The following is a 121,420-nucleotide window of genomic DNA, read 5'->3' on the forward strand; positions in this document are numbered from 1 at the left end:
GCAGAGGCCCCAGTCCGCGAGATCTTCAACGCACACCTCCGGCAGAGCTTCAACAGCATTCCGAGGGAGGCGGGGGACATTGAGTCCGAATGGACCATGTTCAGTGCCTCCATTGCCGAAGCTGCTGCATTGAGCTGCGGCCGCAAGGTGGTTGGTGCCTGCCGTGGTGGTAATCCCCGAACCAAATGGTGGACACCAGAGGTGAAGGGAGCCACCAGGCTGAAGAAGGAGTCCTATCGGGCTTGGTTAGCCTGTGGGACTCCGGAGGCAGCCGACAGGTATCGACAGGCTAAGCGGAATGCGGCTCGGGCAGTGGCTGAAGCAAAAACTCGGGTGTGGGAGGAGTTCGGAGAGGCCATGGAAAAAGACTTTCGGACTGCCTCGAAGTGGTTCTGGCAAACCGTCAGGCGTCTCAGGAGGGGAAAGCGGTGCTCTACCTGCACTGTGTATAGTGCTGGCGGAGCGCTGCTGACGTCGATTGAGAAAATTGTCAGGCGGTGGAAGGAATACTTCGAGGACCTCCTCAATCCCACTGACGCGTCTTCCGAGGAGGAAGCAGAGTCTGGGGATGAGGGGAATGACCCGCCAATTTCCGGGGGCGAGGTCACTGAGGCAGTTAAACAACTCCTTGGTGGCAGAGCCCCTGGTGTTGATGAGGTCCGCCCCGAGTTCCTGAAGGCTCTGGACGTTGTAGGGCTGTCCTGGTTGACACGCCTCTGCAATGTTGCGTGGAGATCAGGGGCAGTACCCCTGGATTGGCAGACCGGGGTGGTGGTCCCCATCTTTAAGAAGGGGGACCGGAGGGTGTGTTCCAACTACAGGGGGATCACACTCCTCAGCCTCCCCGGGAAAGTCTATGCCAGGGTGCTGGAAAGGAGAGTTCGTCCGCTAGTCGAACCTCGGATGCAGGAGGAACAATGCGATTTTCGTCCTGGTCGCGGAACACTGGACCAGCTCTTCATCCTCTCGAGGATACTTGAGGGTGCATGGGAGTTTGCCCAACCAGTCTACATGTGTTTTGTGGACTTGGAGAAGGCATTCGACCGTGTCCCTCGGGGTGTCCTGTGGGAGGTGTTGCGGGAGTATGGGGTGTCTGGCCCATTGCTACGGGCCATTCGATCCCTATACAACCGTTGCAAGAGCTTGGTTCGCATCGCCGGCAATAAGTCGGACTCGTTCCCGGTGGGTGATGGGCTCCGCCAGGGCTGCCCTTTGTCACCGGTTCTGTTCATAATTTTTATGGACAGGATTTCTAGGCGCAGCCAAGTGGCGGAGGGCTTTCGCTTTGGTGGCCTCAGAATTCCTGATCTTATATATGATCAACCTATTTCTAATAATCGGCTATGTTCCACAGGCCTTCAAGGTGGCTGCAGTTAAACCTTTACTCAAAAAGCCATCTCTAGACCCAGCAGTCTTAGCTAATTATAGGCCGATCTCCAACCTTCCTTTCATATCAAAAATCCTTGAAAGAGTAGTTGTCAAACAGCTAACAGATCATCTGCAGAGGAATGGTTTATTTGAAGAGTTTCAGTCAGGTTTCAGAGCTCATCACAGCACAGAAACAGCTTTAGTGAAGGTTACAAATGATCTTCTTATGGCCTCTGACAGTGGACTCATCTCTGTGCTTGTCCTTCTTGACCTTAGTGCAGCATTCGATACTGTTGACCATAATATCCTATTAGAGCGATTAGAACATGCTGTAGGTATTGCAGGTATTGCACTGCAGTGGTTTGTATCATATCTATCTAATAGACTCCAATTTGTGCATGTAAATGGAGAGTCCTCTTCACACACTGAGGTTAATTATGGAGTTCCACAGGGTTCAGTGCTAGGACCAATTCTGTTTACATTATACATGCTTCCCCTAGGCAGCATCATTAGAAGACATAGCATACATTTTCACTGCTATGCAGATGACACCCAGCTCTATCTGTCCATGAAGCCAGATAACACACACCAATTAGTTAAACTGCAGGAATGTCTTAAAGACATAAAGACCTGGATGGCCACTAACTTTCTGCTTCTTAACTCAGATAAAACTGAGGTCATTGTACTTGGTGCTGAAAAGCTTAGAAATATGGTATCTAAGCAGATTCTTACTCTGGATGGCATTACCTTGGCCTCCAGTAACACTGTGAGGAACCTTGGAGTCATTTTTGACCAGGATATGTCCTTCAACGCACATATTAAACAAATATGTAAGACTGCGTTCTTCCATTTGCGCAACATCTCTAAAATTAGAAATATCCTGTCTCAGAGTGACGCTGAAAAACTAGTTCATGCATTTATTACTTCCAGGCTGGACTACTGCAATTCATTATTATCAGGATGTCCAAAAAACTCACTGAAAAGCCTTCAGCTAATCCAAAATGCTGCAGCAAGAGTACTGACAGGGACTAGAAAGAGAGAGCATATTTCTCCTGTTTTGGCTTCCCTTCATTGGCTTCCTGTTAAATCCAGAATTGAATTCAAAATCCTGCTCCTCACATACAAGGTCTTAAATAATCAGGCCCCATCTTATCTTAATGACCTTGTGGTACCATATCACCCTATTAGAGCACTTCGCTCTCGCTCTGCAGGCCTACTTGTTGTTCCTAGAGTATTTAAAAGTAGAATGGGAGGGAAAGCCTTCAGTTTTCAGGCCCCTCTTCTGTGGAACCAGCTTCCAGTTTGGATTCGGGAGACAGACACTATCTCTACTTTTAAGATTAGGCTTAAAACTTTCCTTTTTGCTAAAGCATATAGTTAGGGCTGGACCAGGTGACCATGAATCCTCCCTTAGTTATGCTGCAATAGATGTAGGCTGCCGGGGGATTCCCATGATGCATTGAGTTTTTCCTTTCCAGTCACCTTTCTCACTCACTATGTGTTAATAGACCTCTCTGTATTGAATCATATCTGTTATTAACCTCTGTCTCTCTTCCACAGCATGTCTTTTATCCTGTCTTCCTTCTCTCACCCCAACCGGTCGCAGCAGATGGCCCCGCCCCTCCCTGAGCCTGGTTCTGCCGGAGGTTTCTTCCTGTTAAAAGGGAGTTTTTCCTTCCCACTGTCGCCAAAGTGCTTGCTCATAGGGGGTCATATGATTGTTGGGTTTTTCTCTGTATCTATGAAGCGCCTTGAGGCGACTTTTGTTGTGATTTGGCGCTATATAAATAAAATTGAATTGAATTGAATTGAATTGAATAGAATCTCATCTCTGATCTTTGCGGATGATGTGGTTCTGTTGGCTTCATCGGGTGAGGGCCTCCAGCTCGCACTGGAGCGGTTCGCAGCCGAGTGTGAAGCAGCGGGAATGAGGATCAGCACCTCCAAATCTGAGGCCATGGTTCTCAGCCGGAAAAGGGTGGAGTGCCCACTCCGGGTCGAGGATGAGTTCCTGCCCCAAGTGGAGGAGTTCAAGTATCTTGGGGTCTTGTTCGCGAGTGATGGGAGAAGGGAGCCGGAGATCGACAGACGGATTGGGGCTGCAGCTGCAGTAATGCAGACGCTGCACCGGTCCGTCGTGGTGAAGAGGGAGCTGAGTGTAAAAACGAAGCTCTCAATTTACTGGTCGATCTACGTCCCTACCCTCACCTATGGCCACGAGCTGTGGGTAGTGACCGAAAGGACGAGATCGCGGATACAAGCGGCGGAAATGTGCTTCCTCCGAAGGGTGGCTGGCCTCTCCCTTAGAGATAGGGTGAGAAGTTCGGCCATCCGGGAGGGGCTCAGAGTAGAGCCGCTGCTGCTCCACATCGAAAGGAGCCAGCTGAGGTGGTTTGGGCATCTGACAAGGATGCCCCCTGGGCGCCTCCTGGGTGAGGTGTTCCAGGCATGTCCCACCAGGAGGAGGCCCCGGGGCAGACCCAGGACACGCTGGAGAGATTATATCTCTCAGCTGGCCTGGGAACGCCTTGGTGTTCCCCCGGATGAGCTGGAGGAGGTGGCTGGGGAGAGGGAGGTCTGGGCCTCTTTGCTTAGGCTGCTGCCCCCGCGACCCGGCTCCGGATAAAGCGGATGAAGATGTGTAACGGAGGGAAGGTGAGGTTTTTTTTAGTGTTCGTTTAAAGGAGGGGAAACCTTCCTCCAAAATGGATAGAGCAGTGGGGTCGCCGAGGGAAAGCACACAACTTTAAAACTGTATAATTAAAATATAATTTATTGTACTTAAATAGTTAAAAGTGTAAAATGAATTAACACAACACTGGCCAGGGAACAACACAATAAAATAAATAAAACAACATTAAAATCCGGTGGCGTCCGCCACGATATAAAAGTCACTAAAAAGTTAAAAAATCCAGCGGAGCGGTGCAGGAGGGGTACCTGGCGGCGTCCTCGCCTTCCTTCCCACGTTCTGCGGCCCGGTGCGCTAAAGGAGGGAGGCAGCGGCAGTCACTATTCTTTCAGACGGCTTTCAATCGTTAACAGGGGAAAGTCCAGAGACTTACCCCGGGTGGGCAGAGCTCTCAACTCCGCCCGCCGCTTCTTTATAGCTGTCACTCGGCACCGGCCCGTCTCGTCGCCTCCAGTTCTCCACAGACGCGTATTCGGGTCTCGCGTTGCTGCAGCAATCGGCCGCTCGCTCTGCGTCTCTCGATTGCCGGCGCTGTATCCTCCTCTCTTGCCTGACGCCAAGCTCCACCAGCCCTCCGGGCTTGCAGGCGACGCCGCCGCCTGACACCACTCACTCCTGCCGTCTCTCAAGCCTCTTTCCTTCCAGTGTTCCTCAAGCCTTCCTTTTTGTGTGGTCTTCCAGGCCCTCTTATTGGCCTCCGGGACCTTCCAGGTGTGCTCAGGTTTGTAATTAGGTAGGGGCGGAGTCTTTCCAGGACAAGTCATCAAATACCATAAAAAACATGCAATAAAACTCATAAAATATAAACCAATGTACAATATTAAAATATTAAAAACGATAAAACACAGCAAAACATGCATAGTAAAAAAACCTAGAAACTTGTCCCTTTCCACCCCGTGACATCCCCCCACACTGAAAGATTAGCAGTCCCTGCTAAGGCCCAGCTTCCAGTCATGCGGTCTCCTTGGAGTTCGGTTCCTTTTTCTACCCCCAAGCAAAAATATAACACAGTGCGCCATACAGTCCGTTGCCACAACGAGCACTCTCTCCCACGTCCCCATAGCATAACTACCCGGAAGCCATAAGGTCCTAAGCTGCACCTAACTGCTACCGTGGGGATACTTCCAGGCCTAACCTGGCTTTGTGCTTAATCCCAAGCACTGCTGTCTAGCAGCAAATTATTACCCCACATCCCGCAATCTTGCAGCTGACCTCCCATGACGACCTAGGTTGGACGTTCCTCATTCACTCTTGGCCAACACTCATACCTGTGCACACTGTCCGTACCCATTTGCTCAGGGGGCCCTTGGCTAAAACTCCAAAATCCTCCATCTTCTTATTTGACCTATTCCAACCACGGCAATACTGGGGCACCAAAATACACATACATCATCAATATTATTATTCCCCTGACTAACCCAACTGCTCGACTCCGTATCCTGTCGACAACGCCAATTATGTAACGGAGGGAAGGTGAGGTTTTTTTTAGTGTTCGTTTAAAGGAGGGGAAACCTTCCTCCAAAACGGATAGAGCAGTGGGGTCGCCGAGGGAAAGCACACAACTTTAAAACTGTATAATTAAAATATAATTTATTGTACTTAAATAGTTAAAAGTGTAAAATGAATTAACACAACCCTGGCCAGGGAACAACACAATAAAATAAATAAAACAACATTAAAATCCGGTGGCGTCCGCCACGATATAAAAGTCACTAAAAAGTTAAAAAATCCAGCGGAGCGGTGCAGGAGGGGTACCTGGCGGCGTCCTCGCCTTCCTTCCCACGTTCTGCGGCCCGGTGCGCTAAAGGAGGGAGGCAGCGGCAGTCACTATTCTTTCAGACGGCTTTCAATCGTTAACAGGGGAAAGTCCAGAGACTTACCCCGGGTGGGCAGAGCTCTCAACTCCGCCCGCCGCTTCTTTATAGCTGTCACTCGGCACCGGCCCGTCTCGTCGCCTCCAGTTCTCCACAGACGCGTATTCGGGTCTCGCGTTGCTGCAGCAATCGGCCGCTCGCTCTGCGTCTCTCGATTGCCGGCGCTGTATCCTCCTCTCTTGCCTGACGCCAAGCTCCACCAGCCCTCCGGGCTTGCAGGCGGCGCCGCCGCCTGACACCACTCACTCCTGCCGTCTCTCAAGCCTCTTTCCTTCCAGTGTTCCTCAAGCCTTCCTTTTTGTGTGGTCTTCCAGGCCCTCTTATTGGCCTCCGGGACCTTCCAGGTGTGCTCAGGTTTGTAATTAGGTAGGGGCGGAGTCTTTCCAGGACAAGTCATCAAATACCATAAAAAACATGCAATAAAACTCATAAAATATAAACCAATGTACAATATTAAAATATTAAAAACGATAAAACACAGCAAAACATGCATAGTAAAAAAAACCTAGAAACTTGTCCCTTTCCACCCCGTGACAGATGGATGGATGGACTTTCCTGCATGTTTGGACTTGACAGACGTTCTATAACAGATTTGATTTCCACTGTAGCCCTTACAATTTATTGGTAAGGCATGGAAGAAACAAAACTCTGCCGCTAGAACACTATGGCAGCAGTGGGATTCGAACCCACGCCTCCGAAGAGACTGGAGCCTAAACCGAGCACCTTAGACTGCTCGGTCATGCTACCATTACGAGTAAGGACCTCATTGCAAAAATCTAGACAGTAAAACTTGAAAAAGTGCAGCACAAACTAGAAGCCCAGAACATTCAGTGATGTTCTTGAATGCTCAGTGATGCTCTTACTTACTCTTACTGAAAAACATGTTTAATACTTTTTTGGACACAAAATAATGTGATTGGTCACTTGCAATGTTGAACCTGGAACAACATTTTCATGATGATCTGGGAACAACACCAACACGAGGATATCAGATCATCCCAAAATAGAAGCCCAGAACATTCAGTGATGCTCTTACTGTTGTAGAAAAACATGTTTAATACTTTTTTGGACACAAAAACATCTGCCTGTCCTGGTTAAAACCTGTTCATCAACCCTGAGGCTCTTGGCTCAGTTTCATCATTGTCGATATGCAACTTGTCATAACCACTGATCAACAGGCAGGATCACCATTCACAGAGAGTCAAGGAACAATTGCAATCACAGCATTGTAAGATAGCAAAAGACACACCTTTAATGCACCCTCCCTTGTTTCAAAGATGCTCATTTGATTTTCACGTAAACAGCCACCTTGACTCCCCGCTCAAACTAGCAGGCCTGCTTGTGTACATGCTCATCACTGAAAACTGCATAGCCCTGATCTGAACCGTTACCTGTTTTATGCCATGTGCTTAGCCAGAGATTTGTTGCCTTACCTGATGTTTGCCTTCAGCCAACAACTTTGCCCCATTTAATCCCTCGTGGGATTAACACAAAGAACACATTGGCTTGTGGGCACATTAAAGACATGTTCCCATACCGGGAGTTGAACCTGGGCCGCCTGGGTGAAAACCAGGAATCCTAACAGCTAGACAATATGGGACTGGTTAGGTAGTGCGCCACTGTCGTGCTCCTGGGTGAGAACCAAGAATCCTAACCGCCAGACCATATGGGACTGCTCCACTGTCATGAAATCAAGGATACTCTTGTCACTCTGCAGCCATTTTTGTTTGGTAAAGGTCCAGTGTTGACTACAGAAAGAGATTTAGTGTGACCTCTGTCTGCAGCTGATGGTTAGAAATGGTTAAAATAAAACATTTCAATTCAGATTTTTGGTATTTAAAGTAGAAAATAAACACTGAGTGGTCGATTTGAATGACTGTATCAGTTAAGCATTATATGGCTGAAAATAACATTAGTTTTAGGAGGTTATTTAAACATATCACGATATATATCGTGTGATATAGTCATAATGTTATATTAGATTTTCCTCATATCGTCCAACCCCACCTCGAGGTGACTGCTGTTGTGATTTGAATAAAACTGAAATGAATAAGGAGAAATAAATACAACACAGGGGAAACGCAGTGGTTCTCACTGCTGCCGCACAGCAACGATGTCCTGGGCTCCAGTCTGTGTGGAGTTTACATGTGTGGGTTCGCTCCACAGTCGAAAGGCTGCAGTTAGCGGGGTTAAGTTAACTGGGGATTCTGATTTGCCCCAGGTGTGAATGTGAATGGTTGTCTGTTTCGATGTGTTAGCCCTGTGATAGATTGGTGACCAGTCCAGGGTGAACTCCATCTCTTGCCTTATGGCAACTGGGATATGCTCCAGCCCTCATTACCATGTAGTTTGTTACACTTATGTGTGATATGACCCGCATGTGAAACTCATGCACTCTGCATGGGACAGCTGGCTTGTGAATCACTTTACGCTCTGCTTCGGCATAAAGTCCACTTCACCATTATTTTTTATAATTATTTGATATCAAAGCCTGAATGGCATTTTATATTTTTAAAATTTCAGTAAAAGTTATACTGAAGTCATTGTGTTCAGTGGTGTGTGTGCTGCGACCTGGATCCCCTGCAGCCATATGCTAAACCAACACTGACTAATCTTGGTGTCAAACTGTGATTTATTCTTGATACGTAGATAAAATCCATTATCAAAGCTACTTTTTATCATTTGAGACTTTTATCCAAGCTCAAATCCACAGTACCTCTGGACTACTGTAATGTGCTCTGTTTTGACCTTTGAAAAGATCCCCTTACTGTTTGTCCAAGATGCTGCTGCTTGTCTTTTAACTCGCAAACATGAGTACATTTGTCCCATCCTCGGCTCCCTTCACTGGCTTTCTGTTTGTTTAAGGATTCATTTAAAGATTTATTTTTTTCTAAAACCGTAAATGTATCAGTACCGACATATATACATCTGAGCTCCTAACTCCATATGTTCCCTCAAGATTGCTGCAGTTTTCTATTGCAATTTTTGCACACTTGCACTTTATGTAGTCCTGCGTTGATGATCTGGTCTTGGAGGAACATTGTCTTGCTTCACTGTGTACTGTACCACTGCACATGGTTGAAATCACAATAAAGCCACCTGACTAGATTGCCTGGTTTTCAGCTATCGTCCCCAAACTGTGAAGTGATATCTCTGCCTATGCAACCCTAAAGCACGTCAGAGGATACACTGTGTCCATTCCACATGATGCCACCCCAAAGTGTGAAATGGGCATGCAGGCAGAAGTTGCATCGCCAGCAGGGGGAGATAATATATTTAAAGCCCAGAAGTTGTTAGTGAGCAAAAAAGGTATGAAGTACGTTCCAGGGTACTTAATCACCAGAAACAATATGTATTTACATGTAAATCTGTTAATAATGTGTGTTTAAACTCTGACCTCTGATTATTTTCTTGTTGACTTAAACAACATCTCCCTCTGCTGGTAATGCAACTTCTGCATGCGTATGCATTTCACGCTTTGAAGAGGCAAACGATACATGTTAGGGTGCCCCCCCCCCCCCCTAATAAAAACTAATCTATAATGAAACATTTTCAAACACTGAAAACTCAAAACAAAGAATCCCGCTCTGTAAACTCACTGATTATAAAACATGAAACGATAAAAACAATGCTATAACCAGTATGGCCAGTAGCCAGGACCCTGTAACTGCTGCAGGGACAACAGCTTAACCCAGTAAGCTGTCACTCAGCAGGTCCTCCAAGGCAGTTGGGAACCCTGGCTAACTAGATGACTGTGAAGAGGTGCAGCCTGAAACTGAAGCCATCAGAATGTGAACCAACCTGTTTCAAATAGATTCGTTAGAGACAATGAATCTGTCCCACTTCCAGAAGTGAAGCAATTATTTCTAGAAATATGGTCAAATGTATGTGGCGTGGGTGTGGTCTCCGGCCAGCTGCAGAGGAGGGGTGACGCAGTGAGCTCCCGGGGCGGCGCAGGGGCGGGGTGAACAGCTGTGCTGGGATCTGAAGGTGATTGTGACTCTTTATATGTTCACAGTGACAGTCAGAGGGGAAGGAGAGCGGCCGTGACAGCAGAGAGCGGGAGTGTCTGTGTCCCAGTGCAAAACGAAAACCACAGTTATAAATAAAAGTTCTGCTGTCGTCACACTCGTGTCCAGCGTATGCATAGCGGGTCAGACGTTACAATGTATTTATTTAATAATCTTTCTGTGCCACAAAATAAACTTTGGAGATATTTTCAAGTGAGAATGTAGATGTGTAAACTTCAAATATCTTACTAAGAGCTTCATGTTCTTACTCAGATTTTTCATCAGATTTAGTGAATAAAACATTCTGATCAATGTAGATGATGAAACAGTGCATTTAGTTCATTATTGGGCTACTTTAAAATTTCAAAATGTAAATAAGCTGCCTCATTATTTTAACCCCACAGTCGATCTTGTCTTGATTTATGGAGTAGAAATCCCCAAACACCTACACAGCACTGTAGCACAATGTATATGACTGCAATTAAATGCACAAAACATGAGGAAAAATAATACATTATAAAGATCTAGATAATTATAATGTAGTGGAGGTCACTACTTAAGGTAGTGGCTGAAGGATCAGTGTTTGCTGGAACTAAATGGTTGTAATCTTGGCTCCTGTTATGCTGGGTGTTTTTGCTCTGCTGCTGTGGATTTTTGGCCCTCTGTGAACAGGTTCCTCTACTTCTATCCCTGGTGTGGTGAGCCTGAGCCTGACTGCGAGAGAGTGAGGACTGTACATGTTGGATGTTTGGAACCATTTCTGTGTGGTTTTTCTTGTTGTCTCTCCCCAGCACAAGCATGATGTCAGACATTAAGCTGCCAATCAAGCTTGCCCTCGAGGAATGGATTGTTGTGGACTAACTTGACCTGGGAGACTTGGAACATGGGGTGAATGTGCATGGATGCTGGAAGATCGAGTCTGACTACTGAAGGGTCAAAAAAATGGGGAGTGAACTTAAAGGAGAGGGCCTTCAGAGGGATGTCCTTAGCTGTGAGCCATTCCTTTTGTCCAGGTTCATATCTGGGAGTGGCAATTTGGAGGCGATCCAAATAGTGGCGCTGCCAATGAACGGTTCTGAGTAGAGCTTCATGAGTCTGGGCCCAAATGCATCAACTACTTCGCAGGTGATGTTGGACAGATGGAACTGTGACGTCAGCTTCTACCTCAGGGAAAAGAGGCGGCTGACATCCTAGAGATATAAGGCGAGAGACTAGCAGCAGATGAGGTGAGTGAATTGTGTTTGTACTCTTCCCATGGGAGCTGCGAGGACGAGGTACAACTAGAGCACAAGGAAAAACAGGGTAAGTATTAACAAGATTAGGATGAATCATAAAAGCATGAATGGCCTATCACAGATGCGGGATAGCAGACGAACTGGCGAAGAATAGTTGTGTACGCTGGGCTTAAAACTGCCGACTGGATCACAAACAGGTGTGATGATTTGGACTCCACCCAGAGGTTGAGTCCCCGACCCTGTGGAAAAACGGAAGCACTGGCTTAACAGCTGAAGGGCTGAGGATTCTGTCCACTTCGAAATGTCCAATGTAGTGTGGCGACAGCTTGCGAGAAGTTGCCCTGAGTGGAATGTCCTCAGCAGCGAGCCCAGCCCAGTGTCTAGGAGAGTAGGTGGGCGCCGGAGCCCTTTGATGATTGGCGTAGAGATGTGACGGACTGATGCAGCGTCTCCAGCATCCACATCCAGACTTGGCGGCAGCGTTGCAGGTGGTGCTTGACAGATGGTACTGTGAGCTCAACCTCATGTTCTGAAAACAATGGGAGTTGATACCGTGGGGAGGCTCCAGGTCTGTAGCAGAGGAGGTGAGTGAGTTATGAGCATACTCATAAGATAGGTGGACCAAGTTGCCGGGTTGTGCGCGGTGATGCAACGGAGGGTGGCCTCCAGTTCCTGATTAAGGTGTTCTGTCTGACCGTTGGTTTGTGGATGATAACCTGAGCTGAGGCAGGGCTTAGCTGCAAGAGTGGTGCAGAAAGCCTTCCACACCTGAGAAGTAAATCGGGCACAAACACTATTTCCACTCGGACACCATGCAATCTGAATACTTGTTCCACTAGAATTCTGGATTTGTTGAGATGATTGGTTTTGAGCTTAGGTCTTTACAAAATCTGCTTAAGTGGTAGGACAGAATTGCACTTCATTGCTCTTTTGCACGTTCCAGCAATAAAGGAGAATCCCCCGTGGGGGTGTTTTGTTTATTATTTTCCATTATTTGGACCCATTTTTCCTTTCATGTAATGCTATTGTTTTTTATTGTGTGTGTAAGTGATTATTCATGTTGAGATTGACAGGTTGTGTTGAATGCAAGTCAAGTTCATCAAACCAAACTCATTAGTCATCCACTTTGCTTTTGCTTTAAGCAAACTTAATACACTAACACAGGACTATCAAAATAAAACAGGAAACAAGAGATGTGATTTGATACGATGACTGGGGGAATGAGGACACAGAGACAAGACTAGACAATGAGGGAGGGACAATATAATCACAAAGAACTGAAGGCAACAGAAACACTCTCTAAACATGTCGAAAGAAAAACTAAGAACCGAAACAGAAACTAAATGATGAAAAGAAAACACTAAAGTACAAGAAAACCAAACATGCATCAATCAAAGAGTATAACTCAGCTTAGCGTACTATTACACCCAAACACAGAACAGTCCAAAACATAAACGCCACGACAGTCAAAGGATGTTAACAACAAGATCATAGTTATTTTTAAACATTAGTGTTTCCTTAATTTAATCCTTTTCCTTCACTTTTGGACATAGTTTGCAACTATTTGCATGTATGTCTGTGTACGTTGGAATGAATGTCTGATTATGTGTCATCTTTGGAAGCACTTATCTTTGGGGTGGCTGTAGCTCAGGTGGCAGAGCAGGTCAGCCACTAATCAGAAGGTCGGTGGTTCAATCCCAGGCTGCCTCCTGGCTGCATGCCAAATATAAGGTACTAACCCCATGTTGGCCTACTGGTGGTGGTCAGAGGTGGCGCCAGTGTCTGGCAGCCTCGCTTCTGTCAGTGTGCCCCAGGGCAGCTGTGGCTACAACGTAGCTTGCCAGTGTGTGAATGTAGTGTGAAGCGCTTTGGGGTCCTTAGGGACTAGAAAAGCGTTATACAAATGCAGGCCATTTACTTTGTTCCAGTACTTTGAGTTTTGTTTTGCTTTTGTGATTCTTTCTTTTGGAATTAAGGAATGTAAGGCCTCCCTAAACTAATACTAACTGTATTAGTTAGTATTAGTTAGTACTTCTTAATGTCTTTATGTTTTCATCATTTATAGTCCAGTTATTTCCAGTTCTTGGTTCTTGATTACATAATTCCCTTTCATGTCCAGTATGTTGCTAGTCCCACCTCTGTGTCTTGTCCCCATGGTTGTTTAGCTCCGATCTTCCCAGTCCGTGTGCTTTCTCTGTATTGTCGAGTTAATGCGTTTGTCTCTCTGTTTTCCTGCTACCTGTTCCCATGTTCATCTCTCTGTGTTTCCTCCTTTTTGTCTCCACAGTCAGTCATGTCTCCATGTCCGTTTATTCCCGGTCACAGTTTCAAGTCATACCTTACGTTTAATCAGCACTTTGTAAATACACATGCTATTTTATTTTATGTTTTTATTTTTAACGCTTTTATGGCACAACCCTGTTTGTGCTGGTGCAACATGTTAAAAAATCTGACCATAAGAATCCTACGGACAGTTTTCTAACATGTGTGCACGTTGTGTGAATGCACTTAGTTGAACAAATCTACAGTGTATACTGTGTGGAGTCTCTGGGGGTCGCTGTTGTCTTGTTATAGACTAAAGACTAAAAAATTCTGGACTATACTTTGACCTCCAGAATGATGATTTCAGTTTTACAGCCTAAACCGTGGCTAAATAAGACATTACATCATATTTTGCTCTAGCGGTATCGTACCTTTCATGTAAATATGCAGCACTTCACACAGCAATGTCAGTTACAGGACTTATTATTTAACTTAAAAATAGCTGTTAATATAGATAGATCAAATATCTTGTGATTAAAAAGCAGAAATGCCACTTTAGATCATGCATACATACATATCCTTGTGCCTGCCGAGGTTTATTTTCAGATGTAATAAACTGTGACAAGCACAGATAAAAAGATTTTGTAGAAAAAGAAAGAGAACAGATCAGAGAAAAAAGGAAATAACAAATGTGATGTGCACAAAGGTTATGTGCAGAGTTTTGTTCTTACACAGCAGATATGAGAGGAAAGGAGAGAGGGGAGAACGGGAACGGGAAGATTGATGCGTTATGCCTAGTCAGTGTTGCTGCAGTTGCAATTAGATAATAGGTCTGGATCAGCAGCACATGGCCGGCTCAACACCATTAAAGATTAGCCTGAGAAAGCTGTTTCACTGCCTGCTTATTGCAGACCTTTCCATGGCTACTTGGCTTTCTGTATCTCATCTGTAAACCTGTTACCTTGTATACATTAACCTTTTCATGCATGAATTATGACAACCTCAATCAGGATTTTTTTTTAAGTATTTTTATTCATCTTTAGGCATGAAAGAAAGATTTTTAAACTTCATTTTTTAAACGTACTTTTGAAAGAGTTTTTTACATGTTCACTTAGGTGGACAACACTGGCTGACCAGTGGGTGGCAGGTATGGCGTGACACATCAGTGTCCAGTGTAGTGGTTTATGTGCAAGTATACCATCAACACTGACACAAGTGCAAGAAACTGAACACAGCCGTGGCTTCTTTCTATGACAGAAATCAAATATTCTCCCATATCTGCTGCAAAAGTTCCCATAAATGTGGACCTTGTAGGTTGCTTTGCTTTCACCAGTTCATCCCAAACCAGCTCGATGGAGACTGGAGACTGTGCTGGACACTCCATGTCTTGTCCTTGTTTCCTGACGTAATTTGGCACAGCTTGGACTGATGTTTTGGGTCATTATCTTGCTGTAGGATGAAGCCCTGACCGAGCAGGTGCATACCAGAGGTTTTTCATCACGCTGCAGGATGCTGGAACTTCCCCTTAAATCCAGTGTATTATGGATCATGCCACCAAAACAAAACAAATTATTCTTTACACTGTATGTTTATAGAGGTTTTACACTGAACGAGACACAAAAGCATAGAATCATCACTTTGTTGTGATAGAGGGTTTGTGTGTGCCAGTTATCCCAAGGGCTATGTTGTCAGAGTCTTTGGGCCCTCGGTAGGGTCTCAAGGCAAATCGATGCTGGGTGGGGGCGGGCTAACGTACAGCGATTCAGGTGGTCTGTCACCTCTCCGGTAGAGACGGACCCTGAGGATAGATATACACTGTGTGCACAATTATTGGGCAAGTGAGTATTTTGGCCATACCAAAATTGCAAAATTATGCTTATTTTGCAACTTCAAGCTGTATAAACTTTGGGTGCCTTTTGGATTTAAGCATGTCAGATGAAGTGTGTTTGCGTAATGGTGTGCATAATTTTTAGACAGCTTCTCTTTCCTGGGCAAAATGGGCCAAAAAAGACATTTAAAGGACTCTGAAAATTGTAAAAGGTCTTTCAGAGGGATGCAGCACTCTTGAAATTGCTAAGATATTAGGGCGTGACCACAGAACCATCAAACTTTTTCTTGGAAATACAGTGGGGCAAAAAAGTATTTAGTCAGCCACCGATTGTGCAAGTTCCCCCACTTAAAATGATGACAGAGGTCAGTAATTTGCACCAGAGGTACACTTTAACTGTGAGAGACAGAATGTGAAAAAAAAAAATCCATGAATTCACATGGTAGGATTTGTAAAGAATTTATTCGTAAATCAGGGTGGAAAATAAGTATTTGGTCAATAACAAAAATACAACTCAGTACTTTGTAACATAACCTTTGTTGGCAATAACAGAGGTCAAACGTTTACTATAGGTCTTTACCAGGTTTGCACACACAGTAGCTGGTATTTTGGCCCATTCCTCCATGCAGATCTTCTCAAGAGCAGTGATGTCGCCGAGCAACACGGACTTTCAACTCCCGCCACAGATTTTCTATGGGGTTGAGGTCTGGAGACTGGCTAGGCCACTCCAGGACTTTCAAATGCTTCTTACGGAGCCACTCCTTTGTTGCCCGGGCGGTGTGTTTTGGATCATTGTCATGTTGGAAGACCCAGCCTCGTTTCATCTTCAAAGTTCTCACTGATGGAAGGAGGTTTTGGCTCAAAATCTCACGATACTTGGCCCCATTCATTCTGTCCTTAACACGGATCAGTCGTCCTGTCCCCTTGGCAGAAAAACAGCCCCATAGCATGATGTTTCCACCCCCATGCTTCACAGTAGGTATGGTGTTCTTGGGATGCAACTCAGTATTCTTCTTCCTCCAAACACGACGAGTTGAGTTTATACCAAAAAGTTCTACTTTGGTTTCATCTGACCACATGACATTCTCCCAATCCTCTGCTGTATCATCCATGTGCTCTCTGGCAAACTTCAGACGGGCCTGGACATGCACTGGCTTCAGCAGCGGAACACGTCTGGCACTGCGGGATTTGATTCCATGCCGTTGTAGTGTGTTACTGATGGTGACCTTTGTTACTTTGGTCCCAGCTCTCTGCAGGTCATTCACCAGGTCCCCCCGTGTGGTTCTGGGATCTTTGCTCACCGTTCTCATGATCATTTTGACCCCACGGGATGAGATCTTGCGTGGAGCCCCAGATTGAGGGAGATTATCAGTGGTCTTGTATGTCTTCCATTTTCTGATGATTGCTCCCACAGTTGATTTTTTCACACCAAGCTGCTTGCCTATTGTAGATTCACTCTTCCCAGTCTGGTGCAGGTCTACAATTCTTTTCCTGGTGTCCTTCGAAAGCTCTTTGGTCTTGGCCATGGCGGAGTTTGGAGTCTGACTGGTTGAGGCTGTGGACAGGTGTCTTTTATACAGATGATGAGGTCAAACAGGTGCCATTCATACAGGTAACGAGTGGGGGACAGAAAAGCTTCTTACAGAAGACGTTACAGGTCTGTGAGAGCCAGGGATTTTCCTTGTTTGAGGTGACCAAATACTTATTTTCCACCCTGATTTACGAATAAATTCTTTACAAATCCTACCATGTGAATTCATGGATTTTTTTTTCACATTCTGTCTCTCACAGTTGAAGTGTACCTCTGGTGCAAATTACTGACCTCTGTCATCATTTTAAGTGGGGGAACTTGCACAATCGGTGGCTGACTAAATACTTTTTTGCCCCACTGTAGCAAACAGAGTCGCAAGAAACATATTGAGAGAAAAAGATGCAAATTAACTGCCAAAGATTTAAGAAGAATCAAACATGAAGCTGCCAGGAACCCATTATCCTACACTGCTGCCATATTTCAGAACTGCAACCTACCCGGAGTGTCCAGAAGTACAAGGTGTTCAGTGCTAAGAGACACACAGCCAAGGTAAGGAAGGCTGACATGGAAAGAGACTGTGGTCTGCCTTGAAGGGATTCTGGCAAACCATCAGCTGACTCAGGAAGGGGAAACTGGTGCTCTACTCACGTGATGCAGTTGCAGTTGATGACTTCAGCTGAAGATATAGTTTGGTAGATGAGATCCCCCATGAGTTTATTAAGACTCTGAATGTTGTAGGGCTGTCCCGGTCTTTATCCTCATTATACTGAATGTGAAGAAGAAACATTCAGTGTATCATGGGAGTCTCTCTCTCTGTGCACATATTTGTGTATTCCAAAGATGGCGGTGTCTTCTGGCTGTGGTTAGCGTTCTTGACACACCTGCAGGCCAACCCCTACCAACCACTTGACTTAACTATCCATATTGCCTTGGACCGTGTTACCTCCACACTCCCAAGGTAACACCACCATACTCTCCATTATTTAATTTTTTGGCCTTTTTTTCAACTTCATTAGACACAGTGTGGAGAGGGCAGAAAGCGGGAGCAGAGAGAGAGAGGGGAAGACATGCGGCAAAGGGTTCCAACCCGGGCTGGCCGCTTTCAGCCAGCCCGGGTTGGCTGGCTGAAAGCGGCCAGCCAACCCGGGCCAACCAGAATTTCTAAAGCTGTGCATTTTATACCCCTCCCTAAGTTGCCCTCAGTTCTATAGTGTTTCTTCTGGTTTCGACTAACAGACTAATGGACAGACTGAGCGAGGCAGTCAGCAGATGGAAGCAGCCTTCTGAGGCACTAACCACTCTGCCTGATATCCTAGGGATACTTTGAAAAGCGAGAGACTAGTAGCAGATGAGGTGAGTGAATTGTGTTTGCACTCTTCCCATGGGAGCTGCGAGGACGAGGTACAACTAGAGCACAAGGAAAAACAGGGTAAGTATTAACAAGATTAGACCAGGCCCCCCTCATCCCGTAACCAGTCCATGTTCACCGCATTCCCTTGCCAAGTTGTTAACACGTTGTTTTGCCAAGTTGTTACGATTAATGATTCCTCTGTGTGTCAGCTCAAGCCAAATAAAGTTTGTTAAAAGCTCCGCACTGGACTTCTGCACTTGGGTTCAGTTTTGGTGCTGGCCTTCAGCCCCCCTTTGACACTTTGGTTTATATTTTCACTCTACTTCAGGATATCAGACACTCCTGTTTCTAGCCCCAAAGTGTGAAGTTATGGTTCTGTCTGTTAAACAGCATCTGCAACTCTTGGCAATCCAGCAGATTGACTCTGTTATGGACTTTGGACCAGAAAAAAATGCCTTGCTGACAACCATTTACTAGTTATAGACCGGACCAATTGTTTCCACGTTTCAGTGGATATTTTGAGGGTGACTATCATTAAAACTTCCACTGTCCATCTCAAACATCACCCTATCCTTTGCATTGTCTTTTCTCACGCCAACCTTCTGTATGTCCTCCTACATCAATGAATCTTTGTTATCCTGCATGGCAGCTCCATTTTCAGCATCTTTTTCCTAATATAGCCACAAGCTTCCCCAGAATATGAACACCCATCTATCTTCCATTCTCCCAGTTGAACATTGTTCACTCTCGTCGTCTGTCTTTCAGTCCCAATGCTGTGACAAAGTCCCAAATATTGTTTAGTGTTTTTATGATCCATCAGTGATGTCTCTAGTTTCTTTATTTTAAAAAGTGGATTGAAAACAGCAGAGTCCAAGCCTAAAGAAACTAGAACGATGGTACAGATGGTGCTGATTGATTGTTTTTTGCAGGTCTGATTTCATGTGGCCAGTTTCCGCAGCATGTAGGAACAGGCAGCAGCATCTCTGGTACTGTGGGATTCTCAGGGTTGGACTGCTGCAGATGTGAACACCGCTCTGTGGAAAATCCTTCTACCAGTATTACTAAAACCAGTGAGATAATCTATGTCACTGAAACAATTTCTAATGGTACTGGGCAATGTCCCCTCTAATTTTTCACGTGTCTGAGCGAACACACAAACTCCCTGAGCGGTCCCTTGGACCACTGTGAGCAACAGCAGACGTGTGCACTGTGGTCACAGCAGCATCGACTCCATCCAAGTTACATGGTTAATTAAAATAATCAAATTACAGCATTTACATTTATGTTAGACTACTTTTTCCCCTCTTTATTTATAGAGTTTTTACATGTAATTTGACATATCAGGCCCAATAAAGCAAGTACCAACCGATACAAAGACATATCTCAATATAGATTAGGCCATTAAAATTTGGATGATAACAATAAAACAGATAAAATAAAAATAAAGAAAAAAAACAGAAAAAGGAAAAAAAACAAACAAACCCACACACGGAGAACAAAACAAACAAACAAACAAACAAAAACAACAACTCTCCCCAAAACCAGAACAAAAGAAAACCCCATGGTACTAAAGTTTAGTCTGTTGTAAGTGTTTTCAAGGAATTGAAGTAAATGATAAAAGGCTGCCACATCTGTGAGAACTTATTAACATTTCCTCTGAGTCTGAATTTTATTTTCTCCATTTTTAAAAGAACATAACATCTTCCAGCCAACGTGATCGGGCTGTAGGGTGAGGAGCTTTCCAAGACAGCAAAATTTGACGTCGTGCCAGCAGTGAAGTGAAAGCGATAACATCCAGCTGCTTACGACTAAGGTTCAGGGTGGCATCTTCAGAAACACCAACAATGGCAACTAGTGGACATGAGAGAGCACTTCAAAATAAAAAGTCCATCATCATTGAAGTGTCGGGCAGGCAAAAAAACATATGAGTTAAATCACAGGGGGAGGTGTTGTATCTGCTGCACAGGTCAGGAATGCCGGGATATATTTTAGATAGTCTAGATCTTGAGAAGTGTAATCTGAATACTGTCTTAATATAAGGGAGAGTCTTGCACATGAGGCTGAGGTATGAATTTTGTCAATTACTTCCTAGTAACCTTCCCCAAACTTAAGACCCAGTTCCTGTTCCCAACTCGAAGCAATTCTTTTGGTTGAGTAATTGCCCGATGCCATAATTAAAGTGTATATTTGTGATATTAGAGCCTTACTGTGAGGCTTCAACTGGAATAAGTCTTCCCACCAAGGCTTGAGAGGCTGACTTGGAAACTCTGGCAAGATAGAAGATGCACAGTGTCTTATTTGAAAGTAGTGGAACAAATCATACAGAGAACAAAGGTCACTAAAGCTGAGAAAAATGTTATCTTTGAAGAAGTCATAAAAACATTTGATACCATTTCTTGCCCATATACAGAAGGAGGAGTCCACCAGGGATGCGGGGAAGAGGTGGTTGTTGCAGATTGGGGTCAGAGCAGAAGCAGAGACTGAATTGAAGTGACGCCGGAATTGATACCATATTATTAGAGAAGCAATTAAAACAGGGTTGTCTGTAAATCGTAACAGGGAAACAGGAAGGGATGAAAATAATAGTGCTGAAAGTGAGGAAGAGAAACATGATTGAGCCTCAAGGCAACAGCTTGAGGATCTTTCAACCGATAGGTATACTTCTGAATGTTGGCCAATAATAAAACAGTTGGGCAGAGCAAGACCCCCACTGAGCTTACCCTGTTGTAGTAAAGTCGTACTAATCCTGGGGTCTTATTTGCCCATATAAATGATGAAATAATTTGATTCACAGATTTGAAAAAGGATTTAGGTAAAAACAGTGGGATACACTGAAAAAGATGAAGGATTTGGGTAGAATATTCATTTTTATAATATTAATCCTGCCAAGAAGTGATACAGGAAGGTTTGCCCACCTTTGAAAAGCCAACCTTACATAGGTCATTTATGAACTTCAGCAGTCAGCAGCTGGGAAGTGGCTGCTACAGCATCTTTGTCAATACAGTTTTTTCAAGGTAAACAGCACAGCATAACACCTGCTACACAGAAACTGTAGCTCTGACTCTTCATGTTTTTCATAACCAGTCAGTCTGTTAGATTAGAGGCAGACAAATACACTCAAATAATAAATGTATGCTTAGGTTGTTTAGCAAGCGGATAAACTCTTGTATGCAGTAGTAGGATGGTAGTGAACACCGTCTGCACTTTAGATCAAACCATATTGATTATGTAATTTACAACCAGTTGTGCTGCAGTGTCTCCTTAATTCTCTGAGAGCCACTGTGCTGAGGCAGACACTATAATTGAGAGAGTGAGGGAGAGGATGGAGATGAAGAGGAACAGAAGCACAGAATTAGATCAATCCATCAAATTCTAGCGTGTTGTGTGTGAGTCGCTGATCCATCTGTGTGGTCGATGGTGCATATCTATGCGTTGTGTTGTATTTTTTTTCAGCAAATCAATTATACTCACACATGAAAAACACATATGGCACAAATCTGATGAGTAATTTTATTTGGAGTCAGACATATTGATATTTAAAAAAGCAGCAATGGGCGATCAGACAGGGTGCAGATATTTACGAGTCTCTGGCTGCAGATGACATCATCTGTAGACAAATTAGCAGGTGGAGGTCAATAATTTTTGAGCTGCCTTGTGTTCAGAGAAGCACTTACATCCAGGACAGACTTTCAAGGACATACCCGATGCCTTACATCACCACATGAGGGGTATGTTTGTGTGTATATGAGTAGATGTTTGTTAATGTCTGTGTGCATGTGTGTATGCGTGTGAGAGAGAGATGCATCATGTGGAGAGGAAAAAGGTGAGGCAGGTCAAATTCGAGGCACTCAAGTTGATTAAAATGTCTTTGCCACAGTGCCTTCTCTCCTCTATTGCTTTCTCACTCTTCTCATTTCCTTCTCGCTGCTCTCCTTTCTGCAAGAGTCTGCAGCTATACTCAAACATTTCTGACCAAAAGCATCAGAATTATGACTCTTGTTGAAGCTCAGATAGAAGGCCTGATGTAAATAATGTAGTTTTTCATGTAGTTTAAGCTTAAGACAGACATTCTAGTGCTCTTTGCTGTCAGTCGCCTTCAAAATTATCCAAATAACTGTTTTCTGCTTGCTGAACCTCAAACTCAATAAAGAACCCATCATTAATACCCCCAGAATATTTTTGTTTTATAAATATAAAGATAAATGGAAGAAGAACAAAATGTTTTTTTTACATTATTATAAACAAGTGAAAATATTGCAATATTTCATCAGTGGCTTGGATTTAGTGAGGTTTAAAGCCTGTATTGTCCCTAACCATCGGGAGTTCATCCTCCAGCTTCACTGTGTTTATGCTATGCTAACATAGCTGTGTAGCTAGTGATCATGTAGCACATCATTATATCAGCTAGTCCACCTTCAGTAACCCTACAGAAGTCACTGCTGTTTAGTTTAGATAGCATGTTTTCCAGAACATGCTATCATGCTTAGGCGTGTGGCAAAATGGGTGAGAACACATACGTCGTGGGGATGTAACGCTTAGCTAACATTCTTGTTTTGATTTAGCCATATCTCACATGTAGTCTGCAATAGGCAAACATCTACTATATTGTGTTTGTTTATGTTTTGCACTTTTATAGATTATGTAACATAACATCTTTGTTTAAATCAATTCTGACAAGTTTGTTAAGTTAACATGATATTTAATTCAACTGTTAACTGGTTTAGTTTGAACTCACCTTACTTACCTGTGCTCCAGGAACAAAAGGAGGAAATATAGTTTCACTTCCTGTAGCTTCCTGGTTAATCTGAGGTCACAGGAAGAGACCAGGTGAAGAACGGGGAGAATCTTTGTAATTTAATAAAGCTGATTTTAGACTGTGTTTATACAGAAATGCAGAGATTTTATTGCTAGTAAAGAGTAGCAGTATAGGCTTGAGTATGATAATGTTCATCTTACCTACTGAATGGAGTAGTCCAGGGGTGAATGGACTATTTAAACAGATGAATGCAGGTGTTCAGATAAGAAAGGATCAGGTTGGTGTGGCTGGGTACAGGTTGACCTTAGTTTCCGTTGATTTAAGTTCAGTTATGTTTACTGTACTGAGTTAACTATGGAGTTGAGTTTCTTATTTTTGTAAATATTGTTTGGTCACAAAATAGTGAATAAACCACTCGCTACACTGGACAGCATCTGTTTCCTGCACTTCTTTAGCCGCTTAAGTCAAGTCTTACCACAAGGTGGAAGCCAGCGAGCTAACTTCCTGCTAACTGCTAACTCCGTTAAATTTAATAAATTGTGTTTTCATGGATGCCTGGATGTTAAACTTAATTGTTACACCTGGTAAAGCAGAAACGCTGATCATTTTATTAAAGATGAAAGAATTTAGACAGTTTTTAACTCTCAGTGATGCCGCAGTGTTCGTTTGACTTTGAGACCTGAAGTAGACGGAGTTTAGGACCCAGATGACTCTGCGAGGCTCCTGACTACAGTAGCCATAATTAGGGATGGGTACCGGTATCCGGTGCCATGATGGCACCGGTTCTGACATAAACGGTAGTAACCAGACCGAAAAGCAGCGCACATTTCGGTGCTTTATTTCGGTGCTTTATTTCGGTGCTTTTTTTCCCTGAGATGTGATACACTTTGAATTCTAGCCAATCATTTTACGTTTCCGGGGATAGTAGGCGGGTCCAGGTACGTATGTTCTTTTAGAGCAGAGCTACAGATTAAAAATGCCCAAGGCGAAGCGGGCAAAAGTCTGGCTGTACTTCACAGCAAAAGATGCAAACTCAGCAGCCTGCAACAAGTGCTTTAAGCTGATACTGTGGAAAGGAGGTAACACCTGAAATCCGATGAAACACCTGGCGACGCATAGCGTTTTTTTTAAAAGCCGAAAAATGCGCCGTATTTGATAGCTTGCTGTGAGACCTCACACCGAGCGCATCTACTGCAGGTGTGGTGCCTGTTATCGGACGAAGAGTTAGCAACATCCCCCAAAAAGCTGAAGAGGAGAGTCCTGGCCCCTAGCCCTGCCAGTGTAGCAGAAATGATGAGGATGATGATGCAGCAGCAGCCGTTCTTCTCTGCGTGAGTAGCTTAATGTTTTTCGTGTATAATTTACGTTGAGTAGGCTAACCACGTTATTACATTAATGCATGTAAGGTGAACTAGCAAACATCATCATAGCTACATGCGGCTGTCTTCATGTTTGATGGCAGATACTCCCTTCACCCTGGCCAAAAAGGCTAAAATGACCAAATAAAAAGTGGGAAACAGTTAAACATGAGAGGTTTTTGGACAAAGTTTATGTTTTTTTTCCATTGTTTAAGCACTGCTTCCAGCCAAGAGTGATACCATATATGCCCTATAACTACAGAAAAGGCTAACATTGTTATCTTTTTACAAAAAAAACAGCTGAACATGAGAGGTTTTTGGACCAATTTTGTGTTCTCCATTCTTTAAGCACCGGTTTGAGCACCGTTTAAGCACCGGCACCGTTTCAAAAGTACCGGTTTGGCACCGGTATCGGATAAAACCTAAACGATACCCATCCCTAGCCATAATGCTCCAACAATCCATCAGGTGGTGTGGCTTCGTAGCTTAGCAAAGTCGTACTAAAACATTTTTTGACAGATTTTTGAGCACCGTGTACCACATAAAATCAGTTCGAGGTCAGTAAGTACAACCAGAATTCATACAGAAGGTACACTGTCGATTTTTGAGAAGGTTAAAGGATTTTAAGTGTGCATTATAGTGTGCAAAATACGGTAAGTTGATTATTTTCAGTTATGAAAATACAGGCCTCTCTGTGAATTGAAGCCCCTTTGTATGTTGGGCAAGATTCAAAGGGTCTACCTTATCATGGTGAAGGGGTTTGTGTGTGCCAGGGATCCCAGAGGCTATGTTGTTGAACGGCACGAAGAGTGATTTAGAAGAACCTTATCTGTATAAAAAGAAGAGAACAGTTCAAAATGGCTGGGACAGGGTTACTGAACCAGGCCTGGGAGGGTGCTGGAGGGAGAGCGCCTAGTGTGCGAGCCTTACCCATGCGGTCTGGCTGGGCACAGCCCAAAAAAGGAGCCATGGGCCTTCCTTCTTGTAGGCCCACCACCCACAAGAAGCGCATCAGAGGAGGTTGCAGTGTGTGCTGGATAGCAGCAAAGGGTGTAGACCCTGGCAGATCGAGCCCCAGCTACAAATTCTGGGAAATTTAATGTCACCTCTCTGGTGGGGAAGGAGGCTAAATATAGTCAGGATCACCTCAATGCATGGCTTGGACTCTGTTCCAGTCTGGAGTTGCCCTCTGTGAGAGGTAGTGGACTGGGCTGGATATCTTGGTATCCCCTTGGCTTGTGGCCTGTACCTCGTAGTTTTTCCTTGTGGACTAGAGATTTTTGTTCCTTGCGCCTTAGGTTTGGAGAATGGGTCCTGAGTCCTGGATCCTGACAAAGCAGGCGAGGAATTACAAACCCCTCATCATCAGTGGCACGCCAGTGGAGAGAGTGGACAGTTTCCGATACCTGGGTGTCCACATCACTCAGGACCTGTCATGGTCCTGTCACATCAACACCCTGGTTAAGAAAGCCCGTCAGCGTCTCTTCTTCCTCAGAAGACTTAGAGACTTCCATCTGCCACTGAAGGTGCTTGTGGTGGGGCGTGGCCTGCGGTGCCGTGCAGGGAAGGCGGACGCACCTGCACGGCATCTGCAATCACGCCCCGCCGACTTAAATATTGTAATGGGTGCTGTGTTTGGGGGTTGTTGTGGTGATAATGTTGAGCGGGCAGCGGGAGAACTGCAGCTCTGGGAGCATTGTGAACAGCAACCGTGGAAGTGCCAATAAAGTATGCTGCAAAGCATGAATTTGCACCCGGGTCTGCCGTGGTTGTTTACAGTGCTCAAGAACTTTTACTCCTGCACCATTGAGAGCGTCCTGACGGCAAACATCTGCACCTGGTTTGGGAACAGCACCAAGCAGGACAGACGAGATCTGCAAAGAGTGGTGCGCTCAGCCGAACGCATCATTCAATCAGAGCTCCCTGACCTGCTGTCCATCTACACCAAGCGGTGCAAGACCAAAGCTAGGAAGATTATGATGGACCTCTCCCATCCCAACAATGGACTCTTCTCACTGTTGAGGTCTGGGAAGCGCTTCCGCTCCCTTAAGGCCAAAATAGAGAGAATGAGGAGGAGCTTCTTCCCCCAGGCTATTCGGGCCCTGAACCAGGTGTAGGACTGGACTCTCCCACACACATCACTATAAGACTGGACTCTCACACACATCACATCACATCACCACACGCACCACCACACATTTCCTATAATTTATAATCTTTATAATCTCCTTCTGCTATTTGCACAATTTTTACTGTAAATTTCTAAGTTAATTTGTAAATTTTGTAGTAACCTGTAAATTGTAAATACTGTAAAACTTTTTTTCTGTCATTTAATGGTCGGGCATTGTACAGCTACAAGCATTTCACCCCCATGTCATACTGTGTATGGTTGTGTGTGTGTGACAAATAAAATTTGAATTTGAATTTGAACTTGAACTTGAGTGCGATCTGTGCTTATGTGCCAAACACCAGTTCAGAGTACCTGGCCTTCCTAGAGTGTTTGGATGGAGCGGTCGAGGGTGCTTCAACTGGAGACTCTGTTGGCCTACTGCGAGACTTTAATGCTCATGTGGGCAACAACAGCGAGACCTGGAAGCGCATGATCGGGAGGAACCGCCTGCCGGATCTGAACCTGAATGGGTATCCATAAGTGCCTGTGGTGCCACGACACCCAAGATTGATTTGGGAACAGGTCGATCAATTTTGTCGATCTCCCCAAAAGCTTTCATGTTCTCCCAGTGTAGCACTCCTGGTCTACTTTTACACCTGTGAAATTTGATAATATGACAACCCTCATAGATAAAATGAAGTCGTCTTCATGCCCCTCATATATCCTCCCCACCAAGCTTTTTACCAGCATGTTTGATACTGTTGGTCCTTGGGTTGGGAACCTTTTTACTGTTTCTCTTCAGACTGCGGTGTTCCCCAGCTTTTTAAAACATGCCGTTGTGAAACCAAGTTGCACGTTGCACGAAAGTAGCTGTAAGTAATCTGGGCGAGAGAGGGAGACAGCAGAAAAAGAAAGAGAGTGAATTTTGAGATGTGAGAGATTTGTGACGTTTAGCGTGTTTGGGGTGTGTAGTTAATGTGTTGTCTTGTGTAGTTAGTGTGTAGTGTTGTGGATAGTTTTGTGTTGTGTGTCAGAACAATGAGGCGACTGCTGTCTCCAGGTAGAAACAGGAGTGACACACCTGCTGCTGTCAGACCTGCAGGTATCAGGCTGTGATGTTCTCCTTTAGAGTGGACAGAAATTTAGTTTTTTGGAGTGGCACAAAATAATTTGTGGCATCTTATTGAAGAACAGCTGATTGTTCTGTAAATAGTTTGAAATGGTTATTTTTAAAAAGGTAAAAGGTAAATGGCTGCAAATAACTTTGTTGTTTGCAAAACTTGTGCATATGATTTTAAAATTGACATTTATATTTGCATTTAAAGTTATGAAATATGATCATTAAACATGTTTGTGGTTGTTACAATAAAAAATATAACTTTTTCTACTCGGATTTTATGTTTTTTGTCTGATTTTAGATCAATTGTGTTAATACAGTATGTCAAAATTAAAACATGACCATAAATTCAGACACGTGAGGTTGTGCTGAAAAGAATGATACCAAACAAGGCAAAGTAAATAGTTTTTAAAGGTGAAATGTGGAGGAAACATTAAAAGTAGTCAAAAATGGCCAATTATACCCTGGACCCCAGAGGGTTAAAGTAACGCAATAGTTACTTTTCAAGTAATTAATTACTTTTAGAATCTTGTAACTCAGTTACTAACTCAGTTACTTTTTTGAAGAAGTAACTAGTAACTATAATTAATTACTTTTTCAAAGTAACTTGCCCAACACTGCTTGGATCCAACATTACTTCCAAATTATTTCCAAACTCCCTTTTATGAAAAGACTTCGAGAAGCCAGTTGCTGCTCACGTTACAGCCAACTTGGATAAACATAACATCTATGACTATTTCCAATCTGGTTTTCTTAAAATGCATTCCACTGAAACAACACTACTACTACTACTACTACTTAAAGTTACCAGTGATATTATGAAGTCAGCAGATTCTGGAGAATACATCCAGGTCTTAGGTTAGACCTCTCCTCAGCCTTTGACACAGTTAATCGTCGTCCTGATAAACAAACTGAGCGATCTGGTTGGCACGTCCGGCTCTGTTCTTCTGTGGTTTCCATCCTACATAATGTCAGGAGTTTTACTGTGTATGCAAAGCAGATGTCTGAATGTACAGCTGCTACATGGAGTTCCTCGAGGCTCCGTGCTGGGACCTATTCTGTTTTTAATATACATTCTTGCTTTAGCCCAGATAATACAGCAGTTTATTGATATTTCTTCTTTTTGCTAAAGATATTTAGCTATACTGCTCATTTAAGGCTTCTGAAGTTCACAAACTCTGCATTTTGACTGCTTAACAAATATTAGGCAATGGTTGAACAACAGCTACTTACAGCTAAAAACTGAAACTTTGATTGTTGCACCGGGCAGAGCAATGTCTGACATTAAACACCACCTGGGTGATTCGGGTCTCTTGCAGAAGCGTAGCCTCAGAAATTTGTGTTATTTTTGATGAAGCTTCCTTGACTTAAAATGGAGTAAGAACCTTCTTTTTTCATTTGAGGACATCTCAAAACTTAGATCACACGTGTTAACAAGTGAACTTGAGATGATCATTCATGCTTTTGTCTCTATAAGACTGGACTACTGTAATGATCTGTTTACTTGTTTAAAACAAGAAAGGGCTGGCTCATCTCCAGGTTGTCCAAAACTCTGCAGCGAGGGTACTGACCCAACAGCCTGATGGAGGTGGCTGGGGAGAGGGAGGTCTGGGATTCTCTGCTTAGGCTGCTGCTCCTGTGACCAGGCCCCAGGAAAATGGAAGAAAATGCATGGATGGATTTTCAGCTATGTAACTTCTATTTGTTTTAAATTATTCATAAATTAAACCCAATATTAGCTGCCCTCTTTGTAGCACACACACACTTGTCCACCTCAGGTCCCAGCACATCTTTGATAGGGGAGCCATGGTGAGATGATTGCTCCACCCCTCCCCTGCAACTGAGCCACAAACCGCCGCATGTAGGGAATTTATTGTAAGAAATAAATGAACACACCCGATGGTTCAGTCCTCGTCTGCTCCTCGTCTAAGTTAGATAGGAGGCGCTTGTGTGAATCAGGCAAGTTTTGTAACGTGCGATATAAGAACCTCCATTTAGCATTTATAACATAATAAATTTGCTTAATTTAGATTAGTCTTTTTTAAAATCTTTATTATAGGTCACTCATTCCAACCCTGCCATGCAGCCGCACAGCTTTGTTCAAGTGTTGAATTATTTTAAACATTACATAGTTAAGGTTTGAAAGATGGCAGCTGAGGGGCTCGTGTGAAGGTGTTTGTTGACAGTATAGCAACAAAACCATAAATAAGATCCAACCCAGAGCAGCAGGGCCTCTAACAGCCAACTGTTATTAGTTTTATACTCTGCCTGCGAACAAGCCACTGCATCTGTAAACTGTTTAGTATTGAATTATGTTAATACAGCTGCAAAGATATTAGTATTGGACTCCTTGATGTTAATGCAAAGCCACAGGGCTGCTTAGATCTGTTTGACAGAGCAAACAACCACTTTTTTCATGGTAAATATACGTACGCAGAAACTTTCAACCTCCTGATATTATCTGGGGGTTTGTTGCACGAATAGAAAAGATGTGAAGAGGCAACAGCTGACTTTTATAGAAGACAACTTTCCTGACAAACATCCCACAGCTGCAGCATAAGTCACGCTTAGAATTAGAGGAATGTTGGTTGTTGCCATTGACTGTGTGCAAACAATGAACATTGACTGACATTATGGTTCTGTGAGCTACCTTTTGAAGTATTGATACATATTTGCACTGGATGGCTGGCTTTGCAAAGGATCTTCACTGTGATGTGAATATGTACTTAATGTAAAAATAGAACAGCTGGTTGTGTTTTATTACAAACACTGAACAAGATTTTAAAAAACTATCCAAACACTTCATTAGAACTAATTTAAACTGGCAAGTTGTGAACAATACAATGTACTTGCATTCATGCATTTTTACTTGCATTTATATAACTTTTTTCTAGTCTCACTCAAAGTGCTTCAGACCACAACCTACCAGAATAATTAAACCTAAGATGCATGTCTGGGGACTGTGGGAGGCAAAGCACACAGTGGGCTTCTTTGTATGTTGGCTGGAGGTCTGTTTTTCATTTTATCATAAACAATGCAACTAATGTTTAATGTACAAAGACCATTCAGATGTCTGATGCATTGAGTTTTTCCTTTCCTGTCACCTTTCTCACTCACTATGTATTAACAGACCTCTCTGCATTGAATCATATCTGTTATTAACCTCTGTCTCTCTTCCACAGCATGTCTTTTATCCTGTCTTCCTTCTCTCACCCCAACCGGTCGCAGCAGATGGCCCCGCCCCTCCCTGAGCCTGGTTCTGCCGGAGGTTTCTTCCTGTTAAAAGGGAGTTTTTCCTTCCCACTGTCGCCAAAGTGCTGCTCATAGGGGGTCATATGATTGTTGGGTTTTTCTCTGTATCTATGAAGCGCCTTGAGGCGACGTTTGTTGTGATTTGGCGCTATATAAATAAAATTGAATTGAATTGAATTGAATAGATGTAATTGCTACTGTGTTTAAATATTTTCTATGTAAATTAAAGGAAAACCTACGAGTATCCTACTGCTCAATTGTTATGTGTTTGTTTATTTTTTTGCAAATTTGTGGAAAAGTGGAAATGTGTCTGATGCTGAGTTGAACAAACACACACGGAAACACATACCAGACAATATATTCCTCAGCTTTGTGTGCAAGTTACAGAACATCTGTGACAGGAGAGCTAAAGTCAGAGTTAATGCCGTCTGGCACGAGTGTCTGGTTGTAAAACATTTTTTAACTATTATAGGCTCAAATGTAAACATGAACTTACAACGAGACAGACGGCCTTATGAAATGTGAACCGCCTCATTAATAAACATAGAATTTAAAATGACATTACTATTATATACTATTTATACCACTTTTGTTACATTTTAAACTCGACTACATGCTTTTAAGTTTTGGGGACAGACATAGTCTGACAGTATAAACTCCTCACATGTTAATTATAGCGCACCACTTCACAACAACGGTTGCTTTTGTAAGATATAGGCCCTCGTGTAGTGTATCTCTAGCATCTCCAGGGTAGAGAGAGTGTAGTGTCGTGTAGACTGGCAAACAGTCCAGTCCCATCCTGCCAAGACTGGCTATTGGGAATGAGGTTAAATTTATGGTCCCACAAATGTGTCCGTCTGTGTAGACTTTTTGGTCGGACCGAGGCGGAGAGAGGTTTTCACCCATCCAAAATGTTCTTCCATGCAGTCCTCCAATATAATGTTCACTGGGAACAGGAGAACCATGAAAAAAAACTTCAATGATAAAAAAATTACAGTATGAAAATCACAGAGAGTGGTCGCACGGTCACTTTTTCACTTTTTCCCACTGGTTTCACTTGAACGCCTTGTATGCTATTTCAAGACCTGCACTGACTGTTACTGTGATGAAACACATCCGGGTCTTTCCCAACCAAGACTAGGAAGGTCCAGCAGCTGCTTCAAGAGAGGAACATCAAGTCTGGTGACAAGGCCCTCTACAGCATAGCATGGACCAACCTAAAGAGAGGCATTAAAAGGCTAAGAGGGACTACAAGAAGAGGACTGAGCAGCATCTACAGGGTGGGCCATTTATATGGATACACCGTAATAACATGATAACATAATAATAACAACTCATGAAAGAATAAAGTTACGTTGAAACCAAGCACACCATTGTTTTTCTTGTGACATTACCAATAAGTTTGATGTGTCACATGGCCCTCTTCCTATTGAAAAAACAAAAGTTGTATCCAAGATGGCCGACTTCTAGATGGCCACCATGGTCACCACCCATCTTGAGGAGTTCGCACCCTCACATATACTAATGTGCCACAAACAGGATTAATATCACCAACCATTCCCATGTTATTACGGTGTACCCATATAAATGGACCACCCTGTACAATAAAGACTACCCAGGAGACCATCAGCTGGTGAACTCCACATTTTAAAAGATTCCTCACATCCCATCATAGTTTGTTCCAGGCTGGAGAACAGTTTCTATCTGATAGCCATCAGGGCATTACTCACCACCTAGCACCATATATAATAGTTGTTATGATGTACAATAATGCCTCACATGTGTGTTTTCATGCAATAGTGTTATATGCCACATGCAATGGTGTATTGTGTGACTATCACCATAAGGAAGGCACCTACTCTCGTTATATTTCATGTATTTATGATCACAATAAGGTTAAATTCAAATTCAAGTGTTATAGTTTTGCTGTCCTTTGTGGCCGGCTGACAGAGCGACAGCAGCACAAGCAAGAGTGGCCACAGACCGGTTGTAACACACACTTTGTGCCTCCCTCTGAGAACAGCGCTCGCTGCAGGCAGACGAGCGTGCTCTCTGTGCTCGACCATAGAATCAGCTTTAGGGTGGCGTCCCCAAAAAGGAAGGCCTCTAGGTCTCGACGTAGACTGCTGCCCTCACAATATGGATCAGTGGCAGAAAAGGGATCAATGCAATCGATCGATAGTTGTCGGATGTTAGACAATCAGACTGCCAAGGATCATCAATATGAAGAAGCATTTGGGGACAGTAAGCAGGAATGTAGATAGAGAGACAAAGAAAACACAAACTATGACTCAGACTGGCTTTTTCAGTAGCCTCGTGTCTGCTACAGTAGGCGTCTCAAAAACATGTGGTTGGTGACAGTAGAATATGTGGTAGAGCTCTCATACTGCATTTCATTAGATTTCACAGGTATGCGTAACTCTGGTGAGTGTAAGATAAGATAAGATAAGATAAGATAAGATAAGATAAGATAAGATAAGATAAGATAAGATAAGATAAAACTTTATTAATCCCTCGGGTGGGTTCCTCTGGGAAATTCGGTTTCCAAAAGCACAGCACTGACAGAAGTTACAGAGCGTGAGCAGAATATTATATATATATACACACACACACATATAAATACAGAGACATATATAAATAAAATATACAAAGGGGATAAATAGAATAAATAGGAATGAAAATAAAAATAAAAATACAAGTGAATTGCACATTTAAAGTATTGAGGTCTATTGCACCGTTGACTATTAACAAAAGTATTGCACAGTGAAGTGAAGAGGCACTACAGCTTAGTTGTTCCCCCCTCCTTTGTCCTCCTGTTTCCCCTCCCTCTCCCTTCCAGAGAGGAGTATATGTATATTTACAAAATTCAATTCACGGTATATATCATTTCTGCTTTTATCATTTGCCATGGAAACAGAAGCTGGGTGGTCCTTCCTAAAACAAGCAGCCAACCGAGGGCCTTGCTGAGTTTTTAGTGGTGCAGCTACACTTCCAGCTTGATGCATAGTGTACAACATGTAGCCATGAGTTCTTTGGTCTCTGCACAGACACTTTATTTTAGACGTGTCTAATTTGGCACCATATGTGGATTTTTTTTTTTCATCGGGGAGTAGTTTAAAGCACCACAGGTGCTCTCGCGAGAGTAACTGCCAGCTCCATGTTTACAAGCGGTATTTATTAGGAGCAGTCTCCCCCTACTGTCAGTGCTTTACGGTCTAACCGACCGAGCGTGTCCGCAAACTCGCCGCTGCTTTAATGCGTTACTATCGACATTTTCACAGCCTCTGCTTTTCTTCGGGGTAATTATCGCTGTCCAGGCAGAGCAAGGGAAGAAAGAAAGAAGGCACCAAGTCGTCGGCTCGGCTTTTCTTCGAAGGAATAGGCGGGTAAGACCGAAAACCTGAAGCTATTATTATTCAGTGAGCCACTTGACAGCTGACACGAAGAGGCAGCGCTATATTAAAACCATAACAATGAAGCATTTCTGCGGTCGGTGTGCGTCTTTGATTTCTGACACCGAGGAAGCTGCTCTCAAACTCGAGCAATAAGTCAGTATTTGTGTTGCACGACTGACGTTATTCCGTTTAATCTTCGCTACATCAAAGGTGGTCATGGTTACAGGCCTTTTCTTTTTTCTTTTTTGCCCCACAACACCGGTACCGGGTTAGACTGTGTGCTGTATATGCGGTTCTCCTGCACGGGTAGAGCGCCAGGCCAAACTCAGTGTTACATACTGGCAATTTAAGGCTCCCTTGTCTGTCAGCAGAACTACAGAGCTCGGGAAACATGGCAGGATATCATCTGGGCTCATATTGTGGCAAATATGTGAGAGATTTTAGTAAAATTCTACTGTAACTTTGTTTGGTTTGCAGAACCGTTTCTGTAAAGGTGCGTCTGTGCAGGTATGATGGTGTTTTTAGAACATGATGATACAAAATGCTCTAACAGTACAACATTTTAAGCAGTGGCAGTGTTGTTGCTTGATAATATTATTTCCCTTTTAGCAAATGTATTTGACAGCATGTAGATTCGTATGTGGTCAAAGCAGTGGCTGAAACAGCAGCACTGGTCAAACACAGGCTCCGTGCGCTTCATAAAATAGTCACGACTTCTGATCTGATTTGTATTTATGGGCACAGATTAATCTGTTATCTGATGAACAACTACAGAGACCACAGTTCCGGCCATACATGTGACAGATGTTTACATTTCACATATATTATTCTGTAATACACTATTAGTAAGTTTTTAAATGGATTATTATTAATACACACTAAAATAACTTGTTTAGATTTAAGTACAGTAAATTCTCATTTAGGTTTAAGCATTAAAATACTTCATACACTGTTTTAAAGTTTCTTTCCAGGGTGTTGCATGCACATCCAAAGAGTTTATACAATGTGTCTGTTGCAGAAATGTTATATTCCTCCTACTAAGTCATGCTGACAGTAACAAATTCGTGTTTTTCATCAGATTTCCAGGCTGTTTCTCCCCATTCAAAACTGGTTGTGGTATGATGGCAGAAACTAAACTGTAGAGGAACAGATGTTGATCATGTGACCAACAGAGGCCCAGACTGACCGTCATATTATTGCCATAGTCAGTCATGAGAAGGCGAGTTAGCCGAGTTTTGATTAGGAGGTAAAATTAGTCAAGCTAGCTGCCTGCTAGAAATTGTGTTCATATAACAAGCTGATTATTTACTCCCCCTGTTATCATTTTCTCCTTACAATTTAATGCTAAATTATAAGAGGCTACATGACTTTTTCAGGATATCTGCTTAATGTGATTTTCTTGGCTAACGGCCGTGCTGGAGGATTTGGATAAACATGATGCGATAGGCTGATCCTGCACTAATGCACCGAAGCTTCCACAAGTTGAATTTCTTTCAGCTTTAAGCAAAAATCTATAGATCCATAATTCAGATTGGTAACATGTGCCAGCACCACATTCAAAGTGGAAGAGCACTAAAGCCTGAAACCTTAATGAATGATATCTGCAGTTAAAAACAAAGCATTTTCTCCTGCCTGTCTGTATCTGCAGGTCTCTGTAGCTCGAATGTATTACTTTTCCAAGTCATAACAGTAAAAGCTATTTTGGCAGCAGACAGCACTCAGTCCTTATACAATGTCAGTGGGATGATTGCCAAAGTTTAATCAGCGCTGCAGGTTTTACTGAATGTGTTCATTTAATAAAACTTGCATGTGCGTGCAGTTTTATCACACAAGTTAATATCTGTAAGTGATTCTGGCTCTGCACATTTCTGGATCCAAACTCTGGTTGCTCTGCTGCTTTGCTACTTTGGTGAGCATAGAGGATTCAAGACGATTATTTTCACTTTGATTTGTTCCTATTATTCCAACCTGTTAATTTGCACTCAAGTTAGAAATCTGTACAGGTGAGTTTTTAGCTTGTGTCCCAGCACCTACACTGTACTAACCAAACTGAAGATTTCTTTATCTCTGGTACCTGTGAGAAAGATAAACACTGCCACTGCTGTGAAAGACAGTTATTTAATGCAAGTGGATTTATATTTCATTTGAGTGGGTGACTTGAGTGGCGTGTCACTATCCCCACTGTGGGGGACCTTTGGGGTAGAAACAAACCTGAACTTAAGAGCAGGCTTTTGTTCGTGGAGCATCAGGCTGTGCAGCCGTGTTGCTAGTTTCCTTTTGTTTGCTCATCATTAAATTTTGAATTATTATAAATCTATTAATATATAATTATTAGTAAGTTATTTCTAGTTGTTCCAGTTTTTGTATTCAACACAGACGATGCGTGTGCACTATGTTAAATACTAAAACATTAGGACATAAAGAGTCATATTTTGTATGTAACTAGCAGGTGATTTCTGCCGGGCCTGCAGGGCTTTTTCAGGACCTTCTCTCTGTATTTTGTGGTCATGTGAACAAAATTGTGTCACGATACAGATTTTGGCGACCCTTACGTTACATGCAGGCAGTGAACGTTTAAGATGACATGGAAGAGAAACACAAATGATTAGATGGTTATGATATATAGATTTGTAATATCGATCTTAATCACTGCTGTATGTGTAAAAAAACAACAACTATTTGTTATCATACTGTAGCATCAGGCCAATCAGACTGCTGGGTTATTGATCTGGTCAGTTAAGTAGCAGAGGAGGTTGGCTGGGTTGGTGTCACTACTGGTAGCATCATGTGATACATGGACCCTACAGATGTTGCACAGTCATTTCATTTTTGGATGCTTCTCTCAGTTCAGCCCTGCGACAGTGTCAGTGCCAACAGCCTCATCATTGCCTCCTGCAGCTGACACACAACTTTACACACAACTGCTGCAGACAGAGAGGCCCACAGCTCCTCCACCCCGACAGCTGATGTAGTTAACATGCTTAACACTTAAACTCAGAGCTCAGTAAAACTCTCATTTCAACTGAAATATTAAACGATTATCAAAAATGTTAACCTAGCTGCCATGCATATGAGCATTAGCTGTTTAGCATGAGGAGTAGCCACATTAGCCGTCTGTTATCATTAACATCGTGGCCAGCGAACTGCAATTAGATAACAGACGAATAATTATGGACACGTGGATTAGCAGGCGGGTTGCTGGCTGTGCAGAGCCGAGGGGAGGCTGTAGCTGAACAGAGTGTGGAGAGCTAATCAGAGCAAATACAGAGTGAAACCTGGAGCAGGCGACGGTTGTAGGCTGAAGAGCTGCAGTTTGAGGTGGAGCAGAGTGAACTGGGGGGGGGGGGGCAGGTTGAGGGCAGATGTGCACAAGATGATAAACTTGAACTTTTCTATTTTTACAATAACGTATTGATATATTTTCCGAGGTGTCACTTCTTTGCCGTTACTTCTGTTGTTGTGGGATGGGGTCAAATTTCCCCCCTGTGCTCCTGAAAATGGTTTCAACCATTGAGTGTTTTCCTGGGTATTTGCAGTAGCGGTTTTTGATATGGGTGACACGGGCGGTTGCCCGGGGCGGCATCGTGGTGGGGGGCGGCATCACGGGCATCGGCAAAAAAAAAATAAATTTGCTCGTACTCATGCTGCCCCGACATCAGCCAGCGCATAGTGGGAATGGCAGAGGCACCGATCGGTTTTCTATCGCCCATTTGCTGGGAGTAAGGGCGCCCTCCGGTTGCGAGGTGCGCCTGCTGCTTGCGGCACAGGGAGGAGAGGGTGGGGCGGCGGGGGAGTCTCTGACCGGCTGGAGCAGCATCTAATAACCAACTCGCAAAATAAAACAAAATAAAAAAACCAACAAATATGAAAACACCAGACATTATGATACAGACTTGTATATGCACCGATGTTTCTTCGAAATTCTATAAAGTGACCGTGAGCGCCCTCGGTGCTGAAGTCAAAGTAAACTTTATTGTCATCTCCGCTACAGTCCAGTATATAGAGATGAGACGACGAAGCTCCAGTTACAGCAGTGCAAGTAAACAAACAATATATATAAGAAGAGTAAGAAAATAAATATACACTTTAGGACTCGGGGTAAAGGGATCAATAACAATTTAAAATTTATAATTTACAGTTTGATGATTTAAAGTCTCACACACAACCCGTCGAAAGGGGAGGGGGGGGCTGCTGCTTCCAGATAGAGCACATTTCATTCATAATTTTGTAAATCCAAGACCATTATCTATTCATGATTTGAATCCTGGGTTGTGTGAAATCCCAGAAATGCACCTTTGACAAAGTGAATCTGTGAACTAAGGTGTAGGTGTGTTAGGTTATGTTGTGGTGATCCTCGAGTTGAGGGATTTGTGTTCATACTGGAGTGCAAAATTAAAACCAAGATGGACAAGAAAAGTTCAAAGCCATCAGGTGCTCAGTTTAGAAAAAACAGAAAAGAAGAGGAGGAGAAACGAGCAAAAGATGCAGGTAAGCAGATGTGTGATTGGATAATGGCAGGTCATCCTGAAACAATCAGAATCAGAATCAAAACACTTTTTTAATCCCTAAGGAAATAATGTGAATTACATTTGCTCCAAGAAGAAATGGTAAAAATAGTAACAGTAACAGTAACAGACTAAACTCCAAACAATACAATATGTTACACATTTTAATATTAATTAGTCATTGTTAATTGTTGATTTGTCCTGTTCTCATTGTATGAGGAATTATGATGGCTGTTTGGTAGCTGTTTGCATACAATGCATCAATGCATACTCTCTCTCTCTTCATATGTGTGTGTGTGTGTCTCTGGCGAAATTCAGTGGGCTCATGGCTCCGACAACAGTTTTATGTTAATCCTTGATATGTTTTATGTATGTGTGTGTGTGTGGTGGTGGTGGGGGGGGGGGGGGGGGAGGGAGTGTTCTCCCGGGGCGCCAAACAGGCTAGAACCGCCACTGGGTATACTGAGTTTGGATTTCTGGTATTGTGACACCCCTGCAGTGCCACACATGTGCCACAGAACATCTAGATCCTGTTCACAGTTGCTAAATATGCTTCAATAGAGCAAAATGAATATTATCTTTGACTAACTAGTAAAGTGTCAGATTTCATACAGCAAAGACACTTATGAGATTGTGTTTACGCGTTTAAATAGCGGTGCACTCACTATGAATAGCCACAGCCATGACTAACAGTTGCACATAGGAGCATTTCTATACATGCACTATTGTAAGTGGAAAGTCAGTGCACCTGTTTCTGTGGTGGTAGAGATGTGGGAACAACAATCGTGTAAGTGTGGCTTAAATAACACCAAATAGGAACAGGCGTTTGATATTTACTGTTGAAATACTCATTAAAAATCAGTGCGCTGCAACTCCTCTCAGCTTGTAGTTGGCTCGATGCACTGGTGACATACTTGTATCACTTTTTAAATAAAATAAGTCGAGCACAGATGTTACACCGTGGACAGGCCGCTGGTCTGACCACACTAAGGATGAAAGTGCACAATCACCACGAGCTGTATAACTAAGTGTATTGGTTGAGTAATCGCTTGTTTTCTAATTTTTATCATCTTTTCTCATTGTCCTCCATCTGTGCACTGGAGTCTCTTCAGTCTGATTATAGAGTTTTTCATAAATTGATTTAATTATTTTCAGCATTCCTCAATCATATCAGGGCTGATTTATTTATTGATTTTAATTGATATTAGGTTCCTCCTTCTCCAGTGTTTCATCCTGAGAGTCACGAGCCATAACTTGAACTCACCCCCAGTGAAACCAATCCTTCTGTCAACCTTATGCACAGATTCCTCGGTCTAATTTGAGAGGTGACACACGTTCTCCCCGCCCACGGCCCGGCCCCACTCTCAGTGTGTTTCTCTACCCTTCTTCACCCCACTGGAACCACTCTTTCCACCATCACTTTTTTTTATCTTCGTTTTTTCCGTCTCTTGTCTTCACAAATAATTTCAAGGTGAAGTAGTGCTGATGTGGTGGAGCGATATTTCAGAGAGTATAATTGCAGAATTGATATTTGATCTGTTCCAGTGTAAAATCATCCCAGCTCACTATATTGTTCAGCCCTCCTGAAATTCCACAGTGGAACAAAAGGAAGTAACTGAGCTGCGCTCAAAGCACTTTGCACTACACATCATAGTCACATGACCACGCACATATTCATTTTTTGTATCTAATATCGACACATGCACTCTCACAGTGGGATGGATGTGTAGGACAAAACGTGGGCTTCAGGATGTAGAATGGAGGAGTTAGGAATTGTCCTACAGACCTTGTGATTTGTAGACAAACCAGATGTGGTTGTGGAGGTAGATGGTCCACGGTGTGCACTGTGTCGCAGTTGTTACTTGATTGGGTTAGTACTCCATCGTCCCACCACAAAGACATTAATTTGATCTTCTGATTCTAAACTGGTCATTCTGTATGTGTTACCCTGTGGTGGACTGGCAACCAGTCCAAGGTGTGCCCCATGTTTTGTCCAGTGACAGCTGCACAAACCTGAGTAGAACGAATAATTAAGAAAATGGACGAAGAAAAGAGAGAAAGTTCTGTACCTGATAGGAACGACACAAAACAGCAAATACTAGTTAGCATCCAAATTCTAGAGGAAACTATTGTGTCTGTGTTAAACTACAGGAAGTAATGAAGACTGAAGCCGACATACTGGGTATAGAGCTGGAGTCAGGACTTTTCTATACTGCACAGCATGCTGAGATGTTTCCAGCTAATAGTTCTCTGAAAAACACAAATTTTGTGTTAATTTTAATATTGTATGCCTGTTGAACTGTTACCATCAATCATTTTCATAGAAACAATTAAAGAAAGGGAAACAAATGACATTCTTTTTGTAACCGTCTGCTTGTAGCGGGGTGCCTAAAATACAATTTAAACGCAGTGATGGGAATAACGGCGTTACTTTTTTCAGTAACGAGTAATCTAACTAATTACTATTTCTATCGTTACGACGCCGTTACAGTTACTAACAATAAAATGCGGTCCGGTCGCGTTACAGATTTTCAACAAACAGACGGTTGAAGCTGTCTTTAGGTTACCGCGTCTTATATCAGTTGCACGGAAGTAGCTGTAAGTAATCTGGACGCTACAGCTTTAAGCAGCTGCGCGCGCAGACGATCACTTTTTGGCACAACGCCTGGAGCTCAGGGGGCAAAACAATCGCATGAGTGCTGCTGTTTGACTGAGGAAGAATAAAGTAGTCGTGGTAAGCCAATCACGTGACCACTTAAAGACAAAGCAACAAGGTGACATACAGTGGGGCAAAAAAGTATTTAGTCAGCCACCGATTGTGCAAGTTCCCCCACTTAAAATGATGACAGAGGTCAGTAATTTGCACCAGAGGTACACTTCAACTGTGAGAGACAGAATGTGAAAAAAAAATCCATGAATTCACATGGTAGGATTTGTAAAGAATTTATTCGTAAATCAGGGTGGAAAATAAGTATTTGGTCAATAACAAAAATACAACTCAATACTTTGTAACATAACCTTTGTTGGCAATAACAGAGGTAAAACGTTTACTATAGGTCTTTACCAGGTTTGCACACACAGTAGCTGGTATTTTGGCCCATTCCTCCATGCAGATCTTCTCAAGAGCAGTGATGTTTTGGGGTTGTCGCCGAGCAACACGGACTTTCAACTCCCGCCACAGATTTTCTATGGGGTTGAGGTCTGGAGACTGGCTAGGCCACTCCAGGACTTTCAAATGCTTCTTACGGAGCCACTCCTTTGTTGCCCGGGCGGTGTGTTTTGGATCATTGTCATGTTGGAAGACCCAGCCTCGTTTCATCTTCAAAGTTCTCACTGATGGAAGGAGGTTTTGGCTCAAAATCTCACGATACTTGGCCCCATTCATTCTGTCCTTAACACGGATCAGTCGTCCTGTCCCCTTGGCAGAAAAACAGCCCCATAGCATGATGTTTCCACCCCCATGCTTCACAGTAGGTATGGTGTTCTTGGGATGCAACTCAGTATTCTTCTTCCTCCAAACACGACGAGTTGAGTTTATACCAAAAAGTTCTACTTTGGTTTCATCTGACCACATGACATTCTCCCAATCCTCTGCTGTATCATCCATGTGCTCTCTGGCAAACTTCAGACGGGCCTGGACATGCACTGGCTTCAGCAGCGGAACACGTCTGGCACTGCGGGATTTGATTCCCTGCCGTTGTAGTGTGTTACTGATGGTGACCTTTGTTACTTTGGTCCCAGCTCTCTGCAGGTCATTCACCAGGTCCCCCCGTGTGGTTCTGGGATCTTTGCTCACCGTTCTCATGATCATTTTGACCCCACGGGATGAGATCTTGCGTGGAGCCCCAGATCGAGGGAGATTATCAGTGGTCTTGTATGTCTTCCATTTTCTGATGATTGCTCCCACAGTTGATTTTTTCACACCAAGCTGCTTGCCTATTGTAGATTCACTCTTCCCAGTCTGGTGCAGGTCTACAATTCTTTTCCTGGTGTCCTTCGAAAGCTCTTTGGTCTTGGCCATGGCGGAGTTTGGAGTCTGACTGGTTGAGGCTGTGGACAGGTGTCTTTTATACAGATGATGAGGTCAAACAGGTGCCATTCATACAGGTAACGAGTGGGGGACAGAAAAGCTTCTTACAGAAGACGTTACAGGTCTGTGAGAGCCAGGGATTTTCCTTGTTTGAGGTGACCAAATACTTATTTTCCACCCTGATTTACGAATAAATTCTTTACAAATCCTACCATGTGAATTCATGGATTTTTTTTTCACATTCTGTCTCTCACAGTTGAAGTGTACCTCTGGTGCAAATTACTAACCTCTGTCATCATTTTAAGTGGGGGAACTTGCACAATCGGTGGCTGACTAAATACTTTTTTGCCCCACTGTATACCAGTTTATAAATTGTGTTGATAAAACCAGAGTCATGATAATCAATATATACGCATGTTTTTCCTCAATTGTTTCGTCACGTTTACTGTCTAAGGACAGCGCAGCGAGACCTCTCTGCTTATGAGCAAACAAAATTCAGCCCTTTCATGTTGGAAAAATGCACCATGTCGACCAATCAAAAATGATTTGGCAACATGATGTTTGTTTGTTTAGGAAGAGGGGGAAGTTTTAGGAGTGAAAGAGAGAGAGAGAGTTTTGAGATGTGAGAGATTTTTGACGTTTGGCGTGTTTGGAGTGTGTAGTTAGTGTGTAGTGTTTTTAGTTAGTGTGTAGAGTTGTGAATAGTTTTGTGTTGTGTGTCAGAACATTGAGGCGACTGCTGTCTCCAGGTAGAAACAGGAGTGATACACCTGCTGCTGTCAGACCTGCAGGTATCAGGCTGTGATGTTTCCTTTATAGTGGACAGAAATTAATTTTTTGGAGTGGCGCAAATAATTTGTGGCATCTTATTGAAGAACAGCTGATTGTTCTGTAAATAGTTTGAAATTGTTATTTAAAAAAAGGTAAAAGGTAAATGGATGCAAATAACTTTGTTGTTTGCAAAACTTGTGCACATGATTTTAAAATTGACATTTATATTTGCATTTAAAGTTATGAAATATGATCATTAAACATGTTTGTGGTTGTTACAGTAAAAAATATAACTTTTTCTACTCTGATTTTATGTTTTTTGTCTGATTTTAGATCAATTGTGTTAATACAGTTTGTCAAAATGAAAACATGACTGTAAATTCAGACACGTGAGGTTGTGCTGAAAAGAATGATACCAAACAAGGCAAATAAATAGTTTTTAAAGGTGAAATGTGGAGGAAACATTAAAAGTAGTCAAAAATGGCCAATTATACCCTGGACCCCAGAGGGTTAAACGTTTTTTTTATAGTAACGCAATAGTTACTTTTTAAGTAATTAATTACTTTTAGAATCTTGTAACTCAGTTACTAACTCAGTTACTTTTTTTTGAAGAAGTAACTAGTAACTATAATTAATTACTTTTTCAAAGTAACTTGCCCAACACTGTTTAAATGTGATATTTTGCAGTTTTCTTCTATCTTTAATCACAACATTCAGCCTCTCATGTTAGGTGATTTTTTTACACCTGAAATATTTGTAGATCTGTGAGTCGTCTGAAGGGTTTGTTAGATTGTTTGGAGGATGTTAAGAGGAACCCAGGAGTGATTTTTGACTCTAATCTAATGTTTGATAAACAGATCAACGCTGTAATCAAGTCCAGTTTCTTTCATCTTCTTGCTAAAGTGAAGCCATTTCTCTGTTTCAGAGACTTTGACAGAGCTGTTCATGCCTTCATTTCATCTCTCCTCGACTCTCTGTAATAGTCTTTACTCTGGTGTTAGCCTGTCATCAGTTAGCCGACTGTAGCTGGTCCAAAATGCTGCAGCACGGTTACTAAGTGGGAGGTGAGACCACATATCTCCCATACTGGCATCCTTACACTGGCTGCCAGTTAGTTTTTGAATTAATTTTAAGATTTTATTATTTGTTTTTGAGGCATTGCACGGGTTAGCACTAGAGGTGGGAATCACCATACAGCCCACGATACGATATTATTGCAATTTTTTTAAAATATTTTGCGATATTCAGATTCTGTACATAAAGGTAAACTTTATCAATATTCATTTTCTCTAATATCAAAGTCTCACACTCAGTCTTTCTCTCATTTCAGTTTTATTGTTGACAAACTGAACGGTTTGTATTACAGTCTAGTCCAACTTAACTGAATCAACCATCTGGTACAATTATAGCTATTCTGAACTATGCAGTTTATGAAAACTATGCAGCCCCTTCAGCAACTGAAGGATTTGAAAGTAAATTAAAACAAAATATAATTTTACATTAAATAAAAACGTTTTAAACTTAATTAAAATAAAACATGTCTTAAATTAAAATAAGTAAACTGTCATGTTTATTGCTGCCAAAAAAAGTTAAACACATTTGGACAGTGAAGGAATGTCAGGATTCTTGCTCAGAAAAAGGATCAACATGTTCTGAAATCAGAGCACAAAAACCTTTTTGTAACAAAATATCGATTTCTGCTGTCCCTGTATCGATACATTATTAGCAAACAAAATATCACGATACTACACAGTATCGATTTTTTCCCCCACCCCTAGTTAGCACCCTCATACTTTTCTGATCTGTTAAATTGGTACGCTCCTGCAAGATCACTGCTCCTTCACATCAGGACCTCCCCAACACTTTCAAACCTGTCTGCCTGTTAGTGCTGCTTTTATTGGTCTTATTTCTCAGTCAAATCTTCTAATTTTATGATTCTTGTTTCCTAACTTTTGCCATGTCTTCCTATGTTTTTGTCTCTTTTGATTATCTTAAATGTACAGCACCTTGGTCAATGTGCTATATGAATAAATTTAACTTAACACACGCAACCTTGGGACCCTGACATGTTTTATGTTTACTTTAGTAAAGCTCACAGTATCGCATAACCCCATTAGAGCACTTCGTTGTCAGACTTGTCTTACTTGTGGCTCCTGGGTTTTAAAAAGTAAAACGGAGGAAGAGCTTTCAGAGTCTCTTCTGCAGAAACCAGCTGCCAGTCGGGATTCGAGAGACATCCATCATCTCTACTTTCATACTTAACACTTCCCTTTTTGCTAAAGCATATAGTTGGGTTGGATCAGGTGACCCTGAATCCTCCCTTAGCGATGCTGCGATAGGTCCAGGCTGCAGAGGACTGTGCACTGTTTCTTATTCACTCACTATGTGTTTATACACCATTCTGCATTTAATCATTAGTTATTATTAATCTCTTTCTCTCTTCCACGCTGCGTCTTTTGTTCTGTCTTCCTCCCTTCACCGCAGACCGGTCACGGCAGATGGCCGCCCCTCCCTCAGTCTGGTTGTCTCAGAGCTTTTCTTCCTCCTCAGTTCTTGCTCAGAGGGGATCGACTGATTGTTGGGGTTCTCTCTGCATTATTATTGGGCCTTTACCTTGCAGTATAAAGTGCCCTGAGGTGACTGTTGTTGTGATTTTGGTGTTTCATGTATAAAATTGAAATGAATAATTGTGCTGCAGTGGCTGGACACAGTTGACACACACCAGTCAGGCTGGAGACAGAAACGTAGACTGTAAGGAATAGAGGATAACTGTCACACAGGAGGAGTAGTGGGGCGGTACTTGAGTGCATGAATACTATTTCTGAGAACTCTTCCTCAGTATAAAGAATGTATTTTTGCATTGTCACCGTTCACTTGTCACCTGCAGTAAAAGGTGCAGGACTGCATCAGTTACATAGAAACCACCAAAAAATGAGGCCTGGGCTCAAAATGCTACCATTGTATCACTGTTAGCACTTTAAATGAAAGCATTTGTTGAAACTGTTACAGTACACGATGTGTTGACCAGTGTTGGTCAAGTTACTTGAAAAAAGTAATCAGTAACTAATTACTGATTACTTCCCCTAAAAAGTAATCCCGTTACTTTATTGATTACTTATTTTCAAAAGTAATTAATTACTTAGTTACTTTTTAAAACACGATTTACAACCTGAATAGGTGATAAAGTGATAGCTCTTTCAGCCCAATTCTACTTTTTCTGCATAATCGTCATACAAAATGTAATCAAATGGAAAAGTCTCTTTTTAAAACTTGTTTTATTAGTTTTAATCTTTTAACTTTATGCATCAAGCAAAAATTTAATTATATGCAACATTCTCTGACTGGAAGAAATTTGTTTAATATTTAAACCTATTTTCTGCACATTCCATATTTTGTGTGTTTACACTCAGTCTTTCAAATAGATGGAATTAAAACACAGCAGAAAATAAATAAAGTCAAAGACTAGCGGTCCTGTTGCTCTATTTTCACCTGTAAAGCAGGAGTGGGGCAGGCAGAGGTTTACCCTGGTGCAGGTGTGCCGCAGCGGTCAGTGGAAGAATCCGCGAGTTTCTCTGTGAGTTTCCCATTACGTGGTAGCTACTCGGTGCTTGTTTAGGGGTTTTTTTCGCTGTAAAAAGAAGTTTTCTTCCCACGAACAATGGACACTAATGTTTTTGTCACTTTTTATGGAATCAAACTCAAAGTAAGGTCAGTACTTCCACGCTTTAAACGCTGCACGCTCATACTCTCTCCCACACTCGATATATGATCCATTGTTGATCTGCACACAGCTGTTGTCACGAACGTCGCACTCGCTTACGTCACTGTCATGAGACATTCTCACAAAAAAAGCACGGTTTTAGTAACGCAGTAACGCAGCGTTCCTACGGGAAAGTAACAGTAATCTAATTACCGTTTTTGCAATAGTAATCCTTACTTTACTCGTTACTTGAAAAAAGTAATCGGATTACATCTCTGGTGTTGACACAATTTTATAATAATTAAACATTAATACGACAAACTAGCTAAATTTAATGTCAAGCTCTAGATTAGCTCAAGTCATTTGGCACCAGGTGAACTGACCCGGGTGAGCGGTAGAGTACAACCAGGGCGGGTTGCCAGGTTTCCATTTTTGCAATATGAAGCAAAATAAAAAGTCTTTGAGTTTATTAAACTTAATATTCTCTGACCTTTAGAAACCCAGATCCTCTTTCCATTCTAATTTCCTGTATGTTATTTTCACAAATGGTTAAAGTTTCTAGCTGTGAGGAGATGCATTTCTAGTATAAACCCAGAGCCCCATTAATCCATGAGACGTTGTGGCATTTACTAGGGTTTTACTTTGATGCCTTTTTATAGTGGCCGTGTGACCAAACACCTGTCTCAGCCTTTGTGGCTTAGCTATGAGGGTCTTCAAATGTCTGTGTGGAGACAGAAAATAACTTTCCCTCCATCACAGTGGAAACTTGGTGTGACTGAGCTGGAAAGACACGAGGAACACGTGCAAGTTTGGAAACACAGACTTTGATCCTACAGGAGGACTTACTGTGCTACAGCAGCACAATAAAGAATAAAAATGTAAAAAAAGATTGTATAATCTACAGTAAAAATAACATTGTTGACCCTCTAGAGTTGATGGACGCACCGGTATGTACACTTACTCATTGAAGTCAAACTACATACCACTTTCTAATTTGTGTTGAAGTCACATTTAATGCAGGAAGAAACCATAAAAATATTTTTTAAGGACAGAGTAGAAGAAACTATGACTTCTCCTCTCGTATCAGTTTAAAAAAGCACCACAATAGCCAATCACAAGATTATATGGGAACATGTGGCATTTGGTGGCTCTGGAAAAAACGTTGTGGGAGTGGCTTCAAAATCAATAACAGTGATTTTAATAGTGAGTCTTTAGATTAGTGTGTTTAGAGTGCATAGTTATTGTGTCATGTAGTCATTGTTTGCTAAATTTGTATTTAAATGCTTGAAATTTCCAATTTATATTTGCATTTCAAATGATGAAACTGATTAAATGTATCTTTGGGTTTCACAGCAAATAATCTCTTCAGTTTTTTCTGTGATTTATTACAGTTTTTTCTGATTGCTTAAGCACATTTTTTGTAACTATTGGCTATTTTTGCAAAACTCTACACACAAATAAGAAAACCTGTCACCCAATTATCAAAACATTGTAGTTCTCTTGCAAAAGCGAACACAGCTAGATTAACTCTTCACACCTTCGTAAAAATTGTGTTTTCGTATCAAACAGTACACACAAGCCATCATCTACTAAGCACACAATGCGCCAACTGCACACTGATGGTATGAATACAAAACACATCTGGCTTTTGCTTTCTCTGTGTACAGATGTCAATTGAACATTCTGCCTCTGCCCCCAACATCTGGACGTCTAGCAATTCTGTAAAGTAACAATTTCAGTATTTTTGCATGTATGGTACTGTTGTGTTTCTCATTAGAGTATGGCAGTGCTACAAAGTACTTACCGATTCTCATTTCGAAATGTCCTAATGATGCTTGCCACAGTGTAGCGGCTCAGTTTAGGCTGAACCCGTTGGCCAGCTTCCCTCAGGGTCATCCCATGGTTGATGACATGGTCCACTATTGTAGCCCTGATGTCATCAGTTATTCTGTTTCTTACTCTTCTTACCCTTCCTCTTTCCCCTCCTCGTCCTCTTCTTGCTCCTCTTTGTCCTCTTCCTCTAACTTCCTCTAACCCTCTTGCTTCTTCACCTCCACGTCCTCTTCCTCCAACTTCTTCACCTCCACGTCCTCTCCCTCGGCCTCCTCTGATTCTCACTCTTCTCACTCTTACTGCTCCTTCCATTGTACTCCACATAGACAGCTTACCTGTGGCCTGTTTATAGTGCTTAGGCTGATTGCAAAGTGGACTAATTATCTAAAACAGTTTTCACATGTGAAAGTGTGCCAGACAGTTGGCAAAATAGTGTTAATGATAGCCATACATGTGTATAATTTTGCTAGGAGTGTGTTGGAAATTTGGTAATTGAGTGTAAGCAGTGAGTTGTGCCTACAGTTTTGCAAAGTGTGTGTTACAAAATTGCAAACTGAGTGCAAAGCAGTGTTTGTGCTTTTAGTTTTGCAAACTCAGTGAGTGGTTTTGCTATAAGTGTTAATAGTTTTAGGAATTGTGCTATAAGAATCACAGTTAGGGTTTAAGCATTCAGAAAAAACTGTAATACAGCATATAACTAGGGATGGGTACCGGTATCCGGTGCCATGATGGCACCAGTTCTGACATAAACGGTAGTAACCAGACCAAAAAGCAGCGCACGTTTCGGTGCTTTTTTTTCCTGAGATGTGATACACTTTAGATTCTATCCAATCATTTTACGTTTCCGAGGATAGTAGGCGGGCCCAGGTACGTACGTCCTTTTAGAGCAGAGCTACAGATTAAAAATACTCAAGGCGAAGCGGTCAAAAGTCTGGCTGTACTTCACAGCAAAAGATGCAAACTCAGCAGCCTGCAACAAGTGCTTTAAGCTGATACTGTGCAAAGGAGGTAACACCTCGAATCTGATGAAACACCTGGCGACGCATAGCGTTTTTTTTAAAGCAGAAAAATGCGCCGTATTTGATAGCTTGCTGCGAGACCTCACATCGAGCACGTCTACTGCGGGTGTGGTGCCTGTTATTGGACCGGAGTTAGCAACATCCCCCAAAAACCCGAAGAGGAGAGTCCTGGCCCCTAGCCCTGCCAGTGTAGCAGAAATGATGATGATGATGATGCAGCAGCAGCCGTTCTTCTCTGCGTGAGTAGCTTAATGTTGTTCGTGTGTAGTTTACGTTGAGTAGGCTAACCACGTTATTACATTAATGCATGTAAGGTGAACTAGCAAACATCATCATAGCTACATGCGGCTGTCTTCTTGTTTGATGGCAGATACTCCCTTCACCCTGGCCAAAAAGGCTAAAATGACCAAAGAAAAAGTGGAAAACAGTTAAACATGAGAGGTTTTTGGACAAAGTTTGTGTTTTTTCCATTGTTTAAGCACTGCTTCCAGCCAAGAGTGATACCATATATGCCCCATAGCTGCAGAAAAGGCTAACATTGTTATCTTTTTACAAAAAACAGCTGAACATGAGAGGTTTTTGGACCAATTTTGTGTTCTCCATTCTTTAAGCACTGGTTTGAGCACCGTTTAAGCACCGGCACCATTTCAAAAGTACCGGTTTGGCACCGGTATCGGATAAAACCTAAACGATACCCATCCCTACATATAACAATAAATTTTAACATCTTTTAAACACTTCACTGCTACTGGTTTGATGAAAGCTGCAAACAGTGAAGGGGAGAGCGGGCATCGCTGCCTGGTGCCCTCTGGAGACTGAAGCTGGAGGATGTTTGGTCATTTGTTCTGACACAAGCTGTTGGGAAATTATTTAATATTTTTAACCAGTTTATCAAAGAGTTTCCGAAATCAAATTTGTGTAAAGTTGCAAATAAAAATTTCCAGTTAACTCTGTCAAATGTTTTTTCTGCATTTAGAAACAATATTGTGGTTTTTACTGGATGAGTAGTCTATTAAATCAATCTACGTGTATTTGTTGATGAGTGCCTACCTTTAATAAAACCAGTTGGTCAGGATGAATTAAGAGGGGGGTTATCTTCTCTAATCTCTCTGAGAGAGCTTTGCAGATTATTTTATGGTCAACATTAATAAGGGAGGATAGCTCGTGGGAAATACAGGGTGTTTGCTGGTTTTAGCAGGAGACTAATGTTGGCAGTATTCATATTTGGTGGTAGTCTGCTGTTTTTCTCGATTTCCTGCAACGGTCTGTGGAGTACTGGTGCCAGAATTGTCCAGAATTCTTTGTAGAGTTATGTTGGAAATCCATCTGGACCTGGAGCCTTATTATTGGACAGACTTATCAGAGCTTCCTGGAGTTCGCAGGTCATGAACTCACGATTGCACTGGACATGCTCTGGAGTGAGGCTTGCTCTTATCTTTGAGATGATGTTCCCAGTTCCTGATAACAGTGCTAAAGATTCTCTCTTTCATGACTTGAGCAATTTGAGGTGCATGAGCCTCCTTTCAGGATAGACCCACTTATATGCCTGTGCTTAATCCAGCTATTAAGTGGCAGGTGGTAGAGCAGGCCACCGACTACCCGAAAGGTTGGTGTTTCAATCCAGTCCGCATGCCGAATATCCTGGGAGATGATAGTAACCTCATGTTGCTCTCTGACACCCCCATTGGAGTGTGAATGTTTAACTTTATTATGACACTCCTTGCAGGTCCAATATGTTTTATTAAGTATACAAATAAACTTATCATTATTAAATATTTTATTTTGTTCCATTTAGCACCTTGAGTAAACCTTTGTTGTGATTTGGGGCGATCGTGGCTCAAGAGTTGGGAGTTCGCCTTGTAATCGGAAGGTTGCCAGTTCGAGTCCCGGCTTGGTCAGTCTCGGTCGTTGTGTCCTTGGGCAAGACACTTCACCCGTTGCCTACTGGTGGTGGTCAGAGGGCCCGGTGGCGCCAGTGTCCGGCAGCCTCTTAAAGTGGCCATCACCAATGTGTGGATGACTGGATATGTAAAGCACTTTGGGGTCCTTAGGGACTAGTGAAGCGCTATATAAATACAGGCCATTTACCATTTAGTGCTATATAAATAAAAACTTGTTAAAAAGAAAAATTCGAAATAAGTTCATATGGTTGAAATCTCTGGATTCTGCCAGGCCTGTAGTGCTTTTTCAAAATTTTCATTCAGCGTTTACTGGTAATCCAGTGTTGGTGACCATTAAGTCATGTACAAGTGACACATGTTGAATGTGACACATGAAAATAAAGTTTTGTTCCAACATCGCCATATATTCATATATATGCTAAGATCATATAGTGAGAGGTGGTGGAATACAGGGTGGGCCATTTATATGGATACACCGTAATAAAATGGCACACCATTGTTGTTCTTGTGACATTACCAATAAGTTTGATGTGTCACATGGCCCTCTTCCTATTGAAAAAACAAAAGTTGTATCCAAGATGGCCGACTTCTAAATGGCCACCATGGTCACCACCCATCTTGAGGAGTTTGCCCCCTCACATATACTAATGTGCCACAAACAGGACTTTAATATCACCAACCATTCCCATGTTATTACGGTGTGTCCATATAAATGGACCACCCTGTAGATTGTAATAAAACAGCTGTTTGTAAGGCTACGTCCACACGTACACGGGTATTTTTGAAAACACCGATTTTTCTATGTTTGAGCCTTTTGCTCACGTGCTCACGTTATTGTTTACATGAGATTAATTTCTACAATGGTGGACAGAGACAAAATGCTGTTGCTGTTAATCTGTCTGCAGTTTTTAAACACTGACATACACACAGTTACTGTCCCTACATTTAGAAAGGCAGAGGCGGTCGTGGCTTCTACATTCAACACAGATGCTCTCACAACCCAAATCCCAATGTCGATTTTGAATAAATTGAATTTGTAAAGAATTAAATGTATGTATGCTGTATGCATTGTTCATTATTAAGTTGTGAGTCTACACAACAGCCAAGCTACTGTCTTTAGTTATTAACATTTGAAATGCACGTGTGGACGGGATTTAAAAAACAAACGAAAACGGAAAATCGCCGCTTTCAAAACTACCCGTGTACGTGTGGACGTGGCCTAAATATTTTATTTTATTGCAATCTTATTATGATTCTGTTGTGTGTCAGTTGTATCCGGGGAGGTGAAAGAGTTGCTCCTCATGTCAAAAACAAGTCACGCCTCACTTAGCTGACACCTGATTTGAATGACTGTATCTTGTTTTTCACATACTAATGTGGACTCTTTATTGAAATAAACTGTGTCTGTTAGTCGACCTATTAGCACAGAAACCCACCAAACTCAAGCAGCATCATTACAGTTACAGGTCTTCTTATCGTAGAGCTGTGAAATATTTTAATGTTTGCTACCAACTAAGTGTAGTTACATTCAGTCCTTCACCAAAAACATGATATACTCTTCTTAGTAAATTGATATTCACCACCTAGACATATTTATCCTGCAAATGTTAGTCTCTATTAAACATAAGCAGCTTTTTAATCTGCAGTAACAGAACCAAAAGCTGTTTATGCTGGTGAAGCTCGGACTCTGTCAGACTGCTGTTGTCTCGGTGTTGAATATTTAATAAGTCTTTTCTCAGAAGCCGCAGCAGGACAACACGTCGACGCTGGCCATGCTGCACACTGATAAACTACACCAGGACGTGCACACGCACTGAGAAAGCCTCACATAGATTAACTAGTTGCTAAAGATAGAGCATTCAATCCACCCTTGAGATGATTATTTATTTTATTGCATATGATTCAATTGGCTGTTTGGGGTTGTCTGTCTGTCCTATCCAATCTTAAATCCACACTGGTGAAACTTTCATACTTCTGTCTTTTCTCGTCTCATTTCTCCCCCCCTGATTCTGCCTGTACTGTAATCACATTACTCTCTCTCTGTCTTCTCTGTAGATCTGAGCGTACACAGAGCATACCCTGCCGTCCTTGTCTGATGAAATAGTCACGACATCTGCTTCAGATACACAGACCATATTCGCATACAAAGATGCAGCCCACTGTGGTTCTTCTCTTCTCCTCGATCTTCCTCCTGGCTTTCGTCATCCCATTCTGCTTCTCCCAGAACGAGGGAGACCTGGTTGTTCAGACACGTACCGGTCGAGTTCGAGGCATCCGCCAGCTGGTGCCAGATCAAAGCTACATAACTGCTTTTCTGGGCATCCCCTTTGCTGAGCCCCCACTGGGGAACCGCCGTTTCCGTCCTCCGGAACCCAAACGTCCGTGGACTGGAGTGATCGAGGCCAAGGAATACCCCAACGCGTGCTATCAGTATGTGGACACAGCATTCCCAGGCTTCCAGGGCAGTGAGATGTGGAATCCTAACAGAGACATGAATGAGGACTGCCTCTACCTCAATGTCTGGGTGCCCTCCTCGCCCAGACCTCACAACCTCACTGTCATGGTGTGGATCTATGGTGGAGGTAGGGCTGGGCGATATGGCCTAAAATTCATGTCGCGGTATAATTTGAAGCATGTGCGGTAACGATATATATCACGATATATTCTTTTCTTCTGTATAACGTATTTTCCACACTATAAGGCCTAAAATCCTTTAATTTTCTCAAAAATTGAGAGTGTGCCTTATGTATGAATTCTGGTTGTGCTTACTGACCTCGAACAGATTTGGGCAGAAATCTGTTAAAAAATGTTTTAGTACAACTTTGGTAAGCTGCACTGCTTGATGGATTGTCAGAGCATTATGGCTGCCGTAGTGAGGAGCTTCGGGGAGTAATCTGGGTCCAAAACTCCGTCCATTTCAGGTCCCAAAGTCAAACGAACACTGAGAGTTAAAAACGGTCTAAATTCTTTCATCTTTAATAAAATCATCAGCGTTGCTGCTTTATCGGGTGTAACAATTAAGTTTAACATCCATGAAAACAGAATTTATTAAATTTAACAGAGTTACAAGTTAACAGGAAGTTAGCTCGCTAGTTTCCACCTAAACATTTCATACCATGTTCTGATTGAGAGATTTTTGAAACAAATTCAAACGTACAGCTCTGCTACCACTTCAACATAAATGAAGACAGAAAACTAAACAGCAGTGACGTTTGCAGGGTTACTGAAGTTGGACTACCTGGTATATAATGTTGTGCTACGTGATTGCTAGCGACACAGCTATGTTAGCATAACATTAGCACAGTGAAGCTGGAGGATGAACACCAACTTTTTTTCCACTCGATAAAAGTTAACGTGACGGATTCTGATGGTCAGGGACAAATGCAATCGCATAGCAGGATGCTATACACGGGCCAAACTTCAGTCAGGAGAACAACTGAGATCATTCATCCACAATACGAGGTTAGTTATTAATATACTGCAACAACATGGGAATAGAGTAGCTGCGAGAGAATTCAACATTAATGAATCAATGTTACGGAAGTGGAGGAAGCGCAGTTTTTGGCTTTCCCCATATTTCAAAAGTGCTTCATCTCTTTGCTATAACTGTCGCCCGACATAATTTGCAGATGATAATGGTTGTAGCCGCTGCGACGCTTTCGACCAAAACAGGCGCAGCTTGATGACATCATCAACATGCGCTATCGCGATAGAGCGATATAGTCAAAATCTCTATCGTTGGCCAAATTTATATCATTTCTATCGTATATTGTTTATATCGCCCACCCCTAGGTGGAGGTACTTAAGAATTCACAAACCATACTGGGAATATCACTTCAATTGTCACTGGAGCACTGGGTTAGCCGTTCCTGATGTATTACATTAGAAAATTCATCGTCTGTCAGATTATTTTTTATGTAGAAGGATTGAGGATATTACGCTGGGAATTCTAATCATTAAACTTCTTGAATAACAGTGATGAATTGTTGTAGTACGCTCTAATATTGTAGGTTAATGCTGTGTTGTGATATTCCACGTTTCCAGGGTTCTACAGTGGATCTTCTTCTCTGGATGTGTATGATGGTCGTTACCTAGCTCACAGCGAGACAGTCATTGTGGTTTCGATGAACTACCGGATCGGTGCTTTCGGCTTCCTGGCTCTGCATGGCTCCTCCGAGGCTCCTGGCAATGTCGGCCTCCTTGACCAGAGGATGGCGCTGCAGTGGGTACAAGACAACATCCATTTCTTTGGTGGAAACCCTAAACAGGTGTGTTTCTCATTGCTTTATTTGTCTAGCCTCTTTTATGCTAGAATTATTATGAGCCTGTTTTGATTTAGTTTTCTGTTTGTTCTCTCTGTGAAACAGGTTACGATCTTTGGCGAGAGTGCTGGCGGAGCTTCAGTAGGATTCCACCTGTTGTCTCCAGACAGCCGACCCACTTTCACTAGAGCCATCCTCCAGAGTGGGGTCCCCAACTGCCCCTGGGCCTCAGTGAGTCCCGCTGAAGCCCGCAGACGTGCCACACAGCTAGCAAAGTTCGTCGGTTGCAACGGAGGCAATGACACCGAGATAATAGACTGTCTGCGCAGTAAAACTCCACAGCAACTTATCGATCATGAGTGGCAGGTAATTTACACAAATTCTGCTTGACTTATCGTGTTGTTTGCAACGTGGACGAGAGACTTATTTTCAGTTTGATGTTTTTTTAAATTGATGCAATGACATGGTTTATTACCTGTGGTTCCTACTAAGTGCACAATATGTTGTTAAGGATCAAAATCAGACCGGACTCAAACGCAAGACTCTCTCAAGCAGTTCAGGAGAGTGTTCCCAAGAACACAAAACAGCCCACTGCTCTCCAGCACGGGCTTCTCCAACCAAAGGGATGTAGTTAGTAAGTTTTTCTCATTCAAAGCCAAGTTGCACAAACACGTGTTTCAGTAACTGAAGACCGAAATGGGAGGTCAGACTAACGAGGACAGAGGGACCATGCCAGTATGTACCTGTATCAGTCAGGGCTGCAACTAAAGATTATCTTGGTAGTTGAAAAATCTGCCAATTTTCCTTCCATTAGTCGGTTAGCCAGCAAGTATTTCAACAACTCTCACAGTGCTGTGGGCAAACCTGTTCTAGTCTTCAGTCCTCACCTGCTCAAATCTGCCCACTCTGCTGTCTCGTTCCACATAAAATTAAAATAATGAAACACATGAATTTGAAAATAATCAAATGTATTTTTAAAAGGACTCAATAGGACTTTCAGAATAAAAATCATATAAATAAAAGTATTAGTTATACAAATTAAAGTGCTATTAGTATTTAAATGCAAAATAATGTGCAAATAGGAAACTAATTTGCTCTCTAGTCCAAAATAACAGGTTAACCCTGTAATGCTATAAGTTTCTGAGACATCTGTCTCATCAACATGATCAATACTTCCCATAATTTCTAAATGTTGTGGACAAAACTCTTTTTTGTCTAAAATTAACATTGTTGCCAAAAATGCCCAATGTATCAAATGCGATACAAAAAATATATAATAAAAATATATCATACACAACACGATAATAATCTTTTCTGGCATCGTTGTATTTTTACTCAGTTGTATATAGCATTTGTATTCTATTTTTATCTTATTGTATATTTTATTCTATTTTATTCTACTGCAGGGGTGTCAAACTCAAATACACAGTGGGCCAAAATTCAAAACTGGAACAAAGTCGCGGGCTAACATTAATATTTATTGAAAAAACAAATCTTCCTCCAGATATAAGAATGAATCTTTTCTTATGGACTCAAATAAGTTTTGCTGGAAAACTGAATATGGAACAAGCAAAGCTTAATACTAAACAATATATATATATTAGCTGTATAATACCAGTAGGCCAGCTCTAATAGTAATTTGGTATGGCTTCACGGGCCAAATGTAATTAGGCTGCGGGCCAAATTTGGCCCGCGGGCCAGAGTTTGACACCTATGTTCTACTGTATATAGTATTTTATTTTATTTTATTCTATTCTGTACAGTTGTGTACTGTATTTATTCTTATTGTATTCTAATTTTTGCTTCATAACTTTTGCACTGTCCACTTCCTGCTGTGACAAAACAAATTCCCCACATGTGGGACTAATAAAGGTTATCTTATCTTATCTTATATAGCAAAAAAATGTGGATTTTGTTTTAAGGGTTAATAAACATGAATTTTCTTTCTATTTTTTGATGGGTTGGGTCTGACAGGGTTAACAAAGTTTACAGATGATTCAGTTCATGAATCCACAATTACTCTGAACATGTTCATCACGATCATTTACCAACAAAACAGATTTAGAAAGACCGTCGCTCATCACATATTTGGTTATAGATCATAGTTTCTCAGATGGTGTCGTGTTCAGCAGTTAATTATTGATATAATCCAATCCACAGATTAACTACCTAACATTAGGTGGAAGAGGTTTACTACAATATTAAAGCGTGAGATTTAAAGATTTACTATCACGTTTCATCCTGAGAAGTTTCTGACAGCTAATGTAAACATTACTGTAAAAACATTCATATAAACAACGTGTCAATGCAACCCACTAACTTCATAAAACTGACCCATTTAGAGTGGACATCGCAGCTCCAGCGTGCCAGCGTTTTAAATGCTCGTGCGCTGCATCAGTGCTGTCATGGAAGGAAAGCTCTGCTTTGCACAGTCTGCATTTAACTTTGTTTGCTGTTACATGCTTCCACATTTGTTTAAATCTCCTTGTCGCCAAATCTTTATAATCGACGTCATCATGTTGACGAATCGTTTCAGCCCCAGTACCAGTATGTAAAAGTCACACAAAAGGAGTAGCTTGGTTCTGGAGGAGGAAGTAGCACTTCTTGGTGTTCAGTGTTGCATTATTTCACAGTCCCATGTGGGTTTGTCATCCATGCAGGTTCTGCCATGGTCCGCTCTGTTCCGATTTTCATTTGTGCCTGTTGTGGATGGTGAGTTTCTGCCCGACACTCCTGAGGCCATGCTGAACTCAGGGAACTTTAAAGACACGCAGATTCTCCTCGGCGTTAATCAGAATGAAGGCTCCTACTTCCTGCTGTATGGAGCACCAGGCTTCAGCAAGGACAACGACAGTCTGATCTCCAGAGAGGACTTCCTGGAAAGTAAGTTCTCCAAAATCATGTTTATTTTTTGGATGGATAAATGTAACTGAGCAGAGAGACTTGTATAAATCCATCCAAAACATTCAAGTTAATTCTACTTCAGGTTATTACGGCACAGTTTTACTTCTATCTTGTTAAAAACTTCAGTGTCACTCTTCCAGGTGTTAGGTTGAGCGTACCTCATGCTAATGATATCGGCCTGGAAGCAGTGGTGCTGCAGTACACCGACTGGATGGATGAGAATAATGAGATAAAAAACCGTGATGCCATGGATGACATTGTCGGTGATCACAACGTCATCTGCCCACTGGCCCACTTCGCTCGCTCCTATGCACAACACAATGCCCTCAAGGCTAACATGGGGGGCATCAACTTTGGTGGGGTGAACAGTGGAAACTCACAAGGTAGGATACCCGAGTACCAGTGTGGTCTGTCAGACCTAGAAGTATATATATCCCATACCCAGACACGCTACTGTTTGAATGACCTGCTTTCTGTTGATAGAACAATTTGGTACGATACTTAAATTAAATTGTGCGTTAAATTTCACGTTTTCACTTTTTAATGCAGATGATAGCTATTTAAAATATGCTATAATGTGCAGGACAACTTTACAACAATTTAATCTGCATTTGTCATGTAAGCGAAACTGTTGATACTCTGAGATAGATCAGTAAAATATTCTAGTTGGAAAACGGATTTATTTTTTAACCGTCCTTGTAAAAGATTAAAACATATCTGTAGTTTCAGAGTAAAAATGAAATAATAATGATGATTAATTATTTATAATTGTAATTTTCATGCATTTTCTTCCACCATTTATTTCTTAAGGAGGGATGTATCTTTACCTTTTCGATCACCGGGCATCCAATCTGGCCTGGCCAGAATGGATGGGGGTGATCCATGGCTATGAGATTGAATTTGTTTTCGGGCTGCCACTGGTGAAGAGACTCAACTACACCCGAGATGAGGAGAAGCTAAGCCGACGTATGATGAAATATTGGGCCAACTTTGCTCGGACTGGGTGAGGCCACAAAAAAAAAACTACCTATGGAATTATGGTTTATGTCCACGTCCAGTCTTTTTTATGCAAATGCACCTCAGCAGCCATGTTTTTCAGTCAAAATAAATAATGCAGGAAAAGCTGTATGAGTAAGCAGCCCTTTAATTCCTGTGAGACTGCAGGTTAATGAGTCTTGACATGAATTTGGAGGCACAGAGAGTTTCTCCTGACAGCTAACCCTCATGCTACTTGGCTTAAAGGAAAGGCTTTAATAAGTAAATGTTAATGCTGTGAGGTACACAGTGGGGGAAATTAAATTATTTGATCTCCTTTTGAAATTGTATCCAGTTACAAAGAATTAAAAAAAGCTACAATTTGTTTTAATAGTAGCATAAACTGTCAGCAAAAACAAAACATTCTGTAACAGTTACAAATTCATGTGCATTTTAGTGAGTGATCAGTATTTAATCAGCTTGGAAGACAATTCAGTACTTGGTGGAAGGACTGCAGCAAGAAATACTGTCAGACATTTCCTGTATTCAATTCAGTTCAGTTTTATTTATACAGCGCCAAATCACAACAACAGTCGCCTCAAGGCGCTTTATATTATAAGGTAGACCCTACAATAATACATACAGACAAAAAACCAACAATCAACTGCAATTATCTAACAACTATTCTGTGTGGTGCTGTCCATTTTCATTTAGTGATCCTTAGGCTACGTCCACACGTACACGGGTATTTTTGAAAACTGAGATTTTACGTTTTCCTTTTAAAAAATAATCTCGTCCACACGTAAAGGCAGAAATGAAGGAAAACGCTGCTAGGAACATGCCAAAGCAACAGGTGGCGAAATATTCCTAACCGTGCAGAAATGTTAGCCAATCAGAAGTCTAGAAGCCTCTGCGGGAAAAAGTAAACAAAGCTGGGGCATAGAAGCAGAACAGTGTGGAGGGACAGTAACTGTGTGTGTATATGTAAGCATTTAAACACTGCAGAGAGTACAAGTAACAGTAACAGTATTGTAGAAATTAATTTCACCGAAACAATAACGTGGCGCACAGTGTGACGTCAAAAAAAACGTCAAAATGCAAAAACTGAGTTTTAGAAAATATCCACCCTGGCCGGAGTTTTTAGAAATCTCCGTTTTCAGTGACCAAAAACGCCGTTTACGTGTGGACGAAAGGTGCAAACGCATAGAAAAATCTGCGTTTTCAAAAATACCCGGGTACGTGTGGACATAGCGTTAGTGAGCGCGTACATGTTTGAGCTTGAAACAACTCAGATATGATTATCTGAGTTGTTTCTCATTGAGCAAAATGGCTTTGTTCTGCGCCATGCTGCAATGGAACATGAAGTAGTGATGTACTACGAGTACCGACATCGACTGCAAGCAGAATTGTTGTGAATCTAACAGTTAGTTTGGAGATCATTTTACTGCGTTTTCGTTTGATTTAGTTGTAATTGTAATATCCTTTCTTGTTCTGTCTGTATCAGAAATCCCAATGACGTGCAGGGAGATAGAGGGAAACGCTGGCCTGTGTTTACCGTCAGCGAGCAAAAACACGTTGGCCTCAACACCGAATCACTCAAGATTCACAAAGGTTTGCGAAACCAGATGTGCGCATTCTGGAATCGCTTCCTGCCACGCCTTCTCAATATTACTGGTAAATACTATTAGATATTACTTCATCTCTACACTTGAAATCTGTATTGAATGCAGGTCTTCACTTATGTTCCACTTAAAATTATGACACTTCTCACTGGATGCATGATACAAGAATTATTTTAAACTAAAGTGGAGCTTTCCCACATAGCAGGCAGGTCTGGTCCGGATCTAGTGTCAAGCCGGCACTGCTGGCTGACTTCTGGCACGGTAAGTTGTATGTCATCCAGATGTGGGCCAGGCCTGGCATAGATGGCACTATGTGATGGCATGCCACGTTTGGCCCGATTGTGATTTGGTTTATGTGGCCCAGGCTCATAGAAAACAGAAAACAGGTCTGGCCCGGATCCGGCATCGAGCTGGGACTACTGACTGACTGGTGTCATGGCAGGGTGTATGTCAACCAGATGTGGGCCAGGTCTGGCAGTGATGGCACTATTTAAGTTCCTATTTTCCTATTTTAGTTAGAAGACCCAAATGCCTTGTTGCAATACTATACTGCTATGGTAGCCAACGTTTCAAATGCAGGTTTGACAGGTTTGTGAGTGTACACTTCATCCAAAACCTAGTGACGGTTTACTCATGGTCACCACTGGGTGGCTGTAGCTCAGGAGGTAGAGCAGGTCACCTACTGATTGGAAGGTTAGTGGTTCAATCCCTGGCTCCTCCAGTCGGCATGTCAAGAGTGTGAATGTGAATGAATGCAGTTAGGAAGCACTCGGTTCAGAGAAAGTGTGTGATTGGGTGAATGTGGCATGTTGTATAGAGTACTTTGAGTAATCTGGGAGAGTAAAAAAGCGCTATATAAGAATCAGTCTATTCACTGTCTCAACAGAGTTTTATGTTACTTTTGCACTGTTATGTTCCAGCACATGTTGTTATTACATGGCTTGATTAAGGTACACATTAGGCTGACATCTGGGGCCAGAGCTGAAACTGTTCTGGGCCAGCACAGGACCACCAGTGTGTCTGCAAGTGGCCTTGTGCTGGCCCATGTGTGGGCCACCTCTGGCAAACCAGATCTGGGCCACCAAAGGGCCATCATTCTTTGCAGTATGTGGGCCAGATCTGGGAAATACCAATTTTGCTATGTGGGATGTAGCAGCTTGTGTCAGTTCGTTGTTTTGTTTTTCTTAAATAATTGCAGCTCCTCCTGATTGGTATCAGATGGTTGACTCCCCCCTTGAAGACTGTTTGTGGTGTTGATTTTAGACCATGAAATTATTTCATCATATCTTTATATGTAACCCCAATTTTTGAAAATTTGGGACATTGTGTAAAATGTAAATTTAAGAGAAGAATGGAGCGACATTAAAGTCTCATAACCCCTAGTCATTCACAATAGAAAACAGAAACTCTATCAAACTGAAGAGAAGACAATAAAGCAGTTTTCAAATTGATGATAGCAACACATCATAACAAAGTGGGGGAGGACCACATTTACCATTGTGTAGCATCAACTATTGGGGTGGCTGTGGCTGAGAAGGTAGTAAAGTTGGTGGTTTAAAGCACTTTGACGGCTCAAGTAGAGTAAAAAGTGCTATTTATGGACCAGTTCATTCCCTCTGTATTGAACGACACTCTGAGGAGAGCAGTTGCTGGATCTTTGGGAGGGGAAAGCTCTCCCATTGATGTCTGGTACAGGATTCTAGCTGCTAAACAGTAAAAATAGACATTTTCTATTTTGTGAAAAACATTAGCTCTGTTTGAATTTGATTGCAGCAATACATATCAAAAGTTGGAAACACTAACTCTAAAGGCTTAGAAAGCAAGAGCTTCTAAAAATAGAACAGCTTGAAGATCATTTTGCAACTAATTAGGTTAACTGGCACCAGGACAGTAACATGACTGGATATTAAAAGGCAGACGGAATTTCTCAGAAGTAAAGACGGGCAGTGTTCTCCAAGCTTTTTCTGTCACGTGACAGTGAAATGGAGCTTCGCCAGTCTGCAGAAAGCTGCATCTACAGATTGTGGAAGTGTCGACTTAATAGTCCTCAATGTAAAATTGCAAAGACTTGGATGTCTTATTACTTACAGTATATAATGTCCTTAAAAGATCATGGGAGAAATCTCTGTGCACGAGGAACAACGTGAAAATCAATCTTGGATACTGATCAGGCGGCACTGCATTAAAAAAACAGACATGATTCTGATATTTATCCAGAAATCACAGTATGTAAAAGGAGTTTACCATACCATCCACAGATGCAGGTTAAACCTCTGCCATAGAAAAACTAATCCAATATGGTCTGGGGGAACATGGAGAACTGTGGTCAGGTGAATCAAAATTTCAAATTCATTTAGGAAAACATGGACCCTGCATCTCTTGACTTAAGGAGGTATCTGGTTTGTTTAGCATGGACTTGGTATGTTACACAGACCTTTTATCAATGCTAAAAGGTATATACACCATTTAGAGCAAATAAACTCTTTAAACTTGGTCCTGTCCCAACTTCAAGATGCATTGCTGTCATCAAATTTAAAATGATCGTATTTTTTCTTTCTAAAATGTTACTCATGTTCTCATTTTAAGCATTTGATGTTTTCTGCGTTCTATTGTGAATAAAATATGGGTTTATGAAATTTGGAAATCATTACATTCTGTTTTTATTTAGATTTTACACAGTGTCCCAAATTTTTGGAATATAGTATTGTATTTGATTTACATCTAAAATGAAACAGTGTTGTTATCGAGTTTGGGTGACTTAATTATCCAAGAGTAGCTGTAAAACAGCTAACTGACCATCTGTATTCAGTACGTGGAATTGGACCCAAATGCAGACATAATTGAGACTGGGATAAGTCTTTACAAGCTTTTGAGTGCAGCAAAGATTGCTGGAAAAGCACTGAAACAGAAGGAGAGTGAGATTAGATGCGAGGTGGGGAAGGAGCTATACTGAGGAAAGGACAGAGGAACAGAGTGCACAGGTTTGATGAGAGATGTGGAATGCGGGATGTATGCGCATGGATGTAGGAGTCTAGGTTTAATTGTGGTGGGACTGATGATGGTTTCTAATTGATATAGTCCGATGTAGCCTGGAATGATGTGCAAGAGAGTGATTTGAGGGGAATGTCTTTGGCAGTAAGCAATACATTTTGTCCTGGTACATACTTGGGAGTCAGTGTCCGATCGACAACCCTGTTGATCGATGGTCCTTAGCACTGCCTCCCAAGTTAGGGTCCAAATGCGCCAACAGCGTCGTAAGTGGTTTTGGAAGGAACGGTGAAATCAACTTTGGCTTCCGGGAACAGGGGTGATTGCTAACCTAGGGAAGCTTCAGAGGGCGAGAGACCAGTTGCAGACGAGGTAAGTAAATTATGCGCATACTAAACCCAAGGGAGATATTAAGACCAGGTTGCCAGGTTTTGTGTGGTGACACAGCAAAGAGTTGATTCCAGTTCTTGATTAACCCTCTCCAGCTGATCATTGGATTGCGTGGATGTATCCGGTGCGGTCACGCTGACTTTGGGGTTACTTGTGCAGCTACCGGACTGTAATTCCAAATAAAACGATGGTAGAAGTTGGTGAACCTGAGGAACCGCTGTAGCTGTTTCTTTGATGAAGAAGGGCCATTCGCTTACGGCTTGAATCTTTGCACGGTCAGTGGTCACCTGTCCTCCTGCCAGGATATAACCGTGAAAGATAACTAAGGAACAGTCAAACTCACATTTTTCTGCTTTGACAAATAACCGGTTTTCCAGGAGGCGTTGCAGTACCGAACAGACATGGACTCTGTGCTCCTCTGGAGAAATCGGAATGTCGTTTAGGTTGACAAATACAAAAATATTCAGGAAATCCCTCGACACATTGTTTACTAATGCCTGGAGACTCCAAGGGCATTAGTGAAGCCAAATGGCATAACACGATGCTCAAAATATCCTAGGGTTGTATTGAATGCAGTCTTCCATTCGTTTCCCTCTCGGATGCAGAGCAGATGGTATGCATTCCGTAAATAATACGTTTACTGAAGATGGTGGCCCCATGAATGGGTTCAAGGGCAGAGGGTACATCTCATTCAAATATCTACACTTTATACAGCTACTGTGTCTTATCCTTCTTGGCAAAGAAGAAAAAACCTGCACCTACCGGGGAAGGAGGCGGGTGGATGATGATCCAAGGACTCTTGGATATATTTCTCCGTTGCCTCCCTCTCGGGCCAAGACAAGTCTGCAAGAAGGCAACAGGGCACTGGGAAGGAGGTCAATGGTGCAGTAACAAGGCCTGTGGGGTGGAATGGAAAGTGCTTTAGTCTTACTGAAGACCTCCTGAAGGTCTTGATATTCCTGGAGAATAGAGAAGAGATCCAGTGGAGAAGAGACTACAGGAGCTGTTCCAGGGGTTCCTGAGGGTAGAGCTGAGGTTAGACGGTTTGTGAGGGAGAATAAACTCAATCTGTAATCCTTCGTAGCCAAAGATAACTGAGGATTAGAGGTGTTTCAGGGGAGGCAAAGGTAAAGAATGAGTGTTTCCCAATTGTTTCCAGATGTGACTATGCACACGGGTTTGGTTTGGTGACTGATTAATGCAAAAACCTGATTATTGAGTGTAGGGTGAGTATGGGTGGGTCAAGTGGAACGAACAGCAGCTTTAACTGTTTGGCCAGCTCTGTGTCGATTAGGTTCTGCTCCGACCCAGAGTCGACGAGGGCATGAAGGCAATGAATAATATGATTAAAATCACGTGTCATTGGTAATACCAAACGGGGCTTGGAGTTAGTCAGGGATCCGCCCACCCAGATCCCTGAAATTAACAGCAGGTGGAATCATTTGGTCAAACCGGTCAGTTCGCGAGGAAATGATCGGATGCTCCTTAATAAAAACTTAATAAAAAGCGCCTTTCTCTCTCTTCCGGATAGAGCCAGTAAGTGACCAATCTGCATGGGTTCGGGGGGAGGTTTAGAGGATGACAAAGTGGTAACTGAAGTGGAAGTGAAGTGGAAGTGGAATAGCAGACATGGAAATTAGAAATGAGCTTTTTGGCCTCTCTCTCAGCTTTATGTCGATTCTGATGGAGAGAGAGAGATCAGATCCTCAAAGGATGTGTACTTCCTCTGAACAGTTTAATAGGAAACCCCCGGTACCGGCCCAGTTCCCCGGAAAAGAAGAGGGAAGGGGCCCGGGGACTAGAGATTAGATGCAAAGCGGGGATGGAGCTATGATGGGGAAAGGTAAATACTGAATTTGTAGTATGGGAATCTGGGGAGGCTAGCCAGGTAAGCGTCCAAGAGGTGTGAGATCGAGTGAGGTTCCAACCTTTTGTTTCCAGGAATCCAAAAATGATGGTAGGTAGCAGGGCAGGCAGGTGGGAGCAGTAAGTAGTTTAATTTCCACAAGGCAGGTTGCAGAGGTTTACAGTGGGTTTTACCTGGGAGAACAGTGTCCAGGTAAGTAAGGTGTCGAGTCGTGGCAGAGTAACTGAAGGTACAAGGAGATCAAGTTAAGCACAGCGCGTACACATAAAGATCCGAAACAATAAGATCTGGTTACCACCATGAGCTGACGAACTGGCGAAGAAATGATGGCAATGCTGGTCCTTACAAAGAGCCTCGCTGATCGCCGTTAATGGAAATCAGGTGAGTAGAAACAGGTGAGACGCCAAGGCTCCGCCCAGAAGGCACAAGCAGGTAGTATAAAAACACCAGACGCTCACCTGGATCATGACAGAGTCTTTACCTTACAATATAAAGTGCCTTGAGGAGGCTGTGATTAGGAGCTATATACACTGGACTGAAGAGGAAAAGAAGCTACCCGTGGCCACTCTTAATGAAGAGTCGCTGTATGCCTGGTGTGACATCATTCAACTCGTGGTTAGGCCGAAGCCCCCTGGGCTCATTCTTCTGTCACCAGTATTTTAATGAACAACACCAAAATACTCCACATCCACCATCCTTTTCTCAACCAACTTGCTGTAATCTTACCGAAACGTAAAGAACAATCAGTGACATCAACAATGTATGTGTATGAAATTCTAACGCAGGTATAGCCTGCAAGCCGGGGCTGCCACAAACGATTATTTTGATAGTCGACTAATCATATCATCCATTGGACGTAACACGTCCAGCTTATTGCTAAACTCTTGACGGTCTCACACTTCTGTTTAATCAGTTTTCTGTTTGACGTTTATTCAGCTGTGTGAAAACTATGGCCCTTTCTCAATTCTAAGTACGCGAGTCTAGGCGAGACCGGACTTGCAGAGAACGCACGGGCGGAGCGAGAACACATCCGGGAATTTTTTGCATTCTCAGCTTGATGCGTACTTTGAACTGGAGCAGTACTTGGTCTCCGACTGATGACGTATCACGAGTACACGAGAACGCACAAGTACGCATATTGAGACAGGGCCTATAACTTTAATCTCAGCCAAACCGATTTACTCAGGAACATATAAAATACTGAAAAAAGCCAAACAATAACATTTTAAGTTATTTAAGTGACTTATATATCATGTTTAACCTGAGTGGCGAAAGACCACTGAAAACGATGTGCCGGAAGTCCGGTGTTCTCACCGGCTCTAGTGAGCCTTGAACCCTCTAGTTATCGAGCTGGTGGGTAACATCGGAGAACTTTTGAAAATATGTGGTGTCTTGATAAATGGAGCAGATATTTGAAGTTTACACAGCTACATTCTCGCCTGAAAATATCTTAAAAGTTTATTTTGTGACCCAGAAAGAATAATAAGAGTAATATTAAAACTAAGGCTACGTTCACACTGCAGGCGAAAGCGCATCAAATCCGATTTTTTTGACCCTATGCGACCCATATCCATCATGGTATGACAGTGTGAACGGCACAAATCCGATATTTTCAAATCTGATCTGGGTCACTTTCGTATGTGGTCCTGAATCCGATACATATCCGATGTTTTAGAAAGCGACTGCTGTTTGAACGGTCATGTCACATTAAATCCGTCTTTTACGTCACTGACACAAGACAGACGCCAATTATCAGCGCCGGAGAAGACATCGCGAACGCTTCCTGGCCATCCATTGTAGATGTCAGTGAAACTGTTGGGAAGACAACGTGAACATTTTATTTGTACTGTATAATCTGCAGATTCTGACAGAAATCTGCAACTATCCTTTGAAGCACCGCTCCTCTAAAACAGCAATAAGGATCATTATTAGGTTATCTACATTATTATGTAAATAACAAAATAACTTAAAGCAAAAATTGGGAAACATAAAGTCCAAAGTCTTTATATTAAGGTCCATCAGTCCAACAATACTGTTTGCTCTGGGTCTAAACAGAGCGCGTTGTGTGTGACGTCTTCTTTTGTGCATGCGGGCCGCTTTGAGTGTTCACACTAGAGCGCGTTTGCTGTCGCATTTTATTTGTAGTGTGAACACGCAGACAAAAAAATCGGATTTGATCAAAAAATCGGAATTGAGCATTAAGACCTGCAGTGTGAACGTAGCCTTAGTAGCTGCCGCCATTGTTGGAAACTGCAATTGGCTGGGCCGCGCTATGAATTCTGGGATAGGTTGGCCACGAAGGATTCACCCGACCCATCCTTCAAATCTGGGGAAATGAAGGACCCATTTGGAGGAGTTTTTGAATTTGGACAGCCTTCCTCGCATCACTGTAACGTAATTGGCCTACAAATGCAGTTCCTGAATTTGGACAAAGCTCCGATACCGGGCACAGCTTCTTCTTCTTCGGGGTTTAACGGCAGCTGGCATCCTTGTACATGCAGTGCTGCCATCTGCTGTTTCAGTCCGTTATTACACTCTTAAACCCTACTACTTATTCCTGCGTCTTTTGTGATCTTACAAAGCTTCAAACGACGGATCGACTATTAAAACCATCAAGGAATCGCGACTAGTCGACAAATCGTGGCAGCCCTACTTCAAGCTCAACTGCTAACCATTTTTGCTATTCTGTCTCTGTTTCTTCTCTCAGACAACATAGATGAGGCAGAACGTCAGTGGAAGGTGGAGTTTCACCGCTGGTCTTCCTACATGATGCACTGGAAGAGTCAGTTTGACCACTACAGCAAGCAGGAGCGCTGCACTGACCTCTGAGCGTCTCGGCGAGGAGACGACGGAGAGAAGAGCGGCGAGCGAGCCGTGGCTGTTTTCCTCCATAGTTCCTGAGTGAAGGCTGACATCTTTTTGTGGTTCTTTTGGTTCACAGCATACACAAGCAGAGGCACTGTTGTCATTTATTTATATTATTTATAATATTTATTGTTTTGTTTTTTTATTTGTGTGTCTGTGGAACTTAAGGGCTGTGGAGTAAAACTTGTCATTGGAGGAGTAAAGATGCGTCATTACCTCGAATGTGTGTGCGTAACTATGTGTGCGTCTCAGAAACCGCCCAGTTTGACTCAGATAACTTAACTGACCCGTCACACTGCTCCACTACGGATTTACTGTAACCCCACTCGTCTTTTTTTGCTTTCTGGGGATTTCTTCTTTCCAACATATCAGTTGTATTTTTGGTCTCATCACTGTTTCGTTTCTATTTTATTTATTTAGTTATTTTTATTAATACTGTTACAACCACTACTCCCATTACCTGTACTGGTGTTGCTTTGTTTGAGTGTTTCTCCTGTGGTAAGCCATATACTATTTTGCATTTATCTAACTGTTGCTGTGTGTGAAAATATCGGATTCCTCACATTTTACTCGATGTTAAAACTGCTGTATTCTAGTTTGATGTGAGATGTAGATAGTATATTACATTCAGACCAACTGACTGGTGCCTAACTCGCATTATATTACAAGTTCACTCAGTTTCACAGTTGAATGAAAACAGAAACGAGTCCCGTTGATGTTTATGGGTCCTCTTGAGCATCGCCTGTCTGTTGAAGCGCGTCGGTGCTCAAATCTTCTAAATGTTCAGCCTTCCTGTGAGGGTCAATTCTTCTGCACAACTGCACTGAATTGTGCATGTGTGCGTGGCCACCCAGTGTCCTTCACAGGGGTCCCGTGTGCCACTCTCATGTGTGACAGTAAGCTTTCTTTTCCTCCTTTTTTCTGTCACTCATTCTGTTTGTCTTCCACCACAGCAACCCTTCATCCAGTCCCTCTCTCTGCTTTCTGCCTCTCCATCTTCCTTCCCTTTTATTGTCCTCTCCACTCTAGTCGTCATCTTCATCTCTAATAAACCTCCACCCACCCTCATTTCTTTCTTACTCTTTTCCTTTATCCATTATTCCCGCCTCTCCCTTCCTGTTTCTCACTTTTATGTTAGGCCTTTTCCATTCCTCGTTTGTTTCCTTTCGCTCCCTCCTTTCAGTTATTCCTTATTCATCATCTGCCGTATCTGTCCCTCCTTTCTTGTCGGCTCTGTTACATCACTCCCCCCATCCTCCCGTGCGTTCTGCTCCCTCTCCCATCCCCCTTCCTTGGTGCTCCTGCTTTGTTGTTAGTCTAATGGAGGTAGAGTAATTCACTCAGCTGCAGGATAATGTGACAGAGTACTGGCTCAGCCTCTGGCCTGCTAGCCAACAGGACCTGCTGAATGCAGAGGTGGAGAAGTGATGGGAAAATGACAGAGAAATGCACTCCTATGTCACAAACGTAATACAGATATGCACTGATCATTTTAAAACTCAGATGTGCATTTGGTTACATCCAGTACATACAGTTCGATCCTGTAATTTGGTTGCAAACACTCGTGTGTGGCAGCATTCACCTGCATTTGAAAGAAAATCAAGAAAAAGAAAAACCTTTAACTTGCTCACAATTTTCCCGTTTCTGGGTGCTTAGGTGACCCAAGCCGCCTCTTACTCTTACTTAATGACGATAATCTTATATTTGCATATCTTATGCACAAAGAAGTCGGAGCCTGCATTGTTCCCTGTGTTGTGAGCATGTTATACTGAAGAATCAAGACAGTTTAGTCAGGTTACAACCTTGTTTGCGTAGGATCCAGACATTGTTTGATCCCCTTTGTTAAAATATGTTGCCTCATGAGTTATCATTGTGTCTGCAGAGCATTAGTTTAGCAGTAAATGATTCACTTTACATCCAGTTGTCTTGTTTACACAAGACCTATGATACGAGCTCGTTCACCTGGCAGGTTGTTATTCATCCATATTTTCTGCACACTAAATAACTTGTGAATATCTATTAAAGTAATATTTGCATTCAAATCTATTATATTCTACATTAAAAGTATAATCGTACAAGACTTTGGGGCAACTCTGCCTGAGTTATGAGTCACTACCACCCATATCACTGTGTATGTATGTGTGTGTTATCACTGTACTTCTGTCAGCCTTTCTTACATTTCCATTTGAGTATTGTGAGGGAGCTGAAGCGATGCTCTGATTAGCTGTTGGCTGCCCCAGCACAGTGTCCCCGTTGGCATGTAAAGCTCCTGTTTGTGGCTCAGTCGTGTAGTCTAGCTTTAAAAAGAACTAAATATGACAAAAAAAGTATTGTACATGTGTAAAATACCAGTAAAGAGTGCATGTTTGAAAGGCCATGTGACTGACACCTCCTCCCTCCAGCTCCTCTCGGACAGAGAGATCCTGCTTAAGCCACTTCTATCGAGTCCTTGTGCATGTCCAGAAGCCCATCATCTGCAGTATATCCTACCAAACTCTGACTGTTATTCTGTGAAATTTGTACTTTCAACAAGCCTATTATCCAGTATCTCATGTAAGGTACGTTTGATGTTAGCAATAACAGAAATGCATCAGTAAAGGAATATATTTGATATTTAACGCAGTGAAAATAAAACGTGATAAAACGGCAACGATGAGGGACAGAGTCATTTTAAAAGCAATATTTATTCAAAGTATGAACTTAATATGAGTGCCGATGACTATTTTCTTGTATAAACTGTTTGTTTGACTCCTTTTCAGTCCTCTGCCTCGTCGTTGTTTGTTTCAGTCACTAGTACTGTAAGTGTTGAAGGCTTCTGTAGCTTCCCAGTATGTCTCTGTGTATGACGAACGCTGACTTTATTAAGCTATAGCAACAGAAATAAAGGGAGCCTGCTGTCGATCTCAAGTTTTTTATTGAATCTCAGCACGTACCGACAGACACACAAGTTTTAGTCTCGGTCTGGGCTATAAAAAGTGTCCCGTGTGAAGATTAGACACACTTCAGAATAAGACCAGAACACAACTACCAAACATTTCAGTCGTTTGATTATCTCTCAACTTTTAATAGTTTAGGTCAGCGGTCGCCAACCTTTTCTGCGCCACGGACCGGTTTATGCCCGACAATATTTTCATGGACCGGCCTTTAAGGTGTCGCGGATAAATACAACAAAATAAAACTAGTACCGGTACCAAAAAAAAGAAGATTTATTCATAACACACGTGAAAAGACCCAGGAAAACAGAGTAAACGATAAAAACGATAACAAAATAACGCTGAAAACCGATAAAAAGCCTGAAAACTATACATTTCACACCTGAGCCTCAACTCTCGCGGCCCGGTACCAAACGACTCACGGACCGGTGTTGTGCCAAAAGCTGATTTCCAATGTTTCCGTGTATTTTTTATGTGTAATATCTTTATGTATGTTGGTAAATAGACTTCGGTGAACAGCGTTTACAAAGGGGTTATATATAGAATTAAAAAATTATCTGTTTTTTCAAGTATCTTTACAGCTCTGTGTTATTGTACTTACATTATAACCAATCCGGTCCTTTATCCTCGTTTAAAATATTTTAACAGAACTATTGTAATATTTGCTGCCATTTCTGCTGTCCTCTTGGCCAGCTTACTCTGACAAAATACATTTTTTATGTTAATGAGATTTTTTTAAGTGCATAAATGAAGGTTATATAAAAGTCGCTGCCAAAAATTGATTGCGGCTTCTACCTTGTTACACGAATGTTGTTTGTGGCTCAATATGACTTTGTGTCATCCATGAGGGATGCATTTGACATATGTTTCACATATTATAGCCCAACAAGTTACTTATAGCAGTTTAAATACGAGCAATCAGTTTTTGGCAAATACCGGAAATCACTTTTTGGCAGACAATCACTTTTTGGCACAACACCGGTACCGGTCCGAGGCCTGGGGGTTGGGGACCGCTGGTTTAGGTGATGCAAAACACTGAGCCAGCCTTGCTGCTCCAACAGTATTTGAATAGTACTGTCGCCTAGAATTGAGAATAACATCCATCAGTTATTGTGACAATAAAGACATCACAGTCTTGAAGTCATTCACACAAAGTTAATAATGAATGTGTTAATGCAAACACATTGTTGCAAATGATTGACGATGTGTGTGCAAACGTTTCACAGCTACTCTGTCATCTGCTGAAATATATGAACATATAGTTTAATACTGACCGCTCAGCGTCCCCCTAATGAAAACCAGCCTCACTCTGCACCTTGTGAGTAGTTGAGCCACCAGGTTTATCATAGAGCAGCACAGGATAAGGTAAACATTTCTGTGATGCTGTTTTCAAACAATAATCCTTTAAACAAGAAATTAGTTTTGAATTATCACTTTAAACCGTGTGGGACTGAACCAAATGAGAACTAATAAAGTTTAAAACTGGCACACACCAAATAATGACACTAACAAAAACGTCAAAGCTTTCTTGGAGTGGAAATATGGAAAATGAAGTTCCACTGTGTACAATCAGGACGTGGATTAACTGCCTTGGTGGGTCTGCTGGATTAATATTAATGTCAAAATGACAGTTTGTAAAGATGAGATGCTGTGAAGTTGTGACAAAAACACAGGAGTCGACTTTTCTAAATAATAAAGTACATTCATCCAAATAAGACCAAATAACAAATGTGTTGTTTGATTGAGTTTGTGATGAACAGCAGAATTTTTCTATACATCCTGAATTATTCATTCACTCACAGATTTAAAGCGAACAGGAATGTTCAGGGAAATCTGATGCAGGAAATCTTAGAGCACTGAAAATAATCCAGTAATTTTCTTCCGTTTCTTTGATGTCGGCAGCACCAGCAGAGGGCAGCAAACCTGGCGTCTTACTTTCATAAACCAAAATAATTCACATAAATCAGCCTCAAATATGAGGAAACTTACCGCCGTTTTTTAAAGGTTCCATGTGATAAAATACTACGCTGTAGTATAGCAGGATAATAGCAGCTCATATGTAACGGAGGGGAAGAAAAGACTGAATAAGAAAAACAATATTTACAAATATGACCTAAATGGTAAATTTAGGTCATATTCAGATAGATTAACAGTAGTTTTAGTTGTCAATAAGCCACTAAAACTACTGTTACTACTACTACTGTATCTGATTAATAGCTGCCTTGGGAGCCACCATCTGGAGGAGGAGCAAAAGGAGGAAAAACGTGTTGTTATTGCTCCTTATCTGTTCGCTGCTGATATCATAAAGCGTGCTCCATACAAGTTCTGGCACAGAGGCAGCAGGTGATGCATTGCTCACACTGCTCCGTAAGAATTAAGTATCAGTAACCATTTTATGGATGTTTCCTGTAACTTATTGAGACAACAAGTGAGGAACAATGAGCTACACCTTAGAGACAAAGACTCTGAGAGGGGTGATCAAACTGTTCCGAGAACTCAAAAACCCAGTTTGAGTATCTCAGGGTCATATTCACGAGTAATGGGAGGAGGGACCAGGAGATTGACAGACGGATTGGTGATGCGGCTGCAGTATGGATGCTCTACCAGTCTATTGTGGTGAACAAAGAGCTGAGCGTAAAAGCGAAACTCTATATTTACCAGTTGATGTATATCCCTGCTCTCTCCCATTGTCAGGACACGCTGGAGAGATTATATCTCACTGGCCTGGACAAGCGAGGAGGTGGCTGGGGAGAGGAAGGTCTAGGCTTCTCTACTTGGGCGGCTGCCCCTGTGACCCGGCCCCGGATAAGCCAAAGAAGATGGATGGATGATTAAGCATAATTTAAAAATGAGCAAAAATCACATATAAATTATGACTCTGTGTTCAACAATGAAAACATTTAACATGGTTACTCTTATTCAAAATCATGTATAGTGATGAGTTGGTGACACATTTCTTATATTTTCCACATTCCTGCAGACACTAATCTGCCAACGTCAAAGCTGGATCATGTCTACACACACAAATGCATTCGAACAGTCATTTACTCAATTTAACATATTCATCAGACTTATACTTTGATTATATCTTTGATTAAGAATAAAGAGGATCTACTATTATTAGCAAAGAGTTCCTCTCACAACAATTTTACCATTTCCAAGGCGCGAGGCAGCCCATCAGGTGAGGCCATGCACTGTGAGTTTATCCCAAAGTTCTACTGTAATGTCATAAAGCTCTTAAAACCATTCAGCTGTGACAACCTCAACCGTGATTGGTCAGTGTGCCACTGTGTGCTGCCACACACTGAAAACACACGGGCTTATTAGCCATTGAGATACAATAATCACTTACTGTCCTAATCCTCAGATTCAATTCAATTTACAGCACCAAATAACAACAGCAGTCCATCCAATGTGCTTCATATTGTGAGGCCAACAATGATCCAGAGACAACACCAACAACCCCTTATGAGCAAGCACTTGGAGAAAAGCAAAACTCGATTGTAACATGAAGAATCATCTGGCAGAACCAGGCTGAGGGAGGGGAACGAAATGAAAAACAAACAGAAGATTAACAGGGGGTCCATGACCCTCTTAGGGACACTCCCATAGGGCTTAAAATCTGGGACTCTCCACCAATTGCTCGTAGAGCTGAAGAAGCTTCTTGGATGAGAGGTGAAATGTCTTCAAAGACCTTAAAGAAGTCCAGACGCTTTTATTTCCAAGCTCCTTAGACCACCATGACGGCTGAAAACAGACGTCTGGTTGGATATTATATTTGCAAGATTTTTAGGGCCCACAAAAGAAGCACAAAATTAGAGCTCATCCAGGTTTAGACCTTAATGCAGTTTAAATAACTGCTATGTGGTATGGAGCTTTCACAGTAATGAACATGGATGCTATGCCTTCATATTGCCTGAGGGAAATGTGTATACTGTAAACAGAACTGGAACGCTGTGGAGTGTGTTTCCATTAACAAATTGGTCTCCATCAGGTAGATATGATTTAAACCACTGCAGCAACCAGCCTTTAATTCGTAGGTATGGCCTAATCTCTGTAATAAAATACTAAGTCAACAGTGCTGAGGACTAGCACAGAGATGAGTCCACTGTCAGAGCCCATAATAAAATGGCCTATTATTCACCTTCCTGCAAAACACAGGATCCACGTTTAGTTTTCACACAGATGAAGCTATTCTTACGATTCAATGGAATTAATCAAGGCTTACCGAAATGTTAGCAGTAACTGATTGTGGTGCTTGGCACTGTCCCATCACAGCAAGAAGGTCCTGAGACGTTTCTCCCACTGAAAACATCCAGATGAACAGAATCAGCTTTTGTGGATTTGCTTACCTGGATGATTGAACGTGCATCAAGAGGGTCCCGAGTACAAATCCATTAGCTGACTGGGGCCTTCTACGGAGTTTGCATGTTTTCCCCCATCTTGCGAGGGTTTTCTCTGGAGCACTCTGGCTTCCTCCTACAGTCCAAAGACATGAATGGACTTGTGTGTCTCTGTGTTACTGTGATGGCCAAAACCATGGCCACACTCTAAAAGTCAGTAACTCTTATGCATTCGTTATTTTTGATTTAAATAACACACTTTAGTTTGCAGTAAGTGTATTGATTGGTTTGAACACATTTGTTCTATTTGTAAGCACATTTAGTTTATCTATGTATTTATACCAATTCATTTCTTATTCTTGGTTTTGTCTAATCTTCGTTTCCTTCACCTGTGATGAGCCCTGGGAGTTGCCGGACAGAAGGTGGCGGCCAGGGTTTAAAGTAGTTAGGGGGCTGATTGGATCGCACCACCACTTCCTGCTGAAGGCGGAGAATGTGCATTTTCTTTAATTAAATAAAGCTTTTGTATTTAATTAAATATTTGAGTTTAGGGTTTAGTGGTTTATAATTTCTTGTTTGGTGTTTAGTTTATTAACAAACTGGACTGTACTGCATTGATTTTGTGGTTTATTTTGCTTTGTTTAGTTACCCCCATGTTGTGTCATAGTGGTCTGATCAGCTGTTATATACATTTCCTGTTTAGGTCAGTTATGGTTTTTTTGGTTTTTCTTTGGGGTTTGTTTTGTCAAGTTCACAGCTCTTTGCCTGAGTTTAGTTTTGATTCTTTTACCTTTTTTATGAGGTGGGCGTTCATAAAGTCAGCAAAGAGGCACAGAAGAGAAGATCAGACACTAGCGAGGGAGGATAAGAAGGACAGATGCAACAACATTGTCATCCCCTATGTAGCCGGTGTATCAGAGAAACTCAGGAGGGTTTTCTCCAAGCATGACATCCCAGTTTACTTCAGACCCAGCAACACACTCAGACAGAAACTGGTTCATCACAAAGACAAAACTCCAAAACACAGACTTAACAATGTGGTGTTTGCTGTACAGTGCAGCGAGGAATGCCCAGACCTCTACATTGGAGAGACCAAACAGCCACTTCACAAGCGCACAGCTGCATCTAAAGGTCAAAGGTCACTCTTTCGAGGATGCCAATGTTCACATTTTGGACAGAGAGGACAGATGGTTTGAAAGAGGAGTGAAAGAAGCATCTATGTCCACTGTGAGCGACCATCTTTGAACAGAGGCGGTGGTTTACGACACCAACTCTCTGCCATCTATAATCCAGTTTTGAGTTCCCTTCCCAGACGCCTTAACGCCCACTCACATCCTGGGCCATCCGACCTCAGGAATTCGCATGATAAGGTGGGGCCAGGTTTCACAATGAACTCACCCGAAACTCTGGCTGAATGTGACCCACACCCAGTTTCACACCTTGGCTCAGGATCATTGGGGGGAAACTCCCACTGGGTTTAAATCTGGGACTCTCCACCATTTGACCTTAGAACTGAAGAAGCTTCTCGAATGAGAGGTGAAACGTCTTCAAGCAACTTAAAGAAGTCCAGACGCTTTTCTTTGCAAGCTCCTTTGATTCTACAAAGATATTTTAGATGGAGAAATAAGAAACAGAGTGGTTTTAACGCCCGCTCACAGCGCCAGCTGTAGTTTTGTCTCCTCCTCCCACCTTTGGCTGTGTGCACACTTATTTTGAAGGCATCGACAGGAAGTAAACCCCTAATTCCAAAGTGGACCTCTGCAGGAAAGTTTCTCAAGTGATTCCTTTGTTCGTGGGTTTGGACCGGGAGAAAGTGGATACATGGCATGAAATAAACCAGAAGTTAATAACGTGAGCTGAGTGAGAGCAGAGCGAGGAGGAGGAAGCTGTGGACACAACGAGGAGTTCTCGGTGAAAAGGCAGAAAGTTCCTAATGGAAAGAGAGGGAAGGGGAAAGATGACTAGGAGGAGCCGAGGACGGAGCTGAGCTATGTGGCAAATCTCCGAAGAACTTCTCCGTCCGTGAAAGCAGCAAAGCCGCCTTTATTTCGAAAAAGCGGTGAGTTAGAATCGCAGTGGGCCTGACACGGTGAAGTGGTCTGATGTTTCCGCCAAACTTTGAATCCACGCGGGGGGAAAGTTTCAGAGGAAGGGCCGAAACTTCAAGCTAGGCTGTGGAAGTTCCTCCAGTTAAACCTGAGGACATTCAGAGTCGGGCCCTGCTGCGGGAGGTTTCTGTACGTTACCTCACGATACTGCTGTTTATTTAATCTATTTTATTTATTTATTTAAACAAACTTCTCCCCACATGTGACATGTTGTCTTGTTTTCCGGAACAAACCTGCACACTGAGTGTTTCGGTGCTCATCAGAAAACGTCCTGTTTCTGTTGCTTACGTTTTCCTTTTTTAAAAAGTCCCGACTTTTGAATATTTAACTGCTCGTACCTGCTATACAATTAGCTCGATTCACGTTTATTTTAAACTTGTTTCTGTTCACAACACCGTAGATCTGAAATCAAACGATCAATGTGTGATTGAATTCAAAGGGTTTAAAAAAGTATTTCACTAATAATGTAGGAATCCCGGCAGAGGATCCAAAGTAAATGGACAAATGAACATGATTTTAATATTAGTTTTTCTTTAATCCTCTGCAGTCAAATACTGCTTAAGGAATAGAGCTCGTAGATAGCACCAAATACTGCATTTTCCTGTTGTTTATTCCATAATACAGTGAAGAGGTGACAGGAAGGAGAGAGCGAATGGAAGAAGACGCCCAGCAAAGCCTCAGGCTGCTGCACTGAGCCTTGTAGCTGTGTTTGCTCAGTCTGTGAGCTAAACCAATGTGCTCCCAACATTCTGGTGCATGTTCATTTTCGCCTCCTCTGTCCACTTACAATAATTTTTTCCAGAGCTGGGCACGTTCTGGCGTTCAATAGGCTTCCCATCCTTCAGTGTAACCAGTGGGTTCCACCTCGTTATAAAGCTTCTGTACTTCCTGTCATGAAGTTGTCTGTTGATTGCAGACTGTGTTCAATTCAATTCAGTTTTATTTATATAGCGCCAAATCACAACAAAAGTCGCCTCAAGGCGCTTCATAGATACAGAGAAAAACCCAACAATCATATGACCCCCTATGAGCAGCACTTTGGCGACAGTGGGAAGGAAAAACTCCCTTTTAACAGGAAGAAACCTCCGGCAGAACCAGGCTCAGGGAGGGGCGGGGCCATCTGCTGCGACCGGTTGGGGTGAGAGAAGGAAGACAGGATAAAAGACATGCTGTGGAAGAGAGACAGAGGTTAATAACAGATACGATTCAATACAGAGAGGTCTGTTAATACATAGTGAGTGAGAAAGGTGACTGGAAAGGAAAAACTCAATGCATCATGGGAATCCCCCGGCAGCCTACGTCTATTGCAGCATAACTAAGGGAGGATTCAGGGTCACCTGGTCCAGCCCTAACTATATGCTTTAGCAAAAAGGAAAGTTTGAAGCCTAATCTTGAAAGTAGAGATAGTGTCTGTCTCCTGAATCCAAATTATAGGTTAATGTGTTAATGATAGGCCTTCCTCAGTGCCTCATTGTACAGCCCATGATCTAACGATCAGATGATGATCTATGAACAAGCATTTGGTGACAGTAAGAAGGAAAAACTGCCTTTTAACAGGAAGAAACCTCTGGCAGGACGAGGCAAACAATCTGAAACAATAAAGATTGTTTCACTGGGATGAAACAATCTTTATCCCAGTGAAGATGAATATTTCATTCACCAGGATGTGATTGAAGCTGTCTGATGTAAAGCTGCGAGCATTTTCACCCAGTGCTTCCCTGCTGTCCAGATGGAGGGAGAGAAGGAACGACTGAGACAACACCGGGATGAGAAGGAGAGCAACGAAGCAGATGATTATGGCAAGTGTGACGACGACAAAGACAAGGTCGAGGAAGACGATGAAGACTTGGTGGGGGCAGCGCTGGTCTGGCAGGAACGCTACGGCGAGGACAATCTAGGCCTTCCCATCATGCACTGGGAGGCCCTGAGCCTGCGTATTGCCGAGCTTGAGAAGCAGGAAGAAGAGAAGAAGGAGAAGAGGTTAAAGGTCAGAGATGTTGTTCTGTCTTGCTGAAAGATGTTTGTGTACACACTGACTCTGACGATTCACTCTGATCAGACTGTTCAGTAATATTTACCGATGTTTGTTAAAATGGTTTTAACATGTGGTTGCTGTGCTTGTCAGACTGGCCTTTCTCTGGAGCAAGGAGGAGCCCCAGTCAGCTGGAAAGAGGAGCGAGGGAAGAGAACGGAGAGCTGGGAGGACGGAGACGACGCCTGCAATAGTCACGTGCTGGCGTTGACCTCTCGGTACAAGCGCGCCTCTTATTTCTTACTGGATGTCTGTTAACGCACCGTGTTTGTCCATCATTATGTCATTTGTGTTGATCGTGTGTTTAACCCAACTCACCAAACAGAACTTTCTCTCAGCGTGTGGTCGCTGCAGTCTGCTCGCATCTGTTGCAAGGTCCAGTTTACGCACAGTCAAAATCTTTCGGGTGGAGATTCTGATGCAGTATGAGCTGCAACCATGCTTTCCTCATACAGCATGATCGATCTGACAAACATGAAGGAATTTATTAACAACGGAAGTTAAGCTTTGTTTTCGTTTGGTCACATTGGAGAGGGAGACTTTACCTCTGAACAGGAAAGTGAGTACAGGGCAGGTTAAAGTGGGGAACTCCCTAAAATGAGCTTTGATGGCTCGTGTGGGGAAACGAAGCACCGCTCACAGTAATGTCTAACGTGAGCTCCAACAGATTTTCTTAATGTACAGCTTCTGATCAGACCTGCTGCTCTTTGCAGATTTATGCATTTCAGCCAGATGTGAGCAGATGTTTCATGAGTTGCTCTTCCATCCTCCACACTGTTCATGCTGCCTTTATACTCGATGGCCACTGTGCACCAATCACACACACGTCCATCACATTACAGCAAACTAACCTGCAGAGGATTTCATGCAGTCTTTAAAAGTTAGCCTCAGTTTGATTTGCAGCATGAAACAAATAATGACTAGAATAAAATAGAATAGCTTCTATTGTCACTACATGTACAATGAAATTATGGAAATTGTTTGAAAACATGAGAACAAGCCTTAAATGTGCAGTTTATCAAATCCCACTGAGCAGTCAGCTGTTCCTGTCCTGTCTTTATCTTTTTCATCTCTGAGTGAAGTCAGCTTTTTCTTCTCTGTCTCAGCTCATCAACATACAAACTGCACACACAGGTTGTGTGTTGATGATTTTTGTTGAGCTGATAGAAATGTTGCATTTGGAATCACCCCACACTTAAAAAAAATCTTACTCCTTTTATGTTCGCTCCTCTTTTGTGCTGCTAGCTAGATGCTAAGTACTGCAACCATCTTTTTGGTGCTGCAGGAAAATAAACCTGACTGTAGCACACGATTGTGCTTCTTTAAGCTGTCTTTATGCGACATCCTCTGGTGAATAGGTGTCAGTTTAATAACTGAAACTAACATGTCCTGATTTTCTAATGTTCTGACTTTGCTTTGATGGAAACCTGCCGGGCGACACGGCACCGCCTCAGCTGTGATGTCAGATGTGTTCATGATGGTCCACTGACTGTTGTCTAACCCTCAGCCTGCAGACACGAATGAATCTCCAGCTCTGCTTCATCAACAACAGTGAAAGTGAAGAGGAGGAGGAGGAGGAGGAGGAGAAGAAGAAAGGAGATGTTAGAAAGAAAGAAGGCAGCTCATGGGTAACACTTCATGTACAACACAGCAGAAATCAGTTAATATGTAGCTGAAGAAGTAGCAGCGCTGTTGCATCGTCTCATTTCATAAGCGTGCTCAGATTTCCCGTCTGTTTTCTGCTGAAGAGAGGAAGTGTTCAGATTCACAAGGATCCTCAGCCTTCAAGCAAACCAGAGAAACAAAAGTCGAGAGGCTTCAGGAACACTCTGAAGAACCTGCGAGACCGACTAAGGACCGACCACAAGTCTTTGGTGAGTCAAATATTCAAAGGTGGAACAAACTGTGTTATCATATAAGTGAGTTCCAGTTATAGGAATCTGTCCTCTGCTCCCTGCACTGCATGCTGGGAGTGTAAACATCGATATGATGCCAGATTACAGCAACAGCTGCTTTAAGGAGTGAGTGCATGGAGTTTGTGGTTGGGATGCTTTTATCTCTCACGTGTGTTTGTGTGTTTCCGTGTTGTGCAAGTGTTTTTGCTACAATTTTTTCCGGCATCATCTCCCTTCGGAGGTTTGACCGCCGTGCATTATTGGCTATGGATAATTTTCAGTCAACGTATTGAGGTGGTTTTTCCAACGGTGCTGGAGCGCAGCTCCCGGTATACTTCCGGGTGCTACTTCCCCTCTTGCCGCTCATCTCGTTTTTGATTTGGAGGCCTCATCGGTGGAAGTGCGGGAAGAGAGCCGGGTTTCTTGTGCTGCTTCGTCAGACTTGGAGACAGGAAGTGGATCTTTGTGTTTGCCACCTTGGGCAGTCATGTGAAAGCGTGGAAAGCCACGGCTCATCATGGTAGGATTTGCTGTGCAGCTTACCCCAAAGTCGGGACTCTGTTCCAGGTCCCTCTACACCTGCCCCCGTGGGCCTCAACACTAAACTGCATGTTGCAGCTCAGTGTCTTTTCCCCAAGTCTGTATCAGGAGCAGGAGCTTTATTGATGACTCTATCAATTCTAAGTTTTCTTCTCTTTTTAATTTTACAACTTTTTCTGATGATGTTGAGCTCCACATACCACAATCCACAATCATGGACTAAAACTGCTTGGTTCTACTAGCTTGAGCAGTATTAGCAACGTCTGGCCTGACAAAGCTGACAGGGTTGTAGGGATGGGTACCGGTGTCCGGTGCCATGATGGTACCGGTTCTGACATAAACAGTAGTAACCAGACCGAAAAGCAGCGCACATTTCTGTGCTTTTTTTTCCTGAGCTGTGATACACTTTAGATTCTAGCCAATCATTTTACGTTTCCGGGGATAGTAGGCGGGTCCAGGTACGTACGTTCTTTTAGAGCAGAGCTACAGATTAAAAATGTCCAAGGCGAAGCGGTCAAAGTCTGGCTGTACTTCACAGCAAAATATGCAAACTCAGCAGCCTGCAACAAGTGCTTTAAGCTGATACTGTGATACTGTCAAAGGAGGTAACACCTCAAATCTGATGAAACACCTGGCGACGCATAGCGTTTTTTTTTTTAGCTGAGAAATGCGCCGTATTTGATAGCTTGCTGCGAGACCTCACACCGTGCACATCTACTGTGGGTGTGGTGCCTGTTATCGACCCGGAGTTAGCAACATCCCCCAAAAACCCGAAGAGGAGAGTCCTGGCCCCTAGCCCTGCCAGTGTAGCAGAAATGATGAGGATGATGATGCAGCAGCAGCCGTTCTTCTCTGCGTGAGTAGCTTAATGTTGTTCGTGTGTAATTTACGTTGAGTAGGCTAACCACGTTATTACATTAATGCATGTAAGGTGAACTAGCAAACACCGTCGTAGTTACATGCGGCTGTCTTCTTGTTTGATGGCAGATACTCCCTTCACCCTGGCCAAAAAGGCTAAAATGACCAAAGAAAAAGTGGAAAACAGTTAAACATGAGAGGTTTTTGGACAAATTTGTGTTTTTTCCATTGTTAAAGCACTGCTTCCAGCCAAGAATGATACCATATATGCCCTATAGCTGCAGAAAAGACTAACATTGTTATCTTTTTACAAAAAAACAGCTGAACATGAGAGGTTTTTGGACCAATTTTGTGTTTTCCATTCTTTAAGCACCGGTTTGAGCACCGTTTAAGCACCGGCACCGTTTCAAAAGTACCAGTTTGGCACCGGTATCGGATAAAACCTAAAGGATACCCATCCCTACAGGGTTGTGACTGGGAGGGCAGTAGAAATCTGCTGCCATCCTCAGGTCGATGGGTGTCATGCTGGTGGAGCACGTGGGGGCTGCTCTTCCTGGCTTCTGTAAGCATCAGCTGTAGGAGAGTCTCAGCCAGTAGTTTGCACTGATTTTCCACAGGAGGAGGAGGAAGAAATAATTCTGTCTTTTAAAACATCATAGATAACAAATCCTTACATCCTGTAAGCATGAAAGTTCTCAACAAAACCAAGAGACTCTGTGACACCAGGTTCTTGTACAAACATCCCAACATCCCACAGAGAAATGCAGCGTGGAACTTCAGTGGAGGCTCCAGCGGAGGGTGGGCCCATGGCCACATACAGATATGTGGCACATATGGACTAAAGAGTAGAGGGTCACTCTGTGTTTTGCTAAGAAAACCTTCCAACATTTGTGGGTTTTTGGACGACAGTTTTCATTTTATGGCCCCAAGTACAGTGCAGCACTTCAATCGGATTTGCCCGGTCAATTTTCCCATATGTTGGGTAAAAATGGGAATCTGGTTAATCAGGAGGAATAAAATGAAAGGAACGGCCCTGTCTTCCTCCTCCCAGCAGATGGCGCCCTCCCTGAGCCTGGGTGTGTGACGGAGGTTTTTCACTCCCACTGTCATCAAAGCGCTTGCTCACAGGACGACTTCTCTTTTTCTCTGTGCTAATGTAGGGTCTTCACCTTACAATATAAAGTGCATTAAGGCAACTGTTATTATGATTTGACACCGTCGTATAAATAAAATATAATTAAATACAGATGTTAATCTTATGTGCAAGGGTCAACACTGATTTGCTTGTTGTCAGATTTTGAAATGTTGTTTGTCTGTGTGTGTGTGTGTGTGGGGGGGGGGGTCGTGAATATGTGCAGTGATATTTTTGTTTTTCTTTGTTTAGCTGTTAATCATGAATTGTTTCATTAAAAGACGTGTAAACGGCCAAACTCTGCTCTCAGACCACAGCGCGGAGTGATCCTGTAATCCAGAGGAGACATTTGGAGCACAGCGATCTGCAGGGTTTCACTATCAAGGAGCTGAATGCTCTCTGTGCATCTCTCAGCCAGGCTATACAAGGTACTACATAACCTTAGTCACGTCATTTAAAAATAAAAGCGCAGTTTTCTCTGATGCATTGAAGAGTGAATTTTAATGGTTAACTTTTCATCCGTGTTAGATCTGAGCTCAGAGCTGGTGGGTCGCCTCCAGGTCCGAGACCAGCTGAGGACGGAGCAGGACGCCATGCTGCTGGAGGTACAGGATCTAACGTCACTGTGACATCACGTCCACGTGTGAGCAGCTGGGAGGAGTGGTTATGACTTAAACATTATTAGGGTTACTCCACAAAGTTCTCCACAACATCTGAGGCATTCCCTGCTGCTGTTGGTCGGACTGGTCGATCACTGTGAAGTGTTAGTCTCTATAAATACTGGGACTTTTTTAATGTTCTGTGTTTTTAGGTGTGTAAGGGAAACTTTGACCCACTAAAGACGTCCATAAGGTCAAAACCTCAAAGGTAGAAGCATGAGGGGGAAATATGGCATCCAGGTTTGGTTTTGTCTGTTTGTGGAAATGATTGTGATCCACGTGGAAAGGTTTCACGAGTGTTACTGGAATCCCCGTCTCTCTGGAAAGTGCTCTTAGATCATCCTTCAAGCTGCAAGCACTGAACTCAGATCAGTGTCTGTACAGGCTAAATGATGAGGAGGGTCATGCACATTTCAAAAAAGGGTTTTTTATTAAAAACAATAGTTTTAGCACCGGACTCTATTGCGTTATGTTTCCATTATGGTCATTTATTAACTTGAGAATCCTACTTGTACTTTACATCATTTCTCCCACAGATACAGTAGAGACAGTCCTTTCTGCATAATAGTGAGATAGTAAGAAGCCTACCAGCAGTCCTGTGTAAAATATCCATCTGGCGAGTGAGACGTCAAAACTCTTAACTCTGCAGTGTAAAAGGGACCAAAAGCTCATTAACATCTATTATTTGCTCTGTTTCGATATAGTCTTTTGATCCTGACAAAGTCTTATTTTTATTCGTGCTTTTCTGTCTACACTTTTTAATTGATGTTGGTAAATAAATGAAATGTGCTCTTTTGTACAACAAAATGATATCTTTAGTATTAATCTGAATTTTGACACTTTTAACTTGTTGAATTGACTAACCTGTAAATTGTAATTATCTTTTTTTGTTTGTTTTTGGTCGCAGTGAAAGTATTTCATCTCATTCCCGATGAGCTGCTGATATCAAGTTTAAAAACAGCAAACTTTTTAAAAGTTGAATGTAAATATGAACAGTATACGTTTATTTGTAAACCACCAGTGTCTTACAATATACCAGGTGTTGAAATGGAGATCACTGTTATTGAAATGTGTTCTTGGAGTGCAATGCCATCTTTAAAAAAATAATTTATTTAAAGTTTAAACAAAGCAGATCAAAACCTGAAAAAATTAAAACTAATTAGAATAATTGTTACCACGGTCAGCAACACGAGCGTTTGTTTCATTCTGAGTTTTTGAAATGCTTTAAGTGGAAAAGGAGGTCCGCTCCCCGCTGTGATGCTTTTATAATAATAATAATAATGGATTTATATAGCGCTTTTCAAGGCACTGAAAGCGCTTTACAATGCCACTATTCATTCACTCTCGCATTCACACACACTGGTGGAGGCAGCTACTGTGGATACTTTTCACAGTCATTATCCATTCTGCTGATTTGTACTGAGTTTATAAATTGTGGATTAAAGCCTGTTGTTTCCTCAGCAGGACAGATGGTAAATGTTGAAGACGTTAACACTTTTTTTTGAAGTCACAGTATCCCAACAAGATTAGAATCTGGTTTCAATCTTCTGGTTGATGTTATCGACCAATGTTAGTACATAGCTATATAAAAATAGCTATCAGTGTGGGCATTTATAATGGCCAAGAAATAAAATTAGTAATTATAAAATAAAGTTTATTGCAGTTGGTCTCCTTAGTTTCCAAACCTGTGCACAGAATCAATTTCTCCGCTGTGGACAAGACCAAAGACGAAAAACTGGGATGTAGACCTGCAGACACTGGAATGGTGACAACTGTAGGTTGTTTATAAAGCACTTTTCACAGGCAGTCACAAAGAGCTCTACACAAAAGGCTGAACTAATCGAGAACATTAGGTGCCAAAATAGACAATACGAATGATTGAATAAAACACAAAAATTAACAGTTAGTTTAAAAAATTTTAGTTTTAAAATGAAACAAATTCTTAACACAAAGCTTGTTTTCAATTTTATTTATATAGCGCCAAATCACAACAAAAGTCGCCTCAAAGCGCTTCATAGATACAGAGAAAAACCCAACAATCATATGACCCCCTATGAGCAGCACTTTGGTGACAGTGGGAAGGAAAAACTCCCTTTTAACAGGAAGAAACCTCCAGCAGAACCAGGCTCAGGGAGGGGCGGGGCCATCTGCTGTGATTGGTTGGGGTGAGAGAAGGAAGACAGGATAAAAGACAATATATATATATATATATATATATATATATACATATATATATATATATATATATATATATATATATATATATATGTATGTTTGAATAGAAAAGTTTTTAACTGCTTTTTAAAAGAATCGGCAGAGCCAACCAAACGTAGTTGTGGTGGTGGGCTGTCCCACAGACTGAAGGGCTCTGTGGATTTTAGGATTTAGTCGTGTACAGGGAACAACCGATAAACTGAGTTTGTGAACAGAATATTTTGTAAGAAGCTTGGATAAATAATCTGGGGCCTGGCCATTTAGCGCTCTGTATGTTAAGACAAGAACTTTCAAACTCTATTGGAGCCAATATAATGAATATAAAATAGGAGTAATGTGAGCTCGATTGCTAGACCTTGTTAATAGTCTGGCCACAGCATTTTGTATAGCTTGGCGAGAAAAAGATTTGCCCAAGCTGGTAAACAGGGCATTACAACCTAAACGCGATGACACAAATGTATGAACATTTTTTTTCCAGTTCAGCTAAGGAGACCATATGTGGCAGTTCGGAAAATGTTCCTTAAATAAAAGAAACAGGAACAAGACAAAGATTTTACACGCAGGTCGAGGCCCAGAGGAGAATCACATATTACACCAAGATTTCAAATGTTTGACGTGGCAAAAGGACAGAAAGAAGCAAAAACCTGACTGATTTGAGAATCTAGTTCAGGAGGAGCTCTGATCACGGCCTCAGTCTTTTTGTGTTTAAAACAAGGTAAATGCTAGAGAGCCAATCAGTAGCGCGAGTTAAGCAGTGGACTAGGGTGGACAACCTATCCAGCTGATGAGGCTTAAACGACATACAGCTGAATGTCACTGGCCTAGAGATGATAAGAAATGTCACTGAAAGATTGAATAATGCCAGGTAAAGGAGCCGTGTAGAAAGAAAATAGTGGTGGACCTAAAACTGAACCGTGTGGAACCCCGTTCCCACTTATGAAGGCAATGTTGGAGGAAAACCTGTCTGTTCTAGGAGAGGTCCTATAAACAGGAAGAAAACCAAGGCAGAGTCAGATGCACTAGCCAAAATATTAAGCCCAGATCATTAGACCTTCAAGAGAGCGGTCTCAGTGGAGCACTGCTTTTTATCATTATCATAATTTAAACGTTGCGTCCCACCAGCACAGGTGTAGAGGAGCCTGGAACAGAGTACCGACGATGGTGTAAGCTGTACGGCAAATCAGGGTTCCTGCTGCAATGAACACAAGTGGGCATGGAGATCAATCCAGGACCGCCAAGTCTGACCGAAAGGAGCCCAGGAATGAAGCTCCCAAAGATCAACTTCTCTCTGAAGTGGGCAAAGCAGCACAAGGAAACTGTCTCTCTTCCTCAGATGAGGCCTGAAAGAAATACGAAATGACCGTCAGCCGCCCTGGGTCTGCTGCTCAGTCCAAGATGTTGCCTCATGGGTTGAGCATGATCACGAGAAAGGTGGTGGATCAGCCCAAAACTACACAGGAGGAGTTTAATGAGCTAAAGCAGTTGGCGCCATGGTCACCAAGAACTGGCAACACACTAAGCTGTAATGGATTGAAATGTTGCCGTGCCTACAAGGTCCCTCTCTTCGAGAAGGCACATCTAATCAGAATCAGAATACTTTATTGAAATTATTTGTCGTTACAGTGCTCCATTATAAACAAACATTAACAGAGACAGACAATACACTAACTAAGAATAGCACAATATATACAGGCATATATGTACATAAAAGTCACTTATTAATAAATAGCTGAAAAAGAACATGTGCAAGAAGGGTGCAGCTGTTGCAGTAAACAGTGTGTTAAGTGGAGGAGTTGTACAGGGAGATGGCCAGAGGCAGGAACGAGCTCCTGTGACTGACCAGCATGTCATGGAGTGGGAGGGAGGTGTTATCCAACATTGTCTTTATCTTGGACAGCATCCGCCTCTCCGACACCACCTTGAGGGAGTCCAGCTCCATCCCCACAACATTACTGGCCTTATGCATCAGTTTATCGAGTCTGTTGGCATCTGCAACCCTCAGCCTGCTCCCCCAGCATGCAACAGCATAGAGGATCGCACTGGCCACAACAGACCCGTAGAAAATCCTGAGCATTTTCTGGCAGATGTTGGAGGACCTCAGTCGCCTCAAAAAATAGAGACGACTCTGGCCCTTCCTGTAAAGTGCTGTTGTGTTTGCAGCCCAGTTTATTGTCGATGTGTACTCCAAGGTATTTATAGTCCTCCACAATGTCAACACTGACCCCCTGAAACAGGGGTCAAGTGTTTCCTGGTCTTCCTGAAGTCCAATTCCTTGTTCTTTGCCACGTTGAGCTGCAGATGATTCTGCTCACACCACGTGACAAAGAGCCATGTTAAGTTTGCAGCTAAACGTCGACAATCGCCAAAAGTTTTGAGAATGTGAAAAACAATATTGGAGTCAAAATTTGCTGCTTCAGTGTTTTTACATCTTTTTTTCCCCCGGTTGTTTCTGTGATATATTGAAGTATAATTACTAGAGATGGCACGATACCACTTTTTTATGTCCGATACCGATACTATAAATTTGGATATCTGCAGATACCGATATGAATCCGATATAGTGTGTTTTTTAATCAATAAAACTGTTTTTTTTTTTTTTATATCTTGCTGCATTTTGTATAAGTTTATACTCAAGTTTAAATAAATAACAACACTAAAGCTATTCTGTTATACCTGTATGTAAAAAATACACTGCGCCCAAAATATTTCATAGTTCAGCAATACTGATCAATCTAATAAACTTAAACCTGCTCCATCCTTCCTATTCTGGTATTTTAAAGAGTACTTAGCAGAAATATTAAGCAACCTAACTAATAGGGTTGCAAACTCCCAGCAAAAAAAAAAAAAAAAAAAAAATAGGGAACCACCCTCCACCTCATGATGCTTAATCGATGTAATTAAATTTAATTTGATCCAGGGAGGAAAATGCACAGAAATAAATTATTTTTCAAGAATAATTAAATAGATTCAACATCTTTCTTCAACAGAATTGCAGACTGCACAGATGGTACCTTCCCAAAGGAAAAAGTACTATAGCTTACTATGGTATATTAGAATTAACAGTTACTATATATAGTAATGGACTTATATATATATATATATTTTTACATCAGATTAAAACTTTGGGTGTAAGAGTCAGATAATTATTTATTAAAAGCTAGACATTTTAAATGAGAATAAGAAAGAAAAGTATGTCTTTGTGCCCCCTTTTCCCTGTTCATGCCCTATCGGCCCTCCTGGCTAAACTTTGCTAGATCCGCCCCTGCACAGTTACCAGCAGTCAGCTACGTAGAAAAAGATCCTGGTGTAGAAAGTAATATTAAATAAATTCTAACAACAGCTTATCAAGCTTAAACGTGCTGCTGTTGTTCAGCCGCTGGTTTCCTCTTTCTGGTGCAAAGTGGGCCAAAAACAAACAAGAGAGACGGACTCGCGACAGAAAAGCCGATCAGCTGATCATTGATCAGTTTCACGTTTGAAGTAGCAGCAGGAGAGGGAGGGAGAGAGAGGCAGTCGCTCTATATATTGGTTGTTAATCTTAACGCGGGAGCGCTTTACAAACATTCAGAGATGAACTTACACACTTGCTTTACTTCTCTCTGGGAAAACTTCCTCGGAGATGAAATGCTGGTTTGGTAGCAAGGCTACAAATACACACAGCCGCTCTATCACGTGATGCACACTGCTGCAAGTGCTACGGTTATGAGCCGGGTTACGCCTTGTAGCAAGTTTTGTGAGGTGCTTTTTTGATATTTAATGGATCGGATTACATTTTTTATTTCTCGCCGATATCCGATCCAGGAATTTGGGTCAGTATCGGACCGATACCGATACGTAATATTGGATCGGTCCATCTCTAATAATTACAAGCACTTTATAAGTTTCTAAGGTTTTTATTGACATCTGTTGGTCGTCTTTTTCAACACCTCTGCAATTCACCCTTGTGTGCTGTCGATCAACTTCTGGGCCAAATCCTGACTGATGTGACCAATGACTGTAGAATGGATGTGACCCAATCTTTCATAATCAATGTTTAGAGTTTGTCACAGTTAGTGGGTTTTTGACAAACTAGAGCTGAACTCACTGACTGAGCAGAAAAACCGGGGGTCAAAAGTGTTGCAAATGCATATGATATGATCCACAAGCATAAACAAAGACTTACAAATGTGCACGATGATTTGTGTATAACCTTTGAGGACTTGCAAGAATGTACTGACCACATGTATAACTACTTTACACACCAAGTAGATAAAACACTTTCAAGGTGCAAATATTTTATGTGTATACACACTGACAGCTTTGTCCTCAGGAAATGAACTGCAAAAAAAGCTCTGTGTAGGTCTCTGGTTGAGTCATGGACTAAAATGACTCAAAGGTTGGTTAATAAGCTGGAGTGAAAGATTACTGCTGCTGTTCCTCAGTTTGTGCTTTCAGACCTCTGACAGTTATTGTGACTAACTGTCAGTGACTGGCAGTGTTGATTCGTTTAAACTAACACGTTCATCTCCCTGTAACCAGGTTGCTCTCCTCACATCCAATTTGTGGGGCACATGCTCTAAAAATGTTCAACAACAAGACAACTCTTCACATAATCCGAAAGGAAGAGTCCCATCTACCCCGTGGTTTTTGCATTAAACATTATGGGACAAAAGATTTCCTATATGTGTCTTGGTGGTAGCAGAGATGAATCAGGCTGTTTAGATGGAGAGGTGCTCCATCTAAACATTTATGCAGAAGGTCAGAATTAACTTTACAACTTCAAAATAAAGTTAAACCCATTTTGATGTTTGTTTCTCTCTCTTTCTCTATTGACCAACCTAGAATGTAAGTGTTGATTATGCCTTTACCCATGCTTGTGCCTGCACTTACCATTGCATGCTGAAGAAGACGGAGGATAACCAGCCAACAACCAAGTCTCACATAGGTGCAGGTGTGGAAGACAATGTTCTTCTTTTCTTGTCAATTACTGTGATGGACCGAGCAGTGAAGGAAACTTAGACACAGGTTAAAGTCCAAAAACATTATTTTTTATTTAACCCAAAAACATAATTGGTTAAATCATGCAAAAAGAATCAAAATCTTGGGCCCATAAAAGAGGTCAAAATAACAGAACTCTACTCAAAGTTGACAACACTACTGATAACTCAAACAAACTGACCTAACTTAAGGAGACAAAGGGGAAATTTAAATAGTAGCTGATCAGCCCACAAATACAGGAGAAGGTGTAAAACACACAAAACCTAACTAAACCAAACATAATGAACTCCAATTCCCCCCCCATGGTCCCGAGTTATGGCATGAACCAATTTGCAGTCTTCCTTTAAAGCTGGCTCCGCCCCTTTTCCACCTCTTGGCTCCTTAATCAAGAGACTGGAACAGCTGCAACTAAGGTAACTCAGAAAACAAAGATTAATCACACATAACAGTGTAAACTAAAATGTGCGCACTTATTTTAGAATGCAGTGTTATGTGGATATGTGAATTAACTCTAAACCAAAACCAGTTATTTATTGTCCTGTAAATTAATTCCTATATTTAAAGAAAGACAAATGTGAATGCAATGTTACTTATAAGCCTCTACACTAACATGGTGGGTATCACCACTGTGTGGCTGTAAGTGCAGCCATCACAATTACAGATACTCAAGAAAAGCAACGTAAAACAAACTAAAGCTGTTATAAAACCTTGTTTTAAAACAGTTACTGATTTCTATTCATCATATGACGATCAAAACTGGTTTTACTGGCCAGTTATGATAATTTGGGGATGTAGTGTAATGAAGGTCCTACTCCTGACAACACTTTATACAGTACAATTGTGTTGAAAATAGGAGAATTGAGGCAGAGATGAGGTGCAGACCAGCCGCGTGCTTATTCACCAACACTGACGGCCACTACAATGTAACACAAAACAATGTAGCCCACTGGTGGGACATCTGATGTTAACTGTAGTGATGGTCTGTGGAGCTAAAGTGTCATAAAGACAGTGCTTCAGAAACACTGAGGCTGAGGTCGGCTGGCCAGAGTCACGTGACTAATGACGTCCAAAGCAGTGGTTTATAATCAGGTCCTGAAGCAGTGACATAAGGAGACGACTCATTGGTGGTTACTTTGGTGATGATTTTGGTGAACCAGTGTATAACACACACACACACACACACACATATATATATAATAACTAATTAATGTGCATAAATGTGCATAAACAATAGAATGGAGAAGAACAGAGAAGCTGCTAATAGTCAAAATAGCTGAAGCAACTTAATTTAAAATATATATTTTTGCATTTCTTTGGGTCTGACGGTGTTGACAAAAACCTTGCACTTCTCCAGCAATTACTAAAAAATGTTACACCTGGGAGATCGTACCAAAACATGGCGAGACAGCCAAAACTTTGTGTAACAATTATAAGTAAATATGTTTTTGAAAAATCAAAAAATATATTTTAGAAAATTAAAACCTGTTTTGTCCCTAATCTCAGGAATCGCTGTCTAACCTTAACCAGCACTTTAATGACGTTAAATAGTCTTTTCCAAAGTAACTTTGAGGAAAATGAACGAACATGTGTAGATTGATTCTAAACAGTTCTCATGTTTCCTTATTTTTCCAATCTCATCAGGGACGTGTTGGGTGCCCGGAAGCATAATATGTTGACGATTTGTCACCAAGCGTAAAATATTACGCTTTGGGAGTGAGAACATGTTTTGTATTCACACATCAAGTAGTTCAGATACTTTTCTGGGCCCAAAGGGATTTGCCTCTTTTCCAGGGATCCAATAGGGATTCCTGTCAGGAGAATGTGTAAAACTTTACACTGTAGAACTTCCTTATTTGAGTTACTGTTTCTTTCAATGAGGCATTTTTGTTTTGGGGTTGAGCGTAGAGCGTTCATGAGTTGTCTTTATAAAAAGACAACTCATGAACTTAAGATGATTGGTGAGTTTTCTGTAAAACAAAAGGGAGTTTGGGAATCAAACCCAGGAATCTTTAAGTGTACAGAGGTTATTCATAAAAAGCTTTAAACTTAAATGGACGTGTCGTAACTTGATTTGTTTTCAGGGTAGTTGTTTAAAAAGTAGTGAGGAACACACACACACACACACAGAGGTGAAGTGGGGAGAAGAATTGGATGACACACAATGAGGGACAGAGGGAGGGACTGGATCACCATAGAAACTGCTCTGACTGCTCAGAGAAGTAGGCAAAAAGGTGAAAGCTGTCCAATCGTCAGGGTCACAGATCAACCAAGCCGCTCTGCTGATGACTGATTGCAGCTAACGTTCACTTATTGCTGAAATACAGGGAAAGGTTGCAGTCGTGGTGTCAATCACAGCTGCGCTGCAGTCAAAGCCTTTTGGATGTTTCTGCAATTTCTCAGCTATTCTGATGGGCAACAGAATAGAAGCCATATGGAGTAAGAGTCATCGCCGGCAGGGGTAAGCTCTTTGTCTTACAGCAGATTGCAGTGATGCAGGTATTTATGAGTTCGATGCTGTTGCATTTACACAACAACTAATGAACCTCCAGACACGGGAAAATTGTTATTTTTGTTCCAGAACATTTTCCAAAGCAGTAATATCCTTTTAAACATCCATTCAAAAACACATTTTCTGACTTAGCCTTATGTAACTGCATGCCTCACCCTGGAACTACACTCAATATGAGTTCAGAGGCAAACGGTTTGAGAGTTTTAGGCTTTTCCAGAAGCTACTTTTTATATTTAATTTTTTCCTGATACTTAATGTAAAGATTGGATTCAATCAATACCCATACAGCATGAAAATGTGTTAGCATATCATGTCCTATCATGCTATTATGATTAGACAGAACAGTTCAGGTGTCTGCAAACTGTTCTTCATAGTTCTGAAAAACGTAAGGGAGCTAACAGAAAAGTAAATAAAGAAGCACGAAAAGTTTATGGGGGATTGCAACATGCTTTGCAAAAGGAATAGCTGCAATATACAATCTTTGTGATTTGCAGGAAACATGTATTTCTGGCACATATCTTTGTATTGTATAATTGTGAAAGACTCATGAAAATGTTTTTCATTTGTCAGTGGACACACATTTTCTTTTCTTTCTTTTCTTTTGGCTTTGTGCACTTTTATATTTTTGAAAATGTCATATATTTGAGAAAGCTACAGATCTGAGACACATTAAAAGAAAGGCGCCACCAGAGACACCACGACACATTTATGGCCTTGAAACTAATGCTTCAAATATTGAACCTATCGTCACACTTTCAAGATATATTTATTCCCCTTTTCGGTGTTTGATACAAAAACGTGTTCTTACTGAACATTCGTTTAGATGTAGATGGTCATTTTAACTCAAAACAAACATATTCCTTTAGTTTACTGGAACTCTGTAATAAGCTAACATGCAGAGGTACACTTGATGTGACTCTTTCCGTGAAGAAGCTACAATGTTGCCTGAGTGAACCCTGTTTAGTTGGAAACTGTTGACTTTGCTGATGCTGTTGCTGACTGCATGACATGAAATTACTCAGGGATTGTGATGACAGGAATGGGTAATATGTAATCAGTGGAGTGAGAGAGACCAATGTACAGAGGGATGCATAAAGACACGTAGGGAAAGTGTGGTTACTTATTGCTGAGTTAATGGAGTGAGAAGGCTCTGAATCAGCAACATACCCTTGTACACAGGAAGGCAAACAAGCACTGTGAATGAGCAGCATACAACAGGGGGACAAACAGATTGTGCAAAGGCCCCAGTGAACAGTTAATGGGAGGAGTGGGGTTGGAAAGCAGTAGCTCTTTATTATATTGCCCTCAATATAATAATAAGATAAGTTAAGAGAACATTTTTTTAAAGGACTTTTATGCTTTTAGCTATAGATAGGTGGCAGATTTCGATTGCAGGCATGGTTTCATTGTAAGCTGATGCAAAGTTGTTCTGAGTAAACAGCACATGAGAAAACGTTTCCGTTTCTGTTGGGAGCAGATCCTTAGAGGACGAAAGTTACTAAAAGTTTAATAACAGAAAAAAACAAATCTATGTTATAGATTAAAAATTGTGTGGATTTGTATAATTTTTCTCTAATCTGTGCTAACCAGTGATAACAAGAAATAAAACTGGTTTTTGAGTTTTCCAGTTAGAGTGGACGAGGCTAAGCATCAGGCTTTCAAAAGATTCAAAACTCTGTCTGAGTCTTTGGTGGATTAATAAGCTGGTGTGAAAGATTGGTGCACCCCCCTTCATGGATTCTGACAGTTAGTATAACTCGGGGGTGTTCATTCATTTAAACTAACATCCTGCTGCTACCAGGTTTCTGTTGGGCAGAGTAGATCGATTTGTTGATCAATTATTAATTAATGTACAGTTAATTTCACTGCTTTACTCTTTGTGGAGATGTGGGTGCTATATTGTTCTTTCTTTGTAGTTTTTTTGTGTTAAATTTGTTTTTTTGTGATTTTTGGTTTGTTTTTTGTCTGGGAGCTGACGCAGTCTCTAAGGGGATGTGGTTCTGGGGGAATAACAGGAGGATTGAAGCTGCAGAGAGGCTTCCTGGTCCTGATTCTCGATAGTCACGTTTTAGGGGGTTTAATAAATGTGGCTAGATTTCTAGAAATGAGAGCTGCTCCATCCAAAGTCGGATGGATGTCGTCTCTCCTAACAAGACCAGGTTTCCTCCAGAAAGTTTGCCAATTATCTTTGAAGCCCACATCGTTTCTGGGACACCACTCAGACAGCCAGAAATTTAAGGAGAACATGCAGCTAAACATGTCACTCCTGGTCCAATTGGTGAGCAGACCAGCAAAAACGACAGTGTTTTGGCAAAGTTACACACCAGTTTATTATTAATTTTACTGAATCTATGTTTACCCTTAGCCAGCAGTTTTAAATTTCCCTAAATGTCGCTAACTCTGGCCCCTGAAAGACAACTGACAGTAACATTGATTAGTAACAATTGACTGTAGTTGCTAGTGTCTGTAGCTTCATATTCTATGTCCACATTGACTCCCTGAATTGACACAGTGGTCATTGTTTTTCTGGTCCTCTTAAAGTCTGCAATTGTTTCCTTGGTCTTTGCCACATTGATCTACGGATGATTCTTCTTGCACCACACGACAAAGGAGTCCACCACAACCTGGTACTCCATCGCATTACCCCTAGCAATACATCCAACCACCGCAGAGAAAAAGCCTTGGACGGTGGCAGATCCCTGCAGTGGACGGAGTCTACGGTGTTAAGGGTGAACAGGAAAGGGGAGAGAGTGGTCTCTTGTGGTGCTCTGGTGTTGCTGATCACCTTATAAGACAGCGGTCCCCAACCTTTTTTGCACCACAGACCAGTTTAATGTCAGACAATATTTTCATGGACCGGCCTTTACGGTGTCACAGGTACCGGTCCAAATTTCGTCAGACAGGTTGCATTTACTATATTTTTCAGACCATAAGGCGCACAGGATTATAAGGTGGACTAAGCGAAACAAAACAGTTAGACTTTACTCAACTCATTCTTCTTGCTTCCGTATCATTGATTCATTAATACTGAATTCTCTGGCAGCTGCTCTATTCCCATGTTGTTGCAATCTATTAATGACTAACCTCATATTGTGGATGGATTATCTCAGTTGTTCTCCTGACTGAAGTTACAGCATCCTGCCATGTGATTGCATTTGTCCCTAACCATCAGGAACCCTCACGTTAACTTTTATCGAGTGGAAAAAAGTTAGCGTTCATCCTCCAGCTTCACTGTGGTTATGCTATACTAACATAGCTGTGTCGCTAGCGATCACGTAGCACATCATTATATACCAGCTAGCCAAACTTCAGTAACCCTGCAAACATCACTGCTGTTTAGTTTTCTGTCTTCATTTATGTTGGAGGTGATAGCAGAGCTGTACGTTTGAATTTTCTCAGAAATCTCTCAGTCAGAACATGGTATAACATGTTTAGGTGGAAACTAGCGAGCTAACTTCCGCTAACTTCCTGCTAACTTCTAACTCTGTTACATGTAATAAATCCTGTTTTCATGGATGCCTGGATGTTAAACTTAATAGTTACACCTGGTAAAGCAGCAACACTGATCATTTTATTAAAGATGAAAGAATTTAGACAGTTTTTAACTCTCGGTGATGCTGCAGTGTTCGTTTGACTTTGGGACCTGAACCGGACGGAGTTTTGCTCTGCGAGGCTCCTGACTACGGTAGCTGTAATGCTACCACAATCCATCAAGTGGTGCGGCTTTGTAGCTTACCGAAGTCATACTAAAACATTTTTTGACAGATTTTTGAGCCTACCAAATAAAAATCGGTTCGAGGTCAGTAAGCACAACCAGAATTCATACTTAAGGCGCATCGGATTATAAGAGGCACTGTTGATTTTTGAGAAAATTAAAGGATTTTAAGTGCACCTTATAGTGCAGAAAATACGGTAATCTTAAAATTTGATGATCTGAAACATGTAAGTATGACAAGAAGCTGTCCATGAATCTCAATGAACTGAAGCACAAATGTTAAGAAGACTGTGTGAAACCATCTGAAGAACTGACAAAGGCATGGTTTACAAGCTACTGAATAATGCTACTACTTTGTTTTTTAACAGAACTCCATAAAATACTTTGAAAAAGTTTTAATGTACCTTTGAAACCATTGCAGATGCCCACAGAACATACACAGAACCAGGAACACTACTTGATCAAAACTTTCAATACTAAGATAAGAGAAAATCTGATGAAATAAAATTCCGATAAATGACTGCTGTCTGTGTTTATTTCTAGGTAAACACTCATACATGGACAGGACCAAGGATGGTAGAGGAGAAACCTGCCAGAAGTCCAAACATACATGCTGAATCCTTCTCTCTCATATCAAAATAACCTTTGCTCTCACGATGTCATCAAGATATGAGGTTCCTTCAGATATCAATGTGGATACGTTCCACAATATCCTCAACTCTTCCTCCCCATCCTCACCAACTCAGTCTTGCAGCATAGACGAGTCGTACAAGTACATCTTCCTTCCCATTTGTTATTCCTTCACATTCATCTTTAGCATCTCTCTTAACTCTGTCATCCTCTACCGTTCTTTCCGTCGGACCAAACGCTGGAATGCTTCTTTAATATACATGGTTAACCTGGCCTCTACAGACTTTATGTACGGCCTGTCGCTGCCATTTCTTGTAGGAAGTTACATAATGCGTGACCGCTGGGTTTTTGGGGACTTCATGTGCCGTGTGGTCCGTTTTCTCTTCTACTTTAACCTCTATTGCTCCATCTTCTTCCTCACTTGTATCTCTGTGCACAGATACCTTGGTATTTGCCATCCAATGAAAGTGATAACGCTGGAGACCAAGAAGGCCGTCAAGTGCACTTGTGTCCTTGTTTGGATAATAGTATTTGCTTTGACTTGTCCCATCTTCCGTTTTGCTCAGACTGGTCATGTGACAAGATTAACAGGGTTTGGAAGCAATGTAAGTACTGACAACCCGAGTAATGGCATATCATCAGAAAATGGTAATGCGGGCTATGGTAAATTGGAAGGGGTAATTGAAGAGTACCAGAACTGCTGGGATGATGCCATCGATAAGGAGTTTCCTGATTATGTACCCTATGGCATCACACTCCATTTGCTGGGATTTTTCGTGCCATTTTCCATAATCGCTTACTGTTACTCTCACGTAGTTCTGACCATATTTAGGACACTGCATTCTCAGCCCTCACTGTGCAGAAATCCAATGGATGAATGCATGGAGAGAAGAGATGGGAAAGCCTCAGCAGTTGTTAGAACGGGAAGAAGACGAAGCAATGGATTGCAGAAGATGGCGGGACGAGATGAAGGGATTTCCATTTCACTTGGTGCGCACTCCCCATATGCCAGTCGAAGGCGTAAATCTATCAAAACTATTATCACTATCACCCTGCTATTTGCTCTGTGTTTCTTCCCCTTTCATGTTACCAGAACCATCTTTCTTTTGCTGAAAGTGACCAAGGGAGTTCCCTGTCACACCATGACGGCAGTCTCTATGTGCTATAAGATTACCAGACCTTTAGCATCGTTCAATGCATGGCTCAATGCCCTTCTTTACTTTCTGACTAAAGATAAAGGAGGAGCTCACTGCTGCCAAGCAGTAAACACCCCTACCCAGCAGCATGCTATGCTACGGTTGCCACTAAGAGTGATGGGAAAAGGAGAGGGTGAAGTGGACAAAGAAACAGAAGACCGTATTGACAAAAAAGAGAATAAAGCATGTCAAAGTCCATCATATATGAACAGAGCAAAAGTTAAATATATAGCTGAATGAACTTCAGATGCACTGCTGGATGTTATTTATAGACACCAATGAGTAACACATTAGTAATAAGTGAATCAATCCTGCGTCATGTTAATCATTTATGTAAATCTTATTTTGAGATCCACTACCCACATCTTGGTGTAGGGTCTCACTGACATTGGTTTTACCTAGCTGGACAATATGCATTGCAATACCACGAAATTTACTCAAGGAACATGCCAAACCAGTAAAGACACTGTCACCAGCTGCTAAGCTCCCAAGATCCCAATCAAATTCAACATCTGCAACATCCCGGGAGAAGTCTTGATTCCCTGGGCCAAACCTTCAACTCCAGAAGACCTACTGGCAACATCCTCCTACCAGACACCAGTAAACACCAGATGTCCACCATATCCTGACAACTGGAATCAGAGAACACAGAAGACTGAAATTAACAACTATAAATATCCACGCAAACAAATGTCACCATTTTTAGACTCAGTGAAATCGAAAGCCAATATCACAGACTGTACATAAAAGATCGAAGTACCAACGGCAAGATTTGTGAAAGCAAGCAGAGGATGTGATGTAACTTCCACCCAAGGGAATACTTCATCAACTACTGTTGGCTGAATCCTGTCAGAATGCTTATTTATTGCTACTGTCAATGTAACATTTACACAATAGTTATAAATTTTAATTCTGCAGGTTAAAAATGTAAATGTATAGCCATTGCATTTATAATATTTTAATCTCCTCATGTAAAATAAAATAATTATGTACGATATTCTTAGTCTCGTGGTTTCTTCTTGCAGACACATGATACAATCAAGCATTAAATGTTTGTTAAACCATGTTGTGTCACATCAGTATTACATAAGGTTGCTGCTCTGTACAGGGAATGAAGCTACACCTTTAGTTACAAAGCCAGCAAACCACTTGCATCCCTACACGTAACGATTTTGCAACAGGATGTCACAGTTTAAGGCTTCAGTCCACGATTCCTACAAGCTGAAATAAGAAGCTGCGTGTTTTAAATTTATAGAGAATGAAATAAATGATCCAGTATGTGTAATACTAATATGATATATACAGGTGCGTTCTTTAAAAATGTTTCCTCATGCACAATTGTCACTAAGGGGAAATTAGCTGTTGAACTATTTGTACCAGTCTGTAAACGTGTTTGTATATGTAAGTCTACAAAGGAAATGATCCCACTGAAAATTGAAAAATTTAATTTGACTTAAATTTGGTGGCCTGTGGATAGAATGAATGGGTGATGCCTGAGGAGCTACTTCTTTGATATCTGTCTAAGGTCGCATGTTTCATTCTTAAGGCTTCCATAACAAATGTGGCCTTTGGTAAAGTTTATTTCAGCCTGCATATAGCATAGCTTCCCAGTAAACATTTGTTTATTGTTGTCTGCGCAACACATGCTAGCCAGCACAGAATCACACAGTAAAGGGAAGCCAATTCTGAAGACAGCCAGTCTCAAGTAAGGTGATTGGCTGACAGTTCAGTTTGTTTGTTTTAAGTGTAAAAAGAAGCCTTGGTAACTACTTGATGTTTTTTATTATCAATTTTTTTCATTCACAAAATTAAGACAGTCTGCTACATTTAGTAGTAGAAGTATTTTACTTAAACACCATCATTGTCTGTCTTGATGCATGCTCACTCATCCAAGTAAGTAAATCCCCAAAGCTGATTCAGTTCATCTGGACGTTTTCAGTGGGAGAAACGTTTCGTCACTCATCCAGGTGACTTCTTCAGTCTCAGCAGGTTTCCCCAATCTTATCAACAGTACATTTGCACAATGACTGAAACTAACACAACTGAATGAACGATGGGCTGTGAGGTCATTTCCTTGATCATCAATATGCAAATTGTCACGACCATTAATCAACAATCACAGATCAAAGCCCATTGATCAATGGCCTTGAGTACCAATCACAGAGAGTTGGGGAATGGCTGCAATCACAGCATTGTAAGTCAAAGATTTTGGCTTCGATCTTCAACCTGCTGGTGGGCAGCTCTGAACACCACATCCAGAACACCCTGGATTGTGTTGAGAAGGTGAGAGATGTCATTATGGAGGCAGATGAAACCATGGTCTCGTACGACGTTACATCTCTCTTCACTTGCATCCCAGTCACTGAAGCGTTGGAGGTAGTTCGTAAGAGATTACAGGATGACCCCAACCTCAGCAACAGGACCACTCTCAGCATCGACCAAGTAATAATAATGCTAATAATGAACTTTATTTATAAAGCACACTAAAAAATCAAGGGTATACCAAGGTGCTTGACAAAATAAGGAGATGGAGGTGGGAGGGAAAAGGGAAAGATAAAGGACCTGGCATGACAACCATGACAATCATAATACATAAAAGTAGTTAACAAAGCATAAAGGATAAAAATGTATCAGCACACACCAGATATTAGCTAGGTGGAAAAGCAAGATCAAATAAATAAGTCTTTAACCGTGATTTACACAATGGCATAGAGTCAGATGCCCGGATAGCAACAGGAAGATTGTTCCATAAGACTGGAGCAGCTACAGCAAACGCACAGTCGCATCAGCCGAGAACGAGGTTGCTCCAGAAGAAATTGGGTAGCAGATCTAAGTGCTCTGACAGGAGTGTGTAACTGAAGTGTGTAACTGAAGTGTGTCTTCATTCCACCTACTTTATATACAAGGGTCAGTTCTACAGGCAGAAACATGGGTGTGCCATGGGTTCAGGTATGTGGATGGCACCTGGGTGAAAATCTAATCTTAGGAAGTTCCAAGACCGACGCATCAAATTCACCAGGGAGGATATGAAAAGTGGCAGGTTTGCCTTCTTAGACTGTGAGATTTCCATCAGTAACGGGGGACATCTAAAAGCTGGAACCATGAAAAACAAACAAGAAAAACAACAACAAACTAAGTCCAAAACAAAAAGGTCCACAAGAAAACTTGGAGCTCATGAAATAGTCCGAAACAAAATTCCATGAAAGGCACTGGAGCACAGGAAACAGTTTATAAACATTTCAGGGGGGCGACCATGACTCCAGCTGAACTAAAGCACCAACAAGTCCAAAAGCCCCACTCAGGAGCTCGAGCCGGAGGACGGCTGCACAGGAAACTATACAGTTCAGGGAGCAGACCAGGAGGCTGACGGCTCAACAGTCCAAGACCAAACGGCTCAGGAGGCCGGCCGCGGAGCCAGCGGAAGCAGTTTCAAAGGTTGTCTGCGCCGGTGAAAAAGTCCAGTCAGTGGCCTGGAAGGTGGCCACAGATGCCAAACCAGGCGTGGATGAGGTGGTGGGGTGGCAACCGCAGGACCAGGCGACGGTGTGGAAGCCGCTGGTGGTGGAGCAGGTGTGGGCTGAACGGACTCCTCAGACCTTCCAGGATCGTGACACCCTGTCCCCTAGCAGAGGGGGCCGTAACATCCTTGAAAACGTCCTTTTTATATAATTCTGAAATGTACATTATTTTTCAGCTTTGGATAACTTTACCTTTTTTTTTTTAGCCTCTGTCAGTTCACCACTTACCTTTGTACCATTTCAACTATTCATTGGACTTGTAATAAATAACTGGAATAATTGAATTGTTCTAAAACCGGTAGTGTACAAGATAAAGAATTTTATGCATCCTTATTTTGTCAACTTGCTGATATGGACTGTACCAATACAATTCTCAGGGGTGATTTCAACTGTTTATTATGCCCTATATTGGATAGGTATCCATCACAGGTAGTTCAGTCCAAACATGTTAATGCTCTTTTAAATACAACAAAGGAGTTTGATCTCTTGACTGTATGGAGGCAACATAATCCCCTTGAACAGCAGTACACATTACATTGTCCACCACATCTGTCAGTGTTCCAGACTGATTATATATTTGTATATATCTGACAAATAAACCCAACTGCCTATTAGCACAGCTATCAAGGAATGTTCTGGAAAAATCCTTTATTCCAGCCATAATGGATGAGAATAGTCATCCACTATGATATCTATGGAAAAGTTTATTTATTTAAGAAATAAAAAACTTTTCCACAGATACCAGAGAATCAAGTTACTATTTTAGAATCTCCCATATAAGTGGATAAGGTTGTTTCAGCACTTCAGTCAGGGAAATCTTTACTTCCTCAACTTGCTTCCAAGTTGAGGAAGCAATGAAAGCACAATGTAATGACTTGAGAGTCATCGAAGAATTAAAACTGCTGGTGCAAACATTACACTAATAGCCATGAAAATAAGAACACTGTTCTTCCTTTTAGTCAATGAGCCTTCTGGGTCTGGACAACAAAATACTGTCTAAAATATTGGCTTATTAGGGTTAGAGCAAATATTGACATCCATTGTGGATGCAGACAGGTTTTATTAAAATGCAGAAACTTATATTACAGCACAAGAGGACTTTTTAATATTATTCACAGATAGGATCTACTGCACTTAATCTAGTGACTATACAACTGCCAAAGGTTAAGAGTGGGTGGGGCCTACCAAATTTAGACATGTTGGTTATTCAGGCCTGAACTCTCTCCTCCTGGGTGAGAGGTGGATGCAGTACTGTGAAAACCCTTTCCCTCAATAAATTTCATAGGGAAACACCACCTCCTGTTAAAGGCAGTTTCCTGATTAAAATGTGTTATGAGCATGGGCCAAACTAAGGACAATGTCTGAAAGTAGCTCAGTTAATATTCTTGTAACATTAGATGACCCAGAACTGTCATTGCAAAGTGTAGGATCAAACTTTACAAGTTGGCAAAGAGCAGGCATAAAAAGAATATATAATCTTTTTGATAACGGAAGCTTTAAAACACCCTGAAGTCTCAACATCACCTTTCAAGTAATGATTTCTATAAATACCTACAAATTAGACATTATGTTCTTCTGAGAGCTGGCTCATGAGAACATTTCCACCAGAAACAGTCTGCTGGAAAAGTTTTTCTCTGAACCACAGAAAGCACAAACACTTTGTGACAAAGTTTTATCTGATCGTTCAGTCTGACGTCACTAGCCGTGTCTGGGCCTAAACTCCGCTGCAGGTCCATATATCAAACGATCACTATGGCATTACTGAGAGTTGAAAAACTGTCTAAAGTCTTTCATCTTTAATAAAATGATCAGCGTTCTGCTCTACCAGGTGTAACAATTGAGTTTAACATCCAGGCATCCGTGAAAACGGAATTTATGACATTTAACGGAGTTAGAGGTTAGCAGGAAGTTAGCTCGCTAGCTTCCATCTAAATACAATATAGCATGTCCTGACTGCGGGGTTTTGGAAACAAATTAAAACGTACAGCTCTGTTATCACTTCCAACATAAATTAAGACAGAAAACTAAACAGCAGTGACGTTTGTAGGGTTACTGAAGTTTGGCTAGCTGGTATATAATGATGTGCTACGTGACTGCTAGCGACACAGCTATGTTAGCATAATATAAACAAGCTAACTTTTTTCCCACTCGATAAAAGTTAACGTGAGTGTTCTTGGTGGTCAGGAACAAATGTAATCGCATGGCAGGATGCTGTAAAAGGACCAAACTTCAGTCAGGAGAACAACTGAGATAATCCATCCACAATACGAGGTTAGTCATTCATATACTGCTGCATGGGCTGGGCTGTAGTTACATCCTAAGGTTTTAAAACTGAGCTTAAATAAATGATTAGCGGTAATAAAAGCCGAGGGAGGTCAACAGTGATCACTGACTGTTTTAGGAGCTTTTTGAGATTAAATAGAAGAAAATACAAAACATTAAACATGTTAACAACACAAAAGCCATATTAAACGCAGACTACTTTAGGCCTGGAAGTAGGATTCGTCACGTCATCACTTAATAATCGGATTCTGATATATGTAGTTTGAACTTGGATAAACTTGTAAAAATCAGAATGATGTTTGGGACAAAATGTTGCTGCTTCCCTTCAGAATCTCAATATGTATAAAGAGTAGTATATAAAATATAATATACTGAATAATATTTATATTTCACCATATATTTATAGTAAGGATAAAACCAGAGTGTCCCCAAACTGTCCTAAATGTTAGACTACAGTTGGAAGAAGGCTCCATTGTTTGTGGGAATCATTCCGACTTTCTGAAGAACAGTTTGTGCAAACATCAGTAAAACAATCACTCTTATTGCCTGTTTATGCCCTGTCCTTATCTTCAATGTCCTGCTGCTCTGTTGTATCTTAATTGCCCCTTGGGTATAAATTAAGTCTTTCTGATTCTGATAATAAGTAAACAGTGCCAGCAGATCCACTACTTTGTTTGCTTGGAAATGTTCCTGACTCTTTAATACAACACAAAGAAGTCATTCAAACAAATGCTGGCAAGAAAAGTATTTTGATTAAGTGGGTCAGACATGAGCCTCAGTCTATCTCCAACAATTGTAAAAGTTTTTATGTCAATAAAATAAGGATATTATGTTGATATTTTCTGCAGAAATGGATGAAACCACTGAAGTTCTGAGACTGAACTGTAACTTGGACTCACAAATATTATTTAATGACCAAATAAAAGGTTGGATCCATGTGGGAAGCTTTCTTCACTTCATTTTGGCCTGAAAACTGAAGGCTCTCCCTCCCATTCTACTTTTAAATACTCTAGGAACAACAAGTAGTTCTGCAGAGTGAGAGCGAAGTGCTCTAATAGGGTGATATGGTACTACAAGGTCATTAAGATAAGATGGGGCCTGATTATTTAAGACCTTGTATGTGAGGAGCAGGATTTTGAATTCACTTCTGGATTATATCAAATCTAACTTGATATCTGAGACTCGTCTATTAGTCAATTTTTTTTCAACTAAGAGATTAGTCATGAGCACTAAATCTTAACATTTTTATTTAAGCTCTGACCTTTATGAAACTAAAGGGAACCAGTGGTTTGTTGGGATGTGCTGAGCTCTCTTCTGTTCCTGCTCCTGTGCGTGGGGTGTCCTGTTTCCAGCTCCGGGCAGGACTATCGGCTGATGTTGTTCCTGGAGGAAAGCCCGGCCCTCGTAGGACGAAGCATTTGGTGATGGCAGATACAGTCGGGCCACATTATTAATGTGTTATTAAATAGAAACAGGCAGTTTTCCTGCTTATTACACAGAACCTACCGCAGGTAATAGAGTAGTAATAACATAGATATTAGCACATTATTGCATTCTTGTTTCTGGCTTGTTACCCTGCACTTAGCGCATCATTAGCTTCAGTTTTTGGACCATTATTATCCAATTGCATCAATTTCAGTGTAATATTACTCGGCTGTAACTGTAAGTGGTATGGTTAGCGTCGACGTGTAGTTACATGTCTCAGCAGGTCCACGTCAGGTTGTGGCGTAGGGTTAAAATGGGATACTGATTATAAGTTATGATGTAGTAAGACACGTTTCCCATCTTGTGATGATCTGCAGCTGTAAAGTAAAATGCTTTCGTCTGTTTTTTCCATCATTTAGCATTTTTGGTGTATTGCAGGAGAGACTCTTGATTTTATTGTTCTTAATAACGAACGATTACACTGTTGTGTCCTGTCGATTCCTTCAAGCGGCTCCATGAGGTGGTTCTGCCACTGTGTGTGCGCCTGCAACAGCAGCAGTCTTGCAGCAGCAATGCATGTGAATCTGCAGGGAGCGCGAGTGGGCAGTACAGCAGTGCTCTGACTCGACAAGAACTGTACAGGTACGATCTTCATGTCAACGATGAGCCACACATTAGTGTTTCAATAGTGTTACGGTGCTCCTCCTGCTTTTTGCTCAGGTTGAGTTTCAATTTTCCGACCACTGTTGACTGAAGGAACGTCCACACAGTGCTTTATTCAGACTGGACCCAGTCTGACACCACCCTAGCACCAGCACCACCGTGGGCCCCGAACTGGTCTATGTTCTGTAGATGCAAAAGTTCACTTTAGCTTCGTGTTGGACTGAAGGAGCTGTTTCACTTGTATGAATTTGAAGGTTATTGCTGGCCCTGGTCCTGGTCCCCTCACCCTGTTGGCCCCCACCTCTGATCTGTGCGGTGTCGATCCTCAGTAACGGGCGCACCGACAGGTATGCGTGTGGGCCCAAGTGGGATTCCCGCTACAGTGTTTTTAGCTTGTGTGTATAATTTGTTCGATAGTCGTTATGGCAATGGGGCCACGTTCGTTCGGTTGATAATCTAGATCCTGGGCTATGTTCGCAGGCTATCCGGTCGTTAAGTGATGACGCCTAAAGTAGTCTGCGTTTAATATGGCTTTTGTGTTGTTAACATGTTTAATGTTTTGTATTTTCTTCTATTTAATCTCAAAAAGCTCCTAAAACAGTCAGTGATCACTGTTGACCTCCCTCGGCTTTTATTACCGCTAATCATTTATTTAAGCTCAGTTTTTAAAACCTTAGGATGTAACTACAGCCCAGCCCATGCAGCAGTATATGAATGACTAACCTCGTATTGTGGATGGATTATCTCAGTTGTTCTCCTGACTGAAGTTTGGTCCTTTTACAGCATCCTGCCATGCAATTACATTTGTTCCTGACCACCGAGAACACTCACGTTAACTTTTATCGAGTGGGAAAAAAGTTAGCTTGTTTATATTATGCTAACATAGCTGTGTCGCTATGGGTCACGTAGCACATTATTATATACCAACTAGCCAAACTTCAGTAACCCTACAAATGTCACTGCTGTTTAGTTTTCTGTCTTCATTTATGTTGGAAGTGATAACAGAGCTGTACGTTTTAATTTGTTTCCAAAACCCCGCAGTCAGGACATGCTATATTGTATTTAGATAGAAGCTAGCGAGCTAACTTCCTGCTAACTTCTAACTCCGTTAAATGTCATAAATTCAGTTTTCATGGATGCCTGGATGTTAAACTCAATTGTTACACCTGGTAGAGCAGAACGCTGATCATTTTATTAAAGATGAAAGACTTTAGACAGTTTTTCAACTCTCAGTAATGCCATAGTGATCGTTTGATATATGGACCTGCAGCGGAGTTTAGGCCCAGACACGGCTAGTGACGTCAGACTTAACGACCGGATAGTCCCTCTAGACTGTTTGGGTTTAAATTTGGGGTTGACAAAGCTGAATTTGTGTCTAAAACCGTGTGTTTGGGTTTTGCAGAGCGAGACACGCGCTCTGTATGGTGTGTTGAGTGTGAGGGAGAAGTGTCTCCCAGAGCAGAGTGAAGCAGACTGACAGAAGAAGGAGGGGCAGGCAGCCCAACTCAGAGGGGAGGAGCTGAGTGTGAGGTGGAGGAGCTAGGAGAGGCAGTTTGTGTGACTGCAGGGGAAAGTGTCTAAAACAGAGTCATGAGCAAAAAAACCAGGGGTAAAACTGTTATGAATTATGCATAAAAACTACAGCAGAACAGGAGGAACTGGGAAAGAAGGCACAGGATTATTTAAATTAGCAACAAGGGGAAATGTGTTTAAAATTAGAGAAGTAGAGTGTCAAATAATTAGGGATGAAATGATATTAAATAAATCTTTTAATATAGGTGACCACGGACCTGGTCCTCCACAAGCACATCGGCCAGAGTAAAATGATAGATAGATAATTGGAACCACAACTAGGCCACGTTTGGCTGAAAATGTCACATCTCCACCTCCACGTAGAAGCTTCGAGGACGGTCAGTCTCTCCCTGAAGACAAAAGGGCATTAAAATTGAGTTGAAAGGTAAGGCTGATGGACTCGCAATAAAACGGTAAAAAAAAAAAGAGAGAACATACACACACTCAAACAGAGAGACATGAAATGCTTTTTGTAGAGAAATTTGAATCCACAGCTCCACGGCATACTGCCTACTAACCCACACATGCAATAAAATCAGCTTACGCTTATGAACACGTCAATTCTTTTCAGCAATATTAAAGCAGGGAAACTTAACACACACTAAATGCTGAGTTTATCCACTGCTGACAAACAGCCTCTCCGAGCTGCAGGAACGACCAACCAGTGATGAAACAATAGATTTAGTGGTTAAGATTATGAAATGTTTTCTGCTGATTGAGCAACACAAGTGATTATTATATGAAGAAAATTCTATTTTGGTAATATTTAAATTATGCATTTCCGTTGTCCTGTGAACTTGGTGAGGTATGAGTTGATTATATTCTTTTAAAAAAAATAACAAGGGAGGAGAGAAGGCTGACACAGGGCCCGGCATGGCACGGCCCCTCTCCGTGTAACACAGCAAACATCATTTTCCTGTTCGTCCACTCCTGTCTGTTTTCTTTTTCCTTTTTCTTTTCTTTTTATGCCCCATTACAGGCTGCTTTGCAGCTGACCTGGAAGCCGAGGCTGACCTGGACTCCTGCTCTCCCCTCTACCATCTTTGACCAAACGCTGCAGCAGCTGGACCCACAACAATAACCTGAAAATGTTAACGGTGCTGCAGGAAAGCGATTTCACACAGACGGAGATGAAGGGTGCTAAACCCAACGCCAGTTTCACTATACGGGGGAAATTCCCAGTGACGCCCATTAAACCCGGATGAAAAGTGAGGCCGAGCAAAAGAATGCTGACCTTGATAACTCTGCATTAACACTGCAGGGCAGTGACGGACATCAGATCTACAAACTGAGCCTACAAACATCCAGATGGTGAATTAGAGCACACAATCTGCCTTAGCTCAGGCGGCAGAAATTTTGACTCTCACCAAAGGCAATACAACTTTCAGGAGGAGGAAGGAGTAACACATCTATACAGACTCAGCAGACCTGACAAATTAATGCTCTACCAGAGGAGTCATTACCATCATTTGACAGAAGATGACATTAAAACAAAAGGCAGGAGCCTACAAGATCAGTGAGATGGAGAAATAAACAACACAGAATAGTGGACGCTGGAAAGTACGTGGTGAGAGATCAAGTTGCCCCAACAAAACCTGGTCAACTATCATTAAAACAACCACATGGTCCTTCACATGAGAGCAGAAACAGACTCAGAAAAACATGGAGGCCTGTACGTTGCACCCACACATGGAAGAGATGCGGAAAACTGTGAGGGAATGCAACACCTGTGACACCCTGCAGAGAAAAGACGCAAACCCAGTCATGAAATGGCACATTTGACAGTCCAGACTAGGATGGCGTTGGACATCCACTTCTCTTCTTCTTCTTGTCCTTTAGCGGGCGACCAGCGGTGGTGGTCGGCCGCGCAACCAGTACACTGCTGTAGGTGCCGCAGGTTCTCTTGCTTGACCACGCCTCTTCCACGCTTTTCGATCTAAGGCGATGGTTCTTGCCTGCTCTAGGTCAAGTCGAAGGGCCTTCAAATCATCCTGGATTTGTTTCATCCATGTCTTCTTTGGTGCATTTCGATGCACCCTCCAATCGGTGGGGCGGGTCAACCAGAGTAGGCCATGGGGGTAGCGGCTCTGGTCCATTCGACAAATGTGGCCAAACCAACGGAGTCGGCGGCGCTGGATTAGGTCGTCGATCGTCGGTTGGCTGCCGCAGCTGGTGAGGATGGTGTCGTTCGAATGACGGTCGCGAAGGGAAACGCAGAGAACGCATCTAAGGCAACGCATTTGGAACTTCGAGGTTGCTCAGGTCGTGTTTGAGCATTGTCCACGTCTCCGCGCCGTAAAGTAGAATGGGCAGGATCAGGGTTCGGTAAAGGCGGATCTTTGTTGCCAATGAGATGTTGTTCTTCTTCCAAACGCACCAGCGCAGGGAAGAGAACGCTGCCGCCGTCTGCCCAATTCTGGAGCTTATCTCCACTGATGATGCCACTTTCTTCTCCTCGACGAGGGACAGATATTTAAATTGTTGGACTTGTTTGATCTGCACACCGTCGAGGTGGACGATCGCTGGTGAGCCGTCGGTGGTCAGGACTTTGGTCTTCTCGGCGTTAATCTTGAGGCCATACAATGCGGATGTGAGTCGCCTCGGTGTCAAAATGGCGCTATCGTCAGTTGGACATCCTCAGGGTGGAGAAAGGGTTGGTGTGACCAAGGTGTGGTTGTTGTATGTACATTTCAAAATGATACAGCTCCAGATGGGCCAGTTACCAGGGCATGGAAGGATGACAGACATTATTAAATGAGGAGAAGGAATTTTCCTCTGGGTGAGTGTTTGACTGAAGCATGCAGAAAATAAATCTATTATTTTATCATTGATTGGTAACTGGTTAATAATTGGCCACAATCACAGCTGTATTGACTTGTTGTGGACACGGTCTATTTCATGTTAAAGGACTCTAATTAACAGATTGAAAAACAGCGACACCAAGGGAAGAAGATGCAGGGCCGCACTGTCAGATGCCAGTGACGGTTGGGCTCAGTGATGAATCAGCTGAGCTGGACTCATGGCTGAATCAGGACATAATTCCCCTGCTGTGGTCAGTGAGGGAAAGACAGAGTTGCAAATGTGAAGTTCATGTTAACACACAGGTTTTGTTTGCAGGCAGTTCTGCGGATGCAGGCTCTGGGCGGAGCCAGGAGTTTAACAGGTTTAGGATGATAACTAAATTGATTTAACACAGGGTAGCAGAGCTGGAGCAACAACACTCGAGAGGAGAATTCCTGATGTTTTGTGAAAGATGATGTTACTAATGTTTTCTTTTAATTTACTAGTTCCGATGAATTGACACATGGAAGTGTGTCAACAAAGGGGGGGATTTCATGTTTAACATGACACAATTCTTCCTGGGATCATTTTTGTGACTTTATTTGTGTGTTTAACAATTTCGCTCACGCTTGCCTGGGAAAAAGTAGATAAGAGGGGACCATCTCTAGTGGAAAGTTACTGAGACACTGTTGTTTAGACTAGAAAGAGAGAGCTTCAGTAAATAAAGTGTTAAATGGTCTGCTGAGCAGTGTTTTTGCCTTTCACAGGACCAGCAGATTTAAGGAAAGAGAGGAAAAATGGAGACAGGAAATGATGTCATGAAGAGCAACAGCAGGTGGTGCAGCATGAAGAATAAAAAGGTTTATCAGTGTAATCAAGGCCACTGATATCCATGACACGCTTCATGGAAACAAAGTTGTTGCTTTCAGCAGTGTCCTGTTGAGAAAGTCGTTCAGAGTAGAGAGACAGACGCCCTCTACTGGTAAGATCAGGCTTCAAACTTTCATAAAGTAAACAGCTGGGGCTGGATCAGGTGACCTGATTATGCTGCAGTGGCCTTATATGCAAAATATACATGATTTTCTAATGTGATTGTCACAGTCTGAGCTCCGGATTATCTCAGCAGCTCAGTCATATATTTGTACAAATGCACATGAAGTATTACTACACAGTCTCTGTTAGAAATGTGTTTTTCTCCTATATATGATAAATAAAGAGTATTACAAGGAAACTGAAGTTAACCAGCTAAAGCTTTCTGTCTGTATCAGCAGGAATCAGCAGCTGAGCCTGCAGAGGACGCCAGCGTGAGCGATAACCAGCTGCCCGACTGTGAGGACGAACAGCTCGAAGCTGTTCAAGCAGGAGACTCGACAGCAGTGGCAGACTCTGAAAACGCAACAGAAAAAATAAAGAACAAAACTAAAGAGGACGTGACAGATGTCCAATAGGAATAAAGAGAAAGCTTGATGTAAATATGAGCCTGTAGAAGGCAAACCTGTAGTGACCCTTGATGACTGCTTATTGTTATTACAATAATAATTTGTTTCTTTTTTTAATGCAGTTTGATGAAAAATTCAAATACAGTGTAAAAGTAGTGAGCCTCCCTCGTTTCTTTCCATTTTCCAAGAAGTCAAACTTTTTAAAATCTTTTTCCTTTGGCTGCTTTTTCTCTCACTCTTCAGTTTAGACCTTCTACCCGACAATTTCCTGAGGACTCTGGTTTGTTTACTTGGCCACATAGCATTGACTAAGAATTCATTCAAGCCTCAAAAAGCTCCGTACTCCAGGGATGAACCAGTTATTGAAACCGGAGCCTCCTTTGACGCGGTCTCACTCGTGTACCTACAGCTGCAGCAGTGGAGACTGTCAGGAAACTGAACCAGCTCCAGTGAAACTTGCACACTGATAGGCCGCTGCCTCCACGCCACATTAAATACAACGAGGGTTTCTACAGAGCCATGGAGGGAGTGGAAGTAGGGCTCTTGGCTCCTTCATAGTGAGAGCACCAAGCCACAGGCACAGATATGTGGATAACACCTGGGTCAAAATCAACATGCAAGACGTAAAAGTTCACATCAACTTTGTTCTTCTGCTGTTTTAAAAAAAGTCGAAAAACTCCATTTTTTTCATTTTCAGTATGTTTCTTATTCTTATTATTCCAACACATCTGCCTTCAACCTTTAGGAAGCACACAGTGTCTGATGTTTTATTTTAATTTCACTAAAACATTCTAATAAATCATTTCTAAAAATTGCTGTAACTGAAAGTGTGAAAGACTTCAGGGCTGATGCTTCAAGATCCTAACGACGTCCCTGATGTGTGATCAGGCTGCTGCTGCTACCTCAGTGAACTGTTGTCTTCTTTGGAAATTACAAACCAACTAACCAGGCTGAAAAAGTTGTGGTTTCGAGACCCAAAACGAAGCTTTGTTTCTTCTGCCACAAACCTGGACACCTCTTTGCTAACTGTTTGAAGTTGAAACGCAAACAGAAAGCCCACTCAAAGCAAAACGGGCCTGCTTTGAGAAAAGTCAGTCGTGGCTCTCAAACCGACAAGGTTGCCAGGCCTACTAAAGGCTAAACTTGGAGCACAATTGCTCAGTAATTCAATTCAATTCAATTTTATTTATATAGCGCCAAATCACAACAAATGTCGCCTCAAGGCGCTTCATAGATACAGAGAAAAGCCCAACAATCATATGACCCCCTATGAGCAAGCACTTTGGCGACAGTGGGAAGGAAAAACTCCCTTTTAACAGGAAGAAACCTCCAGCAGAACCAGGCTCAGGGAGGGGCGGCCATCTGCTGCGACCGGTTGGGGTGAGAGAAGGAAGACAGGATAAAGACATGCTGTGGAAGAGAGACAGAGATTAATAACAGATACGATTCAATACAGAGAGGTCTGTTAACACATAGTGAGTGAGAAAGGTGACTGGAAAGGAAAAACTCAATGCATCATGGGAATCCCCGGCAGCCTACATCTATTGCAGCATAACTAAGGGAGGATTCAGGGTCACCTGGTCCAGCCCTAACTATATGCTTTAGCAAAAAGGAAAGTTTGAAGCCTAATCTTAAAAGTAGAGATAGTGTCTGTCTCCTGAATCCAAACTGGAAGCTGGTTCCACAGAAGAGGGGCCTGAAAACTGAAGGCTCTCCCTCCCATTCTACTTTTAAATACTCTAGGAACAACAAGTAGGCCTGCAGAGCGAGAGCGAAGTGCTCTAATAGGGTGATATGGTACTACAAGGTCATTAAGATAAGATGGGGCCTGATTATTTAAGACCTTGTATGTGAGGAGCAGGATTTTGAATTCAATTCTGGATTTAACAGGAAGCCAATGAAGGGAAGCCAAAACAGGAGAAATATGCTCTCTCTTTCTAGTCCCTGTCAGTACTCTTGCTGCAGCATTTTGGATTAACTGAAGGCTTTTCAGTGAGTTTTTTGGACATCCTGATAATAATGAATTGCAGTAGTCCAGCCTGGAAGTAATAAATGCATGAACTAGTTTTTCAGCGTCACTCTGAGACAGGATATTTCTAATTTTAGAGATGTTGCGCAAATGGAAGAACGCAGTCTTACATATTTGTTTAATATGTGCGTTGAAGGACATATCCTGGTCAAAAAAAGGACCCTGTAGTCAGTGTAAGAGGTCAACTAGCCCTGAGCTGCTGCTGGTTGACAATGTCCCAGTTCCTCAAAATGACCTGCAGGTGGACAGATCATGTATAACACCACCACTCAGACCTGCACCCCTGACTAACAAACATGCCTGTACCCGTGACCTGAGCGATCGTCTGAACTGTTGCAGTAAGGTCTTCTGACTGCCTGCTGTGTGCTCCACATGTGATGGCTCAAAAAAGCCCTGGCTATCACATGAGACATTGTTTTGAGGGTCTGCGGCCACCCTCAGTAAGTGTTTTGAACCCATTGAGATGGGGTCGGCAGCTTCCGCAGGCAATGCCTAACCGTTGCTATGGGGTTTGGTAGGTGGAAAGCCTGCAATTTGTTGATGCGACGGTTACGGACTTGATTAGTTTTGGTTATAATCATAATCATGTGACAAACCATGGGTTTGTATTTATGGGAGGGGGTGTTACGGCCCTAGCAGGGCCTCCTCCTGAAGGTGCCTGTGTGGGCGTGTCCCACCACCTCTTCTGCCTGAGGTGCCACTTTTCCCTTTTGTGCAGCTGACAGTAATTAAAGAGATTTAAGCCCAGGGAAAGGTGAGCTCTGGGCCAGTGTGCCATTAGTGTGGTTGCAGCTAGTGAGCTGTGTGTTTGTGTGGTTGCAGTTAGTGAGCTGCTCTATTTCTTTTTGACTTACTTTTTACTTTATTACCAACGCTTGAGTTTTGTTTGTTTTCCTTAAATGGTGATAGCGGCTTGTCCATCTCTTTTAGTTGAGCTACTTTAATAAAACTATTTAATTTAACCCTTTTGCCTTGACTCCTTTTTCTGACCTGGACACCTTTTGTTACTTCCCCCTCACCGCCTAGACCCCTTTCAGGGGAACGTAACACTGACACAACTACAACTTCACAATGCTGAACTTAGCAAAGTTTGAGGAAAAACCCCAGAACAAGACAGACGGATGTTTTCCTCGCAGCTGTTTGGAGATGATTAAAATATTCTGCAGCAGCTCCTTTTTCAGCGTCTGCCAACAGCTTCAAATATTTAGCAGCATGACATCAACTATTTAGATTGTCTGCAGTAGATACTACACCCTCAATACCCAAGAATCACCTTCAGCAACTGGAAACAGCTGTGAAAGCTTTGTCGACAGCTTACACTGTTACTAAAACTGGAAGATTTAATGGAAAGTTACCATATTGTGTTCATTTCAGCAACTGTGTACAAGTGGTGACAAAAATAGAAGACCCTGAAATCTGAGGTTGTCCAGTTACTTTGATTGCTTCATTGCACATTTTGCTGTCAGTGTTTGTGTTCAGTTGTTCCCTGAAGGATCAGTGCACATCAGGACTCTAGGAACAACAAGTAAGCCTGCAGTGTGAGAGCGAAGTGCTCTAATAGGGTGATATGGTACTACAAGGTCATTAAGATAAGATGGGCCTGATTATTTAAGACCTTGTATGTGAGGAGCAGGATTTTGAATTCTGGATTTAACAGGAAGCCAATGAAGGGAAGCCAAAACAGGAGAAATATGCTCTCTCTTTCTAGTCCCTGTCAGGACTCTTGCTGCAGCATTTTGGATTAACTGAAGGCTTTTCAGGGAGTTTTTAGGACTTCCTGATAATAATGAATTAAAGTCGTCCAGCCTGGAAGTAATAAATGCATGAACTAGTTTTTCAGCGTCACTCTGAGACAGGATATTTCTAACTTTAGAGATGTTGTGCAAATGGAAGAACGCAGTCATATTTGTTTAATATGTGCGTTGAAGGACATATCCTGGTCAAAAATGACTCCAAGGTTCCTCACAGTGTTACTGGAGGCCAAGGTAATGCCATCCAGAGTAAGAATCTGGTTAGATACCATATTTCTATGATTTTTGCTGCTCCGTGTTGGTACAGGGCATTGAAGATGATAACAGTGGGTGGATTATATTCTCAGAAAGACATCTACTTTGATAAACGTCTACTCTCCACTGCTGTGTAATCAATTATTGTAAATGTAAATGTTATCAGGAAATGATCAGACAGCAGAGGGTTTTCAGGAAACACTGTTAAATGTTCAGTTTCTATGTCATATGTTAAAACAAGATCTAGAGTGTGATTATGTTGAACATCCTTCCTGTGGTATGAGGGACTGAGTCTCACTATTGTTAAATATACTGACCACAGAAGCAGAAAAGTGCTCGTCTCATACAGAAAGGCTGAGAGAATAAATGAGTGTAGAGAGAGAGAGCAAATAAAAGGAGCTCTGCAGGCTGCAGATAGTGCAGGAGGGCCAGGCTATGTTGATCTGAGACTGTAGACATTAAAGCAGAGAGATGGTAGCTGATTAAACAAGTGTTACGAGATAATAAAAAAATGCAAAGATTGGTGACAGCGTAAGGCAACAAAAAAGTGTGAGAAATAAACTCGGCTCTGTCTGTGAATTAGTTTTTTCTTCTCTTCCTCCTTCATCTCCTCGTCTCAGCTACAGCTCTCCACTTGCTGTCCATCTGAGAACAAGTCGCAATTTGCTGTTGCATTAATCTAATATTTAATTGTCCACACTTAAAAACTCTTGCACCTAATCCACAATAAAGTGATGACAGAAAATGTTATAGAAGCATCTTTACGAGGCATGTCTGGACTGTGTTATATCATGAGTAGTAATTTTTAAAAATCTATACACACACAGTGACATTTTAGACCTTCTTCAGCTGTATATACTGTGAGCAGACGTTTCCATCATGGTGCTGATCCAGAATCCTTCCCTTATTATTATTTATTCCTACTGCTATAATAATAAAGTAAGAAGAATACAAAAATAAATAATAAATATAAAATATTGTATGTTTGACTATCCACTCTGTACAGGCAGAAAGTTTATTAAATGTTTAAACTGTAGAGATGCTGCTGTAAAATCAGCATTTTGTCATATTTAAAATATAAATCTAATATAATCTGTTTCTTAATGTATGTTCTTTAAAATACAGTGTGTGTTTTTTAAATATCGTAATTATAATAACCCATAATTATGTTGATATGCATATTAGATCGTTTTTAGTGAGATATCAGCTCTGCGGAAAGGCAGATACCCTGGTCCAGATAAATACAAAAAAGCCTGTGGAGGGCACACAAAAGGACCTCACTGAGCTCTTCCGCAGCTTTGTAAAGAAATTTAAATGCATCACTTTATTATCACGCAGCAGTATGCCTTCTGCCGTGAGCTGAAGAACAACATGTCAGGGGACGAGGCTTTGATACATGTTGACTCCTCAGAAAACTACAGCTGTAAAGGCCCTCCAGCAATACGGCTGACGGAATAATATATATATCGTTTAGTATTAAGCTTTGCTTGTTCCATATTCAGTTTTCCAGCAAAACTTATTTGAGTCCATAAGAAAAGATTCATTCTTATATCTGGAGGAAGATTTGTTTTTTCAATAAATATTAATGTTTTTTCTGATGGCTTGAGCACATTTTTTGTAACTTTTGGCTATTTTTGCAAAACTCTAAACACAAATAAGAAAACTCTTCACCCAATCAGCAAAACATTGTAGTTTTCTTGTAAAAGCGAATAACCCTTGCTTAACTCTCCACACCGTTGTAAAAATGGTATTTTTGTATCCAACAGTTAACACAAGCCATCACATTAATAAGCACACAATGCACCAACTACAAACTGATGGTATGAATAAAAAACACATCTGGCTTTTGCTTTCTCTGTGCACAACGTAGGCTATGTCAGTTTGAGCTCATACTTTTGTCATAGATCCGTAAGCATAGAGGGATCCAAACTTCAACTACTGGTGTTTATTCACACACATCAAAACAAACACAAGTGTTTATTTCCAAGTATAGGATTATTTGCAATCGCCATATTGACTATATGGGTTTCTTGGTCTGCAGTGAACATGCTTCCTCTGCCCCAGCATGTGGTCGTCTAGCAATTCTGTAAAGTAACAATTTCAGTATTTTTACATCTATGGTATTGTTGTGTTTCTCATTGGCATATGGCAGTGTTACAAGTCTTAGTGCAAAGTGACTGTACTAACCGATTCTC

At 41.9% G+C, this 121,420-nt stretch overlaps 3 protein-coding genes and 1 long non-coding RNA gene across 4 annotated transcripts; 3 read left to right on the forward strand and 1 right to left on the reverse strand.

Annotated features, from left to right (window-relative positions):
* Positions 1 to 33,913: 33,913 nt before the first annotated feature.
* ache (acetylcholinesterase (Yt blood group)) lies at positions 33,914 to 72,670 on the forward strand. Its single transcript, XM_085150814.1, has 9 exons — positions 33,914 to 34,127; positions 53,951 to 54,477; positions 55,940 to 56,163; positions 56,263 to 56,523; positions 58,818 to 59,040; positions 59,202 to 59,444; positions 59,872 to 60,064; positions 61,541 to 61,710; positions 69,611 to 72,670. Exons 2-9 carry the CDS (start codon positions 54,045 to 54,047, stop codon positions 69,730 to 69,732), a joined length of 1,869 nt encoding a protein of 622 aa, XP_085006940.1. The 5' UTR covers positions 33,914 to 34,127; positions 53,951 to 54,044; the 3' UTR covers positions 69,733 to 72,670.
* Positions 72,671 to 78,513: 5,843 nt separating this feature from the next.
* Positions 78,514 to 87,320, forward strand: LOC146523667 (schwannomin-interacting protein 1). The gene is made up of 7 exons (XM_085150826.1): positions 78,514 to 79,103; positions 80,882 to 81,139; positions 81,278 to 81,402; positions 82,692 to 82,812; positions 82,933 to 83,058; positions 85,920 to 86,037; positions 86,138 to 87,320. The coding sequence occupies exons 2-7, from the start codon at positions 80,882 to 80,884 to the stop codon at positions 86,236 to 86,238; spliced, it is 849 nt and encodes a 282-aa protein (XP_085006952.1). The 5' UTR covers positions 78,514 to 79,103; the 3' UTR covers positions 86,239 to 87,320.
* A 5,956-nt stretch (positions 87,321 to 93,276) lies between these two features.
* Positions 93,277 to 94,113, reverse strand: LOC146523668 (uncharacterized). The gene is made up of 2 exons (XR_014873284.1): positions 94,084 to 94,113; positions 93,277 to 93,867 (listed from the first exon to the last, which is right to left on the reverse strand). It is a non-coding gene; the product is annotated as an uncharacterized LOC146523668 (long non-coding RNA).
* A 741-nt stretch (positions 94,114 to 94,854) lies between these two features.
* Positions 94,855 to 102,686, forward strand: LOC146523669 (P2Y purinoceptor 3-like). Its single transcript, XM_085154803.1, has 2 exons — positions 94,855 to 95,917; positions 100,227 to 102,686. Exon 2 carries the CDS (start codon positions 100,340 to 100,342, stop codon positions 101,747 to 101,749), a length of 1,410 nt encoding a protein of 469 aa, XP_085010929.1. The 5' UTR covers positions 94,855 to 95,917; positions 100,227 to 100,339; the 3' UTR covers positions 101,750 to 102,686.
* The last annotated feature ends 18,734 nt before the right edge of the window (positions 102,687 to 121,420 follow it).

Source organism: Neolamprologus multifasciatus, chromosome 3 (assembly GCF_963576455.1).
Source record: "Neolamprologus multifasciatus chromosome 3, fNeoMul1.2, whole genome shotgun sequence".
NCBI lineage: Eukaryota > Metazoa > Chordata > Actinopteri > Cichliformes > Cichlidae > Neolamprologus > Neolamprologus multifasciatus.

What these genes read in the sequence shown, in the direction of transcription:
- LOC146523667 (XM_085150826.1), top strand. Translation starts at nt 80,882, where the DNA reads ATGGAGGGAGAGAAGGAACGACTGAGACAACACCGGGATGAGAAGGAG. An exon ending in AGAAGGAGAAGAGGTTAAAG is followed by an intron (nt 81,140 to 81,277) that starts GTCAGAGATGTT and finishes TGTGCTTGTCAG; the next exon opens with ACTGGCCTTTCTCTGGAGCA. An exon ending in AGAAAGAAGGCAGCTCATGG is followed by an intron (nt 82,813 to 82,932) that starts GTAACACTTCAT and finishes TTTCTGCTGAAG; the next exon opens with AGAGGAAGTGTTCAGATTCA.
- LOC146523669 (XM_085154803.1), top strand. Translation starts at nt 100,340, where the DNA reads ATGTCATCAAGATATGAGGTTCCTTCAGATATCAATGTGGATACGTTC.
- ache (XM_085150814.1), top strand. Translation starts at nt 54,045, where the DNA reads ATGCAGCCCACTGTGGTTCTTCTCTTCTCCTCGATCTTCCTCCTGGCT. An exon ending in TTATCGATCATGAGTGGCAG is followed by an intron (nt 56,524 to 58,817) that starts GTAATTTACACA and finishes TCATCCATGCAG; the next exon opens with GTTCTGCCATGGTCCGCTCT. An exon ending in GAACAGTGGAAACTCACAAG is followed by an intron (nt 59,445 to 59,871) that starts GTAGGATACCCG and finishes TTATTTCTTAAG; the next exon opens with GAGGGATGTATCTTTACCTT.